Raw genomic sequence first — 144179 nt, forward strand, 5'->3', positions numbered from 1 at the left:
ATTTGAAAACATATATGCACCTCTGTCCTACGTTAATCACAACGTTATTTACAATTGCCAAGATATGGAAGGAACCCAAGTGTCTATTGATAAATTAATGGATAAATATGTATACACACACACACACACACACACACATATATATATATATACATTGGAATATTAGTCATAAAAAAAGAGTGAGATCTTGCCGTCTGCAACAACATAAATGGACCTAGAGAGTATTATGCTAAGTGAAATAAGTCAGAGAAAGACAAATATTGTATGATTTCACTTATATGTAGAATCTAAAAAAAAAAGAAGAAGAAGAGACAAAAAGCAGAAACAGAGCCATAGATACAGAGAACAAACTGGTGGTTGCCGGAGGGGAGGGAGGCACAAAATGGGGGAAGGACAGTGAGAGATACAGGCTTCCAGTTACGGAATGAAAAATCACAGGAAGATACAGCATAGGGAATATAGTCAATAATATTGCAATGGTGTTGTATGGGTTATACTTGTGGTGAGCATAGAAAAATGTATAAACTTATTGAATCACTATGTTGTACACCTGAAACTAATGTAATATTGTGTGTCAACTATACTTCAGTTTAAGAAGAAAAAAGGAGAAAACAAAAGGGAAAAAATTTTTCCTAAGTCTTTTCCTTCCTTCCTTCCTCCCTCCCTCCCTCCCTCCCTCCCTTCCTTCCTTCCTTCCATTTTTTAGGTTCTTTTTCAAAGTCCTTCTATTTGTGAAGTATTTCTCTAAGTTCAGGAAGAAACATACACACACACGCACACACACACACACACACACACACACACGCACGCACAAAGAATTGATTGAGCAAACAATGGCAGATAAGGAGAAACATGAAGTGTTTGAAGAAAAGCCATTGATTAATGTGACTACATGCTAATAAAAATGTTCAGTCTCTATGGAGATAAAATCAGGCCAAATTATGAAAGGCCTGAATTCTTTCAACAAGTTTGCTTTTATAGGAGTGATTCCGTGGATAAGAAAGAGCTATCAAAGGCTTTTTAGTAGATAAATGATACAAAATCTGGCTTTAAGGTATGTAAGTTTGGGGACAATGAGTAGGATCTATAGATAATGGGAATTCAGCAGAAAAATGTCAGTTCTCTTCTTTTCCTTTACAATGTATTTACCTAGTAAAGAACTTAGCATTCAGTTTAATCTGAATCAATGCCGACTAAGAAGCAGTGTAACCTATGGCACCCCCAACAAACATGAAGAAATAAGTATTTTTTTAATGTTTATTTATTTTTGAGTGAGAGACAGACACAGCAGGAGCAGGGGGAGGGGCAGAGAGAGAGGGAGACACAGAATCTGAAGCAGGCTCCAGGCTCTGAGCTGCCAGCACAGAGCCCCATGCGGAGCCTGAACTCACAAACCATGAGATCATGACCTGAGCCAAAGTCGGACGCTCACCAACTGAGCCATCCAGGTGCCCCAAGAAATAAGAATCTAGTTCATCATGGGCCAGCAAGTATGGAACAACAGTGACTCTTGCTAACTTTATGAAATTACTATTGCCCAAATCTCCTTCTTCCGTGGCATACGTATCTAATGTACAGTCTCCTCTAATTATTGGATGTATTTATCCGCTGCATATTTATTAAATAAAAACAAAGATACTCAATATGGTTGCCCTGCATTAATCTTTTTCCTCAACCCAAGCAAACTACAATTAGCAGCCAAAGCAATATTGAAAGGGGTTTAGAAAGAACAATCAAAGATGTGTGAATTATGCGTATAATGGAGTATAATTAAATCCTTTTGCTGAGGGAAATGGAGGTATAAGTTACTCACACTTTTTAGCTGCTCTTACCAAGCTCCCAGTGGAACCCTTAGAGGGAAGCTGCAAAAGGTAGAAATTCTGCTCTGGGCAACTCTGCTCAAGTCCAACTCTGAAGTGGCTCCGACCACTTGCTGTGCATAGTTTCCAGTCCTTGTTTGTGGTATAGCCCTGACACTAAAACTTGATTGTGGCTAATTAGCTTAACCCAATAAATGACTGAGTTGTTTAATAAGACACAACTTAGCAAGGCAGCAAAACAGAAAGTATACCCTGTATATCTATTATCTTGATTTCTCATCTTTCTCTTCAAAATACAACGGATTTTTCCACAAAACCTCCAACTATCCCCAAAATGAATTTTATTTCAGAACTCTCCATTCCCTGTTTACTTGATTCAGGAAGTCACTGTGTTCATTACCTGGCGGGGGGGGGGACATTTTTCATCCCACTGTTCATACCAAGAGCTTATGCTGCTTAGAACCTGGCATTCCCCCCCCCCCCCAGGTATTATCGACCTCTTGGTACAGCTGTAAAAGCAGACAATGTGCTGTTTTCTAGACCCAAAATCCCTTTGTTTATGTATTATGGTGTAGAGGTGTGGAGTCTTGATCGAACACTATTCCGGGCTTCTTGAAGAGGAATTTGGTTTTGCTCACAGGTCTACAAGCTCGAGCCAAGGTGGGGGCAGCGCTCCGTCTCAGTAACGAACTGCATAAATCTCTCAACTTTCACAGTAGAAATGCAGATATGACAGAGTACCAGAGCCACTGCCACCAAGTCCAGACCCAATGCCACATGCCACCAACACCCACCCACCCAACTTGCACTCTCAATTCCTTTCGATTCTAAGCCCCACGTGGCAACTCTTAAGGAACAGCTGATTCAGAGCCTTCTTAACCTTCTTAAGCAAGACCACCCCTCACCCCACCCTCAGAATTAAGATTACAGTTGTTGGGGTTGGTGCTGTTGGCATGGCCTGGGCCATCACTATCTTAACGAAGGGCTTGGCAGATGAACGTGCTCTTGTTGAGGTCATGGAAGACAAATTGAAGGGAGAGATGATGGATCTCCAGCACAGCAGCCTTTTCCGTAGAACGCCCAAATTTGTCTCTGGCAAAGGCTATAACGGGACTGCAAACTCTAAGCTGGTTATTATCATGGCCGGGGCACGTCAGCAGGAGGGAGAAAACCATCCCAATTTGGCCCAACGTAACATAAACATCTCTCAATTTATCATCCCTAATACTGTAAAAACCAGCTCAAACTACAAGTTGCTTGTTTCCAGTCCAGGGGATATCTGGATCTATGTGGCTTTCCCCAAAACCATGTTATTGGAAGTGGCTGCAATCTGGATTCAGCCTGGTTCCATTTTCTAATGGGAGGAAGGCTGGGAGTCCTCCCATTAAGCTTCATCACGCGTGGGTCCTTGGGAAGCATGGAGGTTCTAGAGTGCCTACACGGAGTGGAGTAAATGTTGCTGGTGCCTCCCTAAACACTCAGAACTTCCGGTTCTTTCACCCAACATGCCTACTGAGTCATACGTTAACGTTGGTTTTTACTGGAAGTCACGATGAAAAAGGGATGTGTAAAATAACATATGTATCCGCTGATTGTTAAAAACTTTATCTGGGGGTGCCTGAGTATCTCAGTCAGTTGAGCACTGGACTCTTGATTTTGGCTCAGGTCATGAGCTCATGGTCGTGAGGTCGAGGCCTGCGTCAGGCTCGGCACTGACAGCGGGAGCCTGCTTGGGATTTTCTCTCTGCCTCTCTCTCTTCCCCTCCCCTGCTTGCATGCATGCACCCTCTCTCTCTCTGTCTCTCTCAAAATAAATAAAAAATAAAATAATATATTGAAGGGGCACCTGGGTAGCTCACTCGGTTAAACATCCAGCTCTTGATTTTGGCTCAGGTCATGATCTTGGGGTTTGTGAGATCTAGTCCCATATTGGGCTCGTGTGGACAGCGTGGAGCCTTCTTGGGATTCTCTCTCTTCCTCTTTCTCTCTCTGCCCCTCCCCTTCTCTCTCTCTCTCTTTCTCTCGCTCTCTCAAAAACAAACAAAAGATTTTTTTTTCAGCGTTTATTTATTTATTTTTTGGGGGGACAGAGAGAGACAGAGCATGAACGGGGGAGGGGCAGAGAGAGAGGGAGACACAGAATCGGAAACAGGCTCCAGGCTCCGAGCCATCAGCCCAGAGCCTGACGCAGGGCTCGAACTCACGGACTGCGAGATCGTGACCTGGCTGAAGTCGGATGCTTAACCGACTGCGCCACCCAGGCGCCCCAAAAAAACAAACAAAAGATTTTTAAAAGATTAAAAAAAAAAAACCATTATTGTTATGTCAGTTGCGCAATGCTCTCCTTGTTTATCCCACATAGTAAATTTACTTTAGAATTTAGCAGCAGGAGAATGTTGTCCTTATTCCAAAACTGGTATGTTTGCTCAGCAAGGTAAATATAACTGTGGAACCTACGATAATTCCCTCTTCTGATGTCACTAGCAGGAAATCCCTGGTCCAATGTGACGCTCAGGCACAGTAATGGTAATAGCCCATATGAACAGCATTCTTGCTGCATTCTCTTCACGGCTTCACATCTAATTTCCATTTCAAAAACCTACACATGATCAGTTTTGTAATCCATCCCACAGTCTTTAGAATATAAATAAAGCGCAGTTCAAATAAAATAATACAGGAAAATTAGAGGCGCTTGGGTGGCTCAGTCGGTTAAGCGTCCGACTTCAGCTCAGGTCATGATCTCACATTCGCGGGTTCAAGTCTCGCATCGGGCTCTGTGCCTGGAGCCTGCTTCGGATTCTGGGTCTCCCTCTTTCTCTGCCCCTCCCCCGCTCATGCTCTGTCTCTGTCTCTCTCTCTCAAATAAATACACGTTAAAGAAATGTTTTTAAATATAGGAACATTAAAGCAAAGGATTTCTAGTTTCCAGCCCAGCATGTAAGGAGCTTGAAAGTCATCACTCCCTCGCAATAAGAAAAAAGCTGGACAAACTGAAATCGACAATTCTTGTTAGATCCCCAGAGAACTGAGATCACAGGGGAATCGGCAGCCACACCCCCCCACCCCCTGCAACCGAACAGACAGGCAGTTAGATACAGACAATCACAACTTACCAAAGCAGGAGAAGAAGCTCCCACCAGGACCAGTACCAGAATGGGAAAACTTAATCTGTAATGGATGAATTGCGGGAAGCTCAATGTAGGCAAGTTTAAGTTTTGAAATTGCAGGGCGATCCAGTTTTAGGCAGGGAGCTTCATGCTTTTTTGTGAGTTTTACCTCCAAGAGTCTTACCAGACTCTCTCTCAGTGAAGACTGGAGAAAAATCTCCTCTTGCTGCTGGCAAACAGCCACCACTTTGAAGAAGGCATAGATAATTCTGTTCTTTTCGCGAGGCCTGCCCTCAAGATAACCTATTTTACCAGAGCCCAACTAACTAGGATTTCATCAGAGTCTAGCCAATGCAGGAGAAGGGAAATACCTAATTCCAGACAACTCTAGCATGACTATCTCACCTAAAGAGGAAGCAAAACAGGGGCGCCTGGGTGGCTCAGTCTGTTAACCATCCGACTTCGGCTCAGGTCATGATCTCACAGCTCTCGTGAGTTCGAGCCCCCGTCTGGCTCTGTGCTGACAGCTCAGAGCCTGAAGCCTGCTTTGGATTCTGTGTCTCCCTCTCTCTCTGCCCCTCCCCTACTTGCACTCTGTCTCTGTCTCTCAAAAATAAATAAACATTTGAAAAAAAAAAAAAAAAGAGGAAACAAAACAAAATGGAACAAAAACCCATAACTGAGAAGCACTTGTAAAGATCACAGCCCAGAGGCACAGACTCTCTGAAAGACTGAGACCTAATCCTAGGACTAGGGAATGCAGACCCTCCCCTTAACAGCTCACATTGGAGGCCTATTTACCTTAGTTCCTTTTATACAGTACATCATATCTGGTTTTCAACAACAAACAATTTGAAGAGAGAGCATACACCAAAACCAAACTTAGGTATGGCAGAGACATGGAGTGATCAGACTGGGAATTAAAACAGCTATCATTAATGTCCTAAGAATCCCAATGGAAAAAGTGGGCATGATGCAAGAACATGGTTAATGTAAGCAGAGAGATGGGGACTCAAAGAAAGAATCAAAAGGACATACCGGAAACCAAAAATACCATAACAGAAATGAAGAATGTCTCTGATGGGCTCATCAACAGACTGGACATGACTGAGGAAAGAAAGAGCTTGAAGAAATGTTCATAGAAACTCCCGACACTGAAATGCATTGTGAAAAATGAATGAAAAAGAGCAGACTATCCAAGAACCGGGGGACAATTATAAAAGGTGTAACCTATGCATAATGGAAATAAAAAGAAAACAAGAGAGGAAATAACAGAAGAAATATTTGAAGCAATAATGACCGAGAATTTCCAAAATTAACGATAGACACCAAACCACAGGGCAAGGAAGCTCAGATAGCAGAAATGGGATGAATACCAAAAAATCCACACTTTGTCATATATCCAGACCACAGAAAAATAAAGACAAAGAGAAGAATTTGAAAGATGCCAAAGGGGGGGGAACCTTACTATGAAGGAACAAATATAAGAATGTCATTTTTTCCTATTACAACTTCTCTTCAGAAACCATGCAAACATGAAGAGAGTGGAGTGAAATACTTAGAGTATTTACAGAAAAATGCCACCAACCTAGAATTCTGTATCCAGTAAAATTTGGAATATAGTTCCAATCTCATCAGAATGTCTACATCCTGAGAGTGAAGCTGGCTTTGTAAAACCCAAGAATTCTGTCTAGAATTTCTGCCTAGAAAAGACACAATGTCAGAAATGAAAGGACAGCCTGATCTTTGATCCCATGGATATAAAATAGACAATAAAAAAATTATGAACACATGTATTCCCACAATTTGGTAATATAGATGAAATGGACCAAAATCTTGAATGATGCAATATACCCGGGAGAAATATATTACTTACATGGGACAATGTCTATTAAAGAAATTGAATCAATAATGAATACTTGTCAAAACAGAAAGTATCAGGCCCAAATGAATTCACTGGTGAATTCTGCCAAACATTAATGGAAGAAATTATAACAATTGTCTACAGTCTCTTCCAGAAAATAGAAGCAGAAATTCTATGAAGCCAGCATTACCCTAATAACAAAAGCAGGCAAAGACATTATGAAAAAGAGAACTACAAACCAATATTTGAATACAGATACAAAAATCCTCAACAAAATATTAGCAAACTGATTCCAACCACGTATAGAAAGAATTATAGGGGGCGCCTGGGTGGCTCAGTCGGTTAAGCGTCCGACTTCGGCTCAGGTCATGATCTCACGGTCCGTGAGTTCGAGCCCCGCGTCGGGCTCTGTGCTGACAGCTTGGAGCCTGGAGCCCGTTTCGGATTCTGTGTCTCCCTCTCTCTCTGCCCCTCCCCTGTTCATGCTCTCTCTCTCTCTCAAAAATAAATAAACATTAAAAAACAATTAAAAAAAAAGAATTATATCCCACCATCAAGTGGGATTCATGCCAGGTAAGCACAGCTGCTTCAACATTTGAAAATCAATGAATGTCAAGACACTCTCACCTGCACCCACTTCAGCTTTAGCCTTCCTGACAGGGTGTCCACTGTGTGGCAAGTCCAGGACCTCCAGCCTATGCCAGCCATAGCTCCAGTCAGCCAGCAAAAGTCACCAAGCACCCACACAAAGAGGATGACCATACATAAGACCATTCCTTCGAGTTTAGGAGAAGTAGCTGTTCTCCCCAATCCATAGACACAAACACAGAAAGTTAAGCAAAATGGCAAGACAGAAGAATATGCCCTCAAAGAAAGAACAGGACAAAAATCTCTGAAAAAGAACGGAATGAAACAGAGATTAACCATATGCCTGATAGGGAAGTTAAAGTAATGATCATAAAAACACTCACCAGGCTGGACAGAAGAGTGGGAGAACTTAGTAAGACCTTTAATAAAGAGACAGGAAGTATTAAAAAGAACGAATCAGAGATGAAGAATTCAATAACAAATCAAAAACACACTAGTGGACACAGGACAATGTATCAGCAATCTGGAAGACAGTGTAATGGAAAGTGCTCAAGCTGAACAGCAAAAAGAGGAAATAATTTTTAAAAGGATGATAGGTTAAGGTATCTGTTGGATAACATCAAGTGAACAAACATTCACAATATGGGAGTCCCAGAATAAGGGAAAGAAAAGAGAGAGAAAGGGGTAGAAAATTTACCTGAAGAAATAATAGCTGCAATCTTTCCAAACCTAGGGAAGAAAACAGACAACCAGGTTCAAGAAACACAGACAGCTCCAAAGAAGATGAGCCTAAGGAGGTCCATACCATGACATAATAATTAAAATGTCAAAGGTTAAAGAGAGAGAATTAAAAAAATGTTTTTTAATGTTTATTTATTTTTGGGAGAGAGAGAGAGAGAGATAGCATGAGTGGGGGAGGTGCAGAAAGAGAGGGAGACACAGAATCCGAAGCAGGCTCCGGGCTCTGAGCTGTCCGCACAGAGCCCGACGCGAGGCTCAAACTCATGAACCATGAGATCATGACCTGAGCCGAAGTCAGACCCTTAACCGACTGAGCCACCCAGGTGCTTAAGACAGAGAATTTTAAAAGCGGCAAGTAAGAAGTAAAAAGTTACCTACAAGGGAAAACCTATAAGGCTATCAGCTGATTTTTCAATAGAAACATTGCAAGCCAGAAAAGAGTGGCATGACGTATTCAAAGTACCAAAAGGAAAAAAATTCTACAACCAAGGATACTCTACCCGGCAAGATTATCATTCATATCTGAAGAAGAGATCAAAATTGTCTCAGACAAACAAGGAGTTGACCACCACTATATTAGACTTACAAGAAATATTAAAAGGACTTCTTTAAGAAGTAGAAAAGAAATGGCCATAATTAGATGTAAAAGAATTATGAATACAAATATGTAAAATATGACAGCAGATACATTAAAGATAGAGGAGGGAAGAAAAAACAGAAAAAATTTTTTGTTAAGAATGTGTTTTGAGGGGTGCCTGGGTGGCGCAGTCGGTTAAGCATCCGACTTCGGCTCAGGTCATGATCTCGTGGTCTGTGAGTTCAAGCCCCACGTCAGGCTCTGTGCTGACAGCTCAGAGCCTGGAACCTGTTTCAGATTCTGTGTCTCCCTCTCTCTCTCTGACGCTCCCCTGTTCATGCTCTGTCTCTCTCTGTCTCAAAAATAAATAAACGTTAAAAAAAATTAAAAAAAAAAAAGAATGTGTTTTGAACTTAGGGGTGCCTAGGTGGCTCAGTCAGTTAAGTGTCTGTCTGACTCTTGATTTTAGCTCAGACCATAATCTCATGGTAGTAAGATCGAGCCATGCATCAGGCTCTGCTCTGAGAGTGGAACCTACTTGGGATTCTCTCTTCCTCTCTCTTTGTCCCTCTCAAAAATAAACAAACATTTTGAACTTAAATGAACATCAGATTAATACAGACTGGTATGTACTTAGGAAATTAGATATGAACCTCATGGTAACCACAATCCCCAAACCTATAATAGGCACACAAAAAAGAAAGAAAAAGTAAAACATAACACTACAGAAACTCATCAATCACAAAAAGAAGAGAGCAGGAGAAAAAGAAAGGAACAGAGAAGAACTACAAAAATGAACAAGAAAAAAATAGAAAAAAATAACAAAATAGCAATAACTACACACCTATCAATAATTAATTTAGATGTAAATGGTCTAAATGCTCCAATAAAAAGGGTGGTGGAATGGATAAAAAACAAAAAACAAACCCAAGACCATCTCTATGCTGCCTACAAGAGACTCACCTCAGACCTAAAGACACATACGAACTGAAAATGAAGAAATGGGAAAACATTTACCGTGTAAATAAAAACGAAAAAAAAAAAAAGAAGTAGGAATACTTTTATCAGACAAAATAGGCTTTAAAACAAAAACTATAACAAGATACAGAAAAGGGCATTACATAATGATAAAGGGATTAATCCTACAAGAGATTGTAACAATTATAAATATCTATACACCCAACACTGGAACACCTAAATACATGAAGAAAATATTAGTGGACATAAAGGGAGAAATTAATCATAATACAAGTATAGTAGGAAAGTTTAACACCTCACAATGGATAAATCATCCAGGTAGAGGCCAATAAGGAAACGGTGTCTTTAAATGACATATTCAACCAGTTGTATATGACAGATATATACAGAACATTCCATCCAAAAATAACAGAATATATATTCATTTCAAGTGCACATGGAACATTCTTCAGAATAGATCACATGTAGGCCACAAAAAAGGCCTCAATAAATTTAAGATTAAAACTATACCATGCAATTTTTCCAATCCGTGATAGGAGATCTGAAATACATCAGAAGAAAAAAAAAAACTGGAAAAAATACAAACACAGGCAGGCTAAGCTAAGCAACACGACACTAAACAACCAAGAGGTCAATGAGGCAATCAAAAAAGAAAGAAAAACATACAATGAGACAAAGGAAAATATAAATATAATAGTTCAAAGTCCTTGGGATACAGCAAAAGCAGTTCTAAGAGGGAAATATATAACAATACAGGCCTACCTCAATAAACAGGAAAAAGCTCAAATAAAAAATCTAATCTTGCACCTAAAGGAACTAGAAAAAGAATAACAAACAAAGCCCAATGTGAATAGAAAGAAGGAAATAACAAAATCAGAGTAGAAATAAATGAGATAGAAACTTAAATAACAATAGAAAAAGTCAATGAAACCAAGAACTGGTTCATTGAAAAGATGAAAACAAAATTGATAAACTCTTAGCCAGACTCACCAAAGAAAGTAAATAAAGAAGTCAAGTAAATAAAATCATAAACGAGAAACACTAACAACTGACACTATAGAAATGTGAAGGATTATGAGGGAATACTGTGAAAAATTGCATACCAACAAACGGGACAACCCAGAAGAAATGGGTTAATTCCTAGAAGTAGAAAATCTTCTGAAACTGAATCAGGAAGAAATAGGAAATCCTAACAGATCAATTACTAGTAACAACATCGAATAAAAAATTTTAAAAACTACCAAAAAACCCAAAAAGGTTCAGGACCACATGGGTTCACAGGTGAATTCTACCAAACATTTAAAGAAGAGTTAATATTTATTTTCCCCAAACTAGTCCAAAAATTAGAAGAGTAAAGAAAGCTGCCAAACATATCCTATGAGGCCAGCATTATCCTGATACCAAAACCAGATAAAGATACCACGAAAAAGAAGAAGAAGAAGAAGAAGAAGAAGAAGAAGAAGAAGAGGAGGAAGAGGAGGAGGAGAAGGAGGAGGAGGAAGAGGAGGGGGAGGAGGAGGACGAGGAAGAAGAAGAAGAAGAAAACTATAGGCCAATATGAACATAAATGCAAAACTCCTCAACAAAATATTAGCAAACAGCATTCAAAAATACATTAAAGGAACTTTCACCACCATCCAGCGGGATTTACTCCAGTGATGCAAAAATGGTTCAATATTTGCAAATCAATCAATATGAATAAAACAAAGGATAAAAATCACATGAATCATATGAGCATCTCAATAGATAAAGAGAAAGCATTCAACAAAGTTCAACATTCATTCATGATAAAAACTCTAAGCGAAGTGAGTTCAGAGAGAACATACCTCAACATAATAGAGGCCATATATGAAAAACCCCCACAGAGAACATCATACTCACTAGTGAAAAACTGAGAGGTCTTCTCCTAAGATCAGGAACAAGGCTAGCATGTCCACTCTCAATTTTTATTCAACATAATACTGAAAATCCTACCCACAGAAATCAGACAAGAAAAGGCTATAAGACACCCAAATTGAGAAGTGTAAAAATGTCATAATTCGTAGATGACATGATACTGTATTTAGACAACCCTGGAGACTCCATCAAAAAATACTGGGAGTAATACATGAATTCATTAAGATGCAGAACACAAAATTAATATGCAGAAATCAGCAGTATGTCTTTATACTAGTAACAAAGTACTAGAAAGAGAAATTAAGAAAAAAAATCTTACAATTGTACCAAAAAGAATAAAATACCTATGAATAAACTTAACTAAGGAAGTGAAAGACGTGTACTCTGAATACTGGTGAAAGAAACTGAAGACAGCATAAACAAATGGAAAGATATTCCATGCTCATGGATTGAAAGAATTAATATAGGGGCGCCTGGGTGGCTCAGTCGGTTAAGCGTCCGACTTCGGCTCAGGTCATGATCTCGTGGTCTGTGAGTTCAAGCCCCGCATCAGGCTCTGTGCTGACTGCTCAGAGCTTGGAGCCTGTTTCAGATTCTGTGTCTCCCTCTTTCTCTGACCCTCCCCCATTCATGCTCTGTCTCTCTCTGTCTCAAAAATAAATAAACGTTAAAAAAAACATTTTTTTTTAAAAAAAAGAAAGAATATAATTAAACTGTACATATTAACCAAAGCAATCTACAGATTCAATGTAATCCTTATCAAAATATCAACAGCGTTTTTCACAAAGCTAAAACAACCTTGAAATTTGTACAGAACCACAAAAGACTGCAAATAACCAAAGCAATCTTGAGAGAGAAGACCAAAGCTGGAGGCATCCCAATCCCAGATTTCAAGATACATTATAAAGCTGTAGTAATCAAAATAGTGTGGTACTGGCACCAAAACAGACACATTCAATGGGACAGAATAGAGAGCCCTGAAATAAACCCATGCTTATATGGTCGATCAATCTATGACAAAGGAGACCAGAATGTACAGTGGGGAAAAGACAGTCTCTCCAATAAGTGGTGCTGGAAAACTGGGTGGCTACATGTAGAAAAATGAAACCACATCACTTTCTTACACCGTACACAAAAATAAACTCAAAATGGATTAAGACCTAATGTCAGACCTGAAACCATAAAAATCCTAGAAGAGAGCACAGGTGGTCATTTCTCTGACATCAGCTACAGCAACATTTTTCTAGATACGTCTCATGAGGCAAGGGAAATAAAAGCAAAAATAAACTATTAGGACTACATCAAAATAAAAAGCTTTTGCACAGTGAAGGAAGCCATCAACAAAACAACAAGGCAACCTACTGAATGGGAGAAGATATTTGTAAATGATATATCTGATAAGGGTTAATATCCAAAATATATAAATAACTTCTACACATCAACACCAAAAAAAGAAATAATCCGATTTAAAAATGAGCACAGAACGTGAATAGACATTTTTCCAAAGAAGACATACAGATGGCCAAAAGACACATAAAGATTCTCAAAACTACTAATCATCAGGGAAATCCAAATTAAAACCACGATGAGAGATCACCTTATACCTGTCAGAATGGCTAAAATCAAAAACATAAGAAATAGCAAGTGTTGGCGAGGATACGGAGAAAAAGGAACACTTATGTGCCATTGGTGGCAATGCAAATTGGTGCAACCGCTGTGGAAAACAGTATGGAGTTTCCTCAAAAAGTTAAAAATAGAAATAGTATATAATCCAATAATTCCACTTCTGGGTATTGACCAAAAAATTCCAAAAACACTAATTTGAAAAGTTATATGCACCTCTAGGTTAATTGCAGAACTATCTACAATAGCCAAGATGTGGAAGCAAAGCCAGTGTCTATCCACAGACAATTGGATAAAGACGTGACATCTATGTACAATGGGATATTACTCAGCCATACAAAATGATGAGATCATGGCCATTGACAACAACATGGATGGACCTGGAGGGTACTATGCTAAGTGATATGAATCAGACTGAGAAAGACAAATACCACATGATTTCGCCCATAAGTGGAATCTATCACAAATCAAATGAACAAACAAACAAACAAAAAGCAAATCAGACCTTTAAATACAGAAAACAAACTAACTGATGGTTGCCAGAAGGGAGGAAGGTAGGGGGATGGGCAAAATGGGTGAAAGGGAGTGGGAAAGACAGACTTGCAGTTATGGAATGAGTAAGTCGTTGGAATAAAAGGTACAACATAAGGAACACAGTCAATGATATTGTAATACTGCCACATGGTGACAGATGATAGATACAGTTGTGGGGAGCACGGCATAATCGCATAATCGTTAAACTTGCCAAACACCGTGTAATATACTTGAAACTAATGTAACACTGTGTTATCAACTACACTCAAAAGAGAAAAGAGAAAGATATGACCCTGGAACCTGAATTAACTCTTCTAGTTTTAATTTTGGTGATTTTTGTTGTCTCTTTTAATTCTAGAAATCGGGACATTTCTAAAGTGCTGTGTTGGGGTGCTTGGGTGGCTCAGTCAATTAAGCGTCCGGCTTTGGCTCAGGTCATGATCTCACGGTTCACGAGTTTGAGCCCCGCTTCAGGCTCTGTGCTGACAGCTCCGAGCCTGGAGCCTGCTTTGGATTCTGTGTCCCTCTCTCTCTCCTGTGCTCACGCTCTTTCTCTCTCTCTCTCTCTCAAAACTAAACATTAAAAATAAATAAATAAATAAATAAATAAATAAATAAATAAATAAGTGCTGTGTCTCAGCTTGTGCTCAAGCTTGTCTGGGAATTTCATTGAATTTTTATTTGAGGGGGAGTTGAAGGCATTTCAGCAGAGCAAATAACTGAATGATGTGTCAGCCACAACCTGAAATGTTTTAGAGTGTTTATATTTTTGAATAAAGTCTATCAAAATAACAAAGCAATAAGGAAAGAAAACCAATGAATGTAATTTACCCCAACAGGCTAAAAATTCGCATGATCATATCAATAGATGCAGAAAAACATTTGACAAAATCCAACGCTCACTTATGATAAAAACTCTGAGCAAACTTAGAGGGAAACTTCTTCAACTTGACTAAGAAGTTCTACAAAAATTGATAATTAACATCATACTCAATGGTAAGAAACTAGAAGCTTTCCCACGGAGAACAAGAACAAGGCAAGAATGATTATCTACGTAGAAAATCTAAACAAATTGAGCAAAATTTCCTGAAACTAATTAGCAATTACAGCAAGGTTGCAGTCTACAAGGTTAATATATAAAGGTCAATTGCTTTCTATATACCAGAAATAAACAACTAGAATTTGATATTAAAAACATAATGCCATTTATATCCACAACAACAACAAAAAGAAATACTTAGGTATAGATCTAACAGAAAAAAATGTATAAGACTTATAGGAGAACTCTGATGAAAGAAATCAAGGAAGATTTAAATAAATGGAGAGAATGTTCATGAATAAGAACAATGTTGTCAAAATACCGGTTCTTCTCAACTTGATTTCCAGATTCAATGCAATCCTAATAAAAATTCCAACAAGTTATTTTGCAAATATTGGTAAGCTGATTCTAAAGTTTATATGGAGAGACTGAGACCCAGAATAGCCAACAGAAGATTGAAGGAAAAAAATGGATTTGGAGGACTGATACTACCCGACTTCAAGCCTTACTGTAAAGCGATCATAATCAAGACAGCACAGTTTTCGTGACAGCATAGACAAATAGACCAATAAAACAGAATAAAGAACCCAGAAATAGATCCAGACAATTATAATCAGCCAAACTTTGAAATAGGAGCAAAGATAATTCAATGTTTAAAAGACAGTCTGTTCAACAATGGTGCTGGAACCGCGGGACGTCCACAAGCCAACACAGGGATCTTAAAGACCTTACACTTTTCACAAAAACCAACTCAAAATGGATCATAGGCCTAAAGGCATAATACAAGAGTATAAAACTCCTAGAAGATAACACGGAACAACGCCTAAGTGACCTTGGGTTTGGTGAGACTTTTCAGATACAGCACCAAAAAACATAATCCGTGAAAGAAAAATCAGGTAAATTGGACTTCATTGAAATTTAAAACTTCTGCTCAATAAGAGATATTGTTATGAGAATAAAAGAGAAGTCACAGACTAGGAGAAAGTATATGACAAAGGAACATTTCCAAAATACAGAAAGAACTCTTAAAACTCAACAATAAGAAGACAACCCAATTTAAAAATGGCCAAAAATCTGAATAGACATCTTACCAAGGAAGATATACATATGGCAAATAAGCATTTGAAAAGATGCTCAACATTATATGACAATAGAGAATGGCAAATTAAAACCAGAAAATACTATTACATACCTGTTGGAATGTCTAAAATCCAAACACTGGCAGGGTTGTATACAAACAGCAATTCTCATTCATTGCCGTGGGAATGCAAAACAGCACAGCCACTCTGGAAAAGAGTTTAGAAGTTTCTTACAAATCTAAGCATACTTTCACCACACTCTCTAGCCATTGTGCACCCTGGTGTTTGCCCAAATGAGTTGAAAACTTATGCCACACAAAAACCTGCATACAGCTATTTATAACAGCTTTATTCATAATCACCAAAACTTGAAAGCAAACAAGATGTCCTTCAGCAGGTGAATGGATAAATAAAATGTGATGCGTCTGGACAATGAATATTATTCACGACTAAAAAGAAATGAGCTATCAAGCCATGAAAGAACATAGAAGAAGCTTAAATGCATTTTGCTAGGGGAAAGAAGCCAATCTGAAAAGGCTATATATACTATAGGATTACAAATATATGACATTCTGGAAAACGTATAACTATGGAGGCAGTGAAAGGATCAATAGTTGCCAGGGCTTGGGGAGGGAGAGTAGAATTAATAAATAGAGCACAGGGGCGCCTGGGTGGTGCAGTCGGTTAAGCGTCCGACTTCAGCCAGGTCACGATCTTGTGGTCCGTGAGTTCGAGCCCCGCGTCAGGCTCTGGGCTGATGGCTCAGAGCCTGGAGCCTGTTTCCAATTCTGTGTCTCCCTCTCTCTCTGCCCCTCCCCCGTTCATGCTCTGTCTCTCTCTGTCCCAAAAATAAATAAACGTTGAAAAAAATAAAAAAATAAAAAAGAAAAAAGAAAATAAATAGAGCACAAAGAATTTGGGGTCGGTGCAACTATTCTGTATGATAATGTAATGGTGGATCCACGTCATTATACATTCATCAAAACTCACAGAATGTACACATCGAGTGAACCCTAAAGAAACTATAGACTTTAGTTAATAATAATGTATCAATATTGGCTCATTAACTGTACCAAATACAACACACTAATGCAAGATGTTAATAATAAGGGAAACAGGCAGGGGGTAAAGGATGATTTGGGAACTCTCTGTACTTTCCAGTTGATTTGTTTTAAAAAAAGTGGTTTTAAATCCAAAACTGGTTTTAAAAAAAGTGAGGGAAGCCTATTAATTCAGAAAATGAAAGCAAGGGAAGTGACAGTTTTTGAAAAATGTTGAAACACAAGAAAACAGGACATCTTGATGGAAAACAAGCAGAAATTCAGTCAGCAAACCCACTCAGACCTTAACTATTCAAATTTTCAGAAACAGAATATTAACCATAGAGTGTTTAAAGAACTAAAATAGAAACTTAAACAATATAGTGTGGGTGTGGGGGGGTGATATTGTGATTTACAATAAGGAATATATATATATATATATTTGGTCTTCATCCCTATTCCTGGCACAGAGCTCCTAAGATTCTTGGAATTTCCTAAATGTCAAGAGTAATAAAGGTGTCTTGCTATTTATATCAACTTCCTTCCAACCACACATGAGTTTATGCTAATGAGACTTTTGGAAAGGCTCTAAGGATGAAAGATGGTTGCCAGGGAAACCAATCAGGTAATCAGACGGTTGGAACTTTTGGCCTCACCCCTAGACCTCTGGGGAGGGGACAGAAGCTAGAGATGGAGTTCAATCACCAATGGCCAATTATGTAATCAATCATGTCTATGTAATTAAGCCTCCATAAAAAACCCAAGAGTAAGAGATTTGGAGAGCTTCCAGGTTGGCAAACCAAAATCCATCCATGTATCGGAAGGGTGATGCACTCCAAAAACCATGGGACAGAAGCGTCTGTGTTTGGGACCCTTTCAAACTTCCCTTTATTGTATCTCTTCATCTGACTGAAATTCATTTGCACCCTTTAATACCCTGTGTAATAAATGGTTAATAAGTAAACTGGTCTCCTGAATTCTATGACCCACTCTAGCAAATTAGTCAAAACCCAAGGAGGGGTTGTGAGAACCTCTGATTGATGGCTGCTCAGTCAGAAGCACAGGTGATAACATAAATTGCCACTGGTATCTACAGTGGGAGGCAGTCTTGTGGGACTGAGCCCTTAACCTATGGTATCTGACTCTACTCTCTAGGTAGACAGTGTCAAAATTGAGTTAAATGTATAGGACACCAGTCAGTGTCTGCTGAGAATTGAAGAGTTGCTTGGGAGTGTTTGAAAAAAAATACATGTCGGAGGGGAGAAGGCTATAAAGAATGACCAAGAAAATCTGAAAAAGAACCACACCACTTCTATAAATTAAAAATGTAGTAGGTGAAGGGGCACCGGGCTGGCACAGTCAGTTAAGCATCTGACTTGGACTCAGGTCATGATCTCGCGGTTCGTTGCTTTGAGCCCTGAGTCGGGCTCTGCACTAAGCATGGAGCCTGCTTGGGATCCTCTCTCTCCCTCCCTTCCCTTTCTCTCTGCCCCCTCCCCCCTCACTCTCTCTCAAAATAAAGAAATAAACTTTAAAAATAATAATAAAAATATATAAGTGAAAATTACAACTCAATGGGTGAAGCCTATAGTTGAAGAGAAAATCAGTCAACTTGAAATGATATCCGAATCAATCACTTAAAACGCAGTCCATAAAAACAAAGACATGGAAAATACAAAGGAGAGATTTATGAGACATGGAATATAGAAGAAGCCAAGTCTCAAATACACGGAGAACAGAGTAAAAATGACTCACAAACATTTTATCAGAGTATCAGAAAGAGCCAACAGAGAAAAGAGTGGAAGCAATACACTAAAAGATAATGGCTGAGAATTAACAGATGTGGGGAAAGACACCAATCCTCAGATCAAGAAAGCCTAATGAGTCCCTAATAGGACAGTAATAAAGAAATCGCCCCTTCGACTGTGAAACTTCAGAACTCCAAAGACAAAGAGAAAAAAAGTCTTAAGAGTAGCTAGAGAAATAAAACTGATCATCTTCAAGGGAATGACAAGTAAATTCCCACTTAACTGTTCAACAACAATAATGGAAGCCGAAATGAGTCTGAAATAATATATCAAAGTACTGAGTGGGGGGAAAGCTGTCAATCTAGAATTCTATACACAGCAAAACTGATTTCGGCTGAAAAGAAACTGAAAGGAAAGGCAGCCATGAGCAATGCCTCATCCCCTGCTTGGCTGCATAACATTGGCCTTGAGCCCAGAACATGTCCTAAAGAGTGCTCACAGCCTGCGCTGAACTTGTCGTCTTGTGGAAGAATATCTTTCCTTGTTCTGGGCTTGATGTACACTTAAGCAAAGCATCGACGGCTCTTCGGCATGCTCCCCACTTTCTGTCTTTTAGACCCCAGGGTGGCGCGTGAGGTCTTTCCACTGCCACGTAAAATAGGACGGGTGCAGCTACATTGCCTGAGTGTCCCTACACTGTGCACTCTCTCTTCCTCTCTTGCTGTAAATGTGTTGTCTGTTCTCAGCAACCTCAAATCATGCACTGGTCTCTTTCCTGGGTGGTACCTATTTGCCTTTTTTTTTTTTTTTTAAACCCCTTTGACAACCACGATGTGCAATCTTCTTTTTTTTTTTTTAACGTTTTATTTATTTTTGAGAGAGAGACAGAGCATGAATGGGGGAGGGGCAGAGACAGAGGGAGACACAGAATCGGAAGCAGGCTCCAGGCTCCGAGCAGTCAGCCCAGAGCCCGACGCGGGGCTCGAACTCACGGACCGCGAGATCGTGACCTGAGCTGAAGTCGGACGCTCAACCGACTGCGCCACCCCGGCGCCCCCCTATTTGCCTTTTAACCTTGGCTTCATGGCCCAGTCACCGAGTGAATCATGAAACATTAGTAATTAGAGCAAGATGAAGACATGGTTAGAAGAACAAAAACTGACAAGGTTTAATGTCAAAACATCCTCACTAAGTGAAATTCTAAAGGATATGACTCAGAAGAAAAATGACTGAAGACAGAAAATGCAAGACACAGAAAGACTAATGAGGAAAGATATTCGGAAATGCCTGGACAAAGCTAAATAAACATTGAATGAACACAACCATAATATAATGCTTGATTTTTGAGAGGAAAATATGCTAGAAATGAAATATAGGTCAACATTAGACTATAATATGAGAGGTACTAATCATACATTTGAAGCATCTTGAAGTCCTCGTATTGTCTGGGAATGAGGTATATTAACTTCAGATTTTGTTGAGTTAAATGCAGGTTTAAAAAAAAAAGCGTGAAGTGACTACTAAAAGAGTATACAGGGACGCCTGGGTGGCTCACTCAGTTAAGTGTCTGACTCCTGATTTCAGCTCATGTCATGATCTCACAGTCCTAAGATCGAGCCCTGTGTCGGGGCTGCGGTGGGCATGGAGGCTGCTTGGGATTCCCTCTCTCCCTTTCACTCCGCCCCTTCTCTGCTTGCACATTCTCTCTCTCTCAAAAAAAAGTAGGGGCGCCTGGGTGGCGCAGTCGGTTAAGTGTCCGACTTCAGCCAGGTCACGATCTCGCGGTCCGTGAGTTCGAGCCCCGCGTCAGGCTCTGGGCTGATGGCTCAGAGCCTGGAGCCTGCTTCCGATTCTGTGTCTCCCTCTCTCTCTGCCCCTCCCCGGTTCATACTCTGTCTCTCTCTGTCCCAAAAATAAATAAACGTTGAAAAAAAAAATAAAAAAAAAAAGTATACACATATACAGAGAGCATATAATTTTCAAACAAGTAGAGGGAAAAACAGAGTGAGACAGAAGGAATAGAAGCAAAGTCAATCAATCAATCAAAAAAAAAAAAAAAGTCAGGAAAGGAGAAACAAAACAAAAATCAATCAAAAAGTGAAACCAAACACGGAAACAGGACAAATCCGAAGTGTTACAAAAATGAGTCCTATTATAAGCAATCATAGCAAGCAAAGAATGTAAATTCTATAATTGAAAGTCCAAGATTGTAACACTACATGTTTTTTTTAATTTAGGTATATGATATTTGTAAGATATATATCTAAACATAAGGCCACAGAAAGATCAACGGTCAAAGAATGACAATCAGTGCCCAAATCAATCTTTGTTCCTGGTACCATTCTCCAACAAAAGAACTACAGGTCCTTGAAACACTGGCTCACTCTAGGGCTGAGTTGGGGAACACACAAGATAAGCCTAGAACACCCTGTAGTGTTAGAACACAGATGCACACACACACACACACACACACACACACACACACACACACACATCCCTCAAACAACAGAAACCAAATTGAGGGGCATATGTCAAAAGGACGCAGGAACCAACTCAAAGAGGTTCCAAGGGTCAAGGCTGAAATAATTTGAGCAATTAAATAAATTAGTACTGGATAACCCAGAGCACAAAATGAATACTCATGAGTCCATACTTATACGAACACATGATTATATAAATAAATACATGGGAAGAAAAAGACAAATTGAGGACTGGCTTCCTCAACTCCATTCCTCCCACCTTCTAGGGCACCGCTGGGGCGGAAAAGCTAAAACAATAAAAAATAAGAATAACCTACATCTCCTGGTTTCTTGGTGCTAATGTTCTGGATGCAAGTACCATCCAATTAAATGCATTTCCTTCATTTTTGATGGCTGCAGAGAAAAGGAGGCCACTGTTGCTATTTCCACGACAAGAAATCTCATGGAGTCATGGGAACGCAAGTGCAGTGGCCCAAGTCATCATCCCAGTGTTTGGCACCAGCTTTGTGGGTGCTGATCGGCAGCCACCAGCCACCGTAGTGACTCCTAGATGTCTGGATTCCAGCTTCGGGGGCGCTTCTGAATTCAGGATATTCTCGCTGCTAACACTGTCCCTTAATTAAGTCTTATATATATTTGAGATTTTATTTTTTAGAGTAGTCTTAGGTTTACAATAAAATTGGGAAGGTAGTACAGAGATTTCCCACATACTCCCCTCTACACACACGCACTCACACACGGACGCACACATAGCCTCCCCAGTTATCAACGTCACCTACCACAATGGTACATTTTTCACGAAGGATGAATCTGCAGTGACACATCATAATGACCCTAAGTCCGCAGTTTACCTTAGAGTTCACTCTGGTGTTGTACATTTTATGGATTTGGACAAGTGTGTAACTGTATGTGCCCATTATTAGTGCTCTACAGAGTATTTTCACTGCCCTGAAAAAATCCTCTGTGCTCTGCCTATTTATTTCTCCTTGCCCTGATTTTCTCACCCCTTCAGCAACCACTGATCTTTTTATTGTCTCCATAGCTTTGCCTTTTCCAGAATGTCATATAGTTGGAATCACATAGTATGTAGCCTTTTCAGGTTGGCTTCTTCCACTTAATAGGCTTTTAAGCTTCTTCCATAGTTTCATGGCTTGAGAGCTCATTTCTTTTTAGTGGCAAATAATATTTCACTGTCTGGATGTACCATAGTTTATTTATCCATTCACCTACTGGAGGACATATTGGCTTCCTCCAAGTTTTGGCAATAATGGATAAGGCTGCCATAAATAGCTATGTGCAGGTTTTTGCATAGACGTAAGTTTTCTACTCCTTTGGGTACATATGTTTTTTAAAAAAATAATTTTAGGGGTGCCTGGGCTAAGCATCCGACTCTTAATTTCAGCTCACGTCATGGTCTCACGGTTCATGAGTATAAGTCCTGCACTGGGCTCTGTCCTGCACTGGGCTCTGTGCTGACAGTATGGAGCCTGTTCGGGATTCTCTCTCTGTCCTTTTCTCCCTGCCTCTACCCTGCTCGTGCTCTCCCTGTCTCAAAAATAAACTTAAAAAAAAAATTTTTTAATAATAATTTTAGGGGCATGTGGCTGGCTCAGTTGGTAGAGCATGCAACTCTTGATCTTAGGGTTGTGAGTTCAAGTCCCATGTTGGGTGTGGAGCCTCCTTAAAATTCAAAAAAGAGAATTAAAAAAATATTATTATTTTCCCTTCCTCTGTACCACCTGCTAAATCTAAAGGAAGTGAAAAAAAAAGAGGATACATTTTTCTACCGGAGCGTCCTTGTTTAGAATTGACTGTTAACACTGAAATCACAGAAGCAGAAAACATTTTAAGATTGTGTTAAGCTGAGTAAAGTATGTTTTATTTCCTCATCAGTCTTCAGTTAGATTGAGAACCAGCTATAGGCAAAAGACCAATTTTGCCTAGCCACTGGATAGTTCTTATCTTGGTCTCCTTGAACTCTCTCCCCCTTTCCTTCCCTTCTCCCAGGCCAGGTATTACAGGTTTTCTATTATACTCTGTTCACATCCACCTCCCAGATGCATGTCATATACTCAGGGCATTTTTCAAACTAGCTCATCTATGTTCCCAGTGGAATACAATGACCCTAACTTCTCTTCTTTCTAGACTGTGCTATTCAATAACCTCTTTATCATTCAGCTTACAGTTTCCTTTTCTGTGACCTCTGACACATTGCATCAGATTTCTTGCCTCACTTGTGAATGTGCCCTTCTTTCACTTATAAAACTTCCCCTACATTATTGACCAAAAGAATAAATTCCGACCTTCCTCGCCCAGAATTTTAGGTTCTTTCTAAGCTATCTTCAAGACAACTTTGTATTCCTCTAAGTCAATATAGTAGATCCCTTGATATTAACTAGATATACTTTAATCCGATTGTTTTTAGTGTAACCTCATTCAATTTTTAAGAATTTTAATTCTAGGATAGTTAGCATATAATGTTATGTTAGTTTCAGATGTACAGTACAGTGATTCATCACTTCCATTCAATACCCAGTGCTCATTACAAGTGTGCTCCTTAAGTCCCATCACTGATTTCACCCATGCCCCACCCACCTCCCCTCTGGTAACCCCAGTTTATTCTCTAAGAATTTGCTTTTTTGTCTTTTCTCTTTCTTTCTTTGTTTTGTTTCTTAAATTCTACACATGAGTAAGATCATATGGTATTTGTCCTTCTCTGACTTATTTTACTCAGCATTATACCGTCTAGGTCCAGCCATGTTATTGCAAGTGGCAAGATATTCTTTTTTATGCCTGAATAATATTCCACTGTGTGTGGATACACTGTATGTGTATATACATATGTATATACACATATATGTGCACACATACATACACACTACATCTTCTTTATCCATACATCTATCAGTGAATAATGATAATAATTTAGCGAATCCTACAGGCCAATTTATGGCAATAAGAAATCACACAGATGAGTTCAAGGAAAACATACATTGTCAGAATTGATTCCAAAGGTGACAAAAACCAGGCTATAGAAAACCAAGTGTAGAAAGCACTGAAGGTTGTTAAAGATACGACTTTCAAAACAAGCCATCTGTATCACGTGGTTTTAGAGATGAAGGAAAGCAAATCTTTAAGAAACAGATCTTTAAGAATTCCCAATACCACTGCAGAGCATAGGTAAAGGTGATAACTTTTCTAGCACGTTACGTGAGGCTAGCCTAACACTGACAGCGTAGACACAAAACCATCTGTAAGAATAGCATACGCACAAAAAAGGCTATATATTTTTAGAATTGAAGAAAATTTCCCTAGCTTGAAAAAGACTCTGTTAATTAACAAATGATCTAGAAACTGACTGCATATCCTCTTGCAAGCATTCCCATTAGTGTAAGAAAAAAGACATGAACTCCTACTCGGTCTTCTCTGTTTAACATTATTCCAAAATCCTAGGTGATACGATTCTAAAACAAAAATCGTAAGAATAATAAACACTGGAAAGGAAGAGATGAAAATATCATTGTTTTTAATGATATTGCTGGCCACTGAGAAAATCCAAAACAAGCAACTGAGAAATAACGTGAATTAGTCTGAAAGTTTAGCAAAATATAAGATGAATATACAAAAAACCAATAATAACCAGTGACTACGCAATTAAAGGCAGATCCTTTTCAAAATAAGAAAGCAATTTTTCAACACTACCTAGGGGTAAATTTAATAATAAATGTTCAAGAGCTATGAGAGGATAACTCCAAAACTTTCTTGAATAACGTACAAACACTAGAATGCTTGACAAAATATTGTGATTGCTGTATCAGAAAACTTCAAAGGGTAAATATGCCAGCGTTCCCCACACTAACATATAAATTCAGTGCAGTGGAATTTTTGAATTGTTACATTGATTCTAAAGTTCAACTGGAAGAGTAAATAGCTGGGAACGTTTGAGCTAAGTGTAATCAGTCATCAAAGTGTAGTCTAAAGCTGTCCTAGTAAATACAACAAAACATAGGAAATTTTTTTCAATGGAAAAAAGTACGTTCAGGAACAGTTGCACACATACATATAAATATTACAGTAGAAAGGAAGCATTTCAAAATAGTGAGAAAAAATGATCAGTAAATGGGGATGGAACAACTCACTACCCATAGAAAAATGGAACTGCCTGAATTAAAGAGTTAAAAGAAAGAGAAAAATGAAATCACAAAAACATTTGGGAAGAACTTGAATACTCTTTATAGGATCTGGAAGGCAGCAGAAGGAAAAAGTCATTCTAAAAATAAAAGCTCAGGAAAATACTCTGAGTAAAGACAGTAAAAGAATTAACTACCAAAAAAGGGAGATGCTCTTTCTTCCTTATATTTTTTTAAGTTTTTTCCCCAATTTTTTTATACAATGTATTACTTGTATAGCAGAAAACTGCTATTAAATTTTAAAAATTAAACTAAAGAGCTCAGCAAGGAAATTTGCCTGAATGAAAGGCTACCCTACCTCCCCACAGAGTTGGCCAAAGGTCTACCCCTAGGTAAAGTCTCTCACAATGTGTTTTCACAATTATAATTTATTACATGTGTACATGTTTATTCAATACTTATCTCCCTGTCCCCTCTACTCAAATCCACCAGCCTTTCTGAACTAGGGTTAAGAGGGAAAATTAGTTCCTAATACCCGAAGGCCTCCATTGTAAGTATAAAATGACTTACCTTCCAAACATCTAGAACAGTACGAGTTACAAACCATCCTCAGAAGGTAGTTCAGAAGAGAAACCGTGTTCGAAAAAGGCAAAGAGTGGACTCTGAGCTCTACTTAAGTCTGAGGGTTGGAAACAGATCTCCTTTCTTCTGGGTTTGTGCTTCCTGACTGGCACTCTATATAATGTTTAGGAGGTATTCAGCCAATTAATATCTGCTCAGTGCTCTATTAGACCCATATCTGCTCAAAGAGAATATTTCCATCTGAAGCCAAGTGGAACCCTTACTTTCTGTATTCTTTTATTTCAAGAACAAAGATATTATGAAGAAGTTTGAAAGTACTGGGCATTTGGACCCCATAGGCAGTAAATTCAGCTAACTGGAATCCAGGGGGAAATATGAATTTGTATCACTGAGATAAAAAAAAACTGTGTCCACCAAGGCTCAAGTTTTAGAACACAGTCTCAGCCAAATAGGTAGTAAACATACCTTGTGTTGATTTCTAGCCTTGGTATGGCGACCAACAACACAAATAGAATGTATGAGCCACACTTTTGAGCCATTTCCCTTGTTTCCTAAGTACCAGATGTGATTAAATTGATTTGTGCAAATAAACCAAAGCCCCCCACCTAATTACAATTGGGAATTAGGTAAAGGATCTCAGATAAGTTGTGGACATGCTTTCTTTTGGTAACATTATTTCTCTTAGGAGGCTGGAAATACAGTTCAATAAATTATTCACATAAATCTTACTTATTCCACAATGGTCATGGTCAAGACTTGATAATCGAATATCCTGCCCTTAGCGTTTCACACGCTCGGCACCATTAATGGAGACCTTGTTCTCCCTGCGCTATAATAACCACTTCCTCATTCGCCACACACCCTTGCTACGATGATTCACTCTTTCTTGTTTAATTCTGTTGTGAAGGATCAATCATTCTGCAAGTTTCCAGTGTTACGTTTTACGTTCTTCTCTATTAAATCCAAAAAGGAAATAATTATCTGAGGACAAACCCCTGTGATGTCCAGTGGATGTGCCTTTCAGTTCTATTGGTATTCTCCTGGGTATCTGAGCACATGCTGTTTTATGGGATTTCTTTTTTTTTTTTTTTCAACGTTTATTTATTTTTTTTGGGACAGAGAGAGAGCATGAACGGGGGAGGGGCAGAGAGAGAGGGAGACACAGAATCGGAAACAGGCTCCAGGCTCTGAGCCATCAGCCCAGAGCCTGACGCGGGGCTCGAACTCACAGACCGCGAGATCGTGACCTGGCTGAAGTCGGACGCTCAACCGACTGCGCCACCCAGGCGCCCCTTATGGGATTTCTTAAGGCCACACTAATGTCTCTGTCTTTAACTTTGCATTTCTATTACAGGAGGACAGAGAGAGAGAGAGAGAGAGAGAGAGAGAGAGAGAGAGAGCGTGCACACACACGCACGGACATGTTCTCCTCTGTAATTCAATATTCTAGCGGGATTAAGACAACCAAGTATAAACCTATATACATTCTATAGAACATCAGACTCTGCACATTAGCCACTATCAACTGAAGGCCCAAAAAAGGTTCTTTTCATAGTAATCAAGTAAGGTCTTTCTGCTGAAATTACCGCTTTCAAACTACCACGTGCAACAAGGTGGTCATTTGGCAAACATTCTCCTCCACACCTAAGCAGTTTATAAGTGCTGCCCTGAATTATATCTTCTTTTCGTTTGGTTTTTGAAATCTGAACCAACTGGAGTATGTCGTGCCATGAGACAACTGAGCTGTGAACTAACCTAGAGAGGGCTGAATAAACCAAAACAAAGTTCCAGGCTGAGGATGAACCAGCGTACTCGCAGGGGGCTCCTGTAGCTTCCGTGACTTAGGTCCCAGTATCCACTTTATTTCATTGAACACCGCCTCTCTGCCATCTTGCAGGCAAACAATTGGGAGACTGCACAAGCAGCTTCGAGGCTAGATGTCGCAGTTAGACCCATCTCGGTCTGGATCCCAAACGGTCCATTTACCAGCTAGGTGGTCTAAAAAATACTCTTAACCTCCGCAAGTGTCAGACTCCTCATCTGTGAAATACTGGGTAACAATACCTACTTTTCTATGACCTAAGGGGGGCAGAGGCAGGAGAACTGGTTGATGAAGAGCAGGCCCGAGCTTATGGTCCTAGATTTCATTCCAGGTGGTGGGATCACAGATGTTTAGCACGTTATTAAAAGTCAGTAATTAAGTAACTAAACGAATATGAGCCATGAATGAGCCGAGGATTATGTTCAATCCATTTCTGTGCACTGAGACCCTAACAATAATAATTATAATAGTAATAACTATAATAGTAACGTTTATTTTGTAGAGTTGCTGTCAGATTTAAGTAATGTATTGTGGAGGCTTAGCACATTGTTTGGCACATTTCTGCTGCTCTATAAAGATAACTGCGATTATTACGATGGGGGTGAGTGGCAGTGATGGGTGAGAACAGAGAATAGAACTTCTTAAAAACTACATTAAGGAAATGATAATGTCTCATAAAGAATGATCCTTGTCTACTTACTGAATGGAAATTCAGGAAATTGGCATTATATCTAGATATCAAACTCCCTCTCAGAAACTAGATCCTTAATAGATCATTTTAAATGATCGTACCAGATATATCACCTCAAGTTACAGTACTATTTAAATAGTTGCTTGTTGGGGTGCCCGGATGGCTTAGTCGGTTGAGCGTCCGACTTCAGCTCAGGCTCAGGTTTGTGAGTTTGAGCCCCACCTTGGGCTCTGTGCTGACAGCTCAGAGCCTGGAGCCTGCTTAGGATTCTGTGTCTCCCTCTCTCTCTGCCCCTCCCTCCCTCTCCCTCTCTATTTCTCCCTCTCTCTCTCAAAAATAAATAAACATTAAAAATTTATTTAAAAAATAGTTGCTTAGTTGTTTTTTTTTATTAAAGTATGTTCTTGCCTTCAAGAAGATTACATTTTCCAAGGCAGAGGGTGAAACAGTCCTACAATATGAAGCAATCACAAAACTAGAACGTACTAGAACATGTGATATGAATGACCGTTCCTTAAAGGAATCCAGACAAAAGAGATGGCTTCCTAGAATAAGGAGCTGAGCTTCAACAAGGGCAGGATTTGAAGATGTGATAAAAATTGAGTGGAGCTCAATCCCACTTTTAATTAAGGAAGTTTTCTTTCTGTTGTTTCCAGGACATGGGGGCCATGTCTGCCCCTCATAGCCAGTATTTTTCCATTACCAACAAAAGCAATATGCCCAGGGAGAAAACAAGAACGAGGTAGTGGTTTGACCCCAGATTGTATAACACAATCTCTTTTGCTTTCTTGCTTCTTAAATACTAATCTAAGTTTAAAACGGATTCTAAAATATTGCCTAGAGTTAGTGTTGTCAGAGACAGAAAGGAAGTGCCAGGTATTGGATCCAATGGGGTGTTTGGCTCTATCTGAGACTCAAAGCACATGAGAATCTGAGCGACCCTGGGGAGAGAGGATAAAGAAGAGGACACTGATCAAAGTAAAGAGACACTGTTATGAGACACGGACACATAAGACCTTGATGAAAAGGAACTTTAAAGGTAGTAAGAGACAAAGTAAAAACAGCGCATAACTTTGCCTTTATAGGTTTTCAAAAGGTAACATGAAAAAACGCATACTTTTGATGGGAGAGTCGTCATTTTGATAGCCAAACTCCCGAAAGTGAGATTAACTGCACACAACCTAATTTCACATACATGTATATTCAATATGGGCAGTTCAATACACAAAAATGTGAATACAACATAATAAATTAACATTCCCTTCTACTCTGAAATTCTAAGATTTTCTTAAGTAATTCTACTTTATTTATTATTATTATTATTTTATTTTAGAGAGAGAGAACACAAGCAGGGGAGAGGGGGAGAGAGACAGAGAATCTTAAGCAGGCTCTGCACAGACATGGGGCTCGATCCCATGTCCCTGGGATCATGACTTGAGCTGAAATTAAGAGTTTAATGCTCAACCTACTGAGCCTCCCAGGCACCCAAATACTTTTACTTACTGTAATAAGTAATCATCACAGGAAATACCTACTGTACTGAAACATAGTATAAATATTTTGAAAAGAATAGCAATGCTTTTAAAGAACTTGCTTGTGGGGGCGCCTGGGTGGCGCAGTCGGTTAGGCGTCCGACTTCAACCAGGTCACGATCTCGCGGTCCGTGAGTTCGAGCCCCGCGTCGGGCTCTGGGCTAATGGCTCAGAGCCTGGAGCCTGTTTCCGATTCTGTGTCTCCCTCTCTCTCTGCCCCTCCCCCGTTCATGCTCTGTCTCTCTCTGTCCCAAAAATAAATAAATGTTGAAAAAAAAAAAATTTTAAAGAACTTGCTTGTGGAAAAGTTTTATAGAAACAACTCTAAAATCCGAAATACCAAAACAGACAAAAGTTAGTAAGGATTTCACTGAAACATGTAAAACTGTAAAAGATACAGTATAAATGGATTTAGAGGATCCAACATTTTACTCCCAACACAACCAAGGACAAAAAGAATTTCGATGAAATTAAAAAGTAGTAACCCCTCCCCCCCCAAAAAAGTAGCAACCCCAGCAAAGGAAAAAGTACAGAAAAATTACACAGGGTATAGAACTGCCTCTCAAATCTCCCAGCATGAAAAACCATTCAAACAAGTTTATTTGACTCCAAATAGGGGGCTATTTTGAAAAGCAGGTAATATTTAACAAATGTTAACAAACACATATTCATGAACTATGTGTCATGCTCTTGCTGTGAGCAAGACAAAGTCTCTGCATTTACTGAGCTCATATTCTCCTGGGGGAGACAGAGAACAAACAACTAAAGAACTCAATAAATCATATAATTTCAGATTGTGAGAAGCAATCTGGGAAAAAACAGACCAAGAAGCAAGATACAGAATGACTGGGGATATGGTAAGGTAGGTTTTAGACACTGTGATCAGACAACTTCTCTGAGGTTATGTTGGGGCACACATCTGAGTGATGGGGAGAAATCAGCCATGTGAACATCTCGGGGTGCCATTTTCCAGGCCACGGGCTAACAGGTATAAAGGTCCCATAGTAAGATAGACAGAAAGATTGAGGGGTAGGGTGGGAGGGTGGGTGGGATGGATGGAAGGGTGGGTGGGTGGGTGGGTGTGTGCATGGCTGGATGAATGGGCAACCTATCTATACAAAACACTACACACACATAAAACACACACAGAACATTCTCTCCATCCAACAACAGCAGAACACACATTCTTCTCTTGGACATGGAACACTTTCTAGGACAGACCGTTTTTAATGTCTGCATGTACAGCTATAGCTTTCTCTCTTAGCACTGCTTTGGCTGCATCCCATAAGCTTTGGTCTGTGGTGTTTTGTTTTCATTTAGCTCAAAGGATTTTCTAATGTCCCTTGTGATTTCTTCTTTGATCCACTGGTGGTTCAAGAACGTGTTTGCTTTCCACGTACTTGTGAATTTTCCAGTTTTCCTTTGGTTATTGATTTCTAGTTTCATCCCACTGTGATCAGAAGGGATACTTTGTCTGCTTTCAATCTTTTGAAACTTACTAAGACTTACTATGGCCTAACATACGGTTTATGCTGGAGAATGCACCATGTCCACTTGAGGAATATGTGCAATCTGCTGTTGTCATCTATTCTTAATTTATTCTCTATTGTGGCAATCATGTTAGATGTTGGGCTTTGTCTAACTTTTTTTCTGCGTCTATTACAGTAATTATATACATTTCCCCCTTGGGGCTATTGACAAGATATACTATATTCAGAGTTTTCCTAATATTGACTCACCCTTGCAGTCCAGAGAGGAAGCCCAATTTTTTTTATTAACATACAGTGTTATAGGAGTCTCAGATGTACAACAAAATGATTCAAGAATTGTATACATTTCCCAAGTGCTCATCAAAATAAGTGTACTCTCGAACCCCTCTATCTATTTCACCCATCCCCCCCTCCACCTCTCCCATAGCAACCATCAGTTTGTTCTCTGTATTTAATAGACTGGTTTTTTGTTTGTCTCTTTTTTTAGTTTGTTCATTTGTTTTGTCTCTTCAATTCCACATATGAGTAAAATCATATGGTATTTGTCTTTCTCTGATTGATTTATTTCACTTAGCATTATACCCTCTGGCTCCATCCATGTTGGTGCAAATGGCAAGATCCCTTTTTTTTATGTGGTTGAGTAAAATTCCATGGATATACATATATACATATATATACATATATACATATATATACATATATATACATATATACGTGTATATATATACATATATACATATATATACATATATACGTGTATATATATACATATATACATATATATACACACATACCATGGAATTTATATGTACATATATATATATATATATATATATACACACATACCATGGAATTATATATATATGTCTACATACCCCATTTTCTTTATCTATTCATCTATAGATGGACACTGTTTCCATATCTTGGCTATTGTAAATAATGTTGCAATAAACATAAGGGTGAATATATCTTCTTGAATTGGCATTTGTTTCCTTTAGGTAAATACCCAGTGGGGAAATTACTGAACCATATGGTAATTCTATTTTTAAGTTTTTGAGAAACTTCCACAACGTTTTCCACAGTGGCCACACCAGCCTGCGTCCCTGCCACCAATGCACGAGGGTTCCTTTTCTTCCACATCCTAGCCAACGCTTGTTAGCGGGTTGGGAGGAACCCAATTATTAAGGACATTTTTTTTTTAAGTACTGCTGACCTACAATTTCCACCATTTGTTAGGATTTTCACATGAATGTTGATAAGCAGGTTGGCCCTATCTTGCAGGTTTTGATGCCAATGTTAGGCTTTCTTCATAAATACAATCTGAAGGATTTCCTTTTTTCTGGTGTTTTGCAACAGTTTAAATTCTATCCAACTTACCTGTCTCTTAAAAAATTTTAAGAATTTACAGGAAAATCATTTGAGCCTGGAGATATTAGGGAGGAAATTCTTCTATAACCTTTTCAATTGCTTCTGTTGTTACTTACCTGTTCAGATATGTCTGTCTGCTGCTAGCCAATATTTTTCACTTATATTTTCAAATGTATTTTTTTTCAGGACCTTTTCATTTCCTCTATATCAATAGCTATTTTCCCTTTTCCATTTCTAGTATTGCATATCTGTCCCTTTTTCTTTTTATTTTTTTTTTTGTTAATGTTTATTTATTTTTGAGAGAGAGCAAGTGAGTGGGCGAGGGGCAGAGAGAAAGGGGGATAGAGGATCCAAAGCAGGCTCTGCACGAACAGCAGAGAGCCCGATGTGGGGCTCGAACTCACGAACCATGAGATCATAACCTGAGCCGAAGTCAGACACTCAACCAAGTGAGCCACCCAGCACCCCAGTCCCTTTTTCTTTAAAAAAAAAAAAAAATCATTACTACACTAGCCAGGGATTTATCTGGTTTTGGTCAGTTCATTATAATGTCTTCAAAAAATCACCTAATTTTGCAATCATAGTATTTTATTCTTCTAAATGTATGATTGGATTTTGTGAGTTTCTTCTTTTTTCTATTCTGTAGCTTTTTGAATCAGGTAAACTTATTCTTATTTATATATATTAGTATAAAAGATATATTTAGTAATTATTATTCCATTTTACCTTAAGTTTTCTATTACAACCAATTGCCAAATGTATAGCCATTTCTGTATTTAGTTTTATAGGTATGTGTGTGTGTGTGTTTCTTTGAAAAGTTTTGAAGTTTATAATCTGTGTTTGGGGTTGTTGTTATTGTTTAAAATCACGGTAACTTCATTTACTATTATTAACTCTCCATTTCTTGATTTAACAACTTCAGACTGCATCTGTTGAGTCCCAGTTACAGAAAAATACTAAAAAAAAAAAAAAAAAAAAAAAGACCACAAATAAACCTCTTCTCACTTCCCTTCCTCCCCCTCCATGCTTGATTTTGATTGTTATATTACCTTTTTTTTATTACATTGGCAAAAGTTTTTTTAAAAATTGTTTTTAATGTTTATTTTTGAGAGAGAGAGAGAGAGAGAGAGAGAGAGAGAGAGAGGGACAGGGCATGAGTGGGGGAGGGGCAGGGAGAGAGGGAGACTCAGAATCTGAAGCAGGCTCCAGGCTCTGAGCTGTCAGTACAGAGCCTGATGAGGGACTCAAACTCAAGAACTACAAGCTCATGACCTGAACTGAAGTCAGATGCCACCCAGGCGTCCCTACATTGTCAAAGTTTATAATATTTACATTCTGTAACCATTTTCCATAATTGTTTTGTTTTCATTTTTATATTTAAATGAATTGAGTCTTTATTACCAGTCTTTTAAATGTGGCTTCCCTGGTCACTTCTTAGTTATTTGGCTTTGTTTTTTCTTGTTTTTTCAAAAATGTCATGTGGGTCCTGGGTTTGTTTGTGACTGAGATTATCTATCTGTGTGTCTATTTCTTGCCTTTATATTTGAATGTCAGCTTGACAGAGAAAAACATCCATGGATCTTACCTTCTTTTTCTCAGCACTTTATGGACATTGAATAATTCTTAGAGAAGTCAGGCTACCCTGGTTTTTTTTCAGGTATATAATTAGTATTCACCTAGATATGTAAAGAATTTGCCTTAATCAGTGAAATGCAAAAACCATTAGGATACATCTGTTTACCACTCACATGTCAATTCTGTTCCAGGAGCAAGATGTTCTAGGTGAATTCCTTCCTCTAATGAGGAAAATTCTCTTTTACTAACTTTTAGGTACAATGACTAATCCATTTCTTAGTTTCTCTAATTCCAGGACCCCAATTACCTTTATTCTAATTAGTCTTTGTCCTTTACATATCTACTCTTTAAATTGCTTTGGCTTAAAAAACAAAAAAAAGATCTACAGACTGTGTGATTCTCAAGCGTATTATCAATAATTGATTTTACACTGTATCTGTTCTGCTCTTCACGTTTTTTAAAAATTTTTAATGGCTTTGTGGGGAAGTTGTTTGGTCTGTCAATTTCTTCCTAAACTATATGTCATGAGCTGCACTCCCCAGAAGCAGACCCAAGAATGTGAGTGCAAGTAATTTATTTGAGAGGCAATTCCAAGAAACACTAACAAAGGAGTGGGGAAGTAAGACATGAAAGGGAAGCGATCCAATAATAGTGTCAAGCAAGTAATCGCTGTGGGCAGCTAGAGCTAAAACCTACGGGGGAACTCTTTGAGACACTCGAGAACATGTCTCAGAATTATCCCAACTGAAGGCAAAGAAGCTGGAGTGTTTGCCCACCAGCTTCCTGTCTGTCTGTCGCTGCGTGTAGGCTGTTTCTTGGGAACTTTCACACTCTGAGACTTCTCACTTGCCCTGAAGGTGGGCTGAGCCTACTGCTTTGGTCAGAAAAGTGACCTCAGGCACAGTGTCACAGGTACCCACAGGACTCCCAGTTCTATAGAGAATAGTTGTATAGAGGGCAGGGCTGGGGAGATACGGGTCGGACACTAATATAAACTCCCCCTCAACCTGTGTGTTGTCGTTTGAGCTCATTTGTTAAGCTTTCTTATTTTCTCTTGTTAATTTCATAGTCGCATTAAGTTCCTCTGTAGCCCCACTGGTCATCGTGGGAACCACTAGCCACAAGCAGCTACTGAGAAACTAAAATGTGACAAGTCTTACCTGAGATGTGCTCCACGTGTAAAATACATGCCAGATTCAGTCTTAGTAGAAACAATTTAAAATACCTCCTTACTAATTTTTAAATTGATTATGTGTTGAAATAATATTTAAGTTATATTGCGTTAATCAAAAGACATTATTAAAATTAATTTCACACTTTTCAATTAAATTTGGCTACTAAAATTTTTTAAATTATATATATTCTTCAAGAATAGGTTTTTCAGGGGCGCCTGGGTGGCGCAGTCGGTTAAGCGTCCGACTTCAGCCAGGTCACGATCTCGCGGTCCGTGAGTTCGAGCCCCGCGTCGGGCTCTGGGCTGATGGCTCGGAGCCTGGAGCCTGTTTCCGATTCTGTGTCTCCCTCTCTCTCTGCTCCTCTCCCGTTCATGCTCTGTCTCTCTCTGTCCCAAAAATAAATAAATGTTGAAAAAAAAAATTAAAAAAAAAAAAAGAATAGGTTTTTCATCTCTGTCTTGCATGCCAAGTTTCCAGTTTTGTTGTTGTTGTTGTTGTTGTTTTCACTTGGGAGGGTGGGAGATTTAGTCAGTTTACTCAGATACTGTACAATTTTGTTTTGTTTTTTACTTATGCTTAAGTTGTGCAGACCTGTCCAGAAACTCTATTGCTGCTTCTGTGATGTGGGATATTTTTTTTTAATTTTTTTTACATTTATTTATTTTTTGAGAGACACAGAGAGACAGAGCACAAGTTGGGGAGGGGCAGAGAGAGGGGGAGACACGGAATCTGAAGCAGGCTCCAGGCTCCAAGCTGTCAGCACAGAGCCTGATGCGAGGCTCGAACTCACAAACCGTGAGATCATGACCTAAGCCGAAGTCGGACGCTTAACCGACTGAGCCTCAGGCGTCCCTGGGATATTCTTTTCACACTCAGTGGGCCTGTGGATTACATCTCAATCTAGTATTTTATTTATTTACACTTTTTGAAAATGGAAAGTTTGACTTCCAGCCTAGACCACTTAACAGGGACCAGACTTATTCTGCTCTGAATGTTCTTTCTGACACCAACGAGAATCCCCAGGTCTACGGGCTCATCCCACAAGACGGCCCCCACTTCAGACATCGGTCACAAGTCTGGAAACACCACTACTTCTGACGGACCAACTATAAACCAGGGGCTCCCATGACCCCACTAAGACTGGATAATTTGCTAGGATGGCTCACAGGACTTAGCTAAATATTTTAGTTATGTTTGCTTATGCTTTATTATGAAGGCTACAATTCAGGAACAGCCAAATGGAAGCTTTGCATAGAACGGGGTACATGCTGGGCAGGTGGGAGGATGGCATGCCACCCTTCCAGCCAGCCAATGTGTTCACCAACCTGGAAGCTGTCTGAATTTCTTGCACAAGATTTGTTTTTGTTTTTGTTTTATTCTCAAGTTAGATAGCATACAACGTAGTCTTGGCTTCAGGAGCAGAATCCAGTGATTACTCTCTTGAACATAACACCCAGTGCTCATCCCAACAAGTGTTCTCCTTAATGCCCATTGCCCACTCCCTCCCCCCACCCCCTCACTTTTAGCAGAGATCAATCTCCAGCCTCCTTCCCTCTCTGGAGGTCAATGGGGGGTGTAGCTGAACGTTCCAAGTCTCTAATTACTTGATCTTTCTGGTGATCAGCTCATCTCCGAGGCTCTCTAGGGGTCTTAGCTTATGTCACTTTATTAGCATAAACTCATATGTGATGAAAAGAGCCCATTAGGAATAACAATCCTATCTCTCAGGAAATTCCAAAAATTTTAGGAGTTCTGTGCCAAGAACCACGAACAAAGCCCAAATATATTTCTTACTGTACCACACCTCCTGACCAAAACAAACCCCAAACCAGACAATATACGTGAAACAATAGTTTTCAAGATATTGGGTCAGGAAAAAAAAAAAAAGGATGGTGATTCCTGAGAGGTAGAAAACACATGAAGTGAGTCTTTTTTTTTTTTTTTAATTTTTTAACGTTTATTTATTTTTGGGACAGAGAGAGACAGAGCATGAACGGGGGAGGGGCAGACAGAGAGGGAGACACAGAATCGGAAACAGGCTCCAGGCTCTGAGCCATCAGCCCAGAGCCTGATGCGGGGCTCGAACTCACGGACCGCGAGATCGTGACCTGGCTGAAGTCGGACGCTTAACCGACTGCACCACCCAGGCGCCCCTGAAGTGAGTCTTATGATAGTTCCATTACTGCCTGGAGAGAGTTTCCAGGCCCCAGTTCAGGGAGGAAAGACTCAGATGGAGCCCAACAATCTCTGTACGTTGAGGAGACAAAGTGAGGCATTCAGGGAGTCCAAGGCAGCTAAATTCTGAGGCAGACTAACAGAAAAGGGAGAGCCTCAGAAAGAAAACACTGGAGATGTGCAGAGGGACCCCTTGAGTCTTCAGCTGAGTACTGATCTGTTCATGCATGGACAGAACTACCAAAGGCCACGGGAAGAACGCCAGAAAGTGTTAGAGGGAAAACTCTCATAAGTCACGCAGGACCAGGAAGAGTTCCGGTTCCAGAGTGAAAAACCTCCTAATTCATGGGATATTTTGCAGAGTACTTGAAAGAGTTTTGCCTTAGTAATGGGTCAAATTAGCACTAGAGTAAATACTGCTCTGGTCCTGCCCAGCAAACCTTATAACTAAAATCCAGAGGGATAAAACTGTTTCCAAGTAACTTAACCTTGTCCCAGAACAAAGATCAAGAATATTTTATAGGGATACAAAAATATCCAGCATATAACAAGATAAAATTCACAACGGTTGGCATCCAGCAAAAAATTGCTAGTGATATAAGGCATCAGGAAAATATAACCTGGAAATTATAATGTAATGAAGGAAAAATCAATCAATAAAGACCTATATACTACCAAAATATAGAATCAGTAGATGAGAAACCACTATAGTAACTGTCTTCTCGATGTTCAGAAGTTAGAGGATGATTGAATATGGAAGACATTTTAAAAGACCCAAATCACACCTCTAGAGATGAACACTACAAAGTTGGAGATGAAAACTTTTGTGGACGACCTAAATGGCAGGTTAGACACTGCAGAAGATCAGCGAACTTGAAGATTTAGCAATTGAAATTAGCCAAAAAGAAACAGAAAGAGGAAAGATCCTCCCCCAAATTGAATAGGTCATCAGTGAGAGATGATAAAACTTCAAATGGCCTCATATATGTGTAACTGGAGTCTGCAAGAGTGGAGGGAAAACAGTTACGAAAAATGGCCCCAAACTTCCCAAATTTGATCAAATAAACTACGAAGAAACTAAATGAACCCCAACACAAGAAAAATGAGCAGAATTACACCAAAGTGTACCATAAACAAATTCACCAAAACCATTGACAAAGGGCAATTTTTAAAAGCAGCCAAAGAAGACGTATTATACAGAGAAGAATAAATATACAATGAAAACAGATTTCTTATAGGAAACAATGCAAGTCACAAAGTACTTGAGCAATATATTTAAAGACATTCCCCAAATCGTCAAACTAGAATTTTATACACCGCAAAGATGTCTTTTAAAAATAAAAGCAAAGTGAAGACTTTGAAGACATACAGAAAAAAGTAATCACTAACTAGCTTTTACTACAGGGAATATTAACGAAAGTCTTTCAGGCAAGGAGAAAATGATATTAGATGAAAAACTACACTATGGAAAAAAGAGTGCCATAAATGATAACTATGTGCATAAATAAAACACACTTTTTCTTCTTAGTTAAATATCTTTAAAAGATAATGCACTGTCCAAAGTAAAAAAAAAAAACAACAAAACAACGTACTGTGGAGCTGAAGCATTACACTTAAGTTAAGATGTACAACACCAACAGAACAAAGGACTGAGGGGAGGGGCACCTGGGTGGCTCAGTCAGTTGAGTGTCCGACTTTGGCTCAGGTCATGATCTCACGGTTTGTGGGTTCGAGCCCCGCATCAGGCTCTGTGCTTACCACGTGCTCAGAGCCTGGAGCCTGCTTCAGATTCTGTGTCTCCTTCTCTCTCTGCCCCTCCCCTGCTCACGCTTTGTCTCACTCTGTTTCTCAAAAATAAATAAATGTAAAAACAACGACAACAACAACAACAAAGGACTGAGGGGGAAAAAAATGGAAGCATAATGCGGTAAGGTTCTTTACACTAAGCATGAAGTGGCATGGTATCACTTAGCAGAAGACTCCTACAGGTTAAAGATATATACTGTGAACTATAAAGCAACATCTAAAATAATACAACAGGGGCGCCTGGGTGGCTCAGTCGGTTGAGCGGCCAGCTTCGGCTCAGGTCATGATCTCGCGGTCCGTGAGTTCGAGCCCCGCATCGGGCTCTGTGCTGACAGCTCAGAGCCTGGAGCCTGTTTCAGATTCTGTGTCTCCCTCTCTCTGACCCTCCCCCGTTCATGCTCTGTCTCTCTCTGTCTCAAAAATAAATAAACGTTAAAAAATAAAATAAAATAATACAACAAAGTATACAGCTAGCATGCCAACGAAGGGGATAAAATAGAATTCTATCCAAGTGTTTAGGGAAGAAATAATTCTACCAAATACTCAAATAATTTTATTTTTCTTATTTTTTTTATTTTGAGAGAGAGAGAGAGAGAGAGAGCAGGAGGGGCAGAGAGAGAGGGAGAGAGAATCCCAAGCAGGCTCTGGGCTGTCAGTGAAGACCCCAATGCAGGGCTCAATCCCACGAGCCGTTAGATCCTGACCTAAGCCAAAACCAAGAGTCACACACTTAACCGACTGAGCCACCCAGGCACCCCTCAAATAATTTTAAATAGAATAAGAGAAAAAGAGAAGCACAGAACAGATGGAACAAAGAAACTAGCCAAATGGGCCAAATCATATCAATAAATATAATGCTCTAACCAAATTAAAAGGCAAAGACTGGCAGGTGAAATTTAAAGAGTAAGACCCAACTATGTACAACCTAAAAAAAAAAAAAAATTGAACACAATGACACAACTAGTTACAAGTAAAAGGATGGAGAGGATTTCACGTGCTAACACTAATGAAAACTGGCTACACTGAGATCAGACATAAGAAATTTTAGAGCAAAGAGTATTTCCAGGCATAAAAAGGGTTATATATGTCACAATAAAGGAATCAATGCAATAAGAGGGCATAAAAATCCTAAGTGTTCAGGCACCTAATAGAAAAATAGCAAATACTTCACGTGAAGCAAAACCTGATAGAACTGCATGGAGAAAAGGCAAATCCACAATTAAAATGGGAGGTTTCAATACGCCTCTCTCTATAATGGGTAGAATAAGTAGACAAAATCAGAAAGGACACAGAAGACTTGAACAATATAATCAACTAAACTGACTGAACTGATAAGTAGAAAACTTCTAACAAGCAAAGAATACACATTCTTGTTGAATGCACTTGGAACGTATACGAAGACGGTACATATTTGGAGTCATAAAAGAAGTCTTGATAAATCTGAAAGTTTACAAGTCATGCAACATGACGTCTGGACACAATCTACCAAACGAGATTCCAAAAACAGTATAACCACAACATGCAATGATATTTGTCAATTAAAAGGAATGAAATACTGGAGTGCCTTGGTGGTTCAGTTCATTGAGCATCCGACTTCAGCTCAGGTCATGATTTCATGGTTCCTGAGTTTGAGCCCCACATCAGGCTCATAAAGATGATAAGTGATAAAGATGCTCTAAAATTAGATTGTGGGGATGACTGCACAACTCTGTGAATATGACAAAAGGATTTAGTTTTACATGTTAAATGGGTGGAATTTATGGCATTTAAATTATACAAATAAAGCTGTAAAAATTAACAATATAGAACTATATTTTTTACATACCTAAATACTTTGAAATTAAATATTTGTAAATAATCCATGGATCTAAAAAATCAAAGAGGAAAGTAGAAAAGTAATTTGAATTGGATGAAAATTAAAACACAACATACAGCTAATGCAGTACTTAGAAGGAAATGTATTGCATTAAAAAACCAATGCTAGAAATGAAAGAAGTTCTCAAAATGACCTAGCTTCTACCTAAGAAATAGAAAAAGAACAGTCAATGAAACTCAAAGTAAGCAGAAGAAAAGAAACAACAAAATTCAGAGAAGAAAACAATGGATTTTTTTTAAATGTAGGGAAAAATACATCCAGAGTTCAATCTTTCTTATAGACCCTGGAGAAGATCCATAAAACTGATAAAACCTTAACCATACCAATCGGGAAAATAGACAAAACACAAATTGCCAATATCAGGAATGAGAAACTAACATCTCTAGAGATTCTACAGACACTAAAAGGATAATTAGAGGATATTATAAACAGCGTCATACCAGTAAATTCAAGAATGTAGATAAAATAGACACATGTATTGGAAAATGCACATAATGAAAAATCCCTGAAGAAGCAGCTAATATGAGCAGCCCTATATCTATTTAGTAGTTTAAAACCCCACAGGGGCACCTGGGTGACTCAATTAGTTAAGCGTCCAACTTCAGCTCAACTCAGATCTCATGGTTCATGAGTCTGAGCCCTGCATTGGGCTTTGTGCTGACAGCTCAGAGCTTGGAGCCTGCTTCAGATTTTGTGTCTCCTCCTCGCTCTCTCCGCCCCTCCCCCGCTTATCTTCATTCTCATTCTCTCTCTCTCTCTCTCTCTCTCTCTCTCAAAAATATATAACATTGGGGCGCCTGGGTGGCGCAGTCGGTTAAGCGTCCGACTTCAGCCAGGTCATGATCTCACGGTCCGTGAGTTCGAGCCCCACGTCAGGCTCTGGGCTGAGGGCTCAGAGGCTGGAGCCTGTTTCCCATTCTGTGTCTCCCTCTCTCTCTGCCCCTCCCCCGTTCATGCTCTGTCTCTCTCTGTCCCAAAAATAAATAAACGTTGAAAAATATATATATATATATAACATTAAAAAAACCCACAAAGAAAACTGCAAACCCAGATGGCTTCATTGGTGAATTCTATCAAATATTTAAAGACAAACATACTATTCTAGAACAGCTCTTCCCCACCCCCAAAGAAATAATAATGAAAAGAAGGGAATACTTCCCAATTCATTCTATGAGGCCAGAATTATTCTGTAACCAAAACAAAGACATTACAAAAAATAAAATAAAATGACAGACTAATATCTCCCAGGAACATAGATGCGAAATGGTCAACAAAATTTTAGCAAATCAAATCGAGTAATATATAAAAAAGAAAACATCATGACCAAGGGAGTTTATTCTAGAATGGTAAGGTCAAGTTAAAATTTAAAAATCAAACAATGTAATTCATCAGCTTGATAGACTAAAAAAGAAAACCTGTATGACCATCTCAAATGACTCAGAAAAGCATTTGATAAAATCTAACATCAATACTTAATAAAAACTCTGCAAACTAGACCATACACAAAAATAAACTCAAAATGGATGAAACCTAAATATAAGAGAGGAAGCCATCAAAATCCTTGAGGAGAAAGCAGGCAAAAACCTCTCTGACCTTGCCGCAGCAACTTCTTACTCAGCACGTCTCCAGAGGCAAGGGAAACAAAAGCAAAAATGAACTATTGGGACCTCATCAAAATAAAAAGCTTCTGCACAGCGAAGAAAACAATCAGCAAAACTAAAAGGCAACCGATGAAATGGGAGAAGATATTTGCAAATGACATATCAGATTAAGGGTTAGTAGCCAAAAATCTATAAAGAACTTACCAAACTCAACACCCAAAACCCCCCAAATAATCCAGTTAAGAAATGGGCAAAAGATGTGAATAGACACTTCTCCAACGAAGACATCCAGATGGCCAACTGACACATGAAAAAATGCTCCACATAACTCATCATCAGGGAAAGACAAATCAAAACCACAATGAGGTACCACCTCACACCTGTCAAAATGGCTAACATTAACAACTCAGGCAACGACAGATGTTGGCAAGGACGCGGAGAAAGTGGATTTCTTTTGCACTGCTGATGGAAATGCAAACTGGTGCAGGCACTCTGGAAAACAGTATGGGGGTTCCTCAAAAAATGAAAAATCGAACTACCCTATGACCCAGCAACTGCACTACTAGGCATTTATTCACGGGATACAGGTGTGCTGTTTCGAAGGGACACATGCACCCCCATGTTTATAGCAGCACTATCGACAATAGTCCAAGTATGGAAAGAGCCCAAATATCCATCAATGGATGAATGGATAAAGAAGATGTGGCGTATACATACCATGGAGTATTACTCGGCGATCAAAAAGAATGAAATCTTGCCATTTGCAACTACATGGATGGAACTAGAGGGTATTATGCTAAGCGAAATTAGTCAAAGACAAATATCATATGACTTCACTCAAATGAGGACTTTACGACACAGAACAGATGAACATTAGGGAAGGGAAGCAAAAATAATATAAAAACAGGGAGGGGGACAAAACAGAAGAGACTCATAAATATGGAGACAAACTGAGGATTACTGGAGGGGTTGTGGGAGGGGGGATGGGCTAAATGGGTAAGGGGCACTAAGGAATCTACTCCTGAAATCATTGTTGCACTATATGCTAACTTGGACGTAAATTTAAATAAATTAATAAATTAATAAATTAAATTAAATTAAACTCTGCAAACTAGGAATAAAAGGAAGTTTCTTTAAGCTGCCAAAGATCATTTAGGAAAAACCAGAGCTAACATCATACTTAATTGTAAAGAATTGAACCTTCTCTTCTAAGATCAGGAAGAAAACAATGATGCCGACTAATACTGTCTCTATTCAACCTTGTACTGGGGTTCTAGGTTCTAACCAGTGCCAAAAGGGGGAAAAAAATTGGTCATCCAGATTAGAAAAGGAGATTTGAAATTTAAAAAAAAAATTAGGAAAAATCAACCAATCAATAATTAGAGTAGCATCAAAAATCTGGCTGGTGCCTGGCTGGCTCAGTCAGTAGAACATGTGACTCTTGATCTCAGGGTCGTGAGTTCAAGTCGCATGGTGGGTGTGAAGCTTACTTAAAAAAAATCTGATCAAAAGAAATATGTAAACTTGTTGCCTGAAAACCACAAAATACTGCTGAGAGGAATTTTTATTTTTTTAATATTTATTTTATTTCTTTTGAGAGACAGAGCAGAGTTTGAGCAGGAGAGGGGCAAAGAGAGAGGGAGAGAGAGAATCCTAAGCAGGCTCTGTGCTGTCAGTGCAGAGCCCAATGCGGGACTCGGTCTCATGAACAATGAGATGGTGACCTGAGCCGAAATCAACCTGAGCGGAAATGAAGAATCAGATCCTTAACCGACTGAGCCAACCAGACGCCCCTGGTGAGAGGAGTTTAAAAAGGTCTAAATAACTGAAGAGATATACTGTACTCTTAATCTGGGTAAATCAATATTAAGCTATAATTCTCCGTCCAAGTAATGCATTCATATTAAAAATCCCAGCTTTTCTTTGTTGTTGTAGAAGTTGACAAGCTGATCTGCAGAAATGCCAAAAATCTAGACTAGCTGAATGACGTCGGAAACGAATGGCAAAGTCGGAGAATGTACATGACTTGACTTCAAGAATCATTTTAAGTCTACGGTAATCGAGACAGTGCGTTACCGTCATCAAGATAGGCAAGTAGACGGGCGCCTGGGTGGCTCAGTCGGTTAAGCATCCGACTTTGGCTCAGGTCATGATCTCGCAGTCCGCGAGTTCAAGCCCTGCGTCAGGCTCTGTGCTGACGGCTCAGAGCCTGGAGCCTGTTTTCACATTCTGTGTCTCCCTCTCTCTCTGACCCTCCCCCGTTCATGCTGTCTCTCCCTGTCTCAAAAATAAATAAATGTTAAAAAAAAAATTTAAAAAAAAAGATAGGCAAGTAGATTAATGAGGCAGAATAGTCTCTAGAAATAAATCCCCACATATACAGCCAGTGACTTCTGAGAAAGATGCAAAGAAAATTGATTGGGTAAAGGGTACTCTTTTCAATAAATGGTGCTAGAACATTTGGTTATCCGTATGCAAAACAAAAAAACAAAAAACTTTCTCTCGTACCTCACACCTTACAAAAAATATCTCAACATGGATCCTAGACATAAATTTAAAACCTAAAGCTATATTAAAAAAAAAAAAAAGTTCGAGAAGAAACATTTTGTGACCTTAGGCTAGGCAGAGATTTCTTAGATCTAACACACCAAAAGCACAATTTATAAAATAATGGATCAATTAGGGGATCATCAAAATTAAGAACTTTTGCTCTTCAAAAGATACTGTTAAGACAAGTCACAGAATGAGAGAAAATATTTGCAAATTATGTAGCTGTTGAACAATGCATCCAGAATACATAAAGAACTTTCAAAATGCAATCCAATATCACCCATTTTCCAAAAGTTCCCATTATGCCACTTCCTTTTGGGAAAGACCTACGTTAGTTGGTACCTGTTTTCAATAACTGAAGGAATCTAAAAAGGATTTTAGCTGTTATGAAAAAAGGCCATTACCATATTAACGTAGGTCTTTTGTAAAACCAAAGTGTCCTAACAAACTTTTGGAAAGTAGGGGTCGTACTCTGTGTTAAGCCATTTTGGCTTACAAAAGGTTTCATAGGCATGCTCTACTTTTGGCGAGTGGGGAAAACCTAGAAGAAAACACACTACCCAATAAAAAATGGAAATGAGTTAAACAGACACTTCACCAAAGAAGATGTGTGGATGACAAAAACAAATACATGATCAGATACTCAACATCGTAAGTCGATGGGGAAAGGAAAAATTAACCCCCTGGGAGAAAACGCTCCACACCTTAGAACTGCTAAAATTAAAAAGACTAATCGTAGAAGGTATTGGCAAGGACTTGGAGGAAATGGGACTCACATAGACTATAGATGGGGAAGTGAAATGTTATAATCACTTGTGGGACAGTTTGAAAGTTTCTTAAAAAGTCAAATCTGTGTCTACCGTGTGACTCCACAATTCTTCTAGGTATTTGCCCAAGATAAATGAAATAATGTGTTCATACAAAGACTTGTATGAGAATGTTCATAGCATTTATTTGTCACAACTCCAACTGGAAACAACTTACACGTCCATTGATAGATGAATGGATAAAGAAATTGTAGTCGGCCCATTCAATGGGGTACTACCCAGCATAGAAAGGAATGAAAACAGATGAATCTTGAAATAATTATGCCAAGTGAAAGAAGTCAAAGAGGAGTACGATTCTATTATGATTCTATTTATATAAAGTTCTAGAAATTGCAAAATTAATCCATAATGACAAAAAACAGACCAGTCATTTCCTGGGGATGGAGTGCAGAGAGGAGAGACGACATTGGAAAGAGACGGGAAGAAAGTTATGGAGATGATAAATTCATTGTCTTTTTTTTTTTTCAATTTTATGAAATATTTATTTTTGAGGGACAGAGCATGAGCAGAGGAGGAGCAGAGAGAGAGGGAGACACAGAATCCGAAGCAGGCTCCAGGCTCTGAGTTGTCAATGCAGAGCCCGACATGGGGCTTGAACTCATGGACTGCGAGACCACGGCCTGAGCTGAAGTCAGAAGCTTAACCGACTGAGCCACTCAGGTGCCCCAATAAATTCATTGTCTTGATTGTGGGTGATGGTCTCTTGAGTATGTGACTGTACATTTTAAATATGCATACTTTATGGTCTATCATTTATACGTCAATAAAGCTATTCAGAAAAACCTTATTAGAGGCACCTGGGTGGCTCAGTCGGTTAAGCTTCTGCCTTTGGTTGTGGGTTCTGGCCTCATGTCGGGCCCTGTGCTGACGGCTGGCAGCTCAGAGCCTGCTTCAGATTGTGTTGTCTCCTCCCTCTGCCCCTCCCCACTTAAGCGTTCTCTCTCTCTCTCTCAAAAATAAACATTTAAAATTAAAAAAAAGAAAAACCTTATTAAAGAGAACTATAAATGCCTTCATTAGAAATAATGCACATTTTGCACAAGAAATAGAGGGTCACAGTGGTCTGCAGCAAAAGCCAAAAAAAAAAAAAAAAAAACAAAACAACTCGTTTAGAATTTCATCAAAGGTTCTATTTAAGGGATAACACACACGTAGGTCTTATTTTAAAAATTCATTACTGGTTTGGTGAGATGGTACCCCACGGTAAAGCCAAGATTCATTAGGGTCCAAAGGTCACTTCCCACCCCCCCTCAAGAAAATACACTGCATGAGTAGATTTATAAGTAAGGATAGCTACTATCGAGGGCATTTAAAATGCTATTTACTCTGACATGTGGGGAAACAGAGTATTACGAAGTCTGAAAACCGAGATACAACTTTAGAAACGTGTTTCAAAAGAGTATTTAAGAGCGTCAGTAAAGGAAATTAAAAGAACTAGGTAAGTCTGGAGACGAGGAGTATGGAGGTGGGGGTTAAAGGCACTTGACGCTTTCAGTTTGGCAAATCAGGAGACTCAGATTGAACCTTGTGACTAGAACAATTACAAGATAATAAGGACATGTATCCTCTTTGACTCCAACCCTCCCGTATGTAGGAACAAAGAATTCCAAGAAGGAGGCATTTCTCCAACTGAGGGTTGAAGATTTTCAGGACGCCCGAATGGAGTTCTAACATAAAGAAATCAAAGCTAAAGGGCTCTGAATCACAGCGCCTGTTTTGTGTGTAATGTGCAAATCAGGTTGGGCTACAGGCTCGATACGATGCATGTTTCTCCACCACATGTGTCATTGGTTGCTTGCTGTATTAATTCAACCAATCCATACGTATTGAGCAGCTACTGAGCATGGGCACTTGGCCAGGTGCTGTTCAAAATTCTGATCTACAACTAGAAACACTTCTGTTTTTATCATCTTCTTTGAAGGATCACTTTGATTGCTTGCCATAATTGAGCCACGGTGGTCCCTTGGGGATACAGTGTCTTCTTCAGTCCTCCCAAATGGAGGATCCATTTGGTCTGTCCATCCTCACTCCTCCTTATTGCCACTCCCAGCGCCCAGCACACCATTCCCTCTCACATTTGTTAAACTTCTCCTCCTCAGCGAATCAACCGTCTGCTTATGTCTTCTCCCCCCACTCCCTACAGCAGTTATCTACAACCCTCATTCATAAAAGACTAAGCGGGTGGCTCAGGCTTCCTCCGTCTCAACTCCTGCCACCGTCTTGAGTTCGTTCAACACAAGCTTGGGTGGCCCATCGACACTCCTTCAATTCTTTGAATGCCTCCTGTTCTGCGACTTCTTTCCCACATCAATACCCACCCCCAAGTCACACAGGTATCAGGAACTGCATCACATCAATAACACTAATTCAATAACGCTAACCTCTTCCAGCCACAACTTTGTATCCTTCGTGTTCAATTACTTGGAGTATAATAGTTTTGCTTCCTTCCTTCCTCTTTTCTTTCTCCCTTTTTTCCCTCTTTTTTCTCTCTCTTCATCTTTTGAACTGATAGTCCTCCTCTGGGGCGCCTGGGTGGCGCAGTCGGTTAAGCGTCCGACTTCAGCCAGGTCACGATCTCGCGGTCCAGGAGTTCGAGCCCCGCGTCAGGCTCTGGGCTGATGGCTCAGAGCCTGGAGCCTGTTTCCGATTCTGTGTCTCCCTCTCTCTCTGCCCCTCCCCCGTTCATGCTCTGTCTCGCTCTGTCCCAAAAATAAAATAAATGTTGAAAAAAAAAATTTAAAAAAAAAAACAAAAAACTGATAGTCCTCCTCTTTCTCTCCATCACCGCTCTCCTGTACTCCCCTCCTCTTCTACTCGTTTTCAAATTGGATATTGTGCTTAAACACCTTCCTAAGTCTCACGTTATTTCCAGTTTTTCCGTAGGCTTTTTGGGGTCTCTACTTGTGTCACCTGCAAGTGACGGCCATTTTTTCAGACTCCTTACTTTCCACTTTTTTGTGCCTGTAATTTATTTTTCTTATGTTATCATTTTACCAGGGACATACGGTAAAATGAACAGGTATGATGTACTGATAGAGTTTCTCTGCAAATCTACTCCAAATACTGCCTTTCGCTCATTCTCCACGGCCAATTTCCTAGTCCAAGCTACCATTCTTTTGCTTGATCAATTCATCTGGCCTCACGAATGGATTCCCCCGTCCTACTCTGTTTCTCTCCATTCCTTCCGCACCTAACAGCTAGAGTGACCTTTTAAAAACACATCTAGGTTATGTCCTTGCCTTGCCCTAACCCTTTCACTAGTTTATAGCTGCACCTAGAATAATATCCAGAGTTTTCACAGTCTTCCTCTTCAATCTCTTCTTTTCTAATGCTACTAGATTTTCCTCATAGTATTTTCTTTTATTTCCCGAAGACAGTAATACTTTCCTGCTGCAAGTCCTTCGCTGTGGCTATTCCTTCTGCCTAGAATGTTCTTTGCCTCACACTGTGTCTAGAGAACACCTACTCAGCCTTTAGGACTCAAAATTCTCCCAGAGAAGCCCTCTTATGACTCTAGAAGTTCAGTCAACTCTCTCTTTTTTCATATTTCATTTAACTCTTCATTTCTCTTTCAAAGAACTTACCACTTTATGTAATTATGCATGTTTATTTGTGGGGCTACTTAATACATGTCTCTCCCATTATACTAAAAGCTCTCTGTGTTTATCCCATCATCCCTAGCCTATGGCATTTTGCCCAGAAAATAGTGTGCTCTTAATAAATATTTATTGAGTGAATAAATGGATGAATGAGGACATAAAGATGAATAAGACACAATCCTGGCTCAGAAAATGCACTCACAAATCTTTCCTTACAGTCTTAATGATTTGTTTTCCTTACCAGGGTTAGAAATGGCAACGAGGGGCAAGATGGCATCCAAAACCCCGACATTATATTCCTTAGTGAGAAGACCTTGTTAGGTCAGAAATTGACTAATATAAGCAATCATAGCAGCCAGGATCTAGGTCTGAAAATGGCAGAAGAAGCAGGATAAACTGGGGCAAGAAACTATTTTAAATACAGGAATTATTCCTCACTCACCCAAATCCAGAAGCTAAAACAGCTAAAATAACCACGATTGAAATTTTATTAGTTTGAATTTAGACTGAAGCAATTCAACACTCACAACATACTCCTTTTCACACATTGGCTATTTCTCTCCTAATTTCTGTATACAAGTATTTTTAAAATTTTTTTTTCAATGTTTTTATTTATTTTTGGGACAGAGAGAGACAGAGCATGAACGGGGGAGGGGCAGGGAGAGAGGGAGACACAGAATCGGAAACAGGCTCCAGGCTCTGAGCCATCAGCCCAGAGCCCGACGCGGGGCTCGAACTCACGGACCGCGAGATCGTGACCTGGCTGAAGCCGGACGCTTAACCGACTGCGCCACCCAGGCGCCCCTGTATACAAGTATTTTTAAAAATACTGTTGTATGAGGAAACAAAAGCAAAAATACACTATTGGGACTATAACAAAATAAGAAGCTTTTGCGCAGTGAAGGAAGCCATCAACAAAACAAAAAGACAACCTACTGAATGGGAGAAGGTATTTGCAAATGATATATCTGACAAAGAATTGATACCCAAACTATATAAAGAACCTATATACCAACACCAAAAAATAGTCTGATTAAAAATAGGCAGTGGACTTGAATGGACATTTTTCCAAAGAAGACACACAGGTGGCCAACAGACACATGAAAAGATGCTCAACATCACTCATCAGCAGAAAAATGCGCATCAAAACCACAATGAGACATCAACCTCACACCTGTCAGAATGGCTAGTATCAAAAAGATAAGAGATGGGGCGTCTGGGTGGCTCAGTCGGTTGAGCGTCCGACTTCAGCTCTGGTCATGATCTCACTGTCTGTGAGTTCAAGCCCCGCGTCAGGCTCTGTGCTGACAGCTCAGAGCCTAGAGCCTGTTTCGGATTCTGTGTCTCCCTCTCTCTCTGACCCTCCCCATTCATGCTCTGTCTCTCTCTGTCTCAAAAATAAATAAACATTTAAAAAAAAAATTTAGGGGTGCCTGGGTGGCGCAGTCGGTTAAGCATCCGACTTCAGCCAGGTCACGATCTCGCGGTCTGTGAGTTTGAGCCCCGCGTCAGGCTCTGGGCTGATGGCTCAGAGCCTGGAGCCTGTTTCCGATTCTGTGTCTCCCTCTCTCCCTGCCCCTCCCCCGTTCATGCTCTGTCTCTCTCTGTCCCAAAAATAAATAAACATTGAAAAAAAAAATTAAAAAAAAAATTAAAAAAAAAAAGATAAGAGATAACAAGTGTTGACAAAGATGTGGAGAAAAAGAAGCTCTTATGCATTGGTGGTGGGAATATAAATTGGGGCAGCCACTATGCAAAACAGTATGGAGATTCCTCAAAAAGTTAAAAATAGAAACACCATATAATCCAGTAATTCTAATACTGAGTATATACCTAAGAAAAACAAAAACACGAATTTGAAAAGATATATGCCCCCCTTTATTAACTGCAGCATTATTTACAATAGCCAAGAAATGGAAGCAACTAAAGTCCCCACCAATAGATAAATGGATAAAAAAGATGTGTTATACACATACAGTGGAATATTATTCAGCCATAAAAAATAATGAAATCTTGCCACCTGTGACAACATAGATGGACCTAAATGTTATTATGCTAAGTGAAAAAAAGGGGCACCTGGGTGGCTCAGTCGGTTGAGCATCTGACTCTTGATTTCGGCTCATGTCACGGTCTCACGGTTCGTGAGATCGGGCTGTGCGTCAGGCTCTACACTAAGCACGGAGCCTGCCTGGGATTCTCCCTCTCCCTTTCTCTCTCTGCCCCTTCCCTGATCACTTACTCTCTGTCTCTCTCTCTCAAAATAAATAAACATTTAAAACGTGTTTTAAAATAGTGTTGTATGTTGTACTAACGGAAAGATCCGGGCTTTTGCCCAAAAGAAATACAAGTGGCAACAACTGTTAGCTTCCAAAGTCAGAAGCAGCCAAGGTTACTTGAAGAGAAATGTGGAGTCCCACATGTTTAAATGCAGGTTGAATGGCAAATGTTGGTTCCTTCCTAGAGATTCCATCTTTCCCCCAGTCTTGGATGATAAGCCATCTCCGCTCATATTCAAGCTTCCCTACACCTGTGTCCTGAATCCTCTCCTTCCTCCCCTGAGAACATCACCTTGCACCTTAGCCTTGTTTTCTCTCTCTTCCAAAAACATCCTTTAGAGTCACAAATATGCTTTTTCCTCCTTTCCCTGACTTCATGTGATCCCTTGGCTATGATTTACATCTTCCTTTCTCATTAAAGGAGAATCAGTTTCATACCTCCCACTCCTTAACTCATTGTAACCTGGCTCCTGACCCACCAACCAAAAGAATCCCCTCTGGAATTACTTTCTGACAAATCTGAAGAGCATTTTTTGGTCTTTATCCAGTGCTGTGACAATCAATATTGAACCATCACCTTCTCAGAGCAGGGGTTGGCAGCCTGAATCTATAGCGTATTAGACTTTCAGCGGTACAAATGCATTCACCATGGCTGATTTCAGTCACCAACTTGGCATCCCCTGGCTTCCCAAACTCCTGAAAAGTTAACGTTGGCTCTGTGAGCCATTACAAGTCTCCTAAAACCCTCTTTTACATGGGAATCCGTTGGTCACTCCTTCTTCCTTCAACTTCCCACTCTTGTATTCCATGATACTACTGCCTCTGAGACCCTTCTTACATTCTTGACTATTTCTTTACCTTCTATGGTCTTGGTTCTTCTTTCTTCTCTTGCTTAAGAGCTGAGGTTCTCTGGGGGTCTGTGCTCTGTCCAATGCCTTTCTTTCTCAGTAAACTTTCTCAGTGAAATCAAATAAAGTTTTACAGCTTGAAACATATATCTCTTCCACAAAAGCTCCCCCCTAACTGCCTGATGAATGTCTCTACCTGGAGGTCAGAAAGTTACATAAAACCCAAAATGTTGTAATGCTTCCCATAATCTGGCTTCAATACCACTACTTAATCAGTAAAGCACTGCTTTATCTCTTAAATAATTCTTAAATAATTCTTAAATTTATTTCTCTCCATTCCTATCATTTCTGCTATTTCTGAGAGCTGGAATCAAATACAAAGCAATCTATAAGATTTGAAGTTAACAATGTTCTTCTCTAGTGTCAAACTGTTCAGTGGGTCACCGCTGACTTGTAGTATTTCTCAAGATGTGTACTGAGGGGCGCCTGGGTGGCGCAGTCGGTTAAGCGTCCGACTTCAGCCAGGTCACGATCTCGCGGTCCGGGAGTTCGAGCCCCGCGTCAGGCTCTGGGCTGATGGCTCAGAGCCTGGAGCCTATTTCCGATTCTGTATCTCCCTCCCTCTCTGCCCCTCCCCCGTTCATGCTCTGTCTCTCTCTGTCCCAAAAATAAATAAACGTTGAAAAAAAAAATTAAAAAAAAAAAAAGATGTGTACTGAATTCTATGGGGGAAGAAAGACGTTTTGTGGTCAAATAAATCTAAGAGTCACTGAACTCCACAAAGCAAAATTTTGTTTTATTCTGTGACTCTTCGGGACTTTTAACATACTAACGGGCATCATGGATTTCTGATAGGAATGTAATTTATAGAGATTTTCAAGTATGTTTAACCAGCCAAACTTTTTTTTTTTTAAGTGGGAGGAGGGTGTAAGTTAAAACACTAATACCCGAAAGAAAGAAAAAAAAAAAAAGAAGTCAAATTCGTAGAGGTAGAGAGTAAAAAAAGTGGCCACTAGGGGGTGAAGGATGGGGGAAATAGAGAAAGGTTGGTAAAAGGGCACAAACTTTCAGTTAGTAGATAAATAAGGTCTGAGAGTCTAATGTATAACATGATAACTATATTGTATTATATACTGGATATATATATATATCCTGTTCTCATCCCCCTCCCAAAAGAGGTAAATACGTTGAGGTGATGGACGTGTTCATTAACTTGACAGAAGGAGATATTTTCACAATGTACACGTATGTCAAATCATATACAGAACACTTTAAATATCTTACAATTTGTATTCGACAGTTATATCTCGATAAAGCTGGAAAAAAAAACCCACTATTGCCTGGGAGTTAGTTCAATCTCTCTCTCCTATTGCAATAGTCTTGAATAAAGTCTTTTATTTTATTTTTTTATTTTTTTTTTAATTTTTTTTTCAATGTTTATTTATTTTTGGGACAGAGAGAGACAGAGCATGAACGGGGGAGGGGCGGAGAGAGAGAGAGAGAGACACAGCATCGGAAACAGGCTCCAGGCTCTGAGCCATCAGCCCAGAGCCTGACGCGGGGCTCGAACTCACGGACCGCGAGATCGTGACCTGATTGAAGTCGGCCGCTTAACCGACTGCGCCACCCAGGCGCCCCGCCCTTTTTGTTTTTTTAATGTTTATTTATTGTTGAGAGAGTGTGAGAGAGCAAGCAGGGGAGGGGCAGAGAGAGAGGGAGACAGGGATTCTGAAGCAGGCTCCAGGTTTTGAGCTGTCAGCACAGAGCCCGAGCCGGAGCTCGAACCCACGAACCGTGAGATCATGACCTGAGCAGAAGTCAGACGCTTAACTGACTGAGTCATCAGGTATCCTAGACTAATGTCTTTTTAAGGCTAAAAACAACTAAAACAGAAAATTCTTTCAAGAAAACATACAGAAAACACACACCCAGGGGTGCCTGGGTGGCTCAGTCGGTTGAGCGTCCGACCTCCGCTCAGGTCATGATCTCACGGTTCGCGGGTTCGAGCCCTGCGAAGGGCTCTGTGTTGACAGCTCGGAGCCTGGACCCTACTTCAGATCTGTCTCCCCCTCTCTCTCTGCCCCTCCCCCGTTCATGCTCTGTCTCTTTCTTTCTCTCAAAAATAAATGCACATTAAAAAATTAAAGAAATTGGGGCGCCTGGGTGGCGCAGTCGGTTAAGCGTCTGACTTCAGCCAGGTCACGATCTCGCGGTCCGTGAGTTCGAGCCCCGCGTCGGGCTCTGGGCTGATGGCTTGGAGCCTGGAGCCTGTTAATGATTCTGTGTCTCCCTCTCTCTCTGCCCCTCCCCCGTTCATGCTCTGTCTCTCTCTGTCCCAAAAATAAATAAACGTTGGAAAAAAAAAAAAATTAAAGAAATTATGGTTAAGATTTGGGTTGTCAAGGTCCTAACTTCTGTTTTGCACAGTGGGTGTGAGGATGTTTGTTACACTACTGAAAATGTAATAAATACACGAGCAAGCACACTTAGTTGGAGGCAGAGCTAGAACTAGAACAAAAATTTCTGATCCTAGAGTTCTAGACTCCCACAAAAGAGAAAAGCTGTTGTCACCAGGGGTTTGGGCTCCTGGTCCAATACGTCCTCCTCCCCTGTAACAGGAAGAAGGTGCAGGTGGCTTTGTAAGCTGTGCTTAGGCAGGCGGATACAATAAACACTCCTATTTCTTTCTCTCTCTTTGTAGAGAACAAATTTAAATAGAATAGCCATTCCCAAATATACTAGATTGACGGAATAAAATCAGCGAACCAAGAACATCTAATAATGAGTGCAATTCTCATTTCACTGGTAATTGAGAATTTGCAAATCCTCGATAATTGACGTAAGCATGAATAGTTAACACAATTTAGTAATAAAGGAGCTATCTGATTAAGAAGCTAAATCTTAGGTCACATTTTGACAAGTTAGACCGGTAACAGGTGAGGCTGAGGCTTCCTCCATTCATTCTCATTCATTCATTTCTTTCTTTCATTCAACCTCCAATGAATACGATCTTGAAATAATGTATCACGTGATACGTGAGACTCACCTACACCAAAGAAATATGTATTTTTTTTTCACCCTAGCTCTTCACTGATGTGACCAGGGACTCGGTGGAAGTGGAGGTAAAAACCAAGTGTGAGATTCATGGGAAATTTTTTTCTCCTTCAGATCATGTTTCAAATTTTCTCCTAATGATTGGTCAGTATCAGACTAAAGCTGTGGTTCCTCAGGTAAAGTAACACAGAGCCCAGTAATCATTTGTGGGGGCATGTGGCTGGCTCAGCCGGAAGAGTATGTGACTCCTGATCTCAGGGTTGTGAGTTCAAACCCTACACTGGGTGTAAAGATTACTAAAAAGATCAAAATAAAATTAAATTAAATAAAAGGACTCCCCTCTCCTTTCATTAATTGAGCTCCTCTTCTAACGTCCTTAAAAATAATTGTTTGTGAGGGGCGGCTGGGTGGCTCAGTCGGTTGAGCGTCCGACTTCAGCCAGGTCACGATCTCGCGGTCCAGGAGTTCGAGCCCCGCGTCGGGCTCTGGGCTGATGGCTCAGAGCCTGGAGCCTGTTTCCGATTCTGTGTCTCCCTCTCTCTCTGCCCCTCCCCCATTCATGCTCTGTCTCTCTCTGTCTCAAAAATAAATAAACATTAAAAAAAATTTAAAAAAAAATTGTTTGTGAATTTGACCAATATAGAGAGCCAAGCTAAATCACACAAGGACAATGAATTCTCAGAAACAGCTGTTTGACACCTTTTTCCACCTTCTTCCCTCTCCATAGGTTTACTCTTCGGGAAAACTCGTCTTAAATTTCCACTTAACTCTTTTTCTTTAAGGGTAAAACTGAAAAGTAAGTTGCTTAATAGTGTGTTGAGCTGACAATGGTGTGGAAATTAAATATTTTCCCGTAAACAAAAGCACCAAGCACTGCAAAAGTCAGAACATGGTTGTTTCCTTTTTGATCACGTTCAGCTTAACCAGAGGAAGAAAAATGCCAGTGTGGTGGTCGTGTCCGGCGTTCCACATCAAGTTGTCGCTAATGTTCTAGAAATTACTGGATAATTGCCCTGTGATCAGCTTCATTCTGGTCATGTAGACGTGGTCGTGTACTGCTTGGGTCATAGTGGCCCTGTGCCCATCAAAGACTTTGAAGTCCAGGCTGGAAACCTGAATCAGTACAAAAGGAAGTGTGCAAACAAAGGTAATACGATTCATGGTTTGGAAAGTGGCTAATCTGGCAACAGAGTATAATATGGATGGCAGCAGAGAGACGTAAATGAGGCAATTATCCTAACATTCTTTAGAGACACCAATGGGATCTTGGCAGGTCAAGATAAGTAGGTAAGGGGTAAAGGATAGGGAATAACGAATTCAATATTAAAGATGTGAATTTAGGGGCACCTGCATGGCTCAGTTGGGTAAATGTCTGACTCTTGATTTCGGCTCAGGTCTCGATGTCAGACTCAGGTGTTCAAGCCCCACACTGGGCTTCATACTGGGCGCGGAGCCTACTTAAAAAAAAAATAAAGACGTTGAACTTAAGTTATTGACAGGACGTCCAGTTTCAGCATAGAGTGGGAAAGGCAGAACTGGTCCTACAGAAGGTAACATTAGGACTTAAGTAAGCAAATCAGCGGAATAGAGATCACTGAGGCTATGAAAGACACCAGGTAGATCTGAAGGGTGAGTACCCGATCTCAGTCCCTCAGCAAATTATAATAATTGCACAGGTACCTGCAAATCCCCTCCCCCACCATACTTAGAAGCTTTATCATCAGGACTCCTTCACAGACAACAACAACAGAGAGCGCGCATGCACACACACACACACACACACACACACACACACACACACTCCAGAGTGCACGAGGTTTTAGGGAAAGAAGATGTATCCTGGTTATAAAACGTCCGTGTCGGGAAGGAAAGGCTTTTCCCCTACCCTCTTAGGGTCTGTGACCGACGCTGACAATTAAACTGACAAAAGACAGAGAAAAGCATGCAGGTTTTATCTGATGTTAATATTTCAGCGTTCAAAGAGGTCTTCGTATAAAAGAAATGAAGAGTCAGAGAAGTACACACTGAGAGTGTATATACCATTTTAACAAAGAGTGAGAAATTGAGGAGATGCGACAAGACAAAGGAAAACAGGGTTTGGGCTAGAGGCAAGAAATTGGGGGAAAGTGTCTCAGAAGTATCAGGGGGAAATTGATGAAAGATAAGGGTTATTTTAGTAGGGTTTTGGCACAAATTCATTTCAGCATCGATCCCCTGACTTGGTAATAGGAATGTTCTTCTCCTCTGTCATGGGGAGGGCACCTTTCTCATGGGACATTTCTGCCTTACTTCTGGGTAGAAAGGAGGAGGGCAGACAGCCCATCCTGCACCTGCCATTTCTAAACTGCCTTCAGCTCAAAATAATCGATACGCTACAGTGGCATTCGGGGGTAATATGTTCTGACCCCTTTGTTTGCCAACCCTGGCTTAGCCAATTTTGTGAAATATAACATAAATACATCAAGATTTTAGCACATGTGTACCACGTAGACCACAATATGAAAGAGATATATACTGAAACCACAAGTATTCATTACTATATCATAGTATTTATTTCATAGTTAATTCCTTCAGAACTGCACCATCCTGCCAAACTAGAACTATCCTAAGCACTTCGGGAGATGAGAAAATGAAGCGGAAATCCAACTCTCAGTGATCATTTTTCACAGTAAGGGAAATCAGATAGAGATGTAAACGATGACTATTAATAAGCCTAAGATAGGGTAGAAAGTCATGTCATGAGACAGGAACACAAAATGCTATTCTAGACGGGAGATGGAGGCTCAGGTGCTTAGGACAGCTTGATGAAGGACAAGACAACTAAACTGGTCCTTGAACGGTAGTAGGATTTGGAACGTAGAGGTAAAGGAGAGGGCTGTCACTAACGAAAGGAGCAAGGGCACACAGCTGGGGAAATGTAGCTTGCGGGTGGGGAAAAGCAAGTGTTTGGTTTGAGCCAAGGGCAGGACTGACTGAAAAGAGTAGAGAATTTTAAGACCGGAAATGTTGACTTCATTCAGGTCACGACGGCCTCCACGATCATGTCCTGAGGAGTCTGCACTGATTGTGAAGCCAGGAGAGAGCTTCTCAAGGTTCAGCAGTGGGGGAGGCACAACCATAGCTGTATTCCAGGAAGATGAAATGGCAACTGTCAGGTGGAAGGCGGTAGAAAGCCGGGAGGGGAGTAGAAATGAGGCTCTGCCCAATTAAGACGCAGGGATGATATGTCATACAGAGTATCATCGTCAACACGTCATCATGCAGCTATGCTTTATTTAAAATGGTGATGTTTTCAAAGTTGGACGACAGGTCATTTTCTCTGTCCTAATATGGATTTTAGCCTAAGGATATTTTTTTAAAGTTAAGTTACTCTTAAAAATCAAGCATATTCATAGAGTAACTCTGCCAAAACAAAGGACACCATGGGAGAATCACACATGGCAATGTCAACTATTTTCAAAGAGCAGAGGGAACAATTTTCAACCATTCAATCCAATGGCACAGTCAGGACACATTAGGGTTTGTTTTTCAGTTGTAGCACTCTGTTCCCAAGAACGGTAACTGAAAGAGAACAACAATCAAAACTGATCTTTATTCAACACCGCAATCAATGGCAAATGATGTTAACTGGATAGGTATTTGGTTCTATAGAAGTATTTATGTAAGTATATAAGGACTAAGTCGGAGGTAATATTAGGCAACACAGCCACAGACTTTTAAGAGTATTCCAACATTGGCTGTTAAAACTCTCAAAATGATTCAACCTGATGCCTCCAACTGACCCTCGCTGCATTTATAGCTAATGAAGAAAAATGAGACTTTGAGGGTATCTGGTGTCCTTCACACTTGGAGTCTTGGCTCATTAAATCATTCACCTTTGTTCTTTGCCCTTCATGACACTCGTAATCAAATAGGGAGAGAAACATTACCCACATAAAAACATGCAAGTAAATACATGTGTATAAATGGCAGTAAGTACCCTGCAAGTTTAAGAACTGAGCGTCATGAGAATGAGGAGATGAATGGGCGTAGGAAATCGGAGAAAGCTTCTCAAAGAAAGTGGTAGTTAAACCGAAATAGAAGTTAGCCAGGAAAAGAGGAGCAGCATTTCACAGCAGGACAGAATCTCAGGTCTGGTTGACGGTAATACTCAGAAATTGCATGACCCTAGTATACATTCTTTTGCACCTCGAGGTATGACATAAAAATACTATAGATCATCTAACAATATGTGAGAATGTTATTCATTAAATTTAAACAGCGATTTGCAAACCTATGGTTATAAACTATTTGGCTTGGGGCAATATATTTTCATGTCTTATGAAATTATTAATTCTCATTAAACGCTAATGATCCTTACTGTGAAGATTAGAGCTAATTAACTACTCCTTGTACGAACATTAATTTATTAGTTCCTCGTGATGAATCCCGTAAATGTTTCTGTGTTCATTGGCCAAATGTGGACCAGATACCAACACCACTAGGTACACACAGAAACAAACACACTGGAAAATAAACAGCCACTGTTAGATAATAAAGTTGGAAAACAGATGGGCAACAGGGATAAATGGTATGATATGTTAAGCAGTCATCCAACTAACATTAGTCGGGTGACCAAACGTGTTATTTCCATAGTTACAGGCATTGATGTAACAGGACCCTCTGGTGGGCAGGGTTACCTCATCGCTGTTTCAGAATCAAAACTAGAAACAATGGAAGTCTTTGGCATGAAGTTCCTTGACTTAAATACTAACATTAGGCAGTACTGTTCTTGCAGACTTTTCACAACCAGGAAGATTTCAAACAAAGAAAACCAGAAAAAAAAAAACAACCACCAAGTCATCATTGGCGGAAATAAAGAGGAAAATGTGAGTGGTTCTCCAAGTGTGATCCAGCTATCAGCAACATCAGCATCACGTGTCAATTGGTTGTAAGTGCAAGTTATATGTTCCCCACCTTGGCTACTGAACCAGAAAGGCTCAGGGAAAGACCCTGCCATCTGTAGTCTAAGCAGATGATTCTGATGCACGCTGAAGCAAGTTTTCTTAAGGCTTGTTTTAAAACAAGGACTCAAGGGGCCCCTGGGTGGCTCAGATGGTTAAGCGTCCGACTTCAGCTCAGGTCATGATCCCACCGCTCATGAGTTTGAGCCCCGTGTCGGGTTCCGTGCTGGCAGCTCAGAGCCTGGAGCCTGCTTCGGATTCTGTCTGGCCCTCCCCCAATTGCGTTCTGTCTCTCTCTTTCTCTCTCAAAAATAAACATTAAAAAAAAATATTCTTAAAACAAGGACTCAAAAGATAACATCAATTTTAGCAGCTTTCTAAAAGTTATTTTCTTTGATTTCTTTTAACACAGAACAAATTAAAGCCATGTAACAGCCTATCATTTACAGCCACTAATTCCAGAATTTAGCAAGAAATTTTAACTGTTAAACTTTGAATAAGTTGAAGTTGGAATATTTCAAGTTTGTTGTAGATTTAAAATTCTGAGGATTATAGAGGTTTGTGCTATCATAAATGTTTTTAGTTAGCACAACTTTAAATTCCATGGTACAAACAATGTGACATTTACACAAGAAATGTATTATATTTTCATTTGCAAACTTTTGTATATTTTAATATATCTTCCATGGGGAACATTAAAGTTAAGAGTTGCTTCTTTTTAGGAGACCCGATTAAGAACGTAATATTCACATTACAAAGAGATCATCTTTGGGTTTAGAAATGTAGTTTATGTCACTTAAAAATAAATCTATTCAGGAGCGCCTGGGTGGCTCAGTCGGTTGAGCGTCAGACTTCGGCTCAGGTCACGATCTCGCAGTTTGTGAGTTCGAGCCCTGCGTCGGGCTCTGTGCTGACAGCCTGGAGCCTGCTTTGGATTCTGTGTCCCCCTCTCTCTATGCCCTTCCCCCACTTGTGCTCCGTCTCTATCAAAAATAAATAAATGTAAAAAAAATTTTTTTTAAATAAACCTATTCAAACATCCATTTATGATAAAAACCCAACAAGGTGAGTATAGAAGGAATGTACCTCAACATGATAAGGGCCATATAGGATGAGCTATCATCATACTCAATGGTGAAAAGCCGAAAGATTTTCCTCTAAGACTGGGAACAAGAGAAGGATGCCCATTTTGGTGAGAGTTGGCCTTTTATACAACATGCCATTGAAATGCCCTAGCCACGGTAATTAGGCAAGAAAAAGAAATAAAAGGCATCCAATTTGAAAAGAAAGAAGTAAATCTGTCACTATTTTCAAATGGCATAATACTATACATAGAAAACTCTAAAGCCTCCACCAAAAAAACTACTGGAACTAATAAATGAATTCAGTAAAAATGCAGGATATCACAAAAGTAACATACAGAAATTGGTTGCACTTGTATACACTAATAACAAGATGCCAGAAAGATAAATTCAGAAAATAATCCTATTTATAAGTGCATCGAAAAGAATAAAATACTTCGGAATAAACTTAACAAAGGAGTTGACAGACCTATATTCTGAAAACTAGAAGTCACTGATGAAAGAAGTTGGAGACAACACAAATAAATGGAAAGAGATTCTGTGCTTCCAGATTGGAAGAATTAACGCTAAAATGGCAATACTATCCAAAGCAATCTATAGATTCAATACAATCCCAATCAAAAGTCCACTGGCATTTTTCGTAGAGATAGAACAAGCAATCCTCAAGTTTGTGTGGAACCCCAAAGGACCCTGAATAGCCAAAGTAATCTTGAGAAAGAAAAAAAAAGCTGGAGATATCACACTCCCTGATTTCAAACTATATTACAAAGCTACAGTAATAAAAACAGTATGGTACTGGCACAAAAACAGACACATAGAGCAATAGAAGAGAAGAGAGAACACAGAAAAAAAAAACCCATGCATATATGGTCAATTAATCAATGGCAAAGGAGGCAAGGATATACAATGGAGAAAATACACTCTCTTCAATAAATAGTGCTCATAAAACTGGACAGAAACTGCAATAGAATGAAACTAGGCCAGTATCTCACACTATACACAAAAATAAATTCAAAATGGATTAAAAACTTGAATGTAAAACCTGCATCCATAAAACTCCTAGAAGAAAACATAGGTAGTAAACTCCTGGACATCAGTCTTAGCAGTAGTGTTTTGAACCAGTCTCCTCAGGCAAGCACAACAAACACTAAAATAAACCAACAGGACTACATCAAACTAAAAAGTTTTTGCACAGTGAAGAGAACTATCGACAGAACCAAACAGCAACTTACTGAATGGGAGAAGATAGTTGCAAATCATAAATCTGATAAGGAGTTTACATCCAAAATATATAAAGAACTTACATAAATTAAGATCAAAAAGTAACCTAATTAAGAAATGGGCAGAGGACTTGAATAGATATTTTTCCAAAAAAACCACAACATATAATAAGTCAACAGGCACATGAAAAGGTGCTCAGCATCACCAAGCATCAGAAAAATGCAAATCAAAACCACAAGGAGATATCGCCTCACATCTGTCAGATTGGCTATTATCAAAAAGACAAAAAATAAGTATTGGTGAAAATGTGGAGAAAAGGGAACCCTCATACATTGTTGACGGGAATATAAAGCAGTCACTATGGAAAACAGTATGGAGGTTCCTCAAAAAATTACCACACAATTCAGCAATTCCACTTCTGGGTATTTATCTGCAGAAATAAAAAACACCAAGTCAAAAAGCTACATGCACCCTTCTGTTCATTGCTGCATTTTTTACAAAAGCCAAGATATGGAAGCACTGTAGGTGTCCATCCATAAATGAATGGATAAGGAAGATGAGGTATATATATGCAAGGGAATCTCACTCAGCCATAAAACAGAGTGAAATCTTGCCATTTGGGGCAGCATGGAAGGGTCTAGAGGGTTATGCGAAGTGAAATAAGTCAGACAGAGAAAGACAAATACCATATGATTTCTTTATACGTGGAAGCTAAAAACCAAAACAAATGAATAAACAAAACAGAAACAGACTCATCGGTACAGGAAACTGTTGGTTCCAGAAAGAAGAGGGGTTGGGGAGCAGACAAACTAGGTGATGAGGATTAAGAGGTACAAACCTCAGGGATAAAATAAATAAGTCATGGGTTGTAATGTACAGCTTAGGGAATACAGCCAATAATATTATGATAACTTTGGGGATAGATGGTAACTAGACATTATGGGGATCAATTCACAGTGTATAAAAATGTTGAATCTCTATGATGTATACCTGAAATTAATAGGATATTGCATATCCATTATATGTCAGTAATAAATAATCAAAAAATAATAAAACCTCTGAGGAGTAATAGGGCTGATTTTTCCAAAAATTGACTATTTGCCTGGCTTCTCCACTCCAATAAAATTATCAAGTTTTAACAACAAAAAAGGTACTAATAAATAAACTTATTTATAAAAATTAAGTTTATATATAATTTTTCTGATATAGATCTAACAATTAACTCAATCATATTAAAATATGAACCAAATACACCAATTTGTGAGGGTGTAAGTATTCTCTAACCGTATAACATACCATTTCCTAATAACTGAGTGGAAGCCCTTTGGAACCTCTCCCGAGTGTATAATGAATGCCTTTCTCACTGAGCACGGTCTGATTTCCTGTCAGAAGATTTTGTCTAATCTTCCTTCAGTTTCACACACTGCACTTTTAGAGGTCTCCGAATGCTGTGAACAGTCAATTAAATAAACGGAAACATTTTAATTAAACCTACATGTGAAAAGTTGAAAGAAGCATCTTGGAGCAGACCTTGCTCTAGTGGCAAAGGCAGTTCTTTGACGGAGCGTATGAGGCAGTGTTTTGAGTCACTGGGAATTAATATAATAACCGATCAACCATGGGACATAAATAAGAACTCCCCACGTGCAGGGAAGTGTGGCAGGGAAGGATGGGTTAAGACAGCCTTGCAGGGGCAGTTAAGACAGCCATATTAATTCTAGAAGAGTTGGACGAATGAAATGCTAGAGGAAGAGACCACCTATTCTTTCTATTACGAAAGTCTCAAGGATTCCCCAGGAAGAAGAAGGAGCTACGGTGTTATCGACACACTTCACATAACTATAATAGGAATTAGGATTTCTTCCTGGTGAAGACCCGGAGATAAGAGCTCGGAAAAAGTTCTCACTTGGTATATGTGTAATGACACTCTTTTTTCTATGTATGTCTGCTATAACGAAATTAAGGAATGCGCCTACTTAAAGGGAAGGTAATTTACAAGTGAACTGAGCTCTGCACTGTGCAGTTCCCCGACTAGATGAGCAGGGATAGTACTGTTTACCATTCACGGTGTTGAGGAGAGTCAATGATACCATGTGCCTAAAGCATGTGGCATAGGGTGAGAGCTCAGGGAGGGCGTGCACAGCATCATGGCCAAGACATCATCAAATCAACCACCTCACCTTTGCCAACATGCGCTTTATATTTGGGATATTTTATTCACAAGCTCTGACAATGTTAGTATCACATAAATCTTCCAGAATCCAAACTCAACATTAGTACCAAACCTAACGTGCATTTTAATCTCCGCTTGACTACAGACAGCATGAAATTAAACCAGCTTTAACACTGTTCCTCTTCAACCATGGTACAGTTTCAGAAATTTCTCTGAATAAGTACTAATAACTCTTTAATCGAGAAAAATCAACTCCTGCCTTCATTCTTAAATAATCAGATGTTTCCTATTAATTACGAGATTATTTTATTTAATCAATTTATCTTTTTTTGGCGGTGGGGAGAATGCAAACGGGTGCAGCCACTCTGGCAAACAGTGCGGAGGTTCCTCAAAAAGTTAAAAATAGGGGCGCCTGGGTGGCGCAGTCGGTTAAGCGTCCGACTTCAGCCAGGTCACGATCTCGCGGTCCGTGAGTTCGAGCCCCGCGTCAGGCTCTGGGCTGATGGCTCAGAGCCTGGAGCCTGCTTCCGATTCTGTGTCTCCCTCTCTCTCTGCCCCTCCCCCGTTCATGCTCTGTCTCTCTCTGTCCCAAAAATAAATAAACGTTGAAAAAAAAAAAAAGTTAAAAATAGAACTATCCTATGACCCAGCCACTGCACTACTAGGTATTTACCCAAAGAATACAAAATTACTAATTCAAAGGGATACCTACACCCCAATGTTTACAGCAGCACCATCTACAATAGTCAAATTATGTTAAGAGCCAAAATTTCCATCGACTGATGAATGGAAAAGAAGATGTGGTAAATATACACCATGGAATATTACTCAGCCATCAAAAATAATGACATCTTGCCATTTGCAACAACATGGATGGAACTACAGGGTCTTAGGCTAAGCAAAACAAGTCAGAGAAAGACAAATACCATATGATTTCACTCGTATGTGGAGTTTAATAAAACAAATGATCATAGGGGAGAAAAAGGGAGAGGCAAACTAAAAAAGAGACTCTTCACTATACAGAACAAACTGCTGGTTACCAGAGGGGAGGTGGTTGGGGCCGGGGAGAGGGGGGGTGGCGCAGAACAGGTTAAACAGGTGACAGGAATTAAGGAATGCACTTGTTGTGATGAGCACCAGGTGTTATATGTAAGTGTTGAATCACTAAATTGTACCAATGAAACTAATTACACTCTATGTTAACGAACTGGGCTTTAAATAAAAACTTAAAAAAAAATTACCAGAGAATTTGAGGGATGAAAGTGGAATGATCTAGACCAAACATTCATGGTATAAGGCACAGAGCGGATAAGAGGCATAAGGGCATGTCCATGACTCCCAAAGTTAGCACATGACTGGACTGGCTCAAGGCTCCTGATCAAACATCGTGCTACCTTCGTTATCATGGACTCATCACATAGTCTCAGCTACACAAAACAGCTCCCCACGGACCGTATGAAATAGCATACTACCAAGGACTGTCCAGGCTTTCCTTCCCAACAAACACTTTTACACAAGACACTTAATCCTCTCAGTTTCTCACGAATCCACGAGAGACCAAAAACACTTTCTTAGGTATTTTAGTTGAAATGATAGTCAAACAAAAGAGTTAAGAAGTGTTCAGTTACTAAGCATATCACTCAGTATATCACTGAGTATATCTGAGGCATTAAAATTATACACATTGTACGGGAATATTTACTTTAACATTCACGTGCTTTACTGAGAATTCTGAGTACTAAATCAACTCATTGACTCAGACTCCAAAAAGGTAATTGTAAGACATAATTGTATTTTTTTTTTTTTACCAATGACCTAGTTAATGTTTCAAAAGAATTTAAAATAAATATTGTGTGGGGCGCCTGGGTGGCGCAGTCGGTGAAGCGTCCGACTTCAGCCAGGTCACGATCTCGCGGTCCGTGAGTTCGAGCCCCGCGTCGGGCTCTGGGCTGATGGCTCGGAGCCTGGAGCCTGTTTCCGATTCTGTGTCTCCCTCTCTCTCTGCCCCTCCCCCGTTCATGCTCTGTCTCTCTCTGTCCCAAAAATAAATAAAAAACGTTGAAAAAAAAAATTAAAAATAAATAAATAAATAAAATAAAATAAATATTGTGATGTTTATCCAAAACAATCATTCCCACACTCATCTTCCAGTATCTAAAGTACCTGCCCTCCTTTTCCTAAAGTAAATTTACATTTGGTTTTGATAACAGATTTTTTTTCAGCCTGGAATTTGATAAGCTTATCAATTTAAGATAAAAACTCAAACTCCAATTTCACAAACTGGCTAGAAAATTCAGTGACAATTCTAGGGACAATACAAATACCACTATTATCAGCTTTATTTGTACCTTCTCCAATTCTTTGTTCCTTTATGCATAAATGAAAAGAATTCTTTTGATTTACAACATCCATTTCAGCAATCAGTTTCCTTTGTAAAGGAGTTCATCAGCCATATGGCCTGTTACTTCTTTGAGTAAATTTCAACTTCAAAATCTATCCAATCCGAGGCAGAAGCTTCGGTGGTAGGATCTTTCTTGTTCTCAATTGTTTCTTAATTCTCTCTCTTATCTAAACTTCTCTACCTTGCTTAAATGGAAAACAATAGTGAACCTATCTAAGCTTGAAGGATAACAGCCAGTTATAAAACCTCCGCTGTCACTATGATTATTCTCTAACCTTCTTTACTCTCCAGGTTCAAAACAAAACAAAACAAAAAAACTTCAGATTTTCTAAATTCCTCACATGTCATTACTCTTTTAAAAAAAAACAAACAAACAAACACAAAACCTGGAAAGTTACTATTTTGGTTCTTAAGATGATGAAGAAAGTAGAACCAAGTAGAGTAAAAAGCAAACAAAATCAAAGAAACTAATAAAATCAAGAAAGGACTAAAGACAAGCAATCAAGTCTAACATTTCCAGGGAAGATTCATTCTCAAATATTTTTCTTAGTTTCATCTTTATTTATGTCAAAGTTCAGAGCGATGTGGATATTTTAAAATTTTTATTAAAAAAAAATTTTTTTAATGCTTATTTCTGAGAGATAGAGACAAGCATGAGCAGGAGAGGGGCAGAAAGAGGGCGACACAGAATCAGAAGCAGGCTCCAGGCTCCGCACAGAGCCTGACGCAGGGCTCGAACCCACGAACCACGAGATCATGACCTGAGCTGAAGTCAGATGCTCAACTGACTGAGCCACCCGGGCGCCCCTGGATATTTTTAAAGCAACATCTTGTTTTCTTACATTCACACTATGATGTGTTTACGGAAAAGCAGAGAGTAAAATAATCGTATGAAAAAAGTAATTTCTAAAATTCTTCTTTACGGGGCGCCTGGGTGGCGCAGTCGGTTAAGCGACCGACTTCAGCCAGGTCACGATCTCGCGGTCCGTGAGTTCGAGCCCCGCGTCGGGCTCTGGGCTGACGGCTCAGAGCCTGGAGCCTGTTTCAGATTCTGTGTCTCCCTCTCTCTCTGACCCTCCCCCGTTCATGCTCTGTCTCTCTCTGTCTCAAAAATAAATAAACGTTAAAAAAAAAATTTAAAAAAAAAAAAAAATAAAAAAATAAAATTCTTCTTTAAATTTCAATTACACTTGAAACTTTATAAGGAGTTTTGCTTCTCATTCTGGGATCTCGCTCTGTGGAGATACCATTCCTCAGCCCTTTGGCTTTCTTCTAGTTGATAGTAACTAAGTAACTCAAAATAACTTTTATATTCTGCCATTCCTTGACTTTGTTTGCTGTTCTTAATATTGTTGCTTGACTTCTTCCTGTGGAAAATTAATTTCCCACCCACCCACCCCACCAAACAAAGCCTCTTCCCTCCTCCCAATAAAGTTAGAGCATCACGATGGGGTGCCTGCGTGGCTCAGTCAGTTAAGCCTCTGACTTCAGCTCAGGTCATGATCTCACCGTTTGTGAGTTCGAGCCCTGCATCGGGCTCTGTGCTGACAGCTCGGGGGCTGGAGCCTGCTTCGGATTCTGTCTTTCCCTCTCTCTCTGCCCCTCCACTGCTCATACTCTGTCTCTCTGTCTCTGTGCCTCTCAAAAAGAAACATCAAAAAATTTTTTAAGTTATGGCATAATGAGTCAACCTTCTATGATTCATTATTCTGATCACAAATCTACATAACTAAGCCACACCAGGTTCTACGATAACTTTCCCCCAGGTATTTCCTTGCGTGGATTGCTCTACATCTACCTGAGTCATGCACACACATCTCCAAAACAACCAAACCTCCAGCCTTCTGAAGAGCTGGGGAGAGGTAGTTGCCCTGCTCTGTGAGGACAGAGAGGTGACCTGGGAATCCAGTTGTAAAGTCCTTCAAACAATTCTCCGAATGCTACTACACGCCCTCGTCTCCTTGAGGTTTCAGCTTCCGCCGAATTCCTGTGGCTTTCTGGAGTTCTTAGAGAAGCTGGCTCTCCACCCACAGTCTTGGGTTTCAACCTTAGTCATACTGCTAACTCAGGTGTCGCTCGCCCGCTTTCCCAATCTTTGTTGACATCTTTTGTCTGCTGTCATTTCCTCCCTCTCCTTTGTTCTCGTGGGTTTGTTCCTGTTTAATCCTTTGATATCCTTTCAGTGTGGTTTACAGAGGGAACACAAATAAATGCATCTGTCCAATTCACCATGATTAACCGGAAGTATTGGTACTGATTATTTCTAAAGCATGATTTTCTACTTTTTTAACATAATCACACCCATTTCTCTTTGTCCATTCCAAGTTGTCTGTAGGCAAGTCTGAAGAGCTAATTGGATTCTTTTTTTTTAAGTGGAGGCAACATTCCGTCCTAAGTAAAACTGTAAAGTAGATGAAATTCATGTTCAATGTTTTTAGCCTCCCCCATTCTTTTGCCATTTTCCCCACTTGATGGCACCCTTCTCCAAGATCCATTATCTTCATGTTTTGTCTTTCGCTCCCTCCCTCCCCCTGCTCTTCTCCTTCTTTCTCCCTCTCATCCTCTCTCCCTGTCTCTCTATCTCTCTCCTCTTTCACTCACTCCAAGAAAATAGATCTATGGGCAGGAGAGAAACAAATGAACTTATTCATACTAGGGTGTAAATGATTGACACCATTAAGAGCTGTGTCCCAGGGCATTAATACAATGAAAACTCCTGGACTAAAATTAAGGTAAACTGAAATTTCCAAAGATAAATTTTGGAAATTCTCTCCGGAAGCAGGAATGTGTTGCGAGAGGAGTGGAGTACAGTGAAAAATGAGAGAAGGGGTGGAGAAAGTGAAATATGAAGGACCAACAAGGAAGATAGATGGGTGATAATTCAAGAGATAATTCAAGAGATAATTTCATCTTTTTCTTCCCATATATGCAAATCCAGAAGGAGCCAGAATACAAAAAAAAATTAAGAAAACAAAATTCTATACATTGCAGAAACCATAACAGGAGACATGACACTGTGAAGGTACAAATACCATGAAAATTCTTCAGTATTCCATGAAAAAAAATTATAAAATAAAAGAGTCCCAAATTCAACACATACCCCTACCTAGTTAATGTTAACAAGTGACCTGAGCTTTCTGGTTAGTGATGTCAGTGGCTAGAAAAGTCAGGTTTTGGATCAGGAAACCATGTTTTTTATGGACTACTCCAGAGCAAGTAATAAAGGAAAAGAAGCCAGTGTTTCCCAGAAAGATAGCATCGTATTTGACATAAGCAAGAAATCCTCGTGACTACTGGACATTATTATGGGACCTTTCCATCCGTTTTCCTAAGGCAAGTGGCTAGCACAAGCAGAGAAACTGAACCCGGATGCCCTTGCTTTAAAAAAAAAAAGAAAGAAAGAAAGAAAAGAAGGGGCTCCTGGGTGGCTTAATCAGTTGAGCGTCCAACTCTTTTTTTTTTTTTTTAATTTTTTTTTCAACGTTTTTTATTTATTTTTGGGACAGAGAGAGACAGAGCATGAACGGGGGAGGGGCAGAGAGAGAGGGAGACACAGAATCGGAAACAGGCTCCAGGCTCCGAGCCATCAGCCCAGAGCCTGACGCGGGGCCCGAACTCACGGACCGCGAGATCGTGACCTGGCTGAAGTCGGACGCTTCACCGACTGCACCACCCAGGCGCCCCGAGCGTCCAACTCTTGATATCAGCTCAAGTCATGACCCCAGGGTCGTGAGATCGAGCCCTGCATCAGGCCCTGTGCTGTATACGGAGGCTGCTTGAGATTCTCTCTTTCTGGCCTTCTCCATTGCTCGTGCTCTCTCTCTCTCTCTAAATAATAAAAAAAATTTTTTTTTAATTAAAAAAAAAAAAGAAAAGAAAACAACAACCAACCAACCACCTAACTATGCACCTTTAAGGATGTTCGGATTTCCTTGAAGAGGAATGTTTATTTACTCATCAGTAAAATGAAGAGATGGGCCTAGATCTGTGGTTACCAATGCCACTAGGCGAAGCCACACTTTTCTGTCATTAAATCTCCACCAACTGAGAGAAAATGGTGAGGTTGTCATGAAGCCAACTTGACCCAACCCAAACACCAGGTCTTTACTCTGAGAGTGTGTCCCACCGTGCATGAAACAGTGATGAAAATAGCTGTTTGCTTTTCCTTCTCCTTCTTCTCCCCTCCCAACTCTTCCTTCTTCCCTTCAACTCCTTCTTTGGATTGTTCTTTCTTTTTTTTAACATTTATTCATTTTTGAGAGACATAGAGAGACAGGGCGTGAGCAGGGGAGGGGCAGAGAGAGAGGGAGACAGAGAATCTGAAGCAGGCTCCAGCCCCTGAGCTGTCAGCACAGAGCCCGATGCGGGGCTTGAACCCACGAACTGTGAGGTCGTGCCCTGAGCTGAAGTTGGATGCTTAACCGACTGAGCCACCCAGGCACCCCTGGATTGTTCTTATCACCAGAATTTAAGATTTGATGGATTTCTATTGGTCGCCAACATTTAAAAAATGAAAACCACCTACTGTTCAATGATATATACCTAAAGCTTCTTCCAATATCAATGCAAATTAATTCCAAATGGCCCTCTAGTTTTTTTCTTGCACCAGCAGATCTCTTAGTTCTTTCAAACCTGGGTCTTTTTCTGGGGCGCCTGGGTGGCGCAGTCGGTTAAGCGTCCGACTTCAGCCAGGTCGCGATCTCGCGGTCCGTGAGTTCGAGCCCCGCGTCGGGCTCTGGGCTGATGGCTCGGAGCCTGGAGCCTGTTTCCGATTCTGTGTCTCCCTCTCTCTCTGCCCCTCCCCCGTTCATGCTCTGTCTCTCTCTGTCCCAAAAATAAAATAAAAACGTTGAAAAAGAAAAAAAAAAAAAATTAAAAAAAAAACCTGGGTCTTTTTCTTACATTGTTATACCTCTTGGTTGGTGTATATTTAAATTATGAAAGAAAAAATTATTTAATTTAATTTTTTTTAATAGGCTCCATGCCCAACATGGGGCTTGAACTCACCACCCCAAGACTGAGGGTCACATGCTCCACCAACTGAACCAGCCAGATGCCCCCAAAAAGTAATTTAAAATGCAACAAGTACTCAACTGAAGGTCAACTGTGGTAGGTAGTTTTAGGGCTCACCTACACACCCGGTAATGGCAGCCTACAGGACTCATCGTGAAGATGAAATTATACAGTATGCACCTTGTCTCCTTGTATGCTATAAACTAATGACGATAGCATTAATGGGTCTCTAAGGTGTTTTGTTCATTCTCTCCACCAGATTCAGAAAATGTCAACTGTCCATATTAAAAAATAAGAACAGTAATTACCTGAAACGGCTTTGATATAGAAATGTTCAAAACTACGATACTCTCACCTTGGTTTTGTCCATCTTTTGTTGGACATAGACCTAGAGCTCACATGGGTATTCCAGTAAGTTCTCACTGGCTAGATATTTCAAGCAAATACCAATGGGGGCTGGCAAACCCAGGGTCAGTGCCTGACAAGGACACATGTTTTATAATTTTTGATCATAAAGATCACTTTTACTCTAAAAGAACTAGATAAGGATTCAGAGACTGAAACTCCTGTCTTAACTCTGCGTTTCACTTTGGAACCTCACCTCTTTGTGCCCTCGGTGTCTCACCTCTAAGTGGGGAGAAGAATATCTCATCAGATATCTCTAATAATAACTCATGACACTCTGGTGAGGGAGCGGAGTCCAGAAAACCCTTTGAAAACTACAAAGCAGTATAAAAATCCTTAAATGTTTGCTCCAGTTCAATAAATATTTACTGCTTTGCCACTTCCAGAAACATCCTTACTTGTGTATAGCATCCAAGAGAAATACCATAAAGTACTACAAGTTTCCTTTCATGTACAATGACTAATTTTTCTATTTTCTACCAGTGGCCTTTCTACAAAAGTCTGTGCCTTCTAAAAATGGCTCCATGAAGCAATTTCTTTGTGATGGTTAATTAAAGGCTCTGTTAACTTAGGAAGGCCACCAAAATTTCTTCTCAAACTTTTCCAAGAGATTAAGTTTCCTATACTCGCTGTCCCGTTTACAGGAAGAAATCAAATGATTTCAAGATCCACAAAAACCAAACAAACAGCAGACAGCAATTTGTTTGAATTAGCAGCTACAAATCCATTAGCAGCCACACGTAGGGACCTCCACCAGTGGTTTTCCCAGTATTTCAAATATGAGAGCTCTACCATTTTTGTAAAACTTTATTTATTTTGAGAGAGAGAGAGAGAGAGAGAGGAAGGAGAGTGGGGAGGGGCAGGGACAGAGAATCCGAAGCAGGCTCCACGCTGTCAAAACTGGTCAAATCTGGGGGCGCCTGGGTGGCGCAGTCAGTTAAGCGTCCGACTTCAGCCAGGTCACGATCTCGCGGTCCGTGAGTTCGAGCCCCGCGTCAGGCTCTGGGCTGATGGCTCAGAGCCTGGAGCCTGTTTCCGATTCTGTGTCTCCCTCTCTCTCTGCCCCTCCCCCGTTCATGCTCTGTCTCTCTCTGTCCCCCCAAAAATAAATAAACGTTGAAAAAAAAAATTAAAAAAAAAAAAACTGGTCAAATCTGGTCCCAGGGGGGAGAAAAAAACAAAAAGCAAAAAACAAAAAAAATAACAAAAAAAAAAAAACCCCAAACTGGTCCCAGGTCCAAGTTCAAGGAAAGGAGAAAGAGAATACCTTTTGATAGGTAGGAGTGGCAAGATTATATGGCAAAAGTGCTCGTGGAATGAGGGAGATTGCTGTGGCCGTCTTTGGAAATAATCTAGCACATATCCTCAAATGAAATTTTTAGATAGTATAATCTAACTACACACACAATATTTGGAAAAGTGAAAATAGCACCTCAACAACAGTTTAACCGGGAAATAAAAGGGAAATAATTCATAAAATCTGTATTTCAATATGTATATGCTTAGCGATGACTACACGAAAAGATCTAACGAAGCATCTAGATTCTTACATTGACTTGGAGATGAAGTTCTGATTTAAGAAAAGATACTAAGTCATCTCTAGACCTCTTCTAGGTCTAAGAGAGATAAACCAAACGAACAGAGACACAAGAGGACCCTAGAACAACAACAAAAATGTTAGGGTAAGTAGTAACACATCAGGTTTTTTTGTTTATAATAAGGAAAAATCGGGGCGCCTGGGTGGCGCAGTCGGTTAAGCATCCGACTTCAGCCAGGTCACGATCTCGCGGTCCGTGAGTTCGAGCCCCGCGTCGGGCTCTGGGCTGATGGCTCAGAGCCTGGAGCCTGTTTCCGATTCTGTGTCTCCCTCTCTCTCTGCCCCTCCCCCGTTCATGCTCTGTCTCTCTCTGTCCCAAAAATAAATAAACGTTGAAAAAAAAATTTATAATAAGGAAAAATAATCAAGATAAATTAAAGGGGAAATATAATATTTTCAAAAATGATCTGGGCCTTATCTGTAAAGCATAAGATCAAAATAATTCCCTATGTGACTACAGAAAATATATCAACTATTTTAAAATTCTACCGCAGGTCAAAGCAGATATTCAGTTTCCAATACTTAAAAATAAAAAACTTTGGTGATCACATCTTTCAACACCCATACAGAATATCAGATGGGTTTTTAAGAAGTAAACAAAAAGGACTGTGGAAACTATACATGTCAGAGAAATATCAGAGCAAAACTGAAAAGTGGCAGGCAATCCTCAAATAAGTTTAAAATGTGATTTTCGGGGCGCCTGGGTGGCGCAGTCGGTTAAGCGTCCGACTTCGGCCAGGTCACGATCTTGCGGTCTGTGAGTTCGAGCCCCGCGTCGGGCTCTGGGCTGATGGCTCAGAGCCTGGAGCCTGTTTCCGATTCTGTGTCTCCCTCTCTCTCTGCCCCTCCCCCATTCATGCTCTGTCTCTCTCTGTCCCAAAAATAAATAAACGTTAAAATGTGATTTTCACATCATTAATTTATTTCACTACCAAAAAATTAAAGACAGTTGACTCATGAACTCCTGAACAACTTGAGTGTTAGAGGCACAAACCCCCCCACACCTCCCACCGTGTAGCTGAAAATCCAAATAGAACTGTTCACCCCCGAAACTTTACTAATATCCTACTGTTGATCGGAAGCCTTACTGATAACATAAACAGTGAAATAGCACATTTTGTATGTTATATGTATTATATACTGTATTCTTACAATACAGAAAATGTGATTAAACAAATCATAAGGAATAGAAAATACACTTACAGCACCGTACTGTGTTTACTGGGGGAAAATCTGCAAATGAGCGAACCCACGTAGTTCAAACCCACGTAGGTGAAGGGCCAACTGCATATAAGGGCAACAATATGAAATATTTTTAAATAATATTTATTCAAATTTAGTGTGATTCCTGCATTCCACGTGCCTCTTAATATTGTTCGATTTCTTAGTCTGGTAAAGGGATTCTCAAATCTTCTTAATTACGCAATGTGATGGATCTCTTTGCTTTTGAGTAACTGTGCTGACTGCATTAATACCCTTTTCAACTAACTGTGCGCAGCAAAGCTGGGACTGGGGTGAATAGTAAGGCATTCACTTGGGGCATAAAAGGTAAAGGGCTTCTTAGATATAAACTCCATAATCAAGACAAGCAATATGCAATCTACTAAAGCCTCTAATGAATGCCAAGACAACCTATCATGAACAAAGAAACAGAACCTTAAATATGCACAGTCTCTACAGAGTGACTAAGGTTTTCGGTAATTGTGACACAATATCATGCCATTTAACAATCTCTCTCCATATGGTTTCCCTTCCTCTCCGTTTTTATCTTATTGGTCCTTCCCTTCCCCTATGTTCATCTGCTAAGTTTCTCAAATGTCACATATGAGAACAAACTGAGGGTTGATGGAGAGGGTGTGGTTGGGGGGCTGGGGCAAATGGGTGACGGGCATCAAGGAGGGCACTTTTGGGGATGAGCACTGGGTGTCATACGTAAGAGATGAATCACTGGGTTCTACTCCCGAAGCCAAGGCTACACTGTATGTTAACTAACTTGAAAATTAAAAAAAAAAAAAAAATCAAAAAAAGAATCCTTCTCCATAATGACTTCTCCCTAAATTATGAGCCTTTGGGGGGTAGCTTCTTACAAAACTGTTCAGTAATACTTTCTACTGATGGGCTACTGATTTGCACTTGTATGAAAGGTCTACTGACATATTCGCAGCAGGATGCTGGTTCAGTGTATCTTTTTATATTCTAGCAAGACACGGGAAAAGTTTTCATGGTGCGGAACTGGATCGAAGCCTTTGGGGACATGAAGCATGGCTGGCCCCTTCTGCTAAGTGCCAGCGGTACCCCCACATAGCAAATCCTCGCGTCGACCCCAAATGCCTCACATTTCCAAACTCGCTGGCAGCCGAGGCACTGCCCTGAGCGAGAACAACTGAAGAGGTAACGTCAAGAGGTGAGTCAAATGAGCACAGGCTGCGCGTACGTGTGTTTTGAAAATTGCCCTCGGATACACATCCACGGTTGATTTGAACTTTAATTAAAGTCACACTTGAAGGCTCTCTGGGGCTTTTAAAAATTAAAGAGCTTTTAAGATACAATCCTGCATGCCCTGCTTTAAAAACCAGACAATGATAAATGCTTAAAGCCGAAGCAACCACAACGCTAATCACAACACTACTGAAAGCTCTCCAAAGGAAGAGACACAGTAACTATACTGTCACTCCTTGCTTTCCTTTAGCCACTAAATGCAATTAAGGGTTATTATGTTTTATTTAGTCATGGTTTTACCTTTTGTTGTTGTTGTTCCAAATTTTGGCTTTTAAATGTTGGTAGTATATCGGTGCATCTCAATAAATTATTTCTATTGCATTAATTCACAATAGCCATCAACTCTTGATGTCCGAAAGTCCATTTGTCGGGGGCGGGGGGGGGGGGGGGTGGGGAGGGGGTGGGAAAGGTAAGATTTATGGGAAGGAATGTCCCAAACCCCCATACATTAAAAAAGAATCCTAAAACATCACGGATTTTGCTGTGGTTACCAATTCTGAAAGCGCATATAAACCCTAGGCTTTTTGTTGTTTTGTTTTGTTTAGGCAACAGCAAAATCTAATCAGTATCAAATCAGATCGACTGAAAGGAGTTTCAGGCGCCTGTGTGAGTTCTTCTTTCCATCTTAATGGTGTGATAATTAATGCCACTTAAAGGTGCATGCATTTTACTACGTAACCTCTTAATCCCATGTTCCAACACTTAGTTAACCATACTTTTAACTTATGTTCTAAATGTTTATTTATTTATATTTGAGAGAGAGAGAGAACACAAGTGGGGGAAGGTCAGAGACAAAGAGGGGGGCAGAGAATCTCAAGCAGGCTTTGCGTTATCAGCACCAAGCCCAACCCAGGGCTCAAACTCAGGAACCGTGAGATCATGACCTGAGCTGAAATCAGGAATCAGACACTTAACCAACTGAGGCACCCAGGTGCCCCCACATACATTAATTTAACTAACAGTTATAATCGAAGCAGTCTGAGCATTCTTTATTGTGAATAGATGTCTTAGATGATCAAAATGGAGAATGTTTACTAAAAATATTCCTGTAGGGGCGCCTGGGTGGCACAGTCGGTTAAGCGTCTGACTTCAGCCAGGTCACGATCTCGCGGTCCGTGAGTTCGAGCCCCGTGTCGGGCTCTGGGCTGATGGCTCAGAGCCTGGAGCCTGTTTCCGATTCTGTGTCTCCCTCTCTCTCTGCCCCTCCCCCGTTCATGCTCTGTCTCTCTCTGTCCCAAAATAAATAAACGTTGAAAAAAAAAATTTTTTTTTTAAAAAAATAAAAATATTCCTGTATTATTGATTTTTTGGGTAATGAAGAATTTGGGCTGGTGTTCACAGTGGCATGAACAATAATGTGTCGCACACCTGTAGAGCACTCAGTAGGTTTCCGTGGGTATGATTAGGATTTTGTGAATTTTCCAAAACCTGTTCCGGCCACAAAAAGACAGCTGGTTTAATTAACCGATAGGTAACTTGAATTGCCCATTTTTCTGTTGTCCTGTAATATTTTACATCAGAGTTCAAAGACATTAAAGAGGCTAAAGTAACAAATCACTTGCTTTCTGAAATTCCTAAAATATTCAGTTTTCAAACTGCCCATAAAAAAATCTGGTCGCTTATTTCATAAAATGCTAGAGCCACAGGAGATATAAACAATTCTTTGTTTCTTTATTCTTGTCCTTTTCCTCTTCCTTTATTTTCTTTCTTTTTCTTTCTTCCTTTCTTCTTTCTTTCTTTTTGTAAATAGAATATGTCCCCAGTGAGACTTTTTTTAACCTAGTTATTGATTTATAGTCTCAAGACTATTTCATTAGGAAGCTTTCTTTCCCATTTGGGCAATTTATTTTTGGCATGAGAATCTAGGCCAAATACAAGGTTCCTTGAATAATCTCTGGAATAAAAACTGTTGAAAATTCTCTACAAATATAATCTGAATTTAGAGCATTGAAATTATATGAAAAGCCTCTCTATAATTCAAAGTATATTACATGTTCCAATATAGTATATGTATTTAAGGCAAATTTACAGGTCTGCAGCATCCATTCTGCTGAATGGACAAAATTATGTGCCATGTGAAGTATGAAATTTGGTGACTATACATTTATCTAGCTATGTCTTCAATGAACACAATACGATAAGTACAATATAATATTATGATCCTTTATCAGCCATCACTATTAAGCATTTATTAGTCACCTACAAAATACAGTTCTTTCCCTTAAGAAGTTTGAGACGTAGGAAGAAATAGCAAGATGAACACAGATCTATTGCTAGTCGCATACAGTGTGAGCATTGGGATAGAAAATTCAAAATGGAAAGCTTTTCAGAAAAGTTTTGAAAAATATTTTCTAAGTTCAGTAAATGGTTTCTTGCATTCCTATAGGCAATAAATAAATACTAAAAATACACAATTAATGAGGTATCATCCACAAGAGCAACAAAGATATACCTCTCTGACAAGAGGTCAACTGTGAAACTCAGCTTTCTCCCGCGTGGTCACCTTCCAACATCAGCACCTGATTTTGCACTTGTAATGGGGTATTCTTTTGCTTAAAGTAAGCCTCCAACGTTGCATGAGCTTCAGACCCCACAAAACCCGGATCTGTCCCAGTGAGGCAATAAATAACATGATTTCCATAAGTGAGTACAACACTTGGCTGAATATTTCGAAATGCTATAACCAGAGACATATACCAGATTCCTAGATGACAAAACTCAATACTATTGAAATGTCAAGTCTCTCAAAATCAAATTGAGCGTTTAATGCAAGTGCAATAAATATTCCACTAGTATTTAGAAAGCATAACAAAACCTAACCTGGGAAACATCTGGGAAAAAATAGGAATCACTAAGAAATTTTTGAAAAGAATGATTCATTGAATGTGAGGTACAGGGCTGGCTGGGGAAAAAAATGACTTGTTCGTCCAGATACAAAACATACTACAAACCTTCAACAATTTAAACAATGCTACTGCTGTAGGAATAGACACGGTGAACAAAACAGACACCAGTACATATAAAAGATTAAGAAATGATGAAAGAGAGACACAAATTCAACAGGAGGGGGAAGAAGTGTTAGAAAAATGGTAATGTTATAATTGGTTAGATCTTTGAAAGTGAAAGTCCATTTAGATCTAACTCGGATTTAAATAAAATTTTTAAAAATCCATTTAGATCTTAATCTTACACCATTCACTCAAACTAAAGAGATAAAGTGATGAAATACTTTTAAAGATTAGATTATAGGGGCACACGGGTGGCTCAGCCAGTTGAGCACCAACTTCAGCTCAAGTCACGACCTCGCAGTTCAGGGGTTCGAGCCCCGCGTCGGGCTCTGGGCTGACGGCTCAGAGCCCGGAGCCCGCTTCGGATTCCGTGTCTCCCTCTCTCTCCGCCCCTCCCCCACTTGCACTGTTTCTCTCTCTCTCTCAAAAATAAACACCTAAGAAATTATGAAAAAGATTAAATTCTATAAAAATTGTAAGAAAATGAACATTAACATTTCTCAAACTTGACAGAAGAATAATCTGTTAAAGCATGGAAACAATGGGAAGGAGTTACAAAATAAAATCCTGGCAGAAATGACAGCATAAAGATTAAAATTAATTCGCACACAGAAAAACATACTCAAGTTAAAGGGAAGCAATTTTGGGGATAAAATACTCTCTTCAAGTATGCCAGATCACTATCAACCTTATGGAAAGAGCTCACACAAATCCCTAAGAAAAGTACTAAGACCCCAATAGATAACTATGCAAAAATCATACATAGTCTGTCAGTACTCCAAACATTGAAACGTGGATTTACCATATGGCCCAGCAATTGTATTTCCAGTATATACACAAGAGAGGGAAGCGTATATGTCCACACAAAAACTTTGTACGTTCATGTCCGACGAAGCATTACGTAGGATAGCTACAAAGTGGAAACAGCCCAAATAACCACCAACTGTGACTGGACAGATAAAATGTGTTATTTCCATCCAATGGAATATTACAGTGAAAACTTACACAAAAAGATGCCAGACAGAAAAGAAGATAGATCATGCAGTTATATGAAATATCATATTCTATGAAACAGTCGTGATTCTGTGAAATACCCAGAATAGCAGACATAATCAGACAGAAAATTTTAAATTAGGGGTTGCCCAGCTGGGAGGGGGTTAGGAAGTGAGAAATGACTACCAATGCATATGAGGTTCCTCCTTGGGCTGATGAAAATATTCTAAAATTGATTGTGGTGATGGTTGTACCACACCACAGCAATATGCTAAAATTCACTGAACTGTACTCTACAACTGGGTGAATTATATGATATGTGAATACTGTATATTCAATATGCAATATATACAGTATACAATACGGTATATTCAATATGCAATATATAACATGATATCACTATACTACATACTATATCAACATACAATATTATAAATAGCTTTATAATAACAACACTCTTATCTTTTTAAATTATTTTTTAATCTTTATTTATCTGTGAGAGAAAGAGAGACAGAGTGCAAGTGAGGGAGGAACAGAGAGGGAGCCACAGAATCCTAAGCAGGCTCCAGGCTCCGAGCTGTCAGCCCAGAGCCCGATGCGGGGCTCGAACTCATGAACCACGAGATCGTGACCTGAGCCAAAGTTGCATGCTCAACCAACTGGGCCGCCCAGGTGCCCCAACACTCTTTTTGTTGTTGTTGTTAAGAATGTACAGCCGGATCACAGAAGACAAAGCAAGCTAACAAACACGAGGAAACTATCAACATCCTTAGTAATCAAAAAAATGAGATAAATGAGATACTATTACTATCAAAAAATAGGGGGAAATTTTTTAAATAATAATTTTCACTGCTGCTAGAAGTACGGCAAAACAGATGTTCTCGTGTATTGTCAGCGAGGGTGCGGACCGGCACAGCTCTTTCTGAAGGCAGGTTACCAATATGTGTTAAGAATTCTAAATACAGTCATACTCTGCCCCAGTGGTGCTGCCTATAGAAATATTACCCAGAAAATTCATCCTAAATATGAGGGAAAAATCATTATATATAAAGACCCACATTTCGGTATTTTGTATCATACTGAAGAAATGAAACATCTTAAATGTTCACTGACAGGGAAATAATTAAGAGTGCTGTGGTATACACACTAGATGGAATATTGTACAGCAGCTAAAAATATAGGACATGCTCATATGGGAAAATTACTATTACGTGCATGACATCAGGAAAAAAACAGCACGGTGCACCTGGGTGGCTCAGTCTTTGGCTCAGGTCATGATCTCCCAGTTCCCGAGTTCGAGCCCATCAGGCTCGCGGCTGTCAGTGCAGAACCCACTTCGGATCCTCTGCCGCCTCTTCGTTTGCCCCCACCCCCTCGCGCATGCTCTCACTCCCCAAAATAAATAAAACATTTAAAAAAAAAAGAAAAAACAACAGCCCCAAATTATAGAAACAGTATGCTCGGAACTAAGCTTAACTTTTTTCTTCTTTCTTTCTATTTTTAAATCATCTTGAATATGCCACATTTAGAAACGTCTTATAATATCTAAGAGAATAAATTAGTGATCATGTACACCTCCGTCCGTTTTATGAGATGTATTTTTCCTCCAGTCTTAACTCCGCTTTACAACTACGTTTACAGTAAATATTTACCCCTCCAACTACTTCCAATCTAGATTCGTTAAATATGTTTTTAAAGAAAAGATTTTAAATTATTACAAATAGGGGCACCTGGGTGGCTCAGTTGGTTGAGCGACCGACTTTGGCTCAGGTCATGATCTCGCAGTTTATGAGTTCGAGCCTTGCATCGGGCTCTGTGCTGACAGCTCAGAGCCTAGAGCCTAATTCAGATTCTGTGTCTCCCCCTCTCTCTGCCCCTCCCCAGCTCACGCTCTGTGTCTCTCTATAATAAATAAACATTAAAAAATTTTTTTTTAATTATTACAAATAGAATCAAATATGGCAACCTCTTTTAAGGACAGCCACTCACAATCAGAATGGAATACTCTTTATTTAAAAAAAAAAAACAACACAGGTGGCAACATTCTACATATAATAGCTGATTTATTCGTTGCTTAATTTCAGATGCTTAGAATATTTCTTTGAAACAAAAGATAAAATGTTCCCATAGTTTTCATCATTGGCAACCTGGCACACAAAACTTCAAAGAAAGGCAGATTAGAGATAACAAAAAGAAGGCTGAGGAAGGACAGGATTCTAATGAAAAGTTGCGATTTGCAAGTCGTAATAATATAACTTACATTAAACAGAGTACAAACCTTCAGAATTTTTTAAAAAATGTTTTGATGTTTATTTTATTTTATAATGGTCATTTTCTTTTTTTTTTTTCAACGTTTATTTATTTTTGGGACAGAGAGAGACAGAGCATGAATGGGGGAGGGGCAGAGAGAGAGGGAGACACAGAATCGGAAACAGGCTCCAGGCTCTGAGCCATCAGCCCAGAGCCTGACGCGGGGCTCGAACTCACGGACCGCGACATCATGACCTGGCTGAAGTCGGACGCTTAACCGACTGTGCCATCCAGGCGCCCCTGATGTTTATTTTTGAGAGAGAGAGAGAGAGAGAGAGAGAAAGAGAGAGCGTGAATGGGGGAGGGGCAGAGAGAGAGGGAGACACAGAATCGGAAACAGGCTCCAGGCTCTGAGCCATCAGCCCAGAGCCTGACGCGGGGCTCGAACTCACGGACCGCGACATCATGACCTGGCTGAAGTCGGACGCTTAACCGACTGTGCCATCCAGGCGCCCCTGATGTTTATTTTTGAGAGAGAGAGAGAGAGAGAGAGAGAGAAAGAGAGAGCGTGAATGGGGGAGGGGCAGAGAGAGAGGGAGACAGAATCCAAAACAGGCTCCAGGCTCTGAGCCGTCAGCACAGAGCCTGACGAGGGGCTCGAACTCACGAACCATGAGATCATGACCTGAGCTGAAGTGGGACTCTTAACCAACCGAGCCGCCCAGGTGCCCCCAAGCCTTCAGAAATTTTAATCTGAGCTTTAAAACACTGAAAGTTGAATCAGGAATCACTGCTCTCCACAAAGTACTTCTTGTCCTCCTTCCACCCCATCTCCTGTCTACAAAAATCACCGTAATCAAAATGCTGTACGATTTTCCTCAACACCGCTTATTTCATTGAGGCCAAAAGCTAAGTGAATACACGTGAGCTTCGAATCAAAGAAACACAGTGTGTGTGCTGATTCACTTTACCTTGACTCAGCCAATCAGAATCGAATGTTGCCTTAGAAAGCCTCATGCCTAGGGGCGGGGCGGGGCGGGGCGGGGTGGGGTGGGGTGGCTCAGTCAGTTAAACTTCTGACTCTTGATTTGGGTGCAGGCCATGACCTCATGGTTCACAGGCTCGAGCTCCATGTTGGGCTCCACACTGTCGGCACAGAGCCTGCTTGGGATTCTCTCCCTCCCTCTCTGCCCTTCCCGTGCTCTTGCTCTCTCTCAACATAAAGAAATAAATAAACATATATATAGAGAGAGAGAGAAACCCTCATGCTTATCACAAAAATAACTGTTGCTTCATTGTTAAAGCACTAAATGCCTACGCAGAAATAATTTTTAAAATCTATGAGTAAACAGTCAACATTTCAGGAAATACAAAACGGAACTTTTTTTTTTTTTTAATTTTTTTTTCAACGTTTATTTATTTTTGGGACAGAGACAGAGCATGAACGGGGGAGGGGCAGAGAGAGGGAGACACAGAATCGGAAACAGGCTCCAGGCTCTGAGCCATCAGCCCAGAGCCTGACGCGGGGCTCGAACTCACGGACCGCGAGATCGTGACCTGGCTGAAGTCGGACACTTAACCGACTGCGCCACCCAGGCGCCCCTACAAAACGGAACTTTTTATTATCCTAATTGCCTTTCTAATATCGTTATATGAGGGCTCTGAGTAGGAGAACCATTTCACCTTGCTGTCATTCATTTCTTGTTCCCCCAAAACTTTGGCAATATAAAGAGAAGAAATAGTATACGCTCTGACTTTCTTCGTCTGTATGCACTGCGTAGCATGTATCTCATTACACGCAAATGTATTTGTCAGATTCAGTTACATTCAATTATTTTATAGCTTTCGTGGCCTACGTGAAAAAAATGGAAACAAAACTTCAATGAGAAACAAAGAAAACCTTTTTTAATTAAAAAAAAATTTTTTTAATGTTTATTTATTTTTTAGAGACACAGCGTGAGCAGGGGAGGGGCAGAGAGAGAGACACAGAATCGGAAGCAGGCTCCAGGCTCCGAGCTGTCAGCACAGAGCCCGATGCGGGGCTCGACCTCACAAACTGCTCAATCATGACCTGAGCCAAAGTTGGACGCTTAACCGACTGAGCCACCTAGGCTCCCCACAAAGAAAACTTTAATAAATTACAAAAGTAGACAGTATACTGGCCATGTTCTCTGACTACCATGATATGACTGTAAATTTATAAAATCGATCTTGAAAATATGACATACACCACTTGAAAAAAATTTTTAAACCTCTTCTGAATAACGTTTAAGTAAAAAAAAGCAAGCAATAATTATACATTACCTATAAATAATTAAGTGGAAAATTCTTCTCTGTTTGGCAAGTTTAGATCTAAATGATTTCAGTATTTTTTTTTAAAAAATTAAAATATAAGAACCAAGCTTGTAACTTTTCAAAGAACTAGAACATACAATCCTACAATTTGTATGGAACTACAATTTGTATGGCCTACAATTTGTATGGCCCTGAATAGCCAAAGCAATCTTGAAAAAGAACAAATCTGGAGGTATTACAATCCCAGAATTCAAGATATACTACAAAGCTGTACTAATCAAAATAGTATGGTACTGGCACAAAAATAGACAAATGGAACAGAATAGAGAGTCCAGAAATAAACTCACAATTATATGGTCAACTAATCCACAACAAAGGAGGCAAGAATATACAATGGGAGAAAGACAGTCTCTTTAACAAATGGTGTTGGGAAAACCGGACAGCTACATGCAAAAGAATGAAATTGGACCACTTTCCTACTCCATTCACAAAAATAAACTCAAAATGGATTAAGAGCCTACATGTGAGACCTGAGACCATATATATCCTAGAAGAGAGCACAGGCAGTCATTTCTGTCATCACCTGTCACAACATTTTTCTAGATGTCTCCCGGGGCAAGAGAAACAAAAGCATACATAAACTATGAGGACTATATCAAAATACAAAAGGCTTTTGCACAGCAAAGGAAACAGTCAATAAAACAGAAAGACAACCTATTGAATGGGAGGAGATATTTGCAAATGACATATCCAATAACGGGTTAATATCCAAACTACACAAAGAAGTTATGTCTCAACACCAATAAAACAAATAATCTGATTTAAAAACAGGCAGAGAACGTGAATAGACATTTTTTCCAAAAAAGACATGTAGATGGCCAACAGATACATGAAAAAGTGTTCAACGTTACTCATCATCAGGGAAATGCAAATCAAAACTGCAATGAGACACATCTGCCAGAATAGCAAAAAACAAGTGTTAGTGAGGATATAGAGAAAAGGGAACCCTCATGCACTGTTGGTGGGAATGCAAACTGGTGCAGCCACTGTGGAAAACAGTATACACGTTCCTCAAAAAATTAAAAACAGAATTACCATATGATCCGGTAGTAATTCCACTAAGAATTTACCCAAAGAATACAAAAACACTCATTTGAAAAGATAGATGCACCCCTCTGTTTATTGTAGCATTATTTACATTAGCCAAAGTATGTAAGCAACCCAAGTGTCCATTGATAGATGAATGGATAAAGAAGATATGGTGTATATGCACAACGGAATATTACTCAGCCATAAAAGAGTAAAATCTTGCCATTTGCGACATGGATAGATCTACAGAGAAAGACAAATACCATATGATTTCACTGATATGTGGAATTTAAGAAACAAAAAGAAATGAGCATAGGAAAAAGAGAAAGAGATGAACCAAGAAACACACTATTTAAAAAACAAATTTTTAATGTTTCCCCATTTTTGGGAGACAGAGACAGAGCACAAGTGGGGGAGGGGCAGAGAAAGAGGGAGACAGAATCCGAAGCAGGCTCCAGGCTCTGAGCTGTCAGCACAGAACCTGACGCGGGCTCAAACTCACAAATCGCTAGATCATGACCTGAGCTGAAGTTGGACACTTAACCAACTGAGCCACCCGGGAGCCCCGTAACACACTCTTAACTATAGAGAACAAACTGGTGGATACAGAGGGGAGGTGGGTGGGGGGAGGATGGGTGAAATAGGTGAAGGGGATTAAGAAAACACTTCTCATGATAAGCACTGAGAAATATGTAGAATTGTTGAATCACTATGTCGTATGTGAAGCTAATAAAACACTGTATGTAAATTATACTGGAATTTAAAAAAAAGAAGAACCAAGCATGTAACTAAAAGAAAGAAGAAAGAAAGAAAGAAAGAAAGAAAGAAAGAAAGAAAGAGTAGCAATGACTTCAGGAAAACAGGAAGAATTAATAAATAGCAAACATAAAAGGGAAAATAAGTAAACAACACAAAAAAATGTCTAGACTTGTGCATCCACTGATGGTATGCCCCACCCCACCAGACCCCCCTCAGGTTCAAGTCCGCTGCTTGGAGTACTGGCGGCTGATGATTCCAGTTGAATTCATCCTCTGGAATTACCCTCAGTCAAAGGAAGTTGCCCTGCATTAAGTTTATGCCCCTTCATCAAAGGCGGCCCACATCCAATGGCTGGTTGATACAAGAGTGCAAAGGCCCAGCCACCCCCCGACCCATGCCTTGATGTAATCCATCTCAGATGGGCTACTCAGCCTCAGAACTCCCCATGGAATCAGCTGGGGCTGCTACTGCTAACTGTACCTGCAGTTCAACTCCTCCCTTTGCCCAAACCTCCCTTGGTCCCTCAAAAGAGCTGTTCCTGAGGCCATTTCTCAAACTTGCACGTGCAAATCTCAGAATCTTGGTTACTACGATCATCCAACCTGCAACGGCTAGTGCTGGAAGGGGTCCTAGGAAGCAGGCTTTAAAATGAAATTTTGGAGCTGCACCAACCTCTGGCCAGGTGGCAATGAAGACTCATAACTGGTGGTGAACGGAGCATGGAGAGTCTCTAGCCTGAGGTAGTTGTGCAAGTATTAAAATGCTCACCATGTGAATGGGGGTAGGTTACTGGTGGGAGGGAATGCACTGGTAAAGGCAGTATCTCAGGAGTTTGAGAGATAGAGAAGGTGGTCATTACAAGGATTATGAAACCGGCTGCTGCTGAGGACAATGGAAGAACTAGGCAAGGACAATGAAAGGTGGAAGTTAATTAATCACCAATTAAGTGTCAGCATGAAAGTCATGCCTCGTTGGCACCATATAAAGAGACTCTCATCTCCTCTGAGTAGAGACCAAAAAAGTCTCAGGGTCAAGCCCAGGACTCATTATAAGAGTAGCAGAGCTTCAGAAGAGGTTGAATTCTCAAGCCAGGCCAATCTACTACCCAAAGTTAGGACCTGTTGGGACAGAGCCTGCCGTAGGGCATGGGATGAGGACATCTTGACTTCCTACATTCCCTCCTCAGCCTCTGGGTCTGCAGGAGCGGCCCAATTCCTCCTGTAAATGGCCAGCACTCACTCCTTGTTTGAAGAAGATACAGAGTCATCTGCCTTGCAAGACCTTGCACTCCCTTCAGACCTAACCCCACCTCCCCTCTAGTCATCAGACAAATCAGTAGGGTTAAAAGGCATAACAGAACCCAGCCTGCTGAGGGAGAAAAGAGATTATGCCCGGCAAAGGGAACCATAGGACCAAGCTAACATGTACCAGCAGAAGCCAAGATTTGGGACAGATCTTTTGGGTGTCAGATCAAGGTGGATAGAAAACAAAGCTGGATAAAGGAAAGCTGATCAATACGGACGATCCTATGACCTACAACAAGCACCCTGGGAGATGATGCCTGAGATGATGCCTGAGATGGCTCTGAGAATCAGGTAGGAAACACAGCTACATTAGGTGAGGAGGACATGCCAGAACAAACAGGAGAATAAAGGTTTCAGGGTGTTCAGAAAAATGGTCTAGAGTGGTTATACTATTTCAGGCCAGAAGACTTACCCACCGACAATATTCAGTGGCAGCGCCCAGAGGACACTCTTTAATAAAAAGGGAATGCACTGGGGTGAAGGGCAGTCCTGCTGTCTTCTGTAGTGACTTCTCGGACTGATACTGGGGATACTCTGACAGAACTGGTTTCCCTGGTAGCAACTGGGTGATTGAGTCCTGGAGTAATGGAGGCCAGATTGTGGACAATTATTGCAATGCCTGGGAAGGTTAGATTGAAGGTGTGGGAGTCTGATCCACTGAGATAAGGAGATGCTTCATAGGACACAGCATCCTCAGGGACGAGATGGGTGAGCAGCCAATAAGCATATTAGTCAAACCGTACAATCAAAAGAAGGTAAGGATGGATCTTCTAGAGACAGAGAGTAGCCATCCCGACAAAGAACTGCTGTACTCTGCCCAGTTTCTGGATCTGAGTCATTACTCAGGCTGAAAGCCCACTGACTGAAGAATGGACTAGGCCCCAGGTGGAAGAATCCTATCACTCGTGTCCAGTATATAAGACAGAGATTCTCCCAATCCTTCTGCCAGGGAGACGTACAGCCATTCGCTATGGTACGCTGGGGGAAAGAGGAATTCCCAGACACTTCAAGGACGTAGACCGAGTCAGAATTAACACTAATACCCAAAGACCTAAATTATCATCATGCTCCCACACCATCCCCACCGCCCCCTACTCCCAGCAGAGTGGGCACTGGCACAACCCAGGTAATAAATGGCACTGTGACATCGTGAACCAGCAGTGCTGAATGCATAAATGTAGACCCAGAATGGATATACTTGACAGCTGGCACAAAGTCCCACACTGGTTCCCTGCCCTGTGGGGCAAAAGGGACCCTTGAGGGAAGAGCCAAACAGAAACTCTGAAAGTGTCCCCTCCTGCCCCCAGCCTAGCTGGTAAACAGAAACAGTACCCTGTGACAGGAGAATGGCAGAGGTTAACAACACCCTTGAACATCCAAAGGATGCAGTGGAGGTCCTCATCACATCTCCATTCAATTTACTGGTCCGACCTTTACAAAAACCACATGATTCCCGGAAGATGACCCCTTAAGCAGTCGCCTCAGTGGTACCACGGCCCTGGGTGTATGGCAGGTGGTCGTCCCACCAGGAAGGAAGGAAGGTCAGAAGCACTTTGCCTTCATGTGGGACAGACATGAGACTGTGTTTCCAGTCTAGCTCCAGGGCGATGTTCATTCTCTCGCTCCGAGTCATAATATGATCAGAGGGGACCCGGACTGTCTGGACGTTGTGCAGAACATCACGGGGTTGGCTCTACCGATGACATCACCTCAGGCAGACCAGATAAGAAAGAAGGAAAAGAACCTCGGAGGTATTGGTAACACCTGTGCGATCCAGAGAGCGTGGGAAACGAATCCCACAGAGATTCAGGGGCCACCCCAGTGGTGAAGTTATAAGGAACCCCGTGGTCTCAAGCGTCCCTTCCGAAAGCAATTGGCAAAGTACTGCATCTCACAATTCCCACCGCTAAAAATAAAAAAAAAATAGCAAAAATGTCTGCTAGAGACTCAAAAACACCGTTTCTACCTATTTATTAGGTGACGTAAAAGGCCGTCAGAACAGCTGTGAGTAGGGTCTAGGGCAGGAAAGGGCCCTGCAGTAAGTCTGGGCTGCAACGCATGTAGTCCTGCCTTGTGGGCTACACAACTCAACATACCCTGTGGTATTAGATGAGTCTTGGTTTTTTGGCATGCATGCATGTATGTATGTATGTATGTATGTATGTATTTATTTATTTATTTATTTGGCAAAGATGCCTTGTGGAGTTAGTTAATGGCAGTTCCAAAAATGAGAATCACAATACAGACCCCCACGGTTCTGGACCAAGGAAGGCCATGCCATCCTGCCTTGTGGGCTACACAACTCAACATACCCTGTGGTATTAGATGAGTCTTGGTTTTTTGGCATGCATGTATGTATGTATGTATGTATGTATTTATTTATTTGGCAAAGATGCCTTGTGGAGTTAGTTAATGGCAGTTCCAAAAATGAGAATCACAATACAGACCCCCACGGTTCTGGACCAAGGAAGGCCATGCCATCCTGCCTTGTGGGCTACACAACTCAACATACCCTGTGGTATTAGATGAGTCTTGGTTTTTTGGTATGTATGTATGTATGTATGTATGTATTTATTTATTTATTTATTTGGCAAAGATGCCTTGTGGAGTTAGTTAATGGCAGTTCCAAAAATGAGAATCACAATACAGACCCCCACGGTTCTGGACCAAGGAAGGCCATGCCATCGGCAGCAAATTGTCGCCTATCATTTAAAAGCCCCCTTTGAACGTGCGCCGGGACCCTGGCAACAGAATGCCTGACCACAGGCCAGTGAGTGATCATGAGACCAGAACTGCCCAGCCTGAACTGGGCTCTGGCAGACCCCCAGTGTTCTAAGGTTGCACAGGCCCCGCAGCCATCCATTGTAAAATGGCAGGGATACCTCTGGGATCAGGGTGAAAGGAGATAAGCGAGCCACATGGGCAGGTGGCCCTAAATCCCCATTTCACCCACCAGCATTGCCTCTCCCTCCGTCAACATCTATGGCCATACTGGGAAGCTGGGGTGGGAGGATGTCTCTTCTGACCGGAGGACGAAGGAAGAAAAAGGCTGCATGTAGTCACAATGGGTCAGCTCAGGAGGCAGGTGCAAGCCAAAAACGTATACCAACTATACTACTGCCCCCCCTGAGGAGTGACCCTGAAAGGCAGCAATGAGGACAAAGCCTTTCAATGGGCGGAGTCTCACTCAGACGGTACCTCTCTGTGGACAGGGACATAGCCCAAGGTAATGTCTACATAGAGACTCATGGCAGCGGTGAGTGGCTTGGCTGCTTAGTCTGGGGCTACAAAGGTAAAAGATCAAAGGCCTGGTAGCAAGTCCTCAAAGAAGACCCCAGATAATTCTCTAACGCCCTCAACAACAGGCACGACGCTATACTCATCAACAAGAGGGGCCTGCGTCCCCTCCCTGTGAATCTGGGCACAACCGAGAACTGTTTTTGACCAGCAGAATGCAGAGGAACAACATTTTGAGACCTCTGTGCCCAGACATTAAGAAAGCCTGGCTTCTTCCACCCTCTGGCTCTTTGAGCCCTGAGCTGCCATTTGAAGAAAACCAGGCTACCCCGCTGGAGAGACGGGCCCTGGAAGATGAGATGCCGGGTGGAGAGAGAGGCCACATGGAGGAGCCCGAGGTGCAAGGCATCTAGTCCCAGTGCCAACCCGACCGCAAACACATGAGAGACCCCAGGCAACGCCGGCAAAGGTACTGCTTGGCTGAGCCCCAGTCCATCCATGGAATCAAGGGATGCAGTAAGACAGCTGTTGTTTTAAGCCACTGGATTTTATCGTGGCGTGTTACGCAACGATACGTGACTGAAGCGGAAGTTGGGGTCTGAAAATAAGGTGTCTACCTGGACACAAAATGAAAACACGTCACATTAGCTTTGGGACCAAGTGGCAAACAGAAGGCTGAGCTCCTTAAAGAGACCATTCGTGAAGGCTTGAGAGACAGGGACAAAATCGTCATTGGAGACTAAAGGCAAGGGGACCTGAGTATTCTGTATTAACAGTATGTGGTGCAAACACACACACAACACAGCGGTCAAACTGTCATGTACAGTGAGGCGGGAAATAGAAAAGGTACCCAAGGAACTCACGGGTCCGGCTGGGGATATTTATAGGCACGGTGGAAAAGCTCCAACTGTTTTTGTTTTGTTTTGAGCTGCCTATGACAAAAGTACATGAAGAGTAAGATAAGAAAAAAAGGAAGTATAGTTTTCAAGCAGAACTGAGAGGGAACATAAAGGAACCAGGACTGAATAGGTTTGAAAGCAATGCTGTCTCTCCAGATGAAGAAAGCCTCTCAAGGTAAGAAAAGGACCCAGAGGGAAAAAGAAAAAAATCAAATCCAGGACCCTGAGAGTAAAACCTGCCTCGGCGTAAAGTTCAGGCCAAGGATGGACCTAGGAGACACTTTGTTGAAAGCTCAGGAAGATTTTAGGTGATGTGTCACAGGGCCTTCCAGCAGAACAAAAAGCCTTCTAAGAATCCGAAGGGCGTACCTCTCAACCAGCCAACAGGGCTTCTAAGAACCGCAAGGAAGTTGTTCCAGACCAACTTCCCAGTCCTGTTTCAGAAAGAAGGCAGGTATGGCTTTTGCCAAATGGAGTTGATTATGATTCGATACAAACAACATGCACGATGTCTCTCAGGGAACTGAATCCATTTGGACCAAAAGGGACAGAGACTGTTCGTAATGAAAAATGGTCTTTGGGTCCTCAGACTTCCACAGGCGGTACGCAGACTAAGAAAGCTGTCTAGCTTCAAAGAGAGGCCATTTATTATGGAAAAGGAAGGATGACTCAGGGTAGAGGCAAGAGGTTTGGGAGCTATTCGCACAAATCAGGACTGGTTTAAAATGAAGGACTGGCAACATGTTGCCTGCTGGATTTCAAAATTACTATATGAATCTGTAACTGTGCAATACCCACTGTATCTCCCCCTTTGGGCTATTCTGATTTGCCTGTTCCTGCCTCATCATCGTTGGGTGAGTGTCGAGCAAGCAACTTATCTCTTCTATGATTCTTTAGAGCAAGAGGAGCCATACCTAAGATGTTACATTCAAGGAAACACATCTGAGAAGCCCCATCAATGCCTATGCCTAATTTTAATGATGAAGTCCCGGATTCAGGTGGAGACATTATGAGATGAGACTTATGGTCTTGGAAGAAGGGGTGAGTCATATTTTATATGAGGGGGGAATATGAAAAGTGGCCAGAGGATGGACTGTGGCCGCCACTCTTCAAGGACAACCCTAATAACTCTGGCCTTCCTTGCATGCACATACCGCTACTCAACAGGAGACCAAGCTAATGTCCCAATGAATGTGGGTTGGGGCTGCTCAACAGAATGCAAGAGGTGAGGCTCCAGGACTCGTGAACCCAGGCTTTCAGAAGGCCAAGTAGCTTCTACTTCCTCCCTCTTTGTCCCTTAAGACAACATACGAGAGGTTCTGGCTATCTCGCGGGATGGAGTGTTCACATGGAGGAGTACTGAGACGCCAGACGACCAGCCCAGCCCCATCTCGCTGCAACTGAGTGAGAGACCCCACACGACACCAGCACAGGAGCCCCAGGCGGGCCCCCAGCCAAACCGCAAAATCATGAGGTACAACTGAAGTGTCATAACTGAGTTTGGGTGTGGCTTTTTATGTGGCAACGGACCACAAGATACGGTAGGGAGGCCCGGGGGAGAGGAATGTGGAAGAGCCAGCAAATGGTAGTAGGCATGAAAAGTGGAGTTCTTTGTGTTGTCTGCTACCTCCCACAAGAAAACATCCACCAAAGAAGAGACACTCGCAAAACACCTTAGGCAGCTGACACCAGCCTGCATCTGTCATCAGCCACCCCGGCGCGGATCAAATGAGCTCATAAATGGAACAGCCATGCTGCTAGGGATGAGGCTATGTATGCACAGGCCCAACAGCACGGACTTGCAGCCACTAAGGCAAGGCCAGCTGCTGCCACTGCTGAACGTTTCATTCGGTCACTAAGAGAAACTAACACCAAGCCCCTAATATGGCAACCAGTCAAGGATATCAACTGGTCACTGGTGGCCAACCGACTACCCTGGGGCAGTGATCTCCCTTTGGCAACCCACAAAACCTATCTAAGACTGGTGCTCAAACGGTGGCATGGCATTGCATTGAGCCACTGCAACAGGAGGGGCATATGACCGTGGGACCAACTTAGCCTTTCACGACTACATCATCCAGAAGCTTCTGGCCTGAGAGAAGAGTGGAATGGCTGCTTAAAGACATAACTGAGTCAAAGCCAAAGCCAGCTTGGAAATGATACCCTGGATGGCCACTCCATGGGACATAGTAATATATAGCTGAAATCAATGACTGTTATTTGGTACTGTGTCCCCAATACACGGAATACAGGAGCCTGAAAACCAAGGATTATAAGTAGGAGTCAACAGTTTACCATCCTTTCAGTAACCTACTTGAGAAATTTGCACTTCCTGTACCCACGATCCTAAAGGAGGAAGGATTGCTATTACGTGGTATGGAGAGGAATGCATTCACAGCCAGGTGACTCACTTGTGGTGTCTCTTGGGACACCTGTCCAATTTTGATTGTTAATAAAGAAATGCAGAATTGACAGCTTACAAAGAGGGCAATGAGCATGAGTTCAGACCCCACCCCACCCCCCCCCCCCCCCCAGGGCTGGAAGTCCGCATCACTCCATGAGACAAGCTTCCTAGACCAGAGGAAGTGCTAGCAAAGGATCAGGACAGAGATGACGAATATCGATTGTAGCTTCAAGACCAGCTACAACGGTTAGGGCTATGATTCATCCCACTAACTTTCCTCTTGTGAATTTCCCAGAAAAAGAGGCTGTCCACGATCGTGGAGAAGATGGAATGAACTGACCATACAAAGCAAGTAAATTTGGTCAGCAGAGAAACCCTCAGGAGCAAGGCACTTATTCGTGCTGTTGCTGGCAATGTTGGATGTTGGTAACTCCAGCTTTGTCATTCCTCAAGAATTTCCCTTGGCCAAAGAACGAGGTTTTACCCAAGGTTCCGGCCTCTCCCCATGGATGGTCCACATCAGATGATGACTTAATGTGGAGGTACAAAAGCCCGGCACCCGTGCCTTGATTTGGGATATTCTGGGAAGGCTTCCTCAGCTCCAGAGTTCCCCATGGGATTCTGAAGCTGTGTCTCATTTCAATTCTGCCCTCTGCTCAATCTCACTCCCCTTGTTCCCCCAGAGGTGTCTTTCCATAGAGCAATCTTCAAACATCTCTTACACCCAAATCTCAGGATCCATTTCCCTAGGAACTTGATCTGTGTCAACTTGCTCCATGAATCCAAGTTTGTATTAAAATAGATAACGAAGCAGCCCTCTTGGTGCGGTGGGCAGTGCGTCAGTCTCATAAAATACATAACCATCTCTGGGAACGCAAACTGGTGCAGCCACTCTGGAAAACAGTATGGAGGTTCCTCAAAAAGTAAAAAATAGAAGTAACCTATGATCCAGCAATTGCACTACTAGGTATTTTTTTTTTAATTTTTTTTTCAATGTTTATTTATTTTTTTGGGACAGAGAGAGACAGAGCATGAACAGGGGAGGGGCAGAGAGAGGGAGACACAGAATCAGAAACAGGCTCCAGGCTCTGAGCCATCAGCCCAGAGCCTGACGTGGGGCTCGAACTCCCGGACCCCCGGACCGCGAGACTGTGACCTGGCTGAAGTCGGACGCTTAACCGACTGCGCCACCCAGGCGCCCCTCCATTTTATCTACTTGTAAATTGTTGCCTGTGCTTTCGTTGTCATATCCAAGAAATCACGGCCAAATTCAAGGTCATGAAGATTTCCCCGTATGTTTTCTTCTAAGAGTTTTATAATTTTAGATCTTACATGTAGGTATTTGATCCATTTTGAGTTGATTTTCGTATATGATGTAAGGGAAGGACCCAACTTGATTCTTTGCATGTGGAAATCCAGTTTTCTCCACAACATTTGTTAAAAAGACTGTCCTTTCTCCCTTGAATGGTCTGTGAACTCCTGTTGAAAATCATTTGATCGTGTACACAAAGGTTTATATATAAGCTCCCTAAACTCCTCAGTGTTAGTTTTAAGAGAGAAAAGTAGGGCGCCTGGGTGGTGCAGTCGGTTAAGCGTCCGACTTCAGCCAGGTCATGATCTCGCAGTCCGTGGGTTCGAGCCCCGCGTCAGGCTCTGGGCTGATGGCTCAGAGCCTGGAGCCTGTTTCCGATTCTGTGTCTCCCTCTCTCTCTGCCCCTCCCCCATTCATGCTCTGTCTCTCTCTGTCCCAAAAATAAATAAATGTTGAAAAAAAAATTTAAAAAAAAAAAAAAAGAGAGAAAAGTAGAATTCAAAATTGTATACATAGTGAGTTCAGGTATTATTTTATATTATAAACATGTTATTTAACAAATAAGAGAATACAAGCTTATTACAGATAATTTGGACAGTGAAGTATAAAAAAGAAAAATCACTAATAATCTTCTTTTGGTGTATTTCATTCACCATCAAGAAATATTTAGAGATCATAGGGGCGCCTGGGTGGCGCAGTCGGTTAAGCGTCCGACTTCAGCCAGGTCACGATCTCGCGGTCCGTGAGTTCGAGCCCCGCGTCGGGCTCTGGGCTGATGGCTCGGAGCCTGGAGCCTGTTTCCAATTCTGTGTCTCCCTCTCTCTCTGCCCCTCCCCCGTTCATGCTCTGTCTCTCTCTGTCCCAAAAATAAATAAACGTTGAAAAAAAAATTTAAAAAAAAAAAAAAAAAAGAAATATTTAGAGATCACCTATGTAGGTAATTTAGTCTCATTACAAAATTAGGATCATGCTTTTTGGACAGTTTTTGTATCTAACTTTTTATACCTGATTCTATATTTTAACATTGTCCAAAGGCCTTTTTCCTGAAAAATATGATATAAATGGCTATATAGTATTCTAATGTCTAAATGATATACCATAATTTATTTCACTACTTCCATAAGTATTGCATGTTTTATCTTATTTATGATTTATCTTATGATTTCTATTAGATAGTATATAGTAAATATCACATAGTAAATTCTACACATATTTATTATTATAACCTTATACATACACTACTTTGATAACAATGAAGAATTTTCTTTGAAGAAAGAAAGTAAAATTTTTGCTCTGGATTCTTACATGCTGACCCTTTCTGCGAAGCCTCTCCTTAGGGGTATTAAAAACTGAACTTTCCACAGCTTTAAACATGGCCTTTTTTTCCCCACACAAATTAGATTTTCCTTTATAGTTATAGTTTCCAAATAACAGGATGACTATGTGTTTTCCTCCAACAGAGGCCTCTGGATCCTTGAGATTTTAGAATAAATTATTTTGAAAACTACTGCGTCATCTTCTTTCTGCACTTTTAATCTCAAATCTCATTTTGGTTTTAAAATTTAATGTTTTTCAAATTTTTATTTTATTTTTTTAATTTGTTTTCAAAAGTAAAATTTTGAGGGGCGCCTGGGTGGCGCAGTCGGTTAAGCGTCCGACTTCAGCCAGGTCACGATCTCGCGGTCCGGGAGTTCGAGCCCCGCGTCGGGCTCTGGGCTGATGGCTCAGAGCCTGGAGCCTGTTTCCGATTCTGTGTCTCCCTCTCTCTGCCCCTCCCCCATTCATGCTCTGTCTCTCTCTGTCCCAAAAATAAATAAACGTTGAAAAAAAAAATTAAAAAAAAAAAAGTAAAATTTTGATTAACATAAATGTCATAGTAATTTCTAGGTTATTATTGTTTCATATTTTTAAAGATTTTATTTTTATGTAATCTCTATACCCAACATGGGGTTCGAATTTACAATCCCAAGGTCAAGAGTTCCACCATGCTCCCCACCCCCTTAATGACTGAGCCAGCCAGGTGCCCCATGTTTCATGCTTTTAAATAGGTGGGGGTAGGAGCCGTTTTTATTTGCTTACAGACAAAACTCAAAACTTCAAATAGATAGTAAATCTCCCATATTTTCCGCCTTAATAGCACAAATTTATTCTTACCAAGTTTATCGTAGATGGTAGATCAAAAGTGAGCAGGCATGGAAAACTGATTTTCAATTTCTATTATTTCTCCTGATCTTCACGTGTAAGTACTCATCTGATAGCGTTTGGCAGTAAATTTATTTTTGACTCCCGATCTAAGACAACGTAAAATGCTCATTGTAACCTGAGAATCCGTATGTTTGCAATTTAAAAGTTATAGTTTGGTGACTGGAAGAACAAGGGGGGAGTCTCTGGGATGTTGATAATTATTCTATTTATTAATCAAGACGTAGGTTACAAAGAGTTTCCTTTAAAATTATATTTTAAGAGTTTTCTTCAGGTATATGAGTCTAAACAATTTTTAATGACTTTCTGCGGCTGATAAAATTAACATTCTTTTAACAGGAATGGGAAAGTGTTCTTTTTAATTAATTTATTTAAGTAATCGCTACACCGAAGGTGGGGCTTGAATTCACAACCCTGAGCTCAAGAGTTGCAAGCTCCTTCCGCTGAGCCAGCCAGGCGCCCCGCCCCGATACAATTAACATTCCTAGTTATTTAAAAGGTTTCAACTTCTTAAACTATTTTCTAGCTAAACGTATTATAGTTTACCTACCACCAGTTTATTCCTGCTCCGCCGGCTATAGCTAGGAGTTGAATTTTTTAGGCCTCAAGCCCAGCAAAATTCCGAGAAATAAAATTAAAAATCATGTTGGCATTACTCATTATGATGTATCATGTATGCAGAAATAAGGCATTTGTGTTTCTTTGGCAGTTTAAAAGTTTTTCCCCCCCAAACCTTGTATCGTATGACATCAGACGCAGGTGTTAGAAATGAAAACAGAGACATAGTACCCATGCGGCTTCCTCCTGACCTCCATTATTTAAAGAAATGCGCTGATATAAAAAATATTTTAAGTTATTATTTATTACAAGTTACCTGAATCTCACCCTCTCTAATAAGTTTGTAAGCCACAGCACCTATGTTCACCTTTTGCTGCATTACTTTAGTGAGTTTTTCTCATACTTTATACATGAAGTGTAAGGATACAACTGTTTGATAACAATATTAGGAACATATTTACATATTCAGATGCTCGACATAGACTGTTAAAGGCTCTTCAGTCTTCAACTAATGATCTGAATGATCTCGACACATTTCTGGGCTTTGTTGGTATCACAGAACCAAGACACTGAAAACCAAGTAACGCTCCCCAGAAGTAGCATGAATTGCAACATCTATAAGTAGTACACACTGAAATTTTACACAGCCAATTTCTCCGCAAATATTTAAGCGATTTTTCTAAAAGGCTTCCCACCTGTCTTCTCTGCATACAACAGCGAGTACAAGGAAATGCACTAAGCACTTGCCTACATAATAAAATCAACTACTTACATTAGAGCGCAGTTTTGCATTCCTTGCCCTGCCTCCATTCTCATTTAATCCCTCCTCTTTACTTTCTGGCCTCTAAATCTTATTAATCCCCGAAATAGGATGAGATTGAACATACAGAAAAAATTTTAGGATCAAATTTAAAACTGCCGCCTAGGCACCTGTCCAGGGCCAACCGTGGTGCTATCTCCCCAAAGTGTCCCGAAATCGGGGTCTGTATGGGTATATCCCAAAGGCCAAACATCAGTCCAAGATTCCTTAGGCTCTACATTAGCCCCCATGCTTGAATCTATTCTTTCTATCTTTCTTCCCTATTTGGCCTGGGCTATTCCAGCCTGTCTTTGTTTCTAACCTTGCCTTCTCCAAGGAAATGCTATCAAATTGTTTCCCAAAGATCCATTTCACATTAAGATTTCATGTTCCTACCCAGTTTTCATTTCAATAAAACGAAGCAGCACAATGAATGTGCAATTTAACAATGCCCTTTAGTATTCCGTGAATGTTCGATGGGTTTCTTTTTACCTTCATGAACTCTGGAACAAAATGTTAATGAAACTTCACAAAAATTCATTAAAAATATCACCTTTGGTTTTAAATTAACTAATTAATCAAGGAGCTCTAAGTCAGAAGGAGAAGTATAGTACAACAGTGAGGAACATGGGCTCTGGAGCCTGACTGCCTGGGTTCAAATCTGTACCACGCTAGTGACTAACTGCAGATTCAGGCAAATCGGCCCACTGCACCTTGCTTCCGGTAGCTCATCTGTACAGTGGCAACAGTAGGACCTACCTGGAAGGGTTGTTGTAAGGATCGCACTTTCTTCCATGAAAGCACTCAGCGCAGTGACTGGCCAGGACTGAACACTCACTAAATGTGAGCCCTAATTAACATGCACACCTGAAAATACAAAGAAAAGCGTAACTATTCATTTGCGGGAATAAAACATCCCTTTTCTCCAGAACCATCCTTCACATTTCTGTAATCTAGACCCAAGACAATAATTATGAAGAAACTATGATTACTTCTGAAAGGCAGCATATATTTAGAGAATGAAGTACAAGGTAACTATTTTCAGAGGACTTTGCATTTTGTGAACTACATCGTATATGCTTATCGAAGCAAAATATGTTAGCAGTTTCACTTTGAATCGTTCTCATAATTTTTTTTTTTAAGTTTAACACAGTCACACAGCTGTTAAAAGACAAAAACAAAAAGCAGGTTTGCTCCCTTTCCGAACAGATGGGAAATGTGGCAGGTCCTTTCCATCCTCTATAAAATTCTGGCCCTTGAGTATAAAAAGTAAAATGTAATACATAAATGCGCCTACGATCGAGCCCCCTCAAAGGCTTTAGAACAAACATTTCTGAATTCACCAGTACCAGGAAGAGTCAACGTTGAAGTTATTATACGGGAGTTTATGCTTACGCGGACGGAGAAGAGACCAACGTTGCACGCACGATTCAACATTAGTGTTAAAAACCGTGAAGAGTTTTAAATCAATGTGCAGCTTGAACTTGGCACCTTTTAAATACATACATGCACGCGACCTCTGACATTTCAGGGGTCCTGAAGCAGAACGAGAGCAGCTCGGGCCGCGCTCCCGCCGCCGGGGCCTCCGGGGCCGCTCGGAGCTGCGGAGGCGGGTTCGAGCCCCGGGCGCGGCCGCGCGCGCGCGCGCGCGCGGCTGAGGGGCCCGCCCGGGCTCTGCGCGCTCTCGGCGCTCGCCGCCAGAGTCTGTCGGTCCGCTCGGAGCCCGCGGGAGCCTGGCGAGGCAGGGAAGGGACTTGTGCGGCCTGAGCTTCAGGAAAGAGCGAGGAGGACGAGGGCTCCTTTGGGCACCCAGCGGCCTGAGTTTGGGAACTGGGAGATCGCAAGTGAAAGTACGCGCGGGCTTTAAGGCGCTGGACCCTCCCGCCGACCCCGGGGAAGGGCAGGAAGAGCCCACCTGCCCGTCTCCAGCAGGGGACGGCTGGGGGAGGGGCCGCCAGCGCTCCCGGAAGCTGAAGAGCCGCACGCAGGGTGGGCGGCGAAGTGAGTTGGGCGGTTTCTTTTCCCTCGCCCCCCGGATATCCACCTCGGAGTCGTCTGTAGGTCTGAACTCCCAAGAATTGTGCAAAAGTACCGGCGACAAACCCGCAAAAGGCAGGGTCGTCCCTGGGTGGGCTCGAACCACCAACCTTTCGGTTAACAGCCGAACGCGCTAACCGATTGCGCCACAGAGACTCCGGTGCCACTTGGTACGCCAACTATAGCTTCTATGGGGAAGTGTAAAGGCAATGCGCGACTGTTATTTTTTTCTGCTGTTTCCCGATTCAGATTATTAAAATCAGGATCTTTCACTCAGTGTATCTACGTCTCTTCATTTTATTTTCAGCCTTTAAAGCATATTGGGAAGTTATAAAATACAGCAAGATCGAGCAGAATTTCAGATTGCAGCGTGAATTAAAATACCGTCTTTTTTTTGTTTGTTTCCCCCCCCCCCCCCCCCCAGCTCCCGTTTGGAACGTTCTGTTTCAAGAAGATAACTATTTCTGATGTTTCCTTTTTATAGGGAAATAAAAAATTTAATCTTGTGAGCTGGGAAACTTGCCTTTTGTTTCAAACTCTTTGTCCAGTGTTTTGTTCGCTAATCTTCATGATTTACTTGTGTGGCATTCATAAGGTTATCCGAATTGTATTTATTTGCCTTCTTTATTTTTATTTTCCAGGTATTATTAAGTGCACATAGGCAATCCCCATTTGCTTGTCACGTACTGGCCTGCTTGCAATTATCTGTCACTGACATGTTTTTATTGGAAAAGAGCTCTAGGAAAAAGCTACATACAGTAACATTCATTAGTCCTGTGCATTCTAGTTCATTGCTAAATCGCCCTTCATGCTCCCTAAGATGTAGCCTAAATACGCACATTTGAGCCATGCCACTTGAAACACACGTCTCGCAGGATATTTATAGCCCAATTGAGGAAAAAGAAGTTAAGAAAAAAAGAATGATTTCTAACTCCTAAAAATCCCTAGCTGTTGACAAAAATCTCTGTAGATGCTCTCTCTGAAAATTTTCCCCTTTGTGTGACTATTTCCAGATGCCCGTTGAGGTACTCTTCAAAACGCTCAACACTCTTTTTTGCCTCTTCTCTCCTCAAATAACTGCTCGTTTCCACTTGACAACTCGATATTTAAATTTTGAACAGTCACTACATTGCTTTGTCCAGAATGCCTGGAGAAAGAATTCGTTTTGTGATTTATAGAGGTTGTGGCTACATCCTCAGTCCAATCAACATTTGGCGTTCCTGTGGCTGGATAAGGCAATTTAAATTGGCTTTGGAAAACAATTAGCAGGATTCCTTGCAAGCACTGGGACATGAAACAGCTGTGAATTCACACCCAGCTGTACCAGTCGTCTTTAAACAAACTTTTTAGAAATGGACTCGAAAATTCTGAGTTTGGGGGAGAAAAAAAATCCAGGAAGCGCTTCTAAAGAATAGCTAATGAGTCTTATTTCGTTTTATGCTGCTACCTTCACATATGATGAGAAACCTTCGTTTGTATTTTATGCACCTGTTATTGTGAGCTATGACTACCGGGCTGGTTTTACTTCTGTGGATACCAAAGTGAGTGTCCTTTCAGCTGCTGTTGTTCCTGTGTCTGTTCAGTGAGAGCAAACTCCAAGGAGGTCCCCCATCACCCCTTCATTCAGCATTAACCCTCCTGCTTAAAATAATATTAGAAACTGTTCTTTTCATGTGAATACCTTCAGCTCTTTGGCTCACTTCAGTCATCATACGAACAGGTTAACTTCTAAAAAGAGAGACGATGAGAAGCGGCTGATGAGAAAAACTGATTCAAAAAGGAATATTAATTTGCATGCTAAAAATGTGTCTATGTGGAATGCCACGTTTGTTTTTAAACTCAGTCTTGAGTCTGGTTCTGTCGTTCGTATTTTTTAATAAAATAAATGGCTATTTCCACGGCTCATTAGCTTTGTCTCTTTTTTGTTTTTTTGTGTTTTTTTGTTTTTGGTGTCGTTTCTTGAAAATACTTCAAAAGAACGTGTAAATATTTTTTTTTTCAACGTTTATTTATTTTTGGGACAGAGAGAGACAGAGCATGAACGGGGGAGGGGCAGAGAGAGAGGGAGACACAGAACCGGAAACAGGCTCCAGGCTCTGAGCCATCAGCCCAGAGCCCGACGCGGGGCTCGAACTCCTGGACCGCGAGATCGTGACCTGGCTGACGTCGGACGCTTAACCGACTGCGCCACCCAGGCGCCCCAAGAACGTGTAAATATTAAATATACTAAATGGAACCTCAGTGTTTTGCTCCAATAATCAGCTGTCTATCAAACAGCTTTTATGCAAAATGCCCCCTTACAAAAATAAAAGTATGTGTTGTCCTCTAAACCTTGGCTGTTATTTCCTCTTAGGCCTTCTATCTATGCCCAGTATTTAAACCCAAACTAAGCCCACTGGAGTAATTTTAGAAACATACATTATCTTTTCTTAAATTTCAGGATAGCCTAAGATAAACAAGTTTTATGGCTTCATTAGTACTTAGGTCTTTATAATTACTAAAAGTGCAAAGGACTGAGCATTTTGCCCCCTTTTTGTGTATCACACACGATCGAACTTTACCTTTTCCAAGAATGTGCCCTCTCAAAGAGGCTGACCTGTGCCGATTAATGGGCCTATATATTTTATTTCCTCCTTAGAGGGGGAAAAAAGAGAGAGAGGGAGAGAAAGAACATCTGTGCAAATGGGATCCACCCGTCTTACCAGACAAGGCAAGATGGACCACGTCGATTTATAGACCTCCCAGGTACCACGAGTCCAGTGCTTTCGAATAACGTGCCGCCAGCCTCAGACCAACAGAACAGGCAACTCACAGGGTTCCCATTAACACACTGGGACATGACCTTCATGCTTTTGAATGACTGTATTTCAGCAAGATGGTGACGGAGTGGTTAAAAATGAAAAACCCAGTGGGCCAGGATTTTTGTGTAAATACAGCGAGTTGGAGAAATTGTCGCAATAGATGGAAGACCGTGGCACCGGGAAGCAAGTTAAAAGAGAGAACACGAAACCAAGTGTCACTGAGAGCAAGAAACCTATGAGACCAATTTCCAAAGCCATTGAAGTCATGTTTTAAAACTGACTTCTAGTAGAGTTGAACCCTTCCAGGCAGTTTCAAGTTTAAATTCTATTTCCTACTCACAAAAAGTATCATTCAAAACTGTTGACTAAGGGCCAGTTGTCAGGTTAGCAGGCCAATGGCAGGGTCCAAAACACTGCTCACGGAGAACAATTGCTTCCACAGTTTACTGCTAAGGTGGGTCTACTCACAAACTAAGAAAATTAAGAAAGGTATTTTAGAATATTGTGTTTTCATCACTTTTATTTTTTACTTATTTATTTTAAGAGAGAGAGAGAGTGCGTGCACATGAGTGGGGGAGGAGCAGAGAGAGGGAGAGAGACAATCCCAAGCAGGCTGCCTGCTGGGAGATCAGGACCTGAGCAGAGAGTGAATGCTTAATTGACCAAGCCACCTGCTTGCCCCTTCTTCATTTTTAAAATTGTCTCTTAGCTGGAAAGTTTTGTGAAATTATTCAGATAATTATCTCCATTTCATTCTTTTTTAATGTTTACAGAGAGAGAGAGAGAGAGAGAGAGAGAGGAGAGAGTGGAGGAGGGGCAGAGAGAGAGGAAGACACAGAATCTGAAGCAGGCTCCAAGCTCTGAGCGGTCAGCACAGAGCCTGACCTGGGGCTCGATCCCATGAACCATGAAATCATGACCTGAGGTCGGACGCTTAACCAACTGAGCCACCCAGGCACCCATGAATATTTCTGCGTTTTAAAGCCAGAATTGGTAAAGAGCGTAATGGTTAAGTGCGTGCATGCTGTACTCAGGCTGCCTAGATTGGAACCTAGCTCTATGCTTAATGGCTGTGTGCCATTGGGCAGGTCATTTAACCTCTCTGTGCCTCAGTTTCCTCAACTGTAAGAGGGAGATAATAATAGTACGTGCACGTTAGGATTCATTCTTAGCATTCATCTTGAGGGTAAAATCAGAAAAGCACTTAGAACAGTTTCTGGCACTCGGAAAATACTATATAGAGCTGGTTTTGTTTGTAATGTTGTATTTCAAACATAAAAATCTAGATCTAGCTTTTAAACTTTTTTCTTTTTTTAAGTAAGCTCTCTCCCCACTATGGAGCTCGAATTTACAACCTCAAGATCAAGAGTCACATGCTCTACAGATTGAGCCCGCCGGGTTCCCCCTTTCATAGTAATTAATGGTAGATGTATGATGGTTAGTTACTGAAGACAATGAAATGCTAGATTATTCTATGCTACTACTATTTGGGATTCACGGACCATGAGATCATGACCTGAGCCGAAGCGGACACTTAACCAACTGAGCCACCCAGGAGCCCCTTCTTCATTTTTAAAATTGTCTCACTTAGTTAGTGGGAAAGTTTTGTGAAATTACTCAGATAATTATCTCCATTTCACTTTTAATTTAATAGACATGATTTAAGAGAAAAGGTAGAGAGGCAGAAATAATATATTGATACACTACCTAATGTGTCGGACGAAAATTATTAAAACTATAGTTTATTCATCACAAAGCTTTCGTTTGTATATGGAAATCATCTGTATGGTTTTGCCAAATTATACAGATCTAAAATTTTAGTCATTGCTTTTTTCATTAGTGGGAAAGTATTATTCACAAACTGTGTTGATGATTTCAACGGTGTCCAGACCAAAAGAATCTTGGCCTCAGCTAGAAATTATGGGGGTTGGGGGACAGCACGGATTTTAACTTTCTTTAGTATACGCCAGAAACTTCTCCGGGAAAAGAAGCCTACAGTTATCTCAGTAATTTGGATAGGTTCTACCTCATAGTCCATTTCTTGACCACAACACTGTTAATACAAAAGCCACAGCCTTGTATTTCCCATGATGCTCTCACAGAAACACTTGGAGGCAATAGTTTTTTGCTAGGCCATCTATACAGTGAATGTGCTGCTAAACGGGCAGGCCTATCGGTCTGAATTTACCTATTAAAAATTAACACTAAAAAAAAAAAAAATCAGAAGAGGCATGCCTGGGTGGCTCATTTTAGTTAAGTGTCCGACTCTTGATTTCGGCTCAGGCCATGACCTCAGGGTTCGTGAGATCTAGCCCCACTCAGGCTCTGCACTGTGTGTGGAGCCCTGCTTGAGATTCTCCCTCTCCCTCTGCCCCTTTCCCCCGCTCGCACGCTCTCTCTCAAAGTAAATAAATAAACATAAAAAAAAAAAATCAGAACAGATATCCTCTTTCCATTCCCTTCAAAAGAATAAAGAAAACCGGCAACTGCCGAAGGGAGACTCAGTTTCTCAGCTGTGAACTGCCTGGAGGTGGGAGGGAACGGTCAGTCAGTTGAGGAACTCAGAAATAGGAGAAAACCAGTCCGGAAGGAGTTCATTCAGCAAGGTAGCAAGAGAGAGAAGGAAGAGTGCTAAATATTGCCCGTCTTGGAGTCAGTGCGCCTCTGCTTCCTCCTCTTGAGGATTCATCATCTTTGCACTGCCGGACTCACAGAGCTATTGCAAAATAACGCATGAATATATTTCTTTCACTTTTAAGACGTTATGCAGCTACACTGTTTACGTTTTTCAAAAAGTTATAACTCTTCAGACCTCCTGTAACGGAAATGAAAGAATAATATCTAATCCAATCAGAAGGTGCAACTTAGATTAAACCGGAGGATCTAAGCCTCTAGTCATTATGGCCAAGAGGATTTATTCAGGAGCAATGCCAGTCCCTGTCACGGTCCTGGTGAACTCCAGATGTTCCCAGTAAAGGCAGAGAAAGATGTAGGGTGAAGCCATTGCCCCCCCCGTTTCCACAGTTCCAATGGAGTTTCGGGTATAGGGGTAGGGTGCAGACTAACGCTCCAAGAATAGCTCTCTCCTTGGAGCTGCTTTCCAGAAAATGAATAGGAAACCTTGAATTAAAGTCAACTAAGTCATTAGGATGACTGTACCTTTTAAAGAGCAGGTACTCAATGAACTGCCCACTCCGTGAATAGTGAACCATAGCATCTATATATATGTGTATTATATATAAATATATATATGTATATATAATATTATATGCATGTGTGTGTGCATACATACAAAGCAAGCTCAGCTAAATCCATAGTTGGAAAAAAAAGATTTTGCAGTATTACAAAATGATTCATCCTAGACTATTGGACATAGTGAGTGCTCTCGTATTTATTTATTTTTTTAATTATATATATATATATTTAACGTTTATTTATTTTTGAGACAGAGAGAGACACAGCATGAACAGGGAGGGGGCAGAGAGAGAGGGAGACACAGAATTGGAAACAGGCTCCAGGCTCTGAGCCGTCAGCCCAGAGCCTGACGCGGGGCTCGAACTCACGGACCGCAAGATCGTGACCTGAGCCGAAGTCGGACGCTCAACCGACTGAGCCACCCAGGCGCCCCTTAATTATATTTTTAAATTACATTTATTGAAATACGTATTTAAATTATTTATTTCAATCTCGTATTCATTTATTATATTTAAAGTAGGAACCCATGAAAAGGATATTTTTCAAACATGCGGTAACGTGAGTAAAGTACTAGCCCAATGTCCAGCGTTCACGAGGGACGAAGTTATGAGGTTTTGGCCCTTGACAAGGTAGCTGGTGGCCCTGTAAGGACGCTTCTACTCTTCCACAGCCCGAGTTGAAACCTTGACATCATCTCCGTTCCCTTTCTTTTCTTTCTTACCTTTGGTCGGGCCCAAAGTCACAGATTCTACCTTCATAACATCTCTCAACTTTCACTTCATTTCCTTTGTACACTTATTCCCACCATTCAGTATTAACCCAATATGTCCAATATACCTATTTCCTGACATACAGCTCGTTTCCAACAACTGGGCACCCAAAATAATAACGTTTAATGAGCATTCACTGTCAGTCGCATTCGTTATATTTCTCTCTCATCTACTCTGTAAGATGGGGACTGTTGTTATGCCCATTTTATGGATAAGGAAACTAAGGCTTACAGCGGTTTAAAATTGAAACTCCAAATCTATCTAAACTTCAGATAATTTGCCCAAGGTACCGCCTGCTGGTCCTGGTTGCTGTGTTTTGTGTTTGCTCGTCCCTCTAGGGAGAACACCCTCCCTTGGCCATCTTGCCTGTTGAAGCCTTATGCTTTCTTCAGGCTCATTTAGTGAAGACTTTTTCTCTACGAAGCCTTTCCTGCTCTAGTTTGAGAACTAGATATAATCTTTCCCTCTTGTAAACCATCTAGCACTTAATGCCCCCTTCGTATACTCCTTGAGGTCAGAAATGCGATCCATTCTGGGTGCCTGGTGGTTCAGTCAGTTAAGCGTCCGACTCTTGTCTGCAGCTCCGGTCACGACCTCACAGTTGCTGAGTTCGAGCCCTGCATTGGGCTCTGTGCTGACAGCACGGAGCCTGCTTGGGATTGTCTCTCTCCCTCTCTTTGTCCCACCCCTGCTGGTTCTCTCTCTTCATCTCAAAGTAAATCAATAGAAATTAAAAAAAAAAAAAAAGGAAATGAGACCATCTTTATGCCTCCTGTAGCATTTGACTTAGTATGTTAGATAAGTATATTGGAGAATTGAAAATAAAAGTGAAAATGAGTGAACTGCATTAAATATTTTTGGTAAAATATTAGCAGATTTTACAGATTCCTAATGATGAAGCAGGCCAAAAATTAGTATCAGAGGTTATCAAGGGTCATGACAAGAATCTGACATTGGTTCAAGAAGAGACGATAAGAATCCAAATCAGTTGTTTCTAGAAAAACTTCTGTAAATTTTAAAGTTTTTAAAGTTAAAAAAAAAAATACTGCTATCCTTAAAGGTGATTTCGATACCATGAAGACTAAAGTGCTATCCTAAAGGTATTCATTTAACAAATACCTGCATAGTACTTCGTGTCAAGGGCTCTTTCAAATCCCTTGCAGATATTTACTAGTTTAAATTTTATAATAATCTTGTGAGGTAGGTTCCATTATTATCATCACTGTCTAACAGATGGGAAAACTCAGAACATAATAACTTACCCAAAATCACAGAATTGTAAGTGACAGAGCAACGATCCAAATCAAGGCAACCTTCTCCACACTACCTTCCTAACCACTAGGCTATGCTGCCTCGATTTTCTTTTTTTAATTACGCAATGAATCTTGTACTTACAGTTAAACTTATTTTTTTTTATTTTTTTAACGTTTTATTTATTTTTGAGACAGGGAGAGACAGAGCATGAACAGGGGAGGGAGGGTCAGAGAGAGGGAGACACAGAATCTGACACAGGCTCCAGGCGCTGAGCTGTCAGCACAGAGCCCGACGCGGGGCTGGAACTCACCGACCGAGAGACATCATGACCTGAGCCAAAGTCGGCCGCTTAACTGACTGAGCCACCCAGGCGCCCCAAACTTATTTTTAACAATTGGGAAACTTTAAAGTCTCCCATTACTTACAAATTTCTTATTTGACATGATTTCAGACTCCAGTAAAAGTTGCAAGAGTAGCAGGAAGAATTCAACCAAATTTTCCAAATGGTAATATCTGACTACACTGACTTTATCCTGTTCTCTTTCTGTCTCTCGATATTTTTTCCCTCATCTGTTTCCGAGTAAATTGCAGACATGATAACCCCTCAATACTTCAGTGTGTTTCCTATAATGAAGGAATTTTATTAAATGACCACAGTGCAATTTTCAAAGTTAGCATTTTCACATTGGTAACAGCATTGTTACAGTTAGGCCATAATATATAGACCTTATTCGGCATTCACCAATTGTTCCAATAAGGTCCTTGATTGCAAAAGAAAATTCAAGATCATGATTTGCATTCAATCGTCGTGTCTTTAGCCTTTTTAAATCTGTAACCATTCTTGAGTCCGTCCCTCTTTCTCTCTCCTGCACATGATGGTGTTGACATTTCTAAAGAATACTGGCCAGTTATTTTGTAAAATGTCTCTAAATGTCAGCTTGTCTGGTGTTTCCTCATGACTAGATTCAGGTTAGGTACTTTTGCTCCCTCTGACACATTAAGTAAACTGGCCATTGTAACATCAATCTGAAACACCGGTCAAGGAAAATAAAATAAAATAAAATGGGCTAGAATAAGCACAGAGATGGGTGGTGTTATCATGAGTTTAGCAGAAATAGAACTTTTCTATTCTATTTCTATTCTATTCTATTCTATTCTATTCTATTTAGCAGAAATAGAACTTTTAGTATCTCTACATCATACCATATGAATGGTCTCAACCACTTAAACAGGAATATTCTTGAAATAATCATTTAAGTTTTTACGTAGGAGCCCCTGAACCACATCTTGTTTGTTTGTTTGTTTGTTTCAATTACATATGCACCAAAGAATTCTGATCCGACACTACGTCTCTTGAGAAACACCCACCGGAAAGGGGAGTAACCATTGCGTGGAACTGGTTCTGATTCTTTGGTAAGATGCAACCCTTGATGAACGGTCATTGAGTGTTGCAGAGTTTAAAAACCAAATCTTTCTTATACTTGCTTATGAAGAATCAAGTCTTCCACACCTGTTAGCCCCTTGGTGAACAGATCAACTTGAATTTCTAAGACTGCAATTCTAAGATTCACATAGACCTGCTGGGATATGTCAAGGTGTAATCAAGGGCGCCTCCTCTAGTCCTGGGTTGCCTCCCACAGTTTGTATTAGGATTCTCCAGAGAAGTAGAACTAAAAGGATATACACAGATCTACAGAAAAAGATTTGTTTTGAAGGATTGGCTCTCAGGGTTATGGAGGCTGAGAAGTCTCACAAGCTGCTGTCTGCGAGCTGGAGACCCAGGAGGCTGGTGATTCCAGTCCAAACGCAAAGGCTCTAACAACCAGGGCTGCCAAAGTCTGGGGCAGAGATGGCTGTCCCAGCTTAAGGAGAAAGCAAATTTGCCCTTCCTCCGCCATTTTGTTCCAGTCAGGCCCTCCAGCCATCCATCCTCAGACGGATGATGCCAGCCCACATTGGTGAGGGGGATTTTCTTTACTCAGTCTACTAATTCAAATGCTAATCTCCTCTGGAAACAACTTCACAGACACACCCAGAAATCATGTTTTAATAGCTTATCGGGGCATCCTTTAGCCCAGTCAAATTGACACATAAAATTCACTATCACACCGTTCTTAAGCATGACCAAGAAAACACAGGGAGCAGAGATTTTGCCAAAGATTTAGCACTGTCTAAATAATCACAGAGATAAAAAAAAAAAATCCTCTCAGAGATAACAGGGGATCCATGCACAATTCAACCAGTAATCTCAACAGAAACATTGTGCCAAGTGCTCCCTTTGTGAAAACAAAAAAGAACTTTTGATCTTTTTACTTAGGGGGAAAAAAAGCCTTTTCTTATTAAGAAAAAAGATCTTCCCTTAACTCCTTTAAAAGTTCTTAAAGAATCCAATACACCTGTCTATGACAGTCCGAGAGAATTATTTTTTCTTCTTCATGTCAGACTCTCCTTGCTATCATATGTCCTCTACCTAGGGAATACTGTTTATACTTTTTCTTTTTTCTGTGAAATGTATCAATGACAGAAGTACAGAGACGACAATTGAATCAGCACATTCTATTATGCTAGAGTTGAGATTTTGGGCTTCTGAGAATTCTTGCACTTAGAGGAAAGGCATTTTAAATTCCTAGTGTAAATCCATAGGATAAACAAAGTATTTTTTTCTAAAATTAATCCTTTGAAGGGTTTTGTGTGAAGTGAAACCCCAGCATCGAAGTTAGATTGACATTGAGTATCCTAACAATATGAATTTGAATACCTCAATTCAAAATTGACTTTTTTGTTTTTTTTAAGAAGGCTCCACACCCAACGTGGGGCTTGAACTTGCACTTTGAATAGAGAGTCACATGCTCTACCCACTGAGCCAGCCAGGCCTCCCTATAATTGCCTTTTTAACTGCTTCACAGAATACACAGAGAAAGAGATTGCCAGAGCCCACATCATCAACATAAGTAGAATTATATAAAAGTTCCCTGCCAGTGAGCATTTAAATTTAGATTTGTGCATACAATTTAGTTATTTTAAATGGGAGATTTGACATGGAGAATTCTTTTTAAAAAGTTATGAAAGAAAATCCAGACTCGCAATCCCTTGAATTACCAAGGAGGTTGAGAATGAGAATTTCTTCAATGCAATTCACTTTACTGTTTTGGAACTGTAGTTATGCTACTGGCATGAGCATAGACATAAAGATCAATGAAATAGAATTGAGAACCCATAAGTTCTCAAATGCCGTGGCCAAATGCTTCCCAACAAGAGTGCAAACATAGTTCAATAGGGACAATACAGTCTTTTCAACAAAGGGGACAAGTACATATCCACATAAAGAAGAATGAAGTTGGATCCCTAACTCACACCGTATAGAAAAACTAACTCAAAATGGGTTAAAGACATTAATGTGGGGCCCCTGTTTGGTTCAGTTGGTAGAGCATGTGACTCTGAATCTCAAGGTCATGAATTCAAATCCCACATTGGGTGTGAAGCCTACTCAAAAAAATAAAATTAAAAAAAGAACATCAATGTAAGAGCTAAAACTGGTAGAAAAAAATTGGCCGTAGTTTTTTATAACTGTGGATTAGGCAATAATTTCTTTTTTAAAAATGGCACAAGTAGGGGCGCCTGGGTGGCTCAGTCGGTTAAGCAGCTGACTTCAGCTCAGGTCACGATCTCGCGGTCCGTGAGTTCGAGCCCCGCGTCGGGCTCTGGGCTGATGGCTCAGAGCCTGGAGCCTGTTTCCGATTCTGTGTCTCCCTCTCCCTCTCTCTCTGCCCCTCCCCCGTTCATGCTCTGTCTCTCTCTGTCTCAAAAATAAATAAAACGTTAAAAAAAAAAATGGCACAAGCAATGAAAGAAAAAGTAGATAAATTGAATGTCATCAAAATTTTAAAAAATTTGGTGCCTCAAAGGACTCTATCAAGAAAGTGGAGGGGCACCTGGGGCGCTCAGTCAGTTAAGTGTCCAACTCTTGACTTTGGCTCAGGTCATGATCACACAATTCATGGGTTTGAGCCCCATGTCAGTCTCTCTGTGTTCAGAACCTGAAGCCTTTTTCCAATTCTGTGTCTGCCTCTCTCTCTGCCCCTCCCTGGCTCACGCTCTCTCTCTGTGTCTCTCTCTCTCTCTCTCTCTCAAAAATAAATAAACATTAAAAAAATTTTTTTAAAGAAAGCGGAAAATAAAACCCACAGAACAGGAGAAAATATTTGCAAATCACATATCGGATGAGGGTTTAACATCTGGATATATAAAGAACCCTTACAATGCATTCATGAAAAGAAAAATAACCCAATTTAAAAATGGGAAAGCATTTGTAGACATTCCAAAGAAGATATACAACTGGCCAACAGGCACGTGAAAAAATTGCTCAATATCATTAGTCATCAGCAAAATGCAAATCAAACCACAGAGAGCTATTACTTCATATCTACGAACATGGCAATGATAAAAGAGATGAACAAGTGTAGATGAGGATGTGGAGAAACTGGAACCTTTAAACATTGCTGGTGGGAGCGTAGAGTGGTGCAGGCACTTTGGAAAACAGTTCAGGAGTGCCTCAAAATGTTAAACACAGAGTCACCATCTGACAAGGAATTCCACCCCTAGATGATTGGAAACAGCCACACAAAACCTTGCACAATGTTTATAATAGCATTATTCATAATAGCTGAAAAGTGGAAACAACCTAGTCCATCAGGTGATGAACTAACTGATCAACAAAGTGTGGTGTGTCCAGTGAATGGAGTATGATTTAACCATAAAAAGGAATGGGGTACTGACACATGCTGTAGGATGAGTGAACCTTGGACACTGTATGCTAAGGTTTGTTTGTTTGTTTGTTTGTTTCATGCTAAGGGAAAGAAGCCAGACACAGAAGACCACATAGGGTATGATTCCTTTTATCTGAAATGTCTAGAATAAGCAAAACTGTGGAGACGGAAAGGAGAAGGCAGAAAGCGGGGGAGGGAGGATTGGAAGGTGACTGAGAAGGGCTTGGGGTTTCTTCTGGAGGTGATGAAAATGATCTGGAATTAGATACTAGTGATGGCTACACAACTCTGTATATACACTGAATCGTACACTTTGAAAGGGGAAATTTGGTGGTAGGCGACCTACATCTCAGTAAAAATAAATAAAAACAGGAAACAAAACTGTGCCTTCGAATTGTTTACTAGTTTGCAAATGAAGCACAGAGAATTAGCTATATTGCCCCAAATTAGCAACAGAACCTGCATTCTGATTTGCAAATCTGCATCTTTTAACCTATTGATTCACTGCAACTCACTGGATCTAACCCAATTCCCATGCTGAAACTGTCACGTAGCTTCCAGTTATTTACTGAAATTGTATGACAAATTTGGCGGGAAACACTTCTCCCCCTACTCACTATGTAAAATGCAGTGACTTGACATTTAAATTTCCTTCTGCGTCATCGATGCATTTAGGGTCAACTTTTAAATTAATTGGTATACATTGATTAAATACCTAGCATGCACCCAGTAGTGCCGATGTAGAACTCAAGCTCAGAAAGTCAGGGAACTAGAAACATAAATTGAGAGGAGCACCCGGGTGGCTCAGTCAGTTAAGGGTCCAACTCTTGACTTTGGCTCAGGTCGTGATCTCACAGTTTATGAGTTTGAGCCCTGCATCGGGCTCTGCACTGACAGCGTGGAGCGTGCTTGGGATTCTCTCTCTTCCTCTCTCTCTGCCCCTCCCCTGCTTGCTCTCTTTCTCTCTCTCAAAATAAATAAAGATAGACTTAAAAAAAAAAAAAAGAAGTATAAATTGAGAGATCGTTGGTCTGTGGGTGCTGGTTAAGGTCCTAAATTGGATGGAATTGCTTAGGAAATGCAAGCAGACAGAAGAAAGGAACTAGGACAGAACCCTGGGGACAGACTTTTCAGAGCGGTCAGAAATTATTCTACTAGTAACAGGCATTGATAAGAAGTGGTTAGTAAATACAGAAGTAGGAGAAGGTCACCCTGCCTGATATAAAACGCATCGTATTATATTACATTGTTACTATTTGTTTACATGTCTGCCATTCCCTGATCTCCTCCAGTTTCTGCCTTCCTCTACCGCAACAACGTGTTTAAATAAGTCACCACAACCCTCTAAATTGTCAGATTGCAGGGGCTTTCTCCAGTCCCTATTTTGTCACTGCAGTTGTCTTGCATTTGATTCTGCAAACAGACCATTGCTTTATTTTCTCTTAAAATGTCAGCATCAAAATGGTGCTTCCTTCCTGGGGATTCAGAAAAGGCAGCTCCTCGGACATGTGCCTGAGGTGCCCCTGCACAAAACCTTCCTTTCAGCGTGTGCGACTCACCTCCCCTTGCCCCTTGCCCACCCACCCAACCCCCACTGCAGTCTCCACCGCAGAATGAAGCCCATGCATGGTTCTCTGTGATTCTGTCTCTATGAAGCTTTACTCGGCACTCCCGCCGCAACCCCCCAACACACACAGAAGAAAAGGTAGACCGTGATATCTAGTGCAACAGAGCAATAGTAGGGAAGAGTCCAGGCTTCATTGGAACAGGATGCCTTACGCAAGCTTCATGACCCCTCTCCTGGTTCCAGCTCCTTTGCAGGACCCTCTTCCTCTGCTGAGTCTAAATATGGGCGTGCTTCTTCTAGTCTGGTCTACTCTGATCTACATCTCATTGACGCTCATTTGCTCTCATGTTGTCATCTCTACATACTGATAGCTTGTCGATTTCTATTTCTTTTCCAGATCCATTCCTGACGTGCAGCACGATATAGCCGTCCTGTCCTTATAGACATCAAATTCAGTGACAACATGAAAACAGGAACTGTTCCTCCCAGGAACATGTTTTTCTTCCTATATCTCTACCCTCAGGCACCTTTTAACCCAACCTTACAGTCTAGGAATCACCCTGTCTCTTTCTTTCTCCCAAACCAATTGATAAGGCAAGCCTATCCATTCCACCGCCGTAACATATCTTAGATTCAATGACATTCTCGTTCGTTCATCTCATTTTACATCCTGACCATTTCTTTCCTAAATGGTTACCATCAAGTCATGGTCCCCCTACCTCCCATCGTGACTTTACTCCAGTTAACCCGGCAGTACGCTTGAGAGAGTGATCTTTCTAAAATACAAAAGCAAATATTCAATGCACCAAATGACAGCAAATTTGATTACCTGTATCGTGGTTCCCAAACTGCACGCGAGTCACCCCTAGAGTGCCACGGTGAACCCATGGAGTTACAGCAGGGTATTTTTTGTTTGTGAGGCAAGTGCAACATCTACTAGACACCAGACTATCACTATCATGTCGTTCGAACACAACTACTCCATGAAGAGAACTGTTGGGTATTCCCTTTGGCCTAAGACATCATGAAAAAATCATGGAGACACTAAAGGCACAATGAACTGAGAGAGTTGGGGAACCTATGACCTACCAAGTGTGTTCACGCCCCTCAGTACACCACGAACTGGCCCTTACCCACCTCTCCAGCCTCATTTCCTTCCTTGTCATGCCTTTCCTTCCCCCCAATCCTACTCGACAACTCCACAGACAGGCTTACATCTCCTCAAATGTGTCCTTCCTGCCATCCCCAGTGATGAGGCTCTGACATTAAGAGAGTAGAGACATGGTCTATCCAGGGTCTGGGAACGAGAGCTGGTCCCTTCGATAGAACACAGAATGAAGTAAAGAAATCAGGGATGTCGCTGCATAAACCCTATACTGGGTGGATTCTGTATGAGTTGCATTGTTAGAAGTTAGAAAAGAAAAGAGAGGAGAGTAGGGAGGATGGGAGGGTATGGGAAAGGAGAGGAGGGAAGAGGAGGGAAGGGGAGGGGAGGGGAGGGGAGGGGAGGGGAGGGAAGGGAAGGGAAGGGAAGGGAAGGGAAGGGATAGAAACAATTGACTGGCTACTATTTGGAATTCTATTTGTATTTGTCAGGGCAACAGAAGAGGTAGCCCTCCCCTGGTTCCTATCCTCCCCATTTTCTGTAGAGATCTGTATTTTCCTAGGGTGGGTAACAGGCAACAGTGAGATTGTCTTTGTTGACGGCTGTACTATCCCTTCCCTTCCCTGAAAAGAAGCATAGCACCTGAGTGACATAAATGACTGCGCCTTTCTTTGTGCTCTATTTTCTTTCATTCGATCACAGAGATTCTTCTGCATTTATTTGTTCACCTGTCTCCTTCACTAGACCATAAACTTGTGGAGGGCCAAGACTATGCATGATTCATTGCTATATTCTCTTCACCTAGCAGAGTGCCTGATACACAGTAAGTGATCAGTGGATATTTGATGACAGGTGGGGATACTCACCACTACACGGAGGAGAAGAATGGATATGTGATGAATGAAGAAATTAGAGGGAGGGTGTGGTTGAGAACCACAAAAAGTGATAAATTAGAAAAATAAACATGGATGAAAAGGTCTAAAAGTCACTGATGATATTAATCAAAGATGTTTCAAGAGAGGGACCGGGAGAGGCTGGTTTACAGTTGTTGAGGAACAGACTGGAAAATGTGGCAGTGTTCACTGCCTCCAGTCATTCCCCCATTTATTCCTTGCTAACCAGAATTCCAGTTTTGTTTAGGCATGGAGAAGATTCCCTTTGGTGTAGAAAGGTGAGTCCAGACCCTAAACTAGGGATGATAATATGGTAAAGTGCTCACTAATGGTATGTAAGGGGAACTCCCTTAGTGGTTGCAATAGTTTGGAAAACGTTTTACCTCTTTGAGAAAAGCTCCTGAAGAATACACTTTCTGCTTGCCTTCCCGCCTTCGAACCCAGGGTGAAGATGGGATTCCTGGATTTGCAGCAGCCATTTTGCAACCATGAAGTGAAGGTCAGACGAATTGCAGAGCTCTGACATCACATCATCGAGAAAACACCAGCAACTCTTTACCTCTAGACTTCTTGTCATATGGAAATATAAATGTCTATTTTAGCTAGCTTTTCTGTTACACTCATTGATACAGAAAGAAAGAAAAGACAGACCGTAAGTACTGATCACTCTTTCTAATGGACATGTTACAAATACCACAGTTTGTCTGCTACAGGACACAGAAATTGTTTGGGAATATTTGGGAATGAGGCTGGAAATGCAAATGAAATGAGGCTACTGGGGCCTCTAATACCCAGAAAGAGACTCGGGCTGCAATTGTGTTGGCAATCGGGGGTCATAGAAGGTTTTGGAGTAGCTTTGGAACTTTCAGAAGATTACTTTGGCAAAATTAGCAGGATCCACCTGTGCCGAAGAGTGATGCTTCTTCTTTGTCTAGCTTTCTGACCTTTATTGGGCGTGATTGTATGGGCGATGCCCACTGTGTGACTCAGTGGGTGTGAAAACCGCCTCGGTTTACGCATGAGGAAGCCAAACAATAACCATGTTACTTCATGATGCTTGTCTTGACCTACTACAAACATAAGGTCTCAAAGCAAATGAATTGTTACATCATTTCAGCGCTGCCAAGATATGAATAGCCCCTGAGGAAGTTACAAGCATACAAAACTTCTGTTCATGAAATTACCAATGGTAGAGTTTAACATCGTATGAACTCCTGCCATATAAAATGAGAGAATGGGACCACACATATGCTTCCAAAAGACCAAATTCCTGATATGTGATCTGCACAAAAACACTAGACATGCCTAAATAATAAATTTTGCATGCTAGGCCTGAAACCGTTAGATTTTTCTGGAGTGTTTCAACAGCGGGATGCCTGGCTGACTCAGAGGAACATGCAACTCTTGATCTTGAGGTCATGGGATCGAGCCCCACATTGGGTTTGGAGATTACATAAATAAATGAAACTTTTTTTAAAAGGGTTTTTCTATAACGGTATGGAGGGTTTTTAATTTGCTCACTTTTAAAAAACAGTTTGAGTGATTTCATCACTTGAGAAGAAATGGTTTTATGCTGAGTCATACTTTCAAACATGTTTCTCTCTTCCCACTAGATCTGCTCAGAAAACAAGCTTACAACAGAAAGACACCATATGAGGGGAAAATCTCAGCTGTGAACATCACATACCCTTTAAAGATTATTCAGGAAAACTACAGGGGAATGATGTCTACTTTGTTGCCATACATGTGAACGCCAGCTCACAAGGATTATAATGGGCTGAGAAAAAGAAATGTGTCATTGGTTTGTCTTTTGGATTAGGAACTGCTGTCACAGAATTTTAAATGAACTACAGCAAGCTTATAAAAAAGTACAAAGAACACAAAGGGTTAACATCTTGCAATTGTTCCCTCCGACCCTTTTACAAAGAGACACCCCCTTTGGACTTCTTCTCCTCCTTCCTTCTTTCCTTTCTCCCTAAGAAGAAATCTTTTTTTTTTTTTTTTTTGAAGTCAGCATGTATCCTTCCTGTCAACAGACTATACTCTCACTTACAGAATATGTAATTTATCATTTCATTTCTAGATTGTGTATTGTAATCTTCCCTTACTCCAAGGTCATGAAGATATTCTCCTGTATTACATTCTAATATATTTTTAAATGTTTATTTATTTTGAGAGAGAGAGAGAGAGAGAGAGCACTCACCAGCATGGAGAGACAGAGACAGAGGAGAGACAGAGACAGAGGAGAGACAGAGACAGAGGAGACACAAGCTCCAAGGCTCCGAGTTGGTGACCCAGAGCCCAACGTGGGGCTTGATTGCACAAATGGTGAGATCATGACTCGAGTCAAAATCAAGACTTGGAAGCTTAACCAACTGAGCCACCCAGGGGCCCCTCCGATATTTTTGAAGTTCTATTATTTTTTTAATTTAAGGTTTTCATCTGTCTGAAATTTAATTTGTGAGTGGGATAAGATGAAGATGGAATTTTAATTTGTGAGTGGGACAAGGTCAAGATTGGTTTTTCAATATGAATTTGTCTAATGAAAGAAAATATAGAATTAATTACTCCTTTATGATCGGTCAACTCCTCGACAACATACTCCATGATTTACCTATATCCTCCTCAATATACTACCTCAGTGGACTCTGAACGTTACTGGTTCTCAAAATATATATATTATTTTGGGTAACTGATACTTTTTTCTAGCCCCCACTGCTTAGAGGATATACAAAGTGGTCCATGTAGATTAATCCAAGTTGTGCCTTAATTTATCCCCCACCTCACCCCCACCCCTGAACAGGAAATAACATCTTAATAGGATTAACATGGCCAAAGTATTGAATCATTCCAATTAAACTTAAGGGTACTAATAACTTCCTAACTTTGCCCATTTTAAGAAATCTTGCCTGGGGAAAAAACAAAATCTACCCACCTTCAAGTTAGACTCTTGTTTATCCACCAGGAGAAAGACATTAACAAAGTAGGACCTGAATTTAAAACAAGTTGTAACCTATTTTTTTAGGACTTGTAAGTCAACTATTTTAGTCAGAAGAAAACACACACCAAACTCAGTTTGATAAGCATATTGTGAGGGTACCAATGTACAGATTTAGGCTCTTAATAAGGCCTAGTTACACTGGTTTAGTTCCTGCCAAGACCTGCTTCCTTTCTCCTTTCTTTCACAGAGAAATAATCTGAAAGTAAGATATGTAACCTAACTTGAATCAAAAGCAATTCATGAAAAACCAAGGAAGTTAATTTTTCAAAAAGGAACATTCTAAGATTCCTTCAAAGAACACTTCCTTAACACATTTTTTAAAAAGCGGCTCTTCATAAAAATTTGATCTCTTCAAATAATTCCAGGAGCATTTAGAGTCACATAAGGGATGAACATTTGTATTATTACTTTTTTTCTTTTTTCTTTTTTTTTTTTTTCTGGAGGATGAGGTTCTGACAGACCACAGTGAGGAGATCAAACTGGCCAGATGATGATGAGAATGCACTAGCAAATATGAACAAAGTGAAATACAGTTGGTTAAAAAAGCGTACTGGGAGGCAAAATCATTTTGTTTTCAAATACTGTATGTGGATTAACCTTTTTTTTTTACCAAGACTGGAAGAGGCACTCGGGTCAGAAAATGATGTCAGTGCTTCTCACGTTTGTGTTGACTGAATGAAGTCTCTCACTTGACGCAGCTTCTCTCAGTGGCTTCATGGAACCCAGGCAAACTGTTCCCATCCCAAACCAAAAAAACCAAAAAAAAACCCAAACCAAATCCAAGCGTCTCCACTACGAAGGCAGAAAACACCACCTTCTTCTTTACCTTTAATGTAGCAACATATTTCTCATTGTTTCACCGAACAGCGCTTAGAGACCTTGAACTTCAAAATCAGAAGAGAAACTGTGCCAGAACCTCACTTTGGGGGCGTTAGGTATTCAAGAAGCATTAGTCTCCCGAAAGAGTTCATCCTTCTTTTTTTTAAGGGATCAAAGTCAGCTATGATTGTAAAAGAGAAAAGTTATTAAAAAAAAAAAAAGTTGATCCTTAGAAACAGAACTCTCTTAGTGCCTGGGGTTCCCTCTGTTCCAAACAAAACAAGAAAAATACGATTCGCATCGCTGTCTCCTTTGCACGCTCCTCTTACAATGGTCCTTGGGAGTCCCCCCGGGGAAAGTGAGATTCGGATTCCACATCTACGCAAACCGTGCCGTGCCCTCGAACGCTGCAAAAGCGAGATTCGAGAGTCCAAGCCTTCCCTCTCCCCCCCCCCTCCCCTCTCTCTTTTAAAGGTATTCACTTCGGCGTCCACCCTGAGCCTCCTCCTGGGCGGGTGGCCCTCGGCTGGTGACACGGTGTCTGTCGCGCGAGTCCGGGGGCGGCGCCGTGGGCGACGGAAGGAGGCGAAGGTCCCCGCAGCTGCCAGGCAAGCGCGCGAGTCTCTCCAGGAGATTCTGGGGTCCTAGGAGAAGACCTTTCTTTGCCAAACCAGCCCACCACCTGGCCTCGCCGGCCCTGCCCTCGGCGCCGCTCCCGGACACGGACACACACACACACACACACACACACACACACAATAAAGTGAGACGGGCGGGGGGGGGGGGGGGTGCGAGCCCAGAGAGGGAACTGAGAAGAAAAGCGCCTGTGACACAAAATGGAGAAAGAGGAACCGAGAGGGGAAAGAAAAGAAGGAAAAGCGGCGGAAAGGAGGCTGCGGATAAGAACAGGAAAACGGGTGGTGGGGTTGGCAGCACCCGGAGGGCCGCGAAGGAGGCGTCACGGTGAAGGACCAGGGGGGCCAAATCGACGAAGCAAGAGGCGACGGGGGAAAGAGAGACGTCCTTAGATGCCGAGGCTCCATTTTCAGCAGCGCCATATTCGCTTTTCCCCCTCGCCGCGTTTGGTTGGGTTTTGTTTGCAGCCGGTGGACAGGCGCCAGCACATTTCTGCAGCTTCAGCAGCTTCGGTCCGACAGATGGGGAGGGACGGAGGGCCCGGGCGGGGACGAGCGCCTGCGGCCCGGGCCCCCGCGCGGCCCCCTCCCCGGCCGGGGCCGCTCGCGCACCTCCCGCCCCCGCGCCTCTCCGCCGCGCGCCGGCCTCCCCTCGGCCCCCCGGGCCGGGAGGGCGCGCCACGCAGGGGCCCCGCCGCAGCCCTCCAGGTCGGCCCACGGGCTTGGCTGGGGGCGACTGCCGCCGCGGGGGTGGGGAACCGAGAAGCGTCGAAGAAAGAAACCGAAAAAGACGAACTAAACCCGTGGGGAGGAGGCGGGGGGCGCACGCACGCCGGGGTGGCGGGTGGGGGGTTGCAGGGAGCTGGGGGCTTCGGGGCCGGCACTCGGCCGGCGGAGCCACCTCCACCTGCGAGCCGGGAGCGGCGGGGGGCGGCCCGGCCTGGGGCCGCGCGCTCGCGCCGGGGGCCCGCGTCCAGCGCGGCCGGGAGCCCGGGCTGCCCGACGCGGCGCCTGGCCCAGGCCGCCAGGCCTCTCCCGGCTGCCGGAAGAATGTCCACGCGGTCGCGGTCCGGGCGGGTCCGGAGGGAAGGACCGGCCAGCGCCAGCCTCGGAGCGCGCGTCCAGGAGGCGGCCCCGGAGCACTGGTCTTCGTGGTGCCATTCCCAGGGATTTTAGGTGCGGTCGTTGTCGCGAAGCTCCTTCGGGGTTGAGTTCCAGAGCAGCTGACGACGGTCCAGGAATCATAGGTCATCTCGCCCCGGACCCCCCTCCCCGCCAAATGCTGGTTTCCGTCAAATCAGATCTCTGCCCGTGGTGAGAGTGCCAAACGCATCCAAAGTACACTTTGTTCGCACCCCTCCCCTCTCTTATTCCCTTTGTAGTTGACATTGTCCTTGTCTCAAAGTTAAGTCCTAGCTGGAGCTGCAGAAGCCCTGGGTTTGCGGCGTCTGCACCCCAGCCTCCGGGTCCGCTGTCCCCCGCCACCCCGAGCCTCCGAGGGCCCCCCGGGCAGGACGACGCCGGGGCGGGAAGGACGTCCCGGGGCTACGGCGGGTCTGGGCCCGGCTCCTCGCGCTGACCGGTGCAGAGCGGCCTCGGCGAAGCGGGCATCCTTGCAGGGGGGCCCCCCGCGCCGTCGGGTTTCGCATGGCCCTGCGCCGCCTGCTACTTCCCCGGGCCCTCGCTTCTGCATCCTGCAGAGGTGGGGTGGCTGGAGGCTGGAAGCGACGGACCCTTCAGGCTGATGGAGTGCAGCAGGTCAAGGCGGAGAGTGTAACCGAACCCCACTGTCCTTGGGCGTGTGGGTCAGCGCTGCACTGGTTCTGCACCTAAAAGGAAACGTCTTCACTCCCGTGTTCCACCGGACCACTGTGTCCTCCTTGCCCGGCCAACTCTAACGGCAGAGCATGGTGCGTGTCACCGGTTCCCGGAGTGCTCGGATAACCCCAGACCCCGCAATACATCACAAGCGCCGCCCAGACTTGGCGCCTTAGAAGCTGCGCTGCGGCGGGCCGCGCGGCCCTCGAACCCAGTCACCCTGAAAGCCACCGACGGCGCATGCCCACTTGCGGGTGAGCCTCGGTCATTATAACCCTGCTGTTTTATGACTACTGATGTATTTACTGACTGACCTTTAAAATTTGAAACATTTAAGTCACTATCGACGGTTGATTATTTGTATGTCTAGTTTTTCAGACGACAGCTTTACACGAACCAAACAGCAAACACACAAACACACACACAAACCAAAACAAAACAACAAAAACCACCCAGATTTCTTCTTCTATTCTTCTATTAGAGAAGTTGCATTAAAATGCACGCTTTAGACTACTTTAGCATTGAACTGTTCCCTAACAGCGAAAGCTAGAGGACTAAATCCAAACGTGAGTCTTGACATCTGTAGTTAAGGTGATCCATGTGTGTGTGTGTGTGTGTGTGTGTGTGTGTGTGTGTGAAATGCTAAAATCAAAACTTCAAATTCAGACACCTATGTGATGGTTTCAGAATATTCCATCAAATTAAGAAGTAAAAATATTGACCAGCTCTAGGCCTAGCTCACAAATAACATTCCAACCTCTGTGTCTGAGACAGATAAAATAGAGCTATAGGACATTTTGAAAATTAAAGTATTCAGAGTCTGGAATAGGCATTTATCATTTCACAGTACATGAAATTTTAGAGTGAGCATTGCCCATAAGACTCAGGCTTATATTATGTTTCTTGGATACACTCAACAGTCTTTTGTGTTTTCCTCTTTCATGAGAAAGCTTACTTTTTAGTCGCCAGTTTCCTTTCAATTTAGTCATGATCTTTTTTTTTAAGTACAGACCCTAAAGCCATTTAGAAAAGGATATTTATGGCAGCTAAAGACAAGGGCAAATAAAGCTTAAAATAAGTTACTTTCTTATCTCTCCAGGATCACTTCTTTCAGAAATAAAAGTTGTAAGTTGTAATTTGTAAGTACTCTATCCTCTTACATCTAACCACTGAATGCAATTGATTAGGTATTAAGGCCTACTTAAAAAAAAAAAAAATCATTGTAAAGCATTTTTCAAACTCGGAAGAGAAATTAGGGTTTCTTTTCATAAATCCATGTGCTGATTAATTTCAAAGTGGGACAAAGATCACCATTTAATGTATTCCCTTCCAGCATTTCGTGTGTTAAATAGTGCTGGGTAATATGCAACTTAAGAAGAAAAAGCATCTCTATTTGACAGATTTACCATTTAAAAGAAGTCAAACAATCACTGTCTTAGACTTAAAAGAAGAGGCAGCATTTTAAGTAGGACTCTCATATTGTACTCAAAATCCATTTTAGAAAGATAAGGTGATACAACTTACCTGCAGAGCAAATTTTTGGCAAAATAGTTCTTTAAAAATGCAAAGAACTAATTCAGAAATGTTCAATATAGGATAGTCAACTTTTCACAAAACAAGCTTTACAAAACTATACTGATTATTATTTTGAGCATTACTTATCTCTTTTGTTTTTCAAAGTCTTAATATTGGTAACTGATTGAATACTGTTAAGGCTTTTCTTTAGAATTGCCTGCTTTGTTACATTGTCATAACTGTTACAAGTTGTAACTGGTGTAACCCACTGAGATATGTTATATTAAGTGTCTTTTAAATGGTCCTTATTTGTATTATGACTACCTCTAATTTTAAACATCTATAATTTTTACATTTCGAAGTACATTTTTTTTTTGATGCCAGATTTTGTCACATATTAGCATAAGGAACACACATTCAGGTATTTCATTCTAATAGGGCCCAAATTTAAGTGCCTGAAATAAGACATGCACAGGAAGCAGCAAAGAAAATAACTTTATTTTACTATAATTCTATTGGCATTTTAAGAACATTTAATTAAAAACATACGGTAAATTTCCAGTTTGTCACAACCTTATTTTTGTATTGAAATTTTTAAAAGTAATACAATTAATTCTCTAGCTATCCCTTCCCTGTCCAGTGCTTCACTAAATACCCTTCTGATTACATCTAGTAGATACCAAGCATGATCAAACACTTAGATAATGAAATGAGATGAAAATTTTTAATTATCTCCCTTTTTAATGTTTGATATTGTTTCTTGTTTCATGAAAAATCAATATAGTTCAAAGATACTAACCATTTTAAATCTAAACTTAAGATGAAAACTCACATTCATTTATCAGAGAGATAGAATTTACTGAGGTCCAAGATCACCTAAGCAATTAATGTGTTGAAAATAAATATTGAAGGACAGGAAGTCCAAGGATGATAATTCTGTATTAACTGGGAATTTACAAGTAGTGTTCTTTTTATTTTAATACTATCTTTTGCTTTAGGAGGGCTGTACATGATACCACAAATACTAAAAAAAAGCGTGTGTGGTATTGGCGGAGGTAATCTTACACCTTTTTTATCTACATGTTTGCCTGAAAACATTTTTTGTTTGTGTTCAGCTAAATATTTGACAATATATCCAGTGCTTCAGACAATTACTCAGAGAATTATAAAGACCTAAACATAAGAGAGCAAAAGAATATTGATTGGCAAAAATTTTATAGTTTTCATGTCACAAATAAAAATTGTATACAAGCCACTGATCTTAAATGGTGTCAAGGAAAATTCCCCAAAGCAATACAGAAAAATCACAGTTTTTTAATGAACACAAAATTATTACTACAATACATGCAATATTTTATAAAAGCCTTTTCAGTGGTTTTTGTACATTTTAATATATTGTTTTAAATTATTTATTTTGGTACATGTGTTCTGAATTGTATTGTTTTTCAACCTACAGAATAGCCAGCTGATTTTTGCACGTTAGGAATAATAAGAAACTACTAGAATTCTTGGTTACTAACAAGGGTCTAAGCACAATGATAACAGAATTTCATAAATCAATTATATGCTCCATTTGATGATTATAAAGCATAATTAACTTACCTGACGCCAATGCAAACAATGTTTTGTTTCTTCACAGAACAGGCTATGAGCTGTTTCCAATTATTGCACTGAAATGCTGTCCTCTAAAATTAACAAATGAATGAGCATTTGCATACTGTACATTGTACTGAAGGCAGCCTAGAGTGGAGCTTTCCAATTGTTTTTCTAATTGTATTTTGTCTCCTTACATAATTTATTTTCCATTGGAGGAACTAGTGATTACCTAATTATTTTTTTAACTAAGCCACTTGGTAGGAAAAAACTCCAAAAGTGATAGATCATCCTTATGAGCAACGTAAGGTAAAATTAATCATTTGAACCGGCATCTACAAATTGTGATTTTAATTCTTAACTTAGAATATGAAGCATAAAATACATTAGTTATATGGTTCCCTTTAGTGTGTCCTTCCATACAATGGTCCGGGAGAAACAGACACAAATAGGTAGATAATTAAAATCAGTATCTTCTGGGGATGCAAAAGAAAGGAGAGTCTCATGGGAAGTGAGGGCTGGTGCAGAATTCTCGTCCGCCTTCCTACCAGGTGGGGTAGGCAAATTGCTACTTGGTATAATTTCAAGGGCAACTGTAGAGTATATCCTCCCCAGGATACCCTCCCCAAATAACCTCTGTTACCATTTCCTGATGCTTTCAACATGTTTATAGTTTACAAGGTAGAACCTAGGTAAAACCAAAGCGCTACTGAAAAAAAAAAAAAAACCCTCACATTCTCAGCTGTTATCAATTATTTATACCTTTCAATGAGTGTCAGCGCAAGTGTCAGTTGAAGGAAGAGAAAGTTGCAGGACACTGAGTAACATGATAAGAAGAGAACTCAGGAGGTAGGAAGGGACAGAGAACAGGCTGAGGATGGGAATTATTGAGGAATAGAGACCCACCTCCGTGTCCTCCATCTGGCCTGGTCCAAAGTAACTGCCTAGAAAACACCCCGTTTCATAGCAGCATTAAATGATCTACAGTGCACTTCATTTTCTACCAGTGTTTGTATCTGAGCAATTAAGTTATCAGTGCAAGGTGTAATGGAAAAAGAATGAATTAGAGATTTCAGGTGTGAACTTGACTTGAATGTAAAACGTGCAGATCATTAAAGTCATGTCTATAAAACAGAAAGTGAAATATTAGTTGTGTTATGTATTTGACAACCAGATAATTTATCTGTCTACATAAATCAAATTAACTAGATGATTGCTAAATTTCAGCTTTACTGTGAGCTGTGCTAATAAATATCATGACTAAAGAGTCTCTTAAATCATTTTCGTACTAGGATTTAGGGTGGTTTTTTTTCCTATTGGTTATATTAATGATGATTTCCACACTGTGTGGAAATTATAACGATTGTTAATTCAGAATTAACCATGTAATGGTTATTTCAAACATAAACAGACTCTGATTTTTAAATTTTTTTTAACATTTATTTATTTTTGACAGAGAGAGACAGAGTGTGAGTGGGGAAGGGGCAGAGAGAGAGGGAGACACAGAATCTGAAGCAGGCTCCAGGCTATAAGCTGTCAACACAGAGCCCGAGGTGGGGCTCGAACCCATGAACCACGAGTTCATGACCTGAGCCGAAGTCAGACGCTTAACCGACGGAGCCACCCAAGCATTCCACTTTTATAAGTTTTATGAGTATAACAGAAAATTATTTCTCGATGGTGTGACATTTCTTAATAGTAATTCAAGAGATTTAGAGATCTGCTGATTTTGGAAGCTGAGTCATGCTGATTTGTGAAGGAATTGTTTAGTTTGTGCTCCTGTCTGATGAAAGGAGATCCACCTTCAGATACGATACATTCAGGCATTTAAGGATTCTAGACTTTTCCCTAGCGTTAACCAGCTTCCTGAGTCCAGTTTTCATAGCCCGTGAGGGTCTCCTCCCTTACCTGACTTGATTCTGGTTTCTTCATTTGCGATCGCAGGCTGAATTTTTTCCTCCAGTATTCCTCCGAGCTTTGACTTGACTCATCTGCATTTCAAGCATACTTTCTTAGTGTTTATCGGGTTTTGAAAAGATTCTTATCTGTGTCTCTGATCACAGTCTACACTTCCCAGCGAATGCTGACACCGTGGCTCAGCAAACAGTGCTATTTTCCCTGGTAGCATGACCCTCTGACCACCTGCCCTTCCGTAAGAATAGGGACCTGTTGCTCGCCTGTTGACTGGGTTTCCCTGTCCACTCACTGTGCCCGCTGTCAGATGTCTATGAATGAGTAGCTGCATGCTTCATCAAGAACAGACCAGGAAAATCCTCACCTTTGTAGCACCACACAGTCGTGCTAGGGCAACGTGTAATATACATATATTTTTTTAGCTTGTCGGTTGCCAAAAAACAGCCTTCCACCAGGTTTCTCTGAGAACCTTCCCTGGCCTCATCGTGAACCACATGTTTGAAAACCGTGGAGGACGTCATGAGCCTGACTTCACTAGTATCAGATGCCCGAATCCCGGGCCACTGCCTTTGTTTGGCCCTGGGACAACTTTCGCTAAACCCCGGCACATCTGCGAAGCGTCTCCTACCAGCAGTCCAACCGTTGGGGAGTTACGGGCAGGTTGTGTTCTGCATAAGGGGTGAAATAAACGTTAGTGACTTGATTTCTCGTGTTGCCTGCATCATAGTTCTCTCTGTTTTTACTGATACCCAAATACTTCTCTCTAGGATTCTGACATAAAAACGATGGGCGGGGGGCGCCTGGGTGGCGCAGTCGGTTGGGCGTCCGACTTCAGCCAGGTCACGATCTCGCGGTCCGGGAGTTCGAGCCCCGCGTCGGGCTCTGGGCTGATGGCTCAGAGCCTGGAGCCTCTTTCCGATTCTGTGTCTCCCTCTCTCTCTGCCCCTCCCCCGTTCATGCTCTGTCTCTCTCTGTCCCAAAAATAAATAAACGTTGAAAAAAAAATTAAAAAAAAAAAAAACAAAACAAAAACGATGGGCGGAATGACATTCCGCTTCCTTGAAGATCTGGTTTGGTCTTTTATTCACACATCCGCCCAGCTGTGATGAACTCAGAGAGAGATGCGCCGAAGGCCTAGCTATAGTTTCTTTTGAATCTACCTTTCCAACATATAATGTTTCTTCATTCATTCCTTGTAATAAGTTTATGAGGAAGGTGTTGTTAAGCCGAGAAACGCAAGCGTTTGTTCTCAGTTATTGTAACAACTCACGTTGAGCCAGGCATGGTACAAAGCGCGTAAAGTGCTTTGCACATAAGGACTCGGCGACGGGGATACAATTGTTATGACGCGTTACTGAGGAAAGAAGCCTTAGGATAGTTAATAAAGTGGCTGAGATTCTTAACAGTGTTACTAATGGCCTTCCCTGTTGTCTGATCCAGCGGATCCTTTTTTATCCTTCTGAACCCAAAGCCCCAGTCAACCCTCTTGGAGAGACACCACGATTGGCAGCTCTTTTTCCTACCTTATTAGCCTTCTTTGCTGCCTCTTCCTTCTTCATCTGAACTCCCAGTGATGAAGTTCCTTAAGATAGGGCCCTATCTCTCTCCTTGACTCTCCCTTTCCCTAGATGATCCCAAACATTCTCATAATTTCGATCAACTTCGATTGCAATCTGTTTGTCTGCAATGACGACACACCTGTAGCAAAGACCTCTTCTCCGAGCGCCAATTTATCGATCCGACTCTCTCCCTGTTATCATCATTTCAATGCTCCATGGGTATCTACAATCACATAGTATATCCAAAGCTGAATCCTTGACCTTCTGCCTACAAATCTGCGCCTCGCAATTTCCATGAATGGCCTCACTGCCTAGTTGCTCAAATCACTGTTCTTCAAATGCTTGCATCCAGTCTATCACCAAGTCCTATCATTTTCACTCCACAAGGTGGACTGTCTTTCCCTTTTTCTCTGTCTTGATAGCGGCCATATTAGTCATCACTGACTTTTCTCCGTACTACTGTAGTAACTTCCTAATGGGGTCTCCCCTCTGCTTTGCGCCTAAATCTGTTCTCCATCCAGCCTCTGTAACTTATTTATTTTTATTTTTTTGGTAAAATTTTCACAGAAATGTTACAGAAAACCGCATCAACCATAAATGTACAGTTAATGACTTTTTGCAGCCTGAGGACACCTATATAACCAATGCTCAGATCAAGAAAGAGAATGTTATCATGTTGTCAGTACTCCAGAGACACCCCCCACCCCCTGTCGATAATCCCTTCCAGTCATTACCTTCCCCAGGTGATCTGGCTTCTCTTGCCCATTTTTGAACACTGCTATATGATTGGTAGTAACAGGTTTGAAACATAAAACAAATTATGACACTGCCGCCTAAACTCCTCAAATACTTCCTTTATACTTAGACTAAAATATAAACACATTACCGTGGCCTACAAGCCCCAACACAAGCTGGCCTCTGCATACTTCCCCAAGTGCGAGTCCTGCCATTTTCCATCCACTCAGCGTGCTCCAGCTCACTTGGTCTTGTTTTAATTCCTTAAATACACCAACCTCCTTCTTGACTCAGGGCCTTTGCATATGCTGTTTCCTCTGCCAGAATGCTGGTTCCAGCCTGGCTGGTTTCTTCTCACCTTAAGTTCTCACTTAAGCAACACCTCCCCAGATACACTTCCCATGGCCCCTGTATCTCACACACTTCTTCCTTTCTCCTTCCATATGTAGGATAAGGTTTGGGATGGCTGCTGTGTATATCCAGAATGGCTCAGGTCTCTTCCATTTGGCAAGCAAAAGAGGCATAAGGTTTTTTTCATTATTTGTCTTAGCTCTGCTCACATACAATTTATGGAGGTGTTTGAATGGTTACATTTAGTAAGAAGGAAGCTGGGGGAATTAGAAAACGAGTATCAGAAATGGCAGAATCCGAAAGGGCTGCTTTCTGTCTTCCAGGATACCAAGCAGAGCGTGTAGATCTCCCTGTCGCCTGTTTTAGATTCACCGGTGGGGAGAAGGGAGAGCTCAGCCTCTTGGTTTAAAATGCAAGCGTTGGGGCACCTGGGTGGCTCCGCTGGTTGAGCGTCAGACTTCAGCTCAGGTCATGAGAAGTCAGGTCATGATCTCATGGGTTCGTGAGTTCGAGCCCTGTGAGGCTCTGTGCTGACAGCTCAGAGCCTGGAGCCTGCTTTGGATCCTGCGTGTGTCTCTCTCTCTACCCCTCCCCTGCTCATGCTCTGTCTGTCTCTCTCTCTCTCTCTCAAAAATATTTTTTAAAAATTAAAATGCCAATGTTAAGCCCATCAGCCTGCAGATAACTATAGTTACACTGTAGCAGAACGCACTGGGAACCTGGCAGGCAGAAAAGCGTGTGGGAGACGAGCAGACTCCTGCATATTTGGCCACTTTCCCTAGAATGCAGGTGGCAGGTTCCTGGCAGAAACCGTGCTCTGTAGAAGTTGAAGCACTCACCACCTTACATTAAGCGTAAGTGTGTGACCTGAACTTGGGTTTCTTGGGACTCCACTTTATCATATTCCTTCAAGCTTCCTCCTGCTGCGTTCAAATAGCTCCACGCTCTAAATAGCTGCCTCTGTGCTGTTGAAACAGATGATCTGGGAGAACGGGAAGTGGAGAGGAGAAAGCGGATAGACAGTGGGTCCAAGGACACTGTCCGGTGAAGAACAACACCTGTCCTTGAGGAAACAGTTACAAAGTTGTCCTCCGTGGGGTGCCATAATCTCAAGCTTGTCTTGAATGCTATTAGGCAAGTCCCCAGTCGGCACCCTCCCGCGACACCAACCCCTCGCCCAGGCTTAGGCAGTGAGGCTGCATACATGGTTTCTTTGGAAATGCTTCCTCCGTTTCACAGAACGCTCCACTCTGAATACAATTTTTTTTCAACGTTTATTTATTTTGGGGACAGAGAGAGACAGAGCATGAACGGGGGAGGGGCAGAGAGAGAGGGAGACACAGAATCGGAAACAGGCTCCAGGCTCTGAGCCATCGGCCCAGAGCCTGACGCGGGGCTCGAACTCACGGACCGCGAGATCGTGACCTGGCTGAAGTCGGACGCCCAACCGACTGCGCCACCCAGACGCCCCTGAATACAATTTTTGAATGAAATACTTCACGCGGGGTTTGGGGCTCGCCTTGGAGAGGAAACACCCAGGATTTCTCACGTGCAAGTATCCCAGCTCCCAAAACGCGTCCAGCAGCTTAGGTTTGGAAAGAACACAAAAGGGTGTAACTGTTTGTTCACAGCAACAGTGATATTATTGTAATTATTGTTAATAACAGTTTGTATCAAAGATATTAGACTTCTGTTCCTGTTTGGTTTAGGTTGGGCTCTTTTCGTTGAAAACAAAACAAAACACAGGTCAGAGGCACCTGGGTGGCTCAGTTGGTTAAGCCTCTGACTCTTGGTTTAGGCTCAGGCCATGATCTCATGGTTTGTGGGACCGAGCCTAAGGTCGGGCTCTGTGCTGACAGCATGGAATCTGCGTGGAATTCTCTCATTCTCTCGCTCTCACGCTCTCTCTCTCTCTCTCCCTCCCCCCCCCACAGTAAATAATCTTAAAAAAAAAAAAAAAAACAGAGATTATGTCAAGTTCCCTCAACTAATTGAGGCATTGGTCAGGTGAGAGAGAGGCTATGTGGAAAGGAGGCCTAGTCTGGAGACATCTGGGTGGATTTGCTCACTTCCTGGGTGCCTCTGGTGTCCACTGTTGAGACCTGTCTCAGCGTTGCTGCACCCGGGCTCCCTCCTCCTGCTCCAAATGGTGGGCAGGGGAAAGAGGGGAGTGGAAGACTGTTTTACCCTCGGGGACTATGGCCTGCCTCTCTGTGCTCAAGTCCGTAAATTGACCCTTGATTTTCCTCTGGGGACCTACCTGGCTACTCTCAAGGCATTGCTCTATTTCCTAACTTGAAAGCTTCGCTGTCCACAGCAGACTGCTTCGTTCGCTTCAAGTTTTTTGTTTCAAATTCCTGACAGAGACAGAAAGAAGGGGGGAGGGAAAGAGAGAGACCGAGAGAGAGACAGACAAGAGAGAGACTGAGAGAGAAAGAGAGGGAGAGAGAATCTGAATGGCTCATTCATCCTTTCCAAGCCTAGTCAGGCCATGGGTCTCTGGCCAGCCTATGAATTTACTGTCCTTTCAGCTGGTGCTGGGACATGGGATGAAAGGGATCATAGAGCACATGTCCTTAAAGTCTGCCATGTCAGGGGAGCGGGGGCTTGGGGGCAAGTGGGAATAATCCATCATCCTTAGAAGCACGTATGGTTGTAGGAGGCAATGTCTTTGACATGCCCAGTGTACCTCATTAACAAAAGAAAAGCCTCAGCAATGCAAGTAATAGGTACAAAACATACAAAGTGATCTTTCTTTTCTACTTAATGTTAAAATATATGCATAGAATGATGGTAGATATTTTTAAAGAATACAGTCTTAAAAAAAAAAAAAGCTCTGATTTGGAATGTTTATTTGACCCAGCTGTGGAGTATTATTCTCCTGACTCGAGAAATTAATATATTCTTTAGAAGTATTAGTATTATAATAGTCTATTCCTGCAAGCAATAAAACACAGAACATGACGGCTGAAGTAAGGGTTTGCTTTTGTACACCTGGACTTCGAGGCTTTGATGATGAGAAGGCTTTGGAGAGGCTGTTGTATGTTCCAGTTACAGTATTCAGAATAAATGTTAGGTATTTCCAATCTCTTCCTGCATTATTTAACATGAGTTTAACCCAGTTTTTCCTTAGGCTCAATGGGAAACAGGTGTTAAGGGAGCAACATGAAGACGTTTTTATCTCCCTTAGCTATTTCTGCAGTGGTGGGAGAAAGAATTTTCCCACATTCTGGATAGAAACAAGATCACACGTTTCCATCAGCCACAGTTGGCCAAGAACCTAGGAGGCGCCCTCGATTCCTTCCATCCTTACCCCCTCTCTCCAGCTAACCCTTCATCAAGTGCTGCTGGTTCTACTTCCAAAATATATCTTGAGTCTGACTGCTTCTCACCATCATCACAGCTACCAGCCCTGCCCCAGCCCGGACTACTGTACTAGACCTTGGATTAGGAATACGTTCAGCAGCAAACAACAGAAACCTCAACTATGGTAGCTTTGGCCAGTAGAGTTTCTTTTTTTCTTTTTCTTTTTCTTTTTTTTTTTTTTTTTGTTTCTCATAAAAACAGCCCAAGAGTTGGGCAATCCAGGTCTGGCACAATAGCTCAACAATGCCACTGGGGACGCAGACTCTATCTTTCTTTTCCATCATCCTTAATGTATTGGCTTTCATGCTCGTGCTTGTTACCTCATGGTCTCCAGATGGCTACTAGATTGCCAGGCATTGCATCTGTGTTCCAGACAGGAAGAAGGATGTGGGTGGAGAATGATTTCCTTCAGAAGTTTTGTCTTTTTATTTAGGAAGGGAAGCCCTTGCCAGAAGACGACTCCTGACATTTCATCAGCCAGGACTGGATTCCATACCTATTCTTAGACCAAAGAATGTCCAAAAGACTAAAACTTGCTGAGGTAGCTATTGTAGACTTGTTAACACAGTATTTCTCCCAACCTCCTTCTACCGTGCGTTCCTGGACAGCTGAGACTGGAAAGCTAAAAACTACATTTCCCAGACTCCCTTGCAGCTAAGGAATGCAGGAAGTGAGGGAAGCAGGTACGAGCTGTCCATTTTGCAGGTGCCCATTAGCAGAGGTAGGGTGGTTCTGGGGCGATTAAATAAGCACTTCTTTGATTGCCCTTTCTTTATTAAAATGATTGAAATCATTATGAATTCCACTTGGTTTGGGTTTTGTCTCTTTTTGGTTTTTGTCTCCTGGTGTTTCAATAAAGACCATTGCAAAGTTAGGTAGCCCGCAATAGAGCACTTTAAGGCACATTTGATTTCCTCACAGTTGATGAACTAAGCTTAGAACGAGATAAGCTTCTTTAGTCTCAGAATCACAAAGTGCTGGGCTTCTGCAATGACACCATCTGCTGCTGGTGGTCGTGATTTTGATGATGGTGTGATTTTTCTAAATCATCCGAAAACTGGAAATTCTAACCACTGATGTTTTCTTTTTCCTCTTGAATATAAAAAAAGGCTTTAAGGCAAATGAATGGCCTCCTTCTCGAAAGTATAGTTTTCATTCTATATATTTTGTGTGCTACCCTCACTTCTGATCCTACCTTTTCCCTTTTTCCCCCCTTTACTTAATTCCCTTCCTTATAATTTGTTATTTCACTCTGTAGCCTATTTTTTTTTAATTTTTTAATGTTTATTTATTTTTGACAGAGAGAGAGAGAGAGAGACAGAGCATGAGCGGGGGAAGGGCAGAGAGAGAGAGAGAGACACAGAATCCGAAGCAGGCTCCAGGCTCCAAGCTGTCAGCACAGAGCCCGACGCGGGGCTCGAACTTGCAGACTGCGAGATCGTGACCTGAGCCCAAGTCGGACTCTCAACCAACTGAGCCACCCAGACGCCCCTGTAGCCTATTTTTTCCACATGGCAGAAACCCTTTATGAATATAATGAGGATTATAAGAATACATCTGCTAAACAAGAAATTCAACTGTTGAAGAAAGACATTTTACCTCCTACATTGTAAAAACTGTCAGTATGTTAGGTATCAAAAGTAAAAACTGTGGTTAAACATTTCGTAACCGTAAAATAACGTTAGAAAAATATTTATTTTTAAAAATTTGTTTTATGTTTATTTTTGAGACAGAGAGGGGGAGAGCACAAGCGGGGCAGGGGACAGAGAGAAGGAGAGAGAGAACCGCACGCAGGCTCTGCACCATCAGCACAGAGCCTGATGCGGGGCTCAAACTCACGAATGGAGAGATCATGACCTGAGCCGAGATAAGAGTTGGTTGCTTCACCGACGGGGCAACCAGGCGCCACCCCCCCCCAAATATTTTAAATTGGTCCCAAACAGAAGTCTCTGTTTTGTTCCCTGGGAAAAAATACAGACTTTCCTCCATATGCTCGTCATCTACGGTGAATATAAAAGGCGGATGCTCGGTATTGGCCTTAAATCTTCTCACTGTAGTGATAAGAATCACACACAATAGAACCGGAAGTGTTTGTCACCAATACTTTAGGAAATAAAAATGCACCTTAAAATGTTTTCACCAGTGACGGACAGTAGAGCAAATGTTTTAACCAGTGATGGACAGTAGAGTATGAGAAACTCATACCCAAATGCCAGTGATGTTGTCTGAGGTTATTTAAGATGGGACCACAACCCAGGGAGTGGAGGGAAGTGTGGACAGTGGAGAGAGTTGGCAATCTTGCCCCAGACTGGAAGCTTCGCAGGAGCCATTTTCTAAGCGGGGCAATAATATTCCTACAGAGAATCTGGCTGATTCTACTGCTGCCAAGTCACTTAGAAACATAAGTAGCCATTTATTAGCAAATTCTGAAGTATATTTATGGGGCACCTGGGTGGCTCAGCTGGTTGAACGTCTCTTGATTTGGGCTCAGGTCATGATCTGGGGTCATGGGAGCAAGCCCTGTGTTGGGCTCCACCCTGAGCACGGAGCCTGCTTAAGTTTCTCTCTCTCTCTCTCTCCCCTTTGCCCCTCCCCCCAGTGTGCACTCTCTCGCTCTCAAAACAAAACAAAACAAAAATAAACAAAATAAATAAAATGCATGTACCTAAATGTGTGTTTCATGAAAGCCAGTAATAAGCAAGAATTCAGCCTCATGGCGTTATTCTCAGCAAATTTTTGACCCCCAATAATATGAACCCGCTTCAGCGCCCGCTTTGTTCCCCGAACACAATTCTTTGAAACGGTTCCCGTCCCACCCCCCACCCTCCATCCCACCCCCAAATCGAATCTGCTGTCAAAAGCATCATCAACATCGGACATATTCAAAAGAGTGAGCCCAACCTGCTGGGATGAGCACTGGGTGTCGTATGGAAACCAATTTGACAATAAATTTCGTGTTGAAAAAAAAAAAAGAAGCATTATTGAATAAGTAGGTAACTTGGGGGAGCACCCTGCCCTTAAAATCCTCCCTCTGCTCACCCATGCATTCGCAATAAAGTCTACAATCCTTAGAACGGCATGCAAGACTCTTCACGATGGGAGCCTTGCTCCCCTCCTCAGCGCGGTCTCTGGTCACTCCCCATCCTGTGGCCCGAGATGGCCCGGACAAACCGAATTCTGGGTTGCCTCATAAATGTACCACACGCTCTTCTGGCGCTAACTGCCAGCTCCACCTGGAACACCAGCCCACCTTCCTTGTCTGTCCTTCCTGCCTAATCACTCTGGATCACCTTCCAGGACTTGCCTCAATCTTCACCTCAGCCAGGGAATGTCACTCCCGTGTTTTCACAGCACACGGTGCTTGCCCCACTGTCCCCGTTACACTGTCCTGAAGTGGCCCGTGCACGCTTCGGTCTCCAACTGTCCATGTTTTGAAGGCACGGGCTCTGTTAACGTTTATCCCCGCATCTCTCGCGCCTGGCATCGTGCCTTGAACTAGGGGGGCTAGACAGATACACCGCCTGTTGAGTCGATGAGAGTTACCGTTCTGAAGGAAACCATCCATTTGAACGAATAGTTTTACCGTGTTTGAGAAAAAGAAATCGCTCACGGGGCTGCCTGGGTGGCTCAGTCGGTGAAGCCTCTGACTTTTTAAAGAGAGTGCCACCAAGGGGGGCACAGAGAGTGGGAGACAGAAGATCCGAAGCTGGCTCTGAGCTGAGAGCAGCCAGCCCAATGCGGGGCTCGAACTCAGGAACTGGGAGACCGTGACCTGAGCTGTAGTCAGACTCTCAACAGACTGAGCCACCCAGGTGCCCCTCAGCAACTGACTCTACTCTTTTTTTTTTAATTTTTTTTTTCTCAACGTTTTTTTATTTATTTTTGGGACAGAGAGAGACAGAGCATGAACGGGGGAGGGGCAGAGAGAGAGGGAGACACAGAATCAGAAACAGGCTCCAGGCTCCGAGCCATCGGCCCAGAGCCTGACGCGGGGCTCGAACTCCTGGACCGCGAGATCGTGACCTGGCTGAAGTCGGACGCTTAACCGACTGCGCCACCCAGGCGCCCCAACTGACTCTACTCTTGACGTCAGCTCAGGTAATTATCTCATGGATGGTGGGTTCAAGCCTCATGTTAGGGCTAAGCCCTGATGGCATGGAGCCTGCTTGGGATTCTCTCTCTCCTAATCTCTCTACCCCTCCCCTGCTCACACATGCATGTGCGTGCGCGAGCTCTCTCTCTCTTTCTCTGCCCCGTTGGCAAACTAAGTAAATAAACTTAAAAAAAAAAAACAAAACTCTCATGTTTGGTGGACCCTAATTCATAGTGTATCAACATTTATGTTTTTTAACAAGTACTTACAAAAAGTGGTAATCCATCCTATCTGATAATCTGACTGTAATCCAACTCCTTGCAGTTTTTATAATACTTTAAAAAAATTTCTTTATTGAGGCACCTGGGTGGCTCAGTCGGTTGAGCGCCGACTTCGGCTTGGGTCGTGGTCTTGTGGTTCGTGGGTTCGAGACCGTGTTGGGCTCTGTGCTGACAGCTCAGAGCCCGGACCCTGCTTCGGATTCTGTGTCTCCCCCTCTCTCTGCCCCTCCCCCACTCGTACTGTCTGTCTCTCTCCAAAATAAACATTAAAAAAAATTGTTTTTTAAATGGTAGGGAGGAGATTGAAGCCCAGAGCTCAGGCTATTTCCTGACTTCTAGAAACTTGAAGACTTCTAGAAACTTGGCTACCCCCAAACTGGGTAGCCTAAAGCAGCCAATTTTCATTATCTCACAGTTTCTGAGAGTCAGAAGTCTGAGGGCTGCTTACCTGGGCGGATCTTGTTCAGAGCCTTTCACAACATTGCAGTCAAGCTGTTGGCCAGGACTGTATCCATTTCAAGGCCCCACTTACAGGCCTGTTTGTGTGGGTGTTAGTAGGCTTCCCCTTCTTGCAAGATGTTGGACTGAGGGCCCCAGTCTACCCCTGGCTGTTGACCAAAGGCCTCCCTCGGTTCTTCACTTCATGGGCCTCCCCAGAGCGCAGCTCACAACACGGATGCTGGCTTTCCTCAGAGTAAGAAATCTAAGAGAGAGCCAGAAACAGGTGACCCTAACAAAAGCAGCAGTCACCTAGTCTCGGAAATGACACACCATCACTTCTGCTGTGCTCTAGTCATCAGAAAGGAGTCATAAGTTCTGCCAAACTCAACAGGCTACCCAAGGGCATGTTGAGGTTTCCATGTGTTAGTGTTGGCTTTTTCTCTTCATTCAAATGAAGTTAGATTATTAGACTCAAATGACAGATAATCAGCTCACAAAACAAAAACAGAAACAAAAACAAAACGCTTTCACTAGAAGGCAAGTTTCGAAATGAAATTTAAAATACCTTTAACAATTTCATTACATTGCTAAAAATGTCTCGTCAAATACCGCACTCTTCCCTAAAGACAATTCCAATACAGATCCAAGCTGTAATGGGTTCCAAATTTCAAAAGTCCCCGAATAAGCAAATAGCAAGTAAAAATACTGGAGAGTATCGATCCTGAAAACAATTGTGTGTCTTAGTACTTTCCTTTATGCTAATTTCCAAAATCACTGTAATAAGTATCATGCCAGAGATTCCTTGAGGATAAACTGAGGAATACATATTTAATATCAGTTTGAGAAAAGGTGTGTCACTGCCTTATACAACACAATTAATCATTTTTAGAGTCTTTCAAAAAATTTTTAATGCTTATTTTTGCGAGAAAGACAAGCTAGAGCGGGGCAGGAACAGAGAGAGAGGGAGACACAGAATCCGAAGCAGTCTCCGGGTTCTGAGTGGTCAGCACAGAGCCCGACCCGGGGCTCGAACTCATGAACCGTGAGATCATGACCTGAGCCGAAGTTGGACGACTAACCGACTAAGCCACCCAGGAGCCCCTTAGAGTCTTTCAAATCAGTTGTCTTAAAGATAAGGGAAATATACATTTTAGTCCTACCAGTTAAAATGAAATGGTGATATTTCCAATTGGAGTATTGCACAGTTTCATGCTTGGAAACTTAGTCTGCTTCCGTACTGTTTTAAATCAATACCTTAGAATAATGCCATTATCAGGATAAGTAATCATTTGTTCTGCAAATTTGTTAATGACCGTGTCCAAAAGCCTTAAAATTCTGATCTGAAATGGCATGAATCTTGCTCATAAATGTGGCTGTATGGGCTTACAAAAGACTGTAAGATGCTTGCCCTTGACTTATTATAAGGTGAAAATTATACATGCTTCTGAATTTTTCCCAATTAATCAGGTCTCTGATTAATCCAGTCTCTACAAATGCTAACTGACAGATAAGTATGACCCCTGAATGCTACAACCAAAGAACAATTCTTTTCTTCTTTCTATTCCTGAAAATTTGTCATACGTTAATATATATATATATATATATATTTTTTTTTTGCCAATAGTGAAATTCTCAACAGCATTGTAAATTGTAAACAGTATTGTTACATATAATTTGCAACTCCAGAACAGCTACTTAAAACACAGTAAGCTTTGTTGATGGTTTTTCAGGCATGATCATTGACCTCCAGAGGACAAACCTGAACGAAGACTTTCCTAGGCTGATAGTAGAAATTTGCCACTTATCTAATAATATTCTTTTACAGTGATAATATGAATTGAGGCTTAGTCTACCCTCTCAGGAAAAGAAAATATTCAATTCTTTCTGTCACTTAATCAGGTATGTTGTATAAAAGCCATGGAAGTTTCATGATCATATTTTGAAAAACAAAAAGAACTCTATGTTGAAAAACAAAAAGAACACTTCAACTGTTTCTAATAGCCAGTAGAGTGAATCCTCATTAATTTATATCTTGCAAGTTCTGAGTTTGTCGTTACTCTCACTGTGATTACAAATACATTTTCAGGGGGCGCCTGGGTGGCTCGGTCGGTTAAGCGGCCGACTTCAGCCAGGTCACGATCTCGCGGTCCGGGAGTTCGAGCCCCGCGTCGGGCTCTGGGCTGATGGCTCAGAGCCTGGAGCCTGTTTCCGATTCTGTGTCTCCCTCTCTCTCTGCCCCTCGCCCGTTCATGCTCTGTCTCTCTCTGTCCCAAAAATAAATAAAAAACGTTGAAAAAAAAATTTAAATTTTTTTTAATGCAAGTGTAGTTTACACACAATATTACATTAGTTCCAGGCGTACAACGTAGCTATTCAACAAGTGTGTACATTATGCCGGGCTCCCCAGAGTCCTCCGTCTCTTCTGATACACCACTATTTCTACGTTATAATTTAGTCTTCTCACTAATTCACACAGCTTTTCTCACCATAAGTTTCCCGTATTTGGTTTTATTCTTTTTCAAAAGTCTGAGGGTACACATTATCAACAATAGCCAAACTATGGAGAGAGCCCAAACGTCCATCGGCTGATGTACAGATAAAGAAGATGTGGTTCATATTTACAATGGAATACTAGTTGGCAGTGAGAAAGAATGAAATCCTGCCATTTGCAGCAACATGGGTGGAAATGAAACGTATTATGCTGCGTGAAATAAGTCGGTCAGAGAAGGACGGATATATGTTTTCACTCCTCTGTGGATCTTGAGAAACTTAACAGAAGACCATAGGGGAAAGGGAAGGGAAAAAAATAGTTACAAACAGAGAGGGAGGGAGGCAAACCATAAGAGACTCTTAAATATAGAGAACGAACTGAGGGTGGATGGGGGAGGGCGGGAGAGGGGGAAATGGGTGATGGGTATTGAGGAGGGCACTTGTTGGAATGAGCACTGGGCATTGTTTGTAAGCGATGAACCACGGGAGTCTACCCCAAAAAGCAAGAGCACACTTTACACACTGTATGCTAGCCGATTTGACAATAAATTACATTAAAAATAAAATTAAAAAGATGTGATATATATATATATATATGTGTGCGTGGGTATACACACATACACATATCTATGTATATATACATAGA

The 144179-nt window shown here is 41.3% G+C and overlaps 1 protein-coding gene, 1 long non-coding RNA gene, 1 other non-coding gene and 1 pseudogene across 3 annotated transcripts; 1 reads left to right on the forward strand and 3 right to left on the reverse strand.

Annotated features, from left to right (window-relative positions):
- Positions 1 to 833: 833 nt before the first annotated feature.
- On the forward strand, positions 834 to 3419 carry LOC125170523 (L-lactate dehydrogenase A chain-like; annotated as a pseudogene).
- Positions 3420 to 15958: 12539 nt separating this feature from the next.
- LOC125170259 (uncharacterized) lies at positions 15959 to 102144 on the reverse strand. Its single transcript, XR_007153950.1, has 3 exons — positions 102041 to 102144; positions 101294 to 101401; positions 15959 to 16053 (listed from the first exon to the last, which is right to left on the reverse strand). It is a non-coding gene; the product is annotated as an uncharacterized LOC125170259 (long non-coding RNA).
- A 509-nt stretch (positions 102145 to 102653) lies between these two features.
- On the reverse strand, positions 102654 to 102727 carry TRNAN-GUU (transfer RNA asparagine (anticodon GUU)). Its single transcript has one exon. It is a non-coding gene; the product is annotated as a tRNA-Asn (tRNA).
- A 19982-nt stretch (positions 102728 to 122709) lies between these two features.
- LOC125170524 (protein transport protein SEC31-like) lies at positions 122710 to 124629 on the reverse strand. The gene is made up of 2 exons (XM_047867255.1): positions 123225 to 124629; positions 122710 to 123149 (listed from the first exon to the last, which is right to left on the reverse strand). The coding sequence occupies exons 1-2, from the start codon at positions 124627 to 124629 to the stop codon at positions 123121 to 123123; spliced, it is 1434 nt and encodes a 477-aa protein (XP_047723211.1). The 3' UTR covers positions 122710 to 123120.
- Between the last annotated feature and the right edge of the window lie 19550 nt (positions 124630 to 144179).

This window comes from Prionailurus viverrinus, chromosome B4 (assembly GCF_022837055.1).
Source record: "Prionailurus viverrinus isolate Anna chromosome B4, UM_Priviv_1.0, whole genome shotgun sequence".
NCBI classification, from domain to species: Eukaryota; Metazoa; Chordata; class Mammalia; order Carnivora; family Felidae; genus Prionailurus; species Prionailurus viverrinus.

Excerpts from the sequence above, each read along its gene's own strand:
- LOC125170524 (XM_047867255.1), bottom strand. The coding sequence starts at position 124,629 with ATGACCTATGATTCCTGGACCGTCGTCAGCTGCTCTGGAACTCAACCC. Across the intron at positions 123,150-123,224 it reads GGCTCAGGGTGGACGCCGAA|CGTTCGAGGGCACGGCACGG; the intron begins GTGAATACCTTT and ends TCGCTTTTGCAG.